Source organism: Grampus griseus, assembly GCF_964374135.1.
Source record: "Grampus griseus genome assembly, chromosome: 1".
Taxonomy (NCBI): Eukaryota; Metazoa; Chordata; class Mammalia; order Artiodactyla; family Delphinidae; genus Grampus; species Grampus griseus.
In genome coordinates, this window is record NC_139017.1 from 82,564,326 (window position 1) to 82,708,504 (window position 144,179).

General features: G+C 38.5%; 4 protein-coding genes across 11 annotated transcripts; all 4 read left to right on the forward strand.

The window, feature by feature from the left end:
* The first annotated feature begins 204 nt into the window (after positions 1-204).
* On the forward strand, positions 205-9,873 carry SIKE1 (suppressor of IKBKE 1). Of its 2 annotated transcripts, none has more exons than XM_082647121.1 (5): positions 205-451; positions 685-790; positions 1,713-1,855; positions 3,056-3,169; positions 5,054-9,873. In XM_082647121.1, exons 1-5 carry the CDS (start codon positions 293-295, stop codon positions 5,153-5,155), a joined length of 624 nt encoding a protein of 207 aa, XP_082503247.1. In that variant the 5' UTR covers positions 205-292; the 3' UTR covers positions 5,156-9,873. The 2 variants fall into 2 exon arrangements, with proteins under 2 accessions (XP_082503247.1, XP_082503248.1); XM_082647122.1 differs by lacking the exon at positions 5,054-9,873 and adding an exon at positions 4,697-4,757.
* Positions 9,874-17,834: 7,961 nt separating this feature from the next.
* CSDE1 (cold shock domain containing E1) lies at positions 17,835-54,735 on the forward strand. 3 transcript variants are annotated; one of them, XM_082655318.1, is made up of 21 exons: positions 17,835-17,974; positions 24,676-25,093; positions 33,126-33,272; positions 35,032-35,230; positions 36,242-36,351; positions 36,753-36,845; positions 37,467-37,564; positions 40,021-40,102; positions 40,440-40,568; positions 40,694-40,819; positions 41,450-41,662; positions 43,639-43,779; positions 43,865-44,029; positions 45,312-45,419; positions 46,029-46,204; positions 47,052-47,164; positions 48,167-48,286; positions 51,148-51,326; positions 52,189-52,352; positions 52,917-53,049; positions 53,420-54,735. In XM_082655318.1, exons 3-21 carry the CDS (start codon positions 33,135-33,137, stop codon positions 53,465-53,467), a joined length of 2,535 nt encoding a protein of 844 aa, XP_082511444.1. In that variant the 5' UTR covers positions 17,835-17,974; positions 24,676-25,093; positions 33,126-33,134; the 3' UTR covers positions 53,468-54,735. The 3 variants fall into 3 exon arrangements, with proteins under 3 accessions (XP_082511444.1, XP_082511445.1, XP_082511446.1); XM_082655319.1 differs by lacking the exon at positions 36,753-36,845; XM_082655320.1 differs by lacking the exon at positions 33,126-33,272.
* A 129-nt stretch (positions 54,736-54,864) lies between these two features.
* NRAS (NRAS proto-oncogene, GTPase) lies at positions 54,865-64,985 on the forward strand. Of its 2 annotated transcripts, none has more exons than XM_082670847.1 (7): positions 54,865-54,992; positions 55,491-55,618; positions 57,667-57,845; positions 60,179-60,338; positions 60,904-61,027; positions 61,338-61,379; positions 61,469-64,985. In XM_082670847.1, exons 2-5 carry the CDS (start codon positions 55,508-55,510, stop codon positions 61,021-61,023), a joined length of 570 nt encoding a protein of 189 aa, XP_082526973.1. In that variant the 5' UTR covers positions 54,865-54,992; positions 55,491-55,507; the 3' UTR covers positions 61,024-61,027; positions 61,338-61,379; positions 61,469-64,985. The 2 variants fall into 2 exon arrangements, with proteins under 2 accessions (XP_082526973.1, XP_082526972.1); XM_082670846.1 differs by having other exon boundaries at positions 61,487-64,985.
* Positions 64,986-78,087: 13,102 nt separating this feature from the next.
* On the forward strand, positions 78,088-98,651 carry AMPD1 (adenosine monophosphate deaminase 1). Of its 4 annotated transcripts, XM_082655892.1 has the most exons (16): positions 78,117-78,217; positions 79,502-79,513; positions 82,844-83,024; positions 84,335-84,506; positions 87,708-87,873; positions 90,434-90,653; positions 91,115-91,244; positions 92,273-92,467; positions 93,053-93,184; positions 93,947-94,110; positions 95,478-95,604; positions 95,788-95,951; positions 96,633-96,753; positions 97,408-97,581; positions 97,775-97,885; positions 98,247-98,651. In XM_082655892.1, the coding sequence occupies exons 1-16, from the start codon at positions 78,196-78,198 to the stop codon at positions 98,403-98,405; spliced, it is 2,250 nt and encodes a 749-aa protein (XP_082512018.1). In that variant the 5' UTR covers positions 78,117-78,195; the 3' UTR covers positions 98,406-98,651. The 4 variants fall into 4 exon arrangements, with proteins under 4 accessions (XP_082512016.1, XP_082512017.1, XP_082512019.1 ...); XM_082655890.1 differs by lacking the exon at positions 79,502-79,513 and having other exon boundaries at positions 78,088-78,217; positions 98,247-98,644; XM_082655891.1 differs by lacking the exon at positions 79,502-79,513 and having other exon boundaries at positions 78,088-78,217; positions 84,341-84,506; positions 98,247-98,642.
* The last annotated feature ends 45,528 nt before the right edge of the window (positions 98,652-144,179 follow it).

Sequence of the window (144,179 nt, forward strand, 5' to 3'; positions counted from 1 at the left end):
GACTAGCCCAGCTTTAACACAACTCGACCACCAGGCTGTGGAAACGGGAAACCAAGGGCGGGGCAAGGGCAGGCTTCCAGGGCGGTGCCCTGGGCGAGACTCCAGGAAAGCCGCCGGTTGAAGCGGGTCACCGGCCGCCTAGGCTGCCACTGCGCAAGCGCATATCGCGGCTACCACCGAGGCGCCTTTTAAACGTACCCGGAAGTGACGTCTGTAAAGCTGAGATCGGCTCAGGGAGATCTGAACTCTTCGCACAGGTGAGCGGTTCTGCGACTGTCGTCCTGGGGCCGCTATGAGCTGCACCATCGAGAAGATTCTGACAGACGCTAAGACTCTACTGGAGAGGCTGCGGGAGCACGATGCAGCCGCCGAGTCGCTAGTGGATCAATCAGCGGCGCTGCACCGGCGGGTGGCCGCTATGCGGGAGGCGGGGACAGCGCTTCCGGACCAGGTCAGGCAGAGGGTAGGGGTCCGTGCCCTCGGGTTCCGGGCACTTGAGGGGTGGAGGGTGAGGTAGAGTGGGCACTCGGCCTGGAATTTTGTCCTGGCCCAAGAGGGCGGTGGTGAGAACGTTCTGCGGGGTCGGGGCTGAGGATGCTGCCCTGAAGCTCTGCCTCCTGCCTATTAAGTTGCATCTGCGGCTGTTCTCTTTAATGCGCGATTAGTCTGTCTCTGTTTGTCCAGTATCAAGAGGATGCATCCGATATAAAGGACATGTCCAAATACAAACCTCACATTCTGCTGTCCCAAGAGAATACACAGATTAGAGACTTGCAGCAGGAAAACAGAGGTTGGTCAGGCCTTTTTGTGTAGTTATGATTTTTTCATATGCAGTAATATTTCATAAGTTCTTGCAAAACTGTTCACAAAAGCGCACATTCTGTATGTATTTCCAAGTCAGAGAGGGGCATTGGTGGTTCAGTGGTAGAATTCTCGCTTCCCAAGTCAGTACTTTTAACAGGAAAGTTAGCCTGTGCTCGCCCAGTATCAGTAAAGTTTGTTACATTACCCTTTTCAAGGTCTTACTGATTTTTTATTTAAAGGCAGCTTATCAAAGAGGTGCTTAGTAGAGTTGAATTATTGCATGGCTTATTAGGTGTCCCAACATGGAGGCTTGCATAACAAGAGAATATCCTCAAGGACTTAAAATTTAATGTTTAAATATTAATTGAAATAAACATTAAAGCTAAGATTGAAGGTTTTTTTATGTTCCTTGTGCAAGGTGGAAGAGGTAAATCGTATCCTCGGGTGTATATTCTTGGGCTTGATGAATACATTATTAATGATAGTAGTATGAATAGTTATTTGTATATCAGTTTACAGAGGGCTTTCACGTGTATCATGCCATTACATTCTCACATCTTCATTTTGAGGTAGACAAGGTTTTTATTATTACAAGGCAGATAAGCAATAGGCTCAGAGAGGTTAAATGATTTGCTTAAGAGTCGTAATCTAGTGACTCACAGAACTAAACTTAAACTCATGTCTTCTGAGGCCACATCCCATGTTGTTTCTACCAGATTATGCTGCCACTGCCTAGAAAGATATTTTTCACATAGACCATAACTGTTGAGTTCTGTGGACTTAAACACTAATTTACAACTTTGGATTCATAATGTTACATGAAGTGTCATAAAATTCCAACTGTTTGAGTTTGGCTTTAGGACGTACCTCTCAGACATCACTGCCAAGTTATTTTATTTTTTTGATAGAGCTATGGGTTTCCTTGGAGGAACACCAGGATGCTTTGGAACTCATCATGAGCAAATACCGGAAACAGATGTTACAGTTAATGGTTGCTAAAAAAGCAGTGGATGCTGAACCAGTCCTGAAAGCTCACCAGTCTCACTCTGCAGTAAGAAACTTTGATGAATACGTTCTAAATGAATTGAAATCTTGAAATTGTTTTAGATTGTGTGTTTGCTTTTGAAGAAAAGTAAGCTTGTTTTCCTTTCATGTTTATCACATTTGCTGTAGGTTTTACTATAGCTTTGTAAAGATATGAATAGAAAGAAGGGGGTAAAGGGCTGCTCAGGGCCTTTTATTTGAGTAAGACTAAAGTTCCTCCCCCCTTCACCAAGATCTCTTTTCAAGATGTTAATGAATGCTTAGTTAGCTCTTCCACCAAACAGAATGCCAGTTAGTGTTGAAGGTGCTCAGTAAATACTTGGGTAGTTATTGTACATTTCACTGGTCTGTAAGCTCCTTGGTTGTAAGGAGCATGAATTCATCTTTTATCCCTAACATAGTACTTGGCACATAGCAGGGGGTCAGTAAACTTTTATTAAACTGAACTACATAGCATCATACTATGTTGTTAGGAGAGAGAAGTATGGTTTAAAAAAATAAAAGACATGGCATAGTTTCTATACTTTGGTTGCTTATGATTTAATTTGGGAGACTGAGTACTTGTTCTTAAGTTTGTAGAGTGCTTCAGAGTTGTCATTGTACATTCACAGGTACTATATCATTTAATCCTAGATTAATAGATTGACACCTCACTATTTACTGCAGTGGAATTTATGGAAGATAAGTTTCATCTTAGATCCCACTTGAAGCATTTTAATGACTTCAGTTAACTAAAGTCATAGGGCACAGGGATATTTTAAATATGTGAATGGCTTACATCTGGACAAGATAATAATCTGTGGTCCAGAGGAGAAAACTTGATCCTTGAAGGAGACAGAATTTAGCTTTTATGAAAAACTTGCTAAGAGATATGTCCAATGATAGAATAAGATACTTTGGAATATGGTAAGCTTCCTGCCAATAAAAGTATTCAAATTTAAGTTAAACAGCCATTTAGAGATAGTGTCCAGTGTCCAATGGGTGGTTAGACTAGAACTGATCTTTTGAAAACAAATTATCTGTGAATATCACAAGATAACTTTATTATGGCTTTACCTCTGAGGACTTAGATTGTAGTGAAACTCCTTTGTAACCTCTGTACCACAGATTAAATGAACTTTTAACATCATAATGCACATGTTTTCATGAACTTCCTGTCTGTAAAAAAGATGACTTTTTCACCTTTTTATTCTTAATATCCTCACAGGAAATTGAGAGTCAGATCGACAGAATCTGTGAAATGGGAGAAGTGATGAGGAAAGCAGTTCAAATGGATGATGATCAATTTTGTAAGATTCAGGAAAAACTAGCACAATTAGAGGTAAGATTGTTGATACTTTAGGTTCACAATATTTTACGGAGATTTCAGACTCTGGAAGATACGCCATCACTGTATTATCACTGTTATGTACTGATGTTTCCTTTGTGGTCTGATTTAAAATTAAAATACATCCTCCATACCCTTTTCAAGAAAGGAAATGTAATCAGCAGCAAACAATGAAAATGCCAACTGTGTATTAGCTAGAAATTGAGATATCATATTGAGAGGGTAGAGAGAGTGGAAGGGACAGATTACATGTGAGCTAAGGTGCCTCATCTGCCATAAAAAGAACTCAAATAGGCAATGTCTAAACTTCATGATCAGGAAATAGCAGTACCGGGCATATTATGTAGAATTATGGAAGTAAATACCAAAAGAAATAGATAAAAATATTAAAAGTGGTTGCCTTTGGGAAACAAAGTCAAGGGACTGCAGTCTATTTTATAAGTCTTATAGTCTTGATTTTTTTTAAATTAATTTTTATTGGATAGTCTTGATTTTTTTTAAAAGCTATTTTCTGTAATATTTTGATTAAAAATGGGAGTAATTTACAAAGAAAGGCCTGGGGTGTTAGTGTGCCCATAAAATTGTTAAGGAAAAGCATTACAATAGATCAGCGGTCCCCAACTTTTTTGGCACCAGGGACTAGTTTCGTAGAAGACAATTTTTCCACAGACTGGGGGTGGGGATGGGGGGATGGTTCAGGCAGTAATGTGAGCGATAGGGAGTGGCAGATGAAGCTTCGCTTGCTCACCTGCCACTCACCTCCTGCTGTGCGGCCCGGTTCCTAACAGGCCGTGGACCAGAAGCCATCAGAGGCCCGGGGGTTGGGGACCCCTGCAATAGATGATTTGAATGTTCCTTATTACAAGATGCTGTCATGGGCCCTTTGAGAAATACTAGAGAGAAAAAGACAGGGTCCCTGCTCAGAGTCTAATGAAAGGAATAAGACTAGTAGTATTTTGGTATGAAATGGTATATAAATGCTAGGAGAGAGATACAGAGTATTGAGGGAAGCACTTTATATGGTACAAGGTTTAATGACCATGGGCTCTAACTCTCAGTGAAACCTGAAAATGCTGTGGCTTCCCAGAATTTCCTGCAGAGAGAATAAGGATGAAGAGTGCAAACTGCCCTACCTGGAAATCAAAGGGAGTGGCAAGGTCCCAATTAGGAGCTAGGAGTTAGGTAAAATGATAGAATGATCTTGTCTACGCCGTCCCTAATTTATCTCACTTATGGAAACAGCCTAAGGAAATGTGGGACAAATTTTACTTAATATTTTAAGTGGAAAAAACAGGGGCATTGGATTGAGACCCCAGCAATACCACATCTAAGTTGTCTAAGTTTGGACAAGTTTTTGGACTTTTGTGGGCCAGTGTCCTCATCTCAAAGAGAACACGGATGTAGGCAATGGTACTTACCCTACCTATTGTGTGAGATAATAGATGTAAGACACGCGTGTGATACCTGGCTGTGTGCCCAGTGATTCTTTTCCCCCTTTCCTTCCTTTCTCCAAAACCGTAGGACGTCTAGGAGAGAAGATTGAGCAGAGTGAAATTATTATTAGGAATTTGAAAGATAGAAGAAACAATACTAAAACTTGTGGGAACTATAAAGAGTTTGACAAGCAGTGAATTCCTCAAGTGGAGAGGGACCTTGTTTTTTTCTGTGTAGTCCTAACACGTGGCATGTGGAAATTACTCAGTAAATGTTTTTTAAATGAATAAATAAGTAGAATTTTAGGAAATTCTCAGTTCTTTTGTTTCCTTAAAACTTTTAAAATTAAAATAATATGCTTTCTGTTTCAGGCCCAAAACAATGTGTTCTGATGCAATTTGACAGTCAAAATACCTGAAATGACCATATACTTTTTTTTTCCAGCTTGAAAATAAGGAACTTCGAGAATTATTGTCCATCAGTAGTGAGTCTCTTCGGGTCAGGAAGGAAAACTCAATGGACACTGCTTCCCAAGCTATCAAATAATTCAACTTCTGAATGACGGCTAGAGATTGTTTATCGAGGAAGGAAGTTATTATCTCTCTATTCGAGTATTGTCCATTCAGTGTCTTGCCTCAGACTTGATTTAACATTGATTAAATGTATCAAGTGGCAGTTTAGAATTCGCAGTCAAAAGTGGCTGTCCACGAAACAGTTTTGGGGTATGTTAGTGAAAATACTCACTAAAATACACTGAGTTTCACCATTCCTTTCTCTAAGAGACTACTTTTAATTTTCATTTCTGGGACCTCAATTTATATGAACTGTTTTCAGTTCATTTTTGTTCTTTCATATCTCTGAAACTTAGAGCATTTTATTATAAACCAGCAATTTTATTTTATATAGGATTATAAATTGCAATTCTTAAAAATTTTAAAAAGAGATTAGCTTTTTCAATATATTTGGCATAAACCTGGATTTGTTTCCATTTGAGAAAAATAATACAATTCCACAGAAGTAGATTGGCAGATTCTCTAATTTGTAATGTCATTCACCTTTTTTGATGTTTTAAGTCTCTCTGGTGCTAAGAGTTGGCACTTTATGGCCTGGTGTCTTTACTCTTAATTTGAGAGAACCTATTGCTAGTCCCTGGGAAACATACTTGAAAATAAGTCAACTGTTTTTTTACTAGTGGTAGGATAATCATCGTATTGTTCAAAGAATGCTGAAAAATTTGTCCTGTGTGTGTTTACACACACATGTGCTCTTAGTTCAGATGCTAAAAGTAACTTTTATTTATTCTATTAGATGTTAGTAGTCAATTTTTCAATTTTGTCCTACTAGGAAATCTTCAGCTTGGGTAGTTTACCCAGTGTGAAGAAGATATAATTGGTTTATTCACATCATAGTTCTTAGGTACTACATTCTACAGTTTATATATAACTTTCATTTACAATTAAGAACCATCACTTACTTGGATGTCTTTCATTACTAGTACTAGTAGTTGGCTTTCTTTCTAGATGCATTTTTCACAGGAAGCAAAGTTGTATCACTTAATGAGAGTTTATTACATTCATAGAAGCTGTGTTGAGATTCAAATGCTAAGTGGTCAGCTAGGCCCACTCATCATTTCATTCCCCCATCTCAGTTTACTCACATTTCAAACTTATAAATTACTTCATGTAATACTATCAATTTAGGTTTGCCCCAAAATAATTGAAATAATGAATGCTAAACCTGTCAATATTTCCCAGTAACCGAAAGCACTATACTGCATGGGAGAGACACATCATTAGAAAGAGTTTTTTGTTAGTGCTTTGTGTGGTGTAACCTTTTTTTTGTACAGCCGTAAAGAATTAACTCCAAATAAAACAACAGAATTTCTCCATGATATCCTAAGAGCATCTGATCCCAGTAATACCAAAGGACTTTGCCTAAAATGGTAGGCTGTAATGAATCGGTATATGTCATTTTTGAATTTGTCAAATTTCTATTCAGAATCCTGCGAACAATTTCCACCCGAAGTGTGGACGTTTTTATCTCATTTCCTAAGAGTATGTAAACTTTTAGTCTAGCCATTTGCCTTGCAGTATATGTCCTAAGTGCCACTCTGTTCCACAGTTCCATTCAGGAGGCAGGTACCCTATACCATTGGTCAGCTGCCATGGCCAGTTTTCAGTGAAAATGATAAGGTAATCAAATGGCCCATTAAACTATAACATGGTGTCTGCTTTATGTTCCTTTAGAGTTGTTTGTAAAGTTCTTTACATCTCAGATATCAGGATAAATCTAAATGTTAACTTTTCCCCCTGGTAAATCAAAAGCTTGAAGCATGAGCCTCAAGAATTCTCAGCACCCTATATAATGTGAATTCTAGCTGGTGTTAATACTATGAAAATAGTGTGTAATTAGAAAATTGAAGGGGAGAAGGAATGTTCTTGACTTTGGTCTGAATGGGTATGAAAGTTTATTTTGCAGTGGATGATGGAACTTGACTGATGTGCAAAATTTTAGTAAAAACTTATCTTTTCTAATAAAAATCTCATTTTGAGAATATCAGCTAATTTTACTCAGTAATGAGTCTAATTATAGGAAGTGCAAGGGTTTATTTTTCACTTATATAGCAACCTATCAGGTACACAGCGTTTTTCATAAATACTCTCTAATTATCACATTGTAGTTCAGATAACTATAAATAGTTGTTTCTGAAAGGTTTTAGAGGTTTCCTCATGGTTAGAAATCATAAGTTACATGATTACAAGTCAAAGTATAAAATTAAAACTGTTTGGAAGTATCTTGGAAAAATGCGTAAATATTATTGATACCTACCTTTATTACCTTATATTAATACCTTATGCATAATTTGATTCAAACATTGAAGATCTATTTCAGTGTTCCTCAAAATGTGGTTCACTGACCTACTACAATAGAAGTTTGGGGATGGAATCTAGGAATTTGTATTTTAATAATCATCCCAGATAACTTCTAAGGACACTAGTTTGAGACTGTCTAGTTTACTATGTTAGGCACTTGATTTGGAGTTATGAATTTTAAAAAGCAGGGGGGAGGCGTTGACAGTGTTTTTGAAGAAAAATCTGGTAGAAGAGGCAAACAATGTGATAAATCCAATATAAGGATGTATAAAGTACAGAGGAGGGACTATTTACAACTTGAGAATCCAATAGAGACAAAATGAGTAGAACTAGAAAGCTTAGTGCTTTCTAGTTATTATATAATCTCCATTTCAACTGTACCTCATTTTACAGATACTCAGGCACGAGGAGGTTATTATTCCAAACTGAAACCAAGATTCAAACCCAGACTTAAACATATTCTTAACCATTAAGTTAAGATTCCTTTAAATGCCAAATACTATTCAGAGTTCAAGTGGTTCTTGAGAGGAAAATCTATTTTATTAATGGTGCAAAAGATACACCACAGCCCATATATTAGAAAATTTCATGAATTTAATAAATGGAGTCTTAAGGAATGAGACATAATTGTCATCTGTTTTTTAGAGTGGTTTAGCTGAGAGTATGTGCGTGCAACTGAAAAGAGCAATGCTTAGAGCTTCCCTGGTGGCGCAGTGGTTGAGAGTCCGCCTGCCAATGCAGGGGACACAGGTTCGTGCCCCGGTCCGGGAAGATCCCACATGCTGCGGAGCGGCTAGGCTCGTGAGCCATGGCCGCTGAGCCTGCACATCCGGAGCCTGTGCTCCACAATGGAAGAGGCCACAACAGTGAGAGGCCCGCGTACCACAAAAAAAAAAAAAAAAAAGAACAATGCTTAATCAGTGCTTAACAATCCTTACTGTTGATACATACAGGAAAGGGTGCAGTTCTGTCTTTCAAATCTGTCTCCTTAGCATGTTGTTTTTCAGCCTTCACGCAATTTTCTTGTTGCAAGAAGGTTGCTGCTCTGCCAGAAGTCATGTCCATGTTTGAAGGCAGAAAAAAAAAGGGAAATGTCGTATGCCAGCTATATGTATTCTCTTTTATGAGGAAAAGCAACGCTTTCCCAGAAATCCAGACAGACTTCCCTTTGTCATTTGCCTGACCTGTTACATGGTCACTTCTAGTAGCAAAGGAGGCTGGGGACATAGCTGCCACAAATAAAATCAGTATTCTATTAGCAAAGAGGAAACAGTATTGGTAAAGCAGCTAACAATGTCTGACACAAGTCCTCTTACACTGAATAGATTTTAACAAGTGTAAGCATTAGCCAAAGGAGTGTGTTGGTGTTGAGTGGCCAAGGAATGGGCTGCGGAAGACATCTGACATTTCTTTTTAGGCTGCCCATTATCCTAACTCCTATACTATAGTTAGGGAACCCATCACCTAATGAGGCAGAGCCTTCCTCCGTCCTAAAAAATTTGAAAGTGTCAGATGTTTTCCCAGCCACTTTGCAGCCAGTGAAGATACCTCTGCCTTAAAAGTTAGTGATACAAAGAAGCAGGGAACTATGCTGAATTCTTTGAATAAAGGCAGTGACTACAACACTGGCTACTACATCCACCTCCACAGAAGGAGCAGCAAGTGGCTGTACTGACAACATTCAGTATCCAGTGTCAGCAAAGTCAATGGTGTAAGCTGCAGTGTCTCTGCCCCAGTGGACACAGTGGGGTCTTCACTGAAGCAATTATCTGAAGTGATTATAGAGGTTGTATAGCCTCTAATTCTGGTTTTCTGGCTATCCAGAGATCCTGAGGATTACCTGAGAATTATTAGCTTTTAATAAAATCACTTTTTGTTAAAATTAACCTGAATTGACTATAATTAAGAACGCTGACTGATAAAATAAGCATAGTTTAAAAAGCAACAATGCAAATATAAATTTTGTCAACACATTATGCATAATTTTGCCCTTATGTTTTAATGTAATTTTTGACATAAAAAGATGTGACATGCAAATTATCAAGCATAATAATTCATCACCTAATTTAAAAAATAGAACATTACCCATATGTTACATTTATTTATTTGTGCTCCTCTCCTGTCTCTACCCCTCTGCTCCCTCTTTTTAATAGTTTTATCACATGAGAAAAGACCTAAAATATGTGTATAACACTAAAGTGACATTTTTTAGTTTTGCTCCTTTTTGAGCTCTATGAAAGTGGTATTAGACTGTATAGTAGTCTATGGGGATTTGATTTTTTTCACTCTTCATTATGTTTCTAAGATTCATTGTGTTGTATATAGTTGTCATTCATTTTCATTGATGTACTAGATTTCATCATGTGACTACAGTATATTGTTAAGAGATACATACATATAAAATAATAAAATTATACATTTTTTTAAAAATCCTTGCTAATATCTGACTCCTAATTTTTAATTCTTCCTCCATCTACCTCATTGATATTAGACACGTTTCACTATAAGCAGTTGTATTTCATATTCCGCAGTTATTTCACTTGCAGTTGTCTCATGGCAACTTTCAAAGTGAATTAAGGACTATTATCCACTAATATTCATAGTGGAAAGCAGATGATGCTTTTTCTTTTGTCACTCTCCAAGAATGCTTAAGAGAAAGTGGAACCTTCAGAGCTTCAATGAACTACAATTCACTCAACATTTCGTCTAGCCTCCTAGAAATGGATTTCTGTATGTTATTGATCCTAAGATTCATTTTTATTTCATACTTTAATGTCTCTGAAATTGAGATATGTCTTATACATGTAGGGGTTGTCATCTAGTTGATTCTAAGCATAAGAAAATTGGTTTGCATTCCTGGTGGTGTGACTGGATAAAGTCAAGTTCTTGATATTTCAGTCAACAAACTAAGGACAATTTGAGAAAGGAATGGGGGTTTAGCTGTTTTCTGTGAACTTTCCATTAGCACTTACTGTAAAATCAGGAGTGCCAGCATAAGAATTTGGAGTATGGCTGTATTCATTTTCTATTGCTATGTAACAAATCACCACAAATTTAGCAGTTTAAAGCAACACCTATTTAATATCTTACAGTTCTGTAAGTCACAGGTCCATGCAGGGCTCAGCTGGGTTTTCTCAGGATCTCACAAGGCTGAAGTCAAGGTATCATCCGAGGCTAGCATCTTGTCTAAGGCTCTGGGCCCTCTCCCATACTCACGTGGTTGTTGGCAAAATTCATTTCCTTGCTGGTGTAGAACTCACAGGAGATCATCTCTGACTTCCCTTGCGTTCTACCTCTAGACTCCCTTTTAAGAGCTCATCTGGGGACTTCCCTGGTGGTCCAATGGTTAAGACTCTGTGCTCCCAATGCAGGGGTCACAGGTTCGATCCCTGGTCGGGGAGCTAGGATCCCACATGCTGCCGGTATGGCCAAGATAAAGTCTCCAGCCACTGAGGGGGAAGAAAAAGAGAAAAAGAGAGAGAGAGAGACAGAGACAGTGACAGAGAGACAGAGAGAGAGAGAGAGAGAGAGAGAGAGCTCACCTGATTAGGTTAGGCCCACACAGAATAAGCTCCCTCTTGATTAACCCAACTGATTAGCTATCTTAATTATATCTGCAATGATCCCTTTTGTCATTGATGAGATATAAGTGATATCCTCTAAGATCTACAAGCCCAGCCCATGCTCAAGAGGAAGGAATTATACACAGCAAGTGTACCAGGTGATAGGAATCTTGGTGATCATCTTAAAATTCTGCCTACCACAGTGGCTTTTGGCAGCTTGGAATAAAATCCTGGAGACAACAATGAAACACTCAGGAAATTCTGCATTACCAGTATTCTTGGTGGCCCAAGAATACTTCTGTGTGGAAAAACCTGCACATCTATGAGACAAGAGATTTATTAGCAAGATCCACCAATGCATGCTAAAATAAGTGGACTAAAGTTCAAACAGAAAAAGGATATTTGCATAGTCTCTGTATCAGTTTCCCAGAGTTGCCATAACAAATTACCACAAACTGGATGGCTTAAAACAACAGAAATCTATTCTCTCACAGTTCTGGAGGCTGGAGGTCTGAAATCATGGTGTTGGCAGGTCGGTTCTTTCTGGAGGGTCTGAGGAAGAATGTGTTCCATGCCCCTTTTCTAGCTTCTGGCAACTCCTGGCATTCCTTGACTTCCATATGCATCATTGCAATCTCTGCCTTCTCAGTCTTCACATGGCGTTCTCCTTATATGTCTCTGTGTCCAAATTTCCCTCTTCTAAGGACACTGATTGTTGGATTAGGGTTTACCCTAGTCCAGTATGACCTCATTTCAACTTGATTATATCTGCAAAGATCCTATTTTCAAATAAGGCCACATTCTGAGGTTCTGGGTAGACATGAATTTTGACAGGACACTGTTCAATCAAGTATGGTCTCAAAGTATCTCCACCACAATATTTAATTATTATAAAGGGAAAAACAGTAATTTTACCATGAAGAATCCTGGCAGACAACACTGACCAATTGATTAGGTAAACATCACTAATAATACTTTTCAACATCATATAAGCCCTGATACAATGCAATGACAAGGATACATAACCTCTGTAACATTCTTCCAAATAATGCATAACCTCAATCTAATCAAGAGAAACATCAGACAAAACTGAATTAAGGGAGGTTTACAAAATAACTGACCAATATTTTCCAAAGCATCTAGGTCATGAAAGACAAGGAAAAGCTGAGGAACTGTCATAGGATAGAGGAAACTAAGGAGACATAGTATTAAATGTAGGATGGGATCCTGGATTTGATTCTAGGAGAGAAAATGGATATTAGAGAAAAAACTGGTGAAACTCGAATTAATTTTGTAGTTAATATTATTGGGTCAAGGTTGATTTCCTACTTTTGAAAATTGTTCTATGGTGAGGTAAGATTAACATAATAGAAAACTGGGTGAAGGGTTTATGGGAACTTTCTGTGCTGTATTTCTAATTCTTTTGTAAGCCTAAAATTATCTCAGAACAAATATGCATTCCCCTGATTACTAATGAGGCTGAGCATAATTTCAAATGTTTATTTGCCTATACAGAGATTTTTTTAATATAGACATTCAAGTCTTTCCTCCATTTTCCTTTTCTTTGATTTTTTTCTTATCGATTGATATGTATTAATTTACTATACATTCATGATAATACATTGTCAGTTTTATATGTTGCAAATATATATTCTCCTAGTCTGTTGGTTTTTTATTTTTTTATGGTGCCTCTTGATGTATGGCATTTTCAAAATATGTTCAGGGACTTCCCTGGTGGCGCAGTGGTTAAGAATCCGCCTGCCAATGCAGGGGACAATGGTTCGAGTCTTGGTCTGGGAAGATCCCACATGCCACGGAGCAACTAAGCCCATGCACCACAACTACTGAGCCTGCGCTCTAGAACCCACGAGCCACAACTTCTGAGCCTGCACACCTAGAGCCCGTGCTCTGCAACAAGAGAAGCCACTGCAATGAGAAGCCCATGCACTGCAACGAAGAGCACCCCCCAATCGCCACAACTAGAGAAAGCCCGCACGCAGCAACAAAGACCCAACACAGCCATAAATAAATTTTATAAAAAATAAAAACATGTTCAAATTTATTACTAAAAAGAAAGAGATTCAGAAGAGTTGGACTAGTAAAGAAGTTTTAGGAATACCTCAACTAATTTACTTTGCTTTTTTTTTTGCTTTATATACACACAAGTGTGACATAATTTTAAAAAACTAGGTCTAAATTAGTTTAAAAGGGCCCTTTTAATAAATATAAAATTCTAAGTAATAAAAGTATTATGTCATAGTGTGTTGGTTTTTTTTTTTTTGGCTGCACCAGCACGGCTTGCAGAATCTTAATTCCCCAACCAGTGATGGAACCCATGCCCCCTGCAATGGAAGCACGGACTCCTAACCACTGGATCGCCAAGGAACTCCCTATGTCACAGTGAAAATGGCAACATTTTCTTCTTGCTGGTACATAAATAATGATGTATCACACAGTCAATACTGTCTTAGATTTAATTAAATAAGTATAACTCATTCATTCAATGAACATTTATTAAGTACTTACTGTTATCTTAGCCACTATCCTAGGTTTAGAGGATACAATGATGAACCAGAGAACTGAAGCTTACATTATTGTTCAGGAAGTAGGGCAATGAAAAATTAAATTCATAAATGTGTTAATTTTGGATAACAATACATATTATAAAGACAATAAAACAAGCTAATATTGTTATGGAGAGCAATGGTAACAGTGAGTACTTTTACTTTAGAAAAGATCTTTGTGAGGTGGTAACATTTGGGCTGAAATCTGAGTGATAAGAAAGTGCCAAATCTCTGATGATTTGGGGAAAGAGCATTCCAGGCAGAGGCAAGAGTAAAGGCAAGGATTCTGAAGTAGGAAAAAATTTGCAATGTTGGTGGCAGTGGATTGAAACACAGTGAACCAGGGGTTAGACTTAGCAGAGACTAGGTCATTTAGGGCCTTGTACTATAGATCATTGTAAAAGAGTTTGGACTTTATTCTAAATACAATTGGTTTTATTTTTAATTAAGTTTGAAATAGGTTTTGCTCCATGCTTCTCTCTGGCTGATTCCCAGAGCCAAAATGTTATGGTGATTACTTTTAGTGCAGCAGCTTAGCATGTCCACCTAATTCTTCCGTTCAGTGCAATGTTGACATTTTAAAGGGAAGCATTATAGGGCTTACCTGGCGGCGCAGTGGTTAAGAATCCACCTCCCATTGCAGGAGACATGGGTTCGAGCCCTGGTGTGGGAAGGTCCCACATGCCGCGGAGCAACTAAACCCGTGCACCACAACTACTGAGCCTGTGTTCTAGAGCCCGCGAGCCACAACTACTGAGCCTGTGTGCCTACAGCCCATGCTCTGCGACAAGAGAAGCCACCGCAATGAGAAGCCTGCATACCACAATGAAGAGTAGCCCCCCACTCGCCACAACTACAGAAAAGCCCGCGTGCAACAACGAAGACCCAATGCAGCCAAAAATAAATAAATAAATTCATTTTTTTAAAAAAGGGAAGCATTATATAAAGCTTCTGCCTTATTTTTATTTAAATTCTAATATTTTATTACATAATTGTTATTCTTACATATTATTCTCATTTAAACAATCATTTTAACTGTTTGGGGGCTTGCTAATGAATAAAAAGTTTTGGATTGTGGGGTTCTAGGGTTAAATCTTATTTACATTCTTTTGGAAGTAATATTCTTTATGAAAGTTTTTGCTCTAACTTGTGTTTTCCTGTTCTGATATCTTGAATGTGGATTCCTTTACCACCCACTATTACCATAATTTTATAAAGGAAGTTCTCATTAACTTCCCTAACTAGGAAAGACATAATGTCAGAATAAAAACGGTGCTTAAAGACTTCCCTGGCGGTCCAATGGTTAGTATTCCGTGCTTCCACTGCAGGAAGCACAGGTTCGATCCCTGGTCCAGGAACTAAGATCCTGCATGCCATATGGCATGGCCAAAAAAAAGAAAAAAACAAAACAGTCCTTAAATCTTGAATCAATTTAGCCTTACTTAAAAGAAGTCTCTACATTGATCTAATTTTTCTCATTTCACAGACAACTGACAAAAATCTCATCCATTGCTGCTCAAGAAAACCTTATAAATGCATAAAGGATGCTTACTTTTTTAAAAATTTATTTTATTTATTTTGGCTGCGTTGGGTCTTCGTTGCTGTGCACGGGCTTTCTCCAGTTGCAGCAAGCGGGGGCTACTCTTCCTTGCGGTATGCAGGCTTCTCACTGCGGTGGCTTCTCTCATGGAGCACGCGCTCTAGGAGCGTGGGCTTCAGTAGTTGTGGCTCGCGGGCTCTAGAGCACAGGCTCAGCAGTTGTGGTGCACGGGCTTAGTTGCTCCGCGGCATGTGGGATCTTCCCGGCCGAGGGCTCAAATCCGTGTCCCCTGCATTGGCAGGCGGATTCTTAACCACTGCGCCACCAGGGAAGCCCAGAATGCTTGCTTTTGATTCTCAAATAGACTCCAGAGAAATGTGCTTATTGATAATGGTAGAGGAAAAAAAACCCACAACTATAATCAATCTCATTGTCTATGTTTCTCGAAAGAAAAATTAGTATGATAACCAAAAATATATGCAACTTTTAAATTCTGATTATTATTCCTTAATGGAGTAAATATCTTCCCCAAATCCATGATTACCCTATTGTTATAGGAAATGGTTTCCCAAGTGACTTCATAAGCTTCTGCTTTAATTAACTTCAGTTTAAAAAATAAACATAAAAATATAACTACATTTTGGGGTATTTTTAATTTGACTTCAAAATTACTCTGAAAAAATATTATTGCCTTAAAATGTGATCTCCTAAGAATGAAACCTACCTCTACCTAAAAATGAAACCTATGAGTGGTAATTGTAGAAAGACTAAATCATTTAAACTAGTGATTTAAATCAATGATTTAAGACAAAATCATTTAAACTAGTGAATTACTCCATCTTTTACTTTAATGCATTGGAAGCTAAAATGTATGCTTCTGGATTGATACACATTTGCATTTTGTGTTAAGTGTAATTCGATACTAATGGACCAAGGAGGAATTTAAAGGCAATTGAGACATAGAATGAGGATGATAAAACAGTTACATGGTTTAAGAAGGTCTTCAGAAGCTATGTATGATGGTAGAAATTGAGACTTTATTCTTATTAATAGGACTTGTATTTATAGAATTTAGTGAGACTATTACTTTTTACATTTCCCATTGCTGTGATATTTGAGAATGTGTGCTCTTAGACCTAATTCTACTTTTAGCCCAGCTTCACATGACCTTATTTCTAGTGCAAGAGCCCAGGGCAGTTTCTCTGTAACACTAGATTAGAATATCCAAACGAGATCTATTGCTGGGGAGGAGAAATCTTAATTTAAGATTTGGACAGAGGAAACAAAACAGCTAGGTTGACATATTTACATTCCATACTTCCCAACAGAACACTCCACTTTCTAACAACTTCTTACATTGTTGTTCAGTGCTATTCATTCAACAAGCTTTTGAGGGTTGTCTATGCCAGGCACTGTCAGGAAAGAGCGATGCAAAGATGAATGTCACAGGCCCTGTCCTAAAGAATCACTAGCTAGTATAAACTAATAATTACAATAGAGTGAGCTATGAAAGCGCTGAAAATGAAGCAAATATCTGTGCCTGGGAAAGCGTGGGAAGGCATCAAAAAGAAGAGGCAGCTTGGAGGTGGTATGGGATTAGACCAATAGCAACAAAGGTGGAAAGAAAAATCTTTGAACATCAGAAAATACTACCTCCTCTTATAATTCAAGATGATTTGCTCAGAAATGAGCTGTGCACCTTTCCTTCATTGCAGTTATTTCAATGTGTATGTTCAGATTTTGGTTTTGTGATTATTGAATGATGCTAGACTGAAAGTTCCTTGAGGACAGAACCATGACCGTTTATCTTTACTATAGTACACACCCCTGTGACGACGCATACAAGATGCCAGACAAATAAGTGTTGAAGGGGAAAATAAAGTGGTGGGAGAGTTCTCAGGAGCGTTGACTGGTCATTTTTTATCCAATATTGTCAAGTGAGAGAGCCACAGAATCTGTGAAAGAGCATTCCTCTCACCAGAGGGGACTGCTCTATCGTTTGGCAAGGTATAATTCATTGAACTTTTCTGGGGCCAGAATTAACCATTTTCCTCCTTCCCTCTTTCCCTGTGGGATGAGTCATCCATTTGCCCTGATTTCAACCTTTTGGTTACTGATTCACCCCTCTGATTACCTGATACACTATGTAGATCTTCTGTTAACTAAAAAGGTCAGTTGAAGGAGTTTGTTTTTTAATGATTATGCTACCTTGCTCACTCTTGTCTGTCTGTTGCAAGCAACATAGTTTGTGGGAAACAAAGTTCTCACGTACGGCATTCAAATTACCTTGCTTAAAGCCTAACTCTATATTAAATAAAAGTCCAGTCTAAGGTAGCGGACAAGAGAAAGAAGGCTTGCACGGTGAATAAAGAAGAACTGGGGTTTGAGGAACTTCCGGATTATCGCTGAGAAAAGAGAAATCCTTTATATTACATTCCTGATATGCCCTCCTAATTGTTCGTCTTCAAGGTTTACCCTGGTCTCGGGGCCTAAAACATTCAGGTTTGCAAAGATCAGAGACGCCGAAAGTCACCCGCCACCCCGCCCCGTGCGTCCCAGCGGAGTCAGCAAACACAGAGATTGCTTCCTGCAGCTCACGGAGGAGGGGAACTAAGGGAACGTAGACACCACTTCGGTTGTGGTTAAGCGCAGCGAACTGGCCGGCGTCACTCAGCCCTCGTGCGCAGGCGTACTAAGGGTACGCTCCCCCCTTCCTGTGCACGCGCTCGAAGCCCGCAACTCTCGCGAGAGAAGCGAGATTTAGTCCTACGTACCGGGCCGTGCTGCTTATGGCGGCGCTGGAGAGGGGGCGCTGAGCTGTTGGGGTGAGTACGACCTCAGGGTCCAACTAGGGGTAGCAAAAAGCCACGTTAAGGGCGGATGAGAGGACCAAGACAAACGGGAGAGACTTCTGAGGCAGGGTGGGCACTCCTAGAGCTCCGGGTAGAGACGATCTCACCCTGAGTCCCTGCCCCGGGCTTTTCCACCCGGCTCCCGTTCAACTGTCTAGGCCTCACATCAGGCTGCAGAGCAGAAGCGAAGAGTCTAGGCCAGGCGGTCGCGCGTTGTGGTGGTGGTGGTGACTAAAGTGGGGGGAGGGAGCGAAAATGGAGGCTCCGACCGCAGCCAAGATGGAGGCAGGGGTGCGGGGCTCGGGCGCGGAGGCTGCTGGGAGTTGTAGTCTGGCTGCTTCTTCCTCTGCGGCTTGGTGGGGGGAACGAGAACTACAAGTCCCGGCGGGCGGGGCGAGGGAGTGGTGGCGCGGTCCTTTGTGTGAGACTGGAAGAGCTGGAGGCATAGGAGAGGGGCCTATCCTGACTCTGAACCCTGTGGTATCTTGGCCATCACCTGCTTGGATCTGACTACGAGTACCAGCGCGCAGTGCGGCAATGGCGCTTCCTTTGTGTATGGACTGAGACGCCGCTCCATCTAACTGCTTAGAGACACCACCTTTCCTCGGCACATCTGGCACGGTAGTGCGGCCGAATTGTCATCCTTACTTCCATTCACCTAGAGCTGTTTATCTTGGGTCTCAACACCCAACCTTCCCGTCTAGTCCTCCCCTTCGGCTTCTTGAGGAAGAGAACCAGCCCCTAAACTTAGGCACATGGCTCTCACCCTTCTAATCCTGGTGTTAGGGCGAAGTCGGTGAGAACTCAGTGGAGTTCTCCTTACTCCCCCTCTGGTTCTTATGGTGTAAGAGCCCGGCCCATATTGTGCAATGAAAGGCATGGCTTCGTCATTCTGTGTAGAATTAGTTTTTCAGAGCCCTGGTCGTAGACACTTTAGAGGTTCTTACCATCCGCTGTATCATAAGTAGGAACTCTTAGTGCTACGGTTCTTTTTGCTTTAAGGTTTTCCTTTAGAAACACCCAGTAGCTCCTCTCTTGCCTGACAAGTGAGGCAGGGAACCCTCTCTAAAAACAGCCTTCAATCCGCAAATACAAAAGCTGAACGTTGTTTGAGGTAATTTCCTTGTTTTGCACCTAAAATGAGCGCAAGAATGTGGTCCTCTTAAACAGTTGGTAGACAGGGTGGAGGAGGGAGGACGCCCAAAGGCACTGTGGTAGTTAAATCTTTAAATCCTTACTGTGGGAGACTTAGCTTTTTATCAGGATGGTATGAAATGGCAGCTCTTGACCAGAGCTACCAATCTATAAAATGTAGGTACCAAATTATAGCCCGCTAATATAAGTTGTTCTGTATCAAAACGCTGAGTAATTTTCGAGTCTATAGAAGGAAGCATTTTAAATACTACGTTGAGGGGCAGTATAATACCTTTGTGCCCTTTTGGTAGTAACCAATATTGGGTATTCTTGGTTTGGGTAAGGAGGGGGGTTATATACTTGAATAGGCATATGCCTGAGTCATAAAATCTTGATAAATTTTCAACCTTGTTTTTTTTTTTTTTCCTTTTAGCCATAGGCCCGAAATAAAAGAGATGGTAGTGGTTTGAGTGATTTTGCAGCTGCTCTGGATGTTTACCATCGAGATGAGTATTTATAGCAGCTGAGTTGAAAAGTAAAGCATTTGAGGCACAGAAGATAGGTTTTCTTTTTTTGTAAATAAGTTCTGACTTAACAAGTATGACCTTTAGAGTATGGTTGAAAATTCTGGTAAATTCCTGCAAATAAAAAATGAGAATGTGGAAGCTGACATGTAGTTCTGCTTTATCCTACTCCTGTTTTCCCTTCTCTCCATCTAAAGACACACAATGCAGGGCCATTACAACATTTAAAAAAAATTTTTCTTTTAAATTGTGGTAAAATATACATAACGGAATTTACTGTTTTAACCTTTTTTTTTTAAGTGTACAGTTCAGTAGCATTAAGTTCATTCACATTGTTGTGAGGCCCATACTTTTGACAAAGTAGTTTAAACATGGAAATGCTGTGTGCGCAGATTTTTAAGGAGTTGAATTTGAGGACTGCATTACAAAATAAAATCTTGAGATCTTGTTAAATAAATACGAGGCGTTGGTTTGCCTTCTTAGTTTAGTCTTTTCAAAAATCAAAGGGGGACTACTTTGAGATTTTTGACCCAGACTGTCTTATGGAGAGCTGTAACTTGTAGGATTTTTCATGATAAAGAATTACAGCTAGAAGAATTACAACTGTATTTTTTAAGATTTAATAGCTGGAATGTCTTCAGTGGTGAAATTGCTGTGGTGGGGGTGACTTGTTTTCTTGAATCCCATCATTTCTTGCTGTTAAATGCTTTCTGCCAAATCAAGATTTTTAAAAATTCCTTTGTCTTGGTATTAGAATGTTTTCTGCTTGCATGTGTGAGTACCTAGTTAAAAAAAATAATTCAAAACTTTTTTCCAGTTCAAATATACTGTCAAGCCAGAGGAATTCTTAGAGATGTTTCTGTTGTGCTACATTTTTTATTAGGGGTATTAAACTGAATATTGTGTATTGGAAGATTATTTTTTGAGCATTTGTCCTTTTATGCTGAGGTATAATATTAATGTGTAGTTGAAAATAATTGATCGGGAGTTTATTCGCGTTGAACCTGTAGGCTATCCATTGGTTTGCAGCTGCAGCCAATATATAACCAGTTAGTTGTTTGCATTTCTGCTAAACATTGGATTTCCAGGGATGTTAAAAACATGTCAGTTACCTGTGGGAACTGATGACATTTGGATTTGGTTAAGTAAGATACTTAATTAAAATTAGTTTCACCTTTCTTTCAAGTTAATATGATTACTAGAAAATTTTAAATTACATATGTGGCTTGCACAGTATTTCTGTTGGATGGTGCTGGTCTACACTATTCTTTGATTTTTGTGTCTGGAGCATTTCTTCAGCTTCTTTCCACACTGGCATTTGTCCTATTTCAAAGTATTAGTATATGTAAAAGAAGTTAAGTGATGGGTGGGTGTATAATTTTAAATATCTAGTAACAGCACAATTGTTATTACTAAAGGAAACATAGAAAAAGATGGTTGCAGCAATTTGATTTTCTTTTATTTCCGCTCAACGTGTTGATGACTTAAATTGTTTTAAGGTGGTTAATTATCTGAACTTTTATCATTTTCCTTAGATCCCAAAGTAAAACTGAATTAAAACCTGTTAGGCACTTCAGTTATGCAGGTTAGAGAAAAATGTGATATACTTAAACTTGTCTTGGGTTAATTCATCAAGAAATACCAACTGGGGAGTTAAGGCAAGAATGAGTGTTAGTCATATAAATCAACAGTAGAGAACCTTTTCAGTTCCGTGCTGCCTATTTGGGTCTTTGCTCTTATTCTCAAAGAAAGTACTCTGAAGAAGTAGGTTAGGTGGAGGGACTTTTATAGACTGGTTTAGCATTTCTTTAACATTCTTCCCAAGTGAATGCTGTACAGAATTTGAGTATAATTTGTCAAAATGATAAACTGGGTTATGTGGTAACATTTTAGATGGATTAATGTCATATAAATGTATTAGTTCAACGTGTATTAGTTTAGTGCCTGCTCTGTGCCCGGCTTCAGCTAAGCCTTTGCGGTAAAGCAGCGAAGTGGAGGAGACAGTAAATAACAAAACAGGTGATGATAGTTTTAAGGCAGGTAAAATAGGGCATGACTGTTTGGATTATCAGATCAAGTAAAGGAAAATTAACTTCTAAAACAGCATGACATAATTGATAATTAACTAATGGTGGTAGTGTTCCCATACAGAGCAAAGGGAAAAGGAGTTGATTACTTAGTAATCAGGGAGACTCTCAGATCCACATTTAAATTGTTCCTTAGTTTTATTAGTACTCTGTATTTCATGTGACTTAAGAAGCGTCTAGCTTTGGGGGCGGGGGGGGGAGGTTGTAGTGGGTACACTTTGGTTCAGAGGATTAAAGCGAAAGAATTGGTCAGTACCACCCGTGAATGTTAATAATCTTAGCATGAGTGGATAACAAATTTATTAAAATGCCCAATGGGTATCTTTTAAAAGAAGAGGTTATTTCTTGATTGGATAATTAAGACTTTATACAGTTCACCAAACAAAATTTTTTAAAGTTGGTGGAACTGTGTACCAACTTGAATTGTGTCTTTTGCTGTTATAGATTAACTCTTTTTGCTGTATTAGTTTGTGCTGTGGTAAGTTTAGCAGTACCTGGTTAAGTGCTATCAGGGGTTGTGATAAAGAAATAAACTTGAATTTGTCTCTCAGAAATCTGAAATATAATTGAAGGAACAAGGTACATAAACATGTAAGTAAAGTGCAGAAATGATTTGGTACCAAAAAGCATGATGCCAGCAGTGGGAGTTACTGTAATAAATCTGTGCTGGAATGGTCGAGAAAGGCTTTTTTTGTCACATTGAAGATGATAAAATGTATTCTTTGTGGAAAGACCTGTATACACAAAGACTAGAATTCAGGAATCTCCCAAGAGTTGCGTTTAAGAATTAGGGAGGAAAATGCACCTATCTAGAAGAACTGGAGAGCAGAAGAAGGTAAAGATGTAAAGGTAGAAGAGACACACCTTGAATGGTGGTGGTTAAACGCTGGCTGCAGTCAGAAACATCTTGGGGGCAGGGTGGGAAAGAAAATACACCAATGCCTAGGACCTAACCCCAGTTAAATTAGAATCTCAAGGTGGGATCCAGGCTTTGATTTCCCCTCCCCCCAAGTCCCAGGTGGGTTGGATTTGCAGCCAGGCTTAAGAACTTCCCATTTACAGTGCTGGAAAAATCGCTGAGGATTTTGGACAAGGAGATGAGATGAATGAGATGAAATTGGAATTTTAGATAAATCAGTCTGGTAGTGTTATGTGGCAGAATATGGAAAGGGTTGACACTGGAAGTTAGCAGATGTGTCAGACCCCTGGACTAAAATATGATGTCATTTAGGGCAAAAGATGAATACACAAGGTATCTTGAAATATTGATAAGACTTGCAACATTGGGTGTGTAGGTGGAGAGGGAGGAATCAAAGATCATTACAGAAGTGGCCCTATGTCAGGCCAGTTCAGTTACTCTTTGAGTGGGGACTGGGCATGTGTATGTCTTAAAGCTTCCCAAGTGATTTGAGAATCATTGCTCTAAGAAGTATCTAGTCTGGGTAATAGAATGATGCAAATAAAATTGAAAGATTTGACAAATGTAACATTTGATATTTGAAGTTACTGTATAAAGTCATGGAATGTTAGGTATACCCAATAGCCACAGATCAGCTGTTACTGAGTTTTCATTTTGCATAGGAGAAACTGAAACTCAGGGAGATTAAATAATTTGTTTGTGACATTTTACTGGTAAGTATCAGTGTGATTAATATTGAGCTCTCCTACTCTGTTTCACCAGGTCTGACCTCTCACCTTATAGTCATTATTTCTCATCTTAAAATATACTATCCACCTGTCAGCATATCTAAAACCAAATCCACCTTTTCTTTTCCCCATATGTCATTTTAGTTAACAGCACCATTTTAGCTAACATTTGAGGCACTGCAAAATAATAATTTTTTACAGCTAATACAAAGCACAATTCTGTGATTTTATTTATGCATATATTACACTTCTCTTCCCCTTCTCATCTTAATTGTTTCTCTTCTATAGACATTCCTCATCTGTTTATGGCAACAGCTCTAATGAGATGTCTGTTTCCTTCACTAAGTGATCCTTCATAGGATTTCAGGATTTCATACCCTTTCATCAAGAACTAAGGCTCTCTGTTTCCTGTTATATCAAGTTGAAACACTTCATAATCTGGCTCTACTGCATCTGTCACACCATATATCTCATTTCACTTTAACCCAGCCCTCTGTTCTAGCCAGGCTAGCCTATTGATTCCTCTGAAACAAGCCACACTTGCTGTGACAGTCTCATGCAATAAAGCTCCCTTGATGTCAGGCATAGAAAATCCTATACATGGTCTCTGCTCTCAAGGGACTTAGGATTTAGTTGTATACTCTGGTTTGATTTATGTGATATTTTATGCCTAGAATACTCAGCTGTTTTCTTTTTCTCAAAAATCTGCCCATTTCTCCAAATTAAGCTGAAATATTCTACCTCTTAACTAAAAGCCTTCTCTGACCATGTTGCTTTGATGTACAGATGGTGATGCATAAACAATAAATAGTATTTCTAGAATAGTATGTGATGTAGTAGATACCCAGATATTAGTTGAGCAAATTAATTTTGGACATTTTGTCCTATATTCTAGTTTTCCCTCCATGTATAAATAACTCTTCTCAACAAGGGTGTAAAGTCCCTGATGGCAGGAAATTCTTTTATGTTTTCCACAGTACCTAACACAGTGCTAGGTAGTTACAAAACACATACTAAATAGAATATTATGTTATGTAACTTCGAATTTATTTGTGGGGGAGTGTCAATAAGGACTGAATAATTTCAGGTTTTGAGTGTACAGTACCAAAGGAGGTATCCATTAGCACTTGGGAGATTGCTTAAATGACATTGAGTGTGTGTGCTTCCAAGTTTTCTGCCTTGCTTGATTCTAAGTTAATGAAATGAGTTTGTCCCTCTAGCTACCCTCTGTCCTTGATTCTTTTATGTAAGTTATACTTAATGTCTTCATTCTTATCTCTAGTATGAAGTGTAACAGAACAGACTTTACCACCTGAAACTGCTGCTTCAAGTTCAGATCAGGCAAGGAACAAACCTCGAAACAACCAACAAGACCAAAGAAGAGTACACTTAAGTTGAAGACACAACACTTGATCTGAAACAAGAAGTTTGTGCCTACTCAACAGCTTTGAAAGAGCACTTCCCAACGCTGCTAGTAGTCTTTGTTTTCTTCAGTGCTGTACTGTGAGATTGCCTGGTGCAGCAGCAGTTGTATTCTTTATTAGCTTGATAGGTCATTTTCTCTCGCACGCGCGCTCTCTCTCTCTTTTCTTTTCTTTTTTTTTTTTTAACACTAGCAACTTTCATCCTTTGAAACGTGTGCTGAAAAAGAAGAATCAGCAAATACTACTGAAAGTGCAATATTTGATTATCACTGCGAGGTAGGTTTATCGTTTCCTATTGGCAAGAATCAGTTTATAATTCTAGATTTCCTAATTATTTGGTTAAATTTAAAATCTTAATCTGTTTGCTTCTAAAGGTATTCTGAAAACAGTTTATATTATCAACTATTAGTCTGAAAATATCAACACTAGATTATTTTAACTTGTTGTCTTTTGTTAGATGACAATATTTATGCCCAAATCTGGGATTTTCCACCCCAGATTATATTTATTAATACATGCAGGTCTCTTGATTTATTGGTCTCTTAGAAAGAAAAACTCCCTCTGTACTATTAAGAAGTTAGGGTTTCAGTTAGGAGTGCCCTTTGTAGTCTTTGAGGTAACCTTGGGTAAAGAAAGCCTACAGAGAAGGGACATTTGAAGGTGAGTTGTACTTTGTTAAGAGGGAGAACAGTTTTTGGTAGAGGTATAGAGGTAACGGAATGAGCAGATTTGGGGAGATCTGAAAGCACGTGGTATATGTTGAGTAGTCTGTTATGAAAGGAGTAGAGAATACAGTTTTGTGGGTCAGAGAGAATAACTGGAAAGGGAGGCTTGCTGGAGGCAGGTTCTACAGGGCCCACTCTACTTGCCTTTATTTTTCAGGAAAGTTGTCAGCTGTTTATAAGCAAGGGCTTAATGGATTTTGTATTTCAAACCTGAGATAGTTTATTGCTTCAGGTTTTAAAGTTACATATTCATAAATGTATCTTTGAAAGACAAATGGTGCTACTTTTAAGGAATAGGCTGAGGATTGGAAGACCTGTTAGGAGCAATGGAAAGAGTGGAAGGAAGATAAAAGCTAGGGTAAAGGCAGAGAAAGAGGTAGACACTAGGTGTTTTAATGGTAGAAGTAATGGGACTGGTGACTAGTTGAATGGGAAGTTGGGGCTGGAGGGAATTGATTTAGTCTATCCAGTTGTCCAAGTTAGAAATCTTTGTTCATAGGAATGGGGAAGTTCAGGTAGGAATTTGTGGAAATCTATTTTATTAGTAATCTGAAGTTGAGAAAATATTCTAGTATGGAATGTTAAACAGTGGTTGTTTGGGGGAGGTAAGATTGTGAAGGGCAATTGTTCCTTTTTAATCTTTAGTTTCTAGAGTTTCTAAAATCAGCAGAAATAAAGACTTGGAATTCAGAAAGGAGTCTTCACTTTATAGGTAATAAAGGAAGAAGTGCCAAAGAAGAGAATGTTGAAAGAAATAGGTAGTCCAGGTAGGAATGCCAAGGAAGAGAATTTCAAGAACTGGGTGGTAATCCTTTTGTAAAACGCTTCATTGATCAAATGAGGAGAATGGAAACAGACCACTCCTAGGTTGTTGTCTTATAAAAGCTTCATCACCATTTCAAGAAGTAGTGGGCCTTTATCTCCAGTTTATTTAAAGGTTAAGGACCTGGCTGTGGTAATGACCTTACTGTGGACCAGAATTATTCCTTAATTTAAAACTACCATTAACACCAATTTGTTTAAATTATCCATGAACAGACATATAATTACTCAGTATTAAGGGTTTTTTTGGTTTTGTTTTGTTTTTTAAGCATTGACTAATTTAATCCTCACATCCACAGTGGCATTGGTACTTTTGTTTTTAATTAATTTATTTATTTTTGCTGTGTTGGGTCTTCGTTTCTGTGCGAGGGCTTTCTCTAGTTGTGGCAAGCAGGGGCCACTCTTCATCACAGTGTGCGGGCCTCTCACTGTCGCGACCTCTCTTGTTGCGGAGCACAGGCTCCAGACGCGCAGGCTCAGTAGTTGTGGTTCACGGGCCTAGTTGCTCCGCTTCATGTGGGATCCTCCCAGACCAGGGCTCGAACCCATGTCCCCTGCATTAGCAGGCAGATTCTCAACCACTGTGTCACCAGGGAAGCCCAAGGTTATTGTATTATTTGCTTTTTTTGTTTGTTTCTTCCTACCTCCTCATCTGATTTTTTAAAAAATAATTTTAGACTGGTACCACTTGTGCTGGGTTAGATAAAATAATGGGCATTGAAATTGTACAGCTCTATCGTTACTATTCAGAAGGGTAAAAGATTAGATGCTACAGCTTTCATTGCATTGACATGAATTGTAAAGATGGATTTAAAGTAGAAGTGCTTTTTGTTTAGCCTGATCTTTGTATTCTGAGTGCTAGTTTACTACAGGAACATCCCGCCCCGGGGTGCCGGGGTGGTGGAGATGGGGGGAAGCAAAGCTGTAAGGAAACAAGACAGGGTGACTAGGGGAGGGCTATTGACAACCTGTCCTAGAGGATCCCAGTTTAGTCATTGAACTTCTCAGGAAGCCTAAGCTCAAAAGCCGCTCCCTGCTCCTTCTGGCATCAGCTGAGCCATTGGCATTATTGGCACTGCCCACAGTGGCATCGCAGACCATTGTGAGAGAAAGCCATCATCTGCTACGTGAACATTTTTAATGCGTAAATGCATGCATAGCTGTCAAAAGTTGAGTTATATAAGGGCTTCCCTGGTGGCGCAGTGGTTGAGAGTCCGCCTGCCGATGCGGGGGACACGGGTTCGTGCCCCAGTCCAGGAAGATCCCACATGCCGCGGAGCGGCTGGGCCCGTGAGCCATGGCCGCTGAGCCTGCACGTCCGGAGCCTGTGCTCTGCAACGGGAGAAGCCACAAGAGTGAGAAGCCCGCGTACTGCAAAGAAAAAAAAAAAATTATATAGATTAATTCACATATTTACAAACATAAATAACAATTGGGTTATTGACAGTAAAACGTGTTCTGATTGTACAGTTGTGAATTATTCCATTTAAAATGAGTGCAGCTAAGGAAACAGATTTGGTAATGCAGTAGAACCGCAGATTTTGTTTTTATTTATTTTTTTACTTTAATTTTTATTGGAGCATAGTTGCTTTACAATGTTATGTTTCTTGCTGTACAGCAAAGTGAATCAGTCGCACATATACATATATCCACCCTTTTTTAGATTTCCTTTCCATTTATGTCACCACAGAGCATTGAGTAGAGTTCCCTGTGCCATACAGTAGGTAGGTACTCATTAGTTATCTATTTTATACATAGTAGTGTATATATGTCAGTCTCAGTCTTCCAATTCATCCCACCCTGCCCCTTCCCTCCTTGGTAACTATAAGTTTGTTCTCTACATCTGAGAACCACAGGTTTTAAAAGAACCTTTGTAAAAAACAGTAAAAGTAGTACATAATTAGGAATGAATAAAAATATTGAGGAGTGGGATTGGCCTTAAAAAATATCAATGAATAAGGCTTATAAGAAGTTTGTCATGTAAAGATAGACATGGATTGTTTTGATGAGTATTTTGATCAAAGACAGTTTAAGGTGACAAGAAGGAAAGCAAAGCTAGGAACATTAAAAGAAAACTAAAGCCTCAGGTGAATGAGAAGATAACAGGGTAACTTGGCTAGGGGTGTGGAGACCTATGATCAGGAACTGTAAATGTCTTGGTTGATTTTCAAAGTCAGGTGTGCGAACTTTGGAGCCTGCTATCCATCCCTAGCAAAAATCCAGGAGCAAACAAATAAAAAATAAGATCTTTCAATAAGGAGATTTGACAGAGAGTATCTCTTGATAACATAGTGGTCAGTATGGAATATAGATTGGATTATAAGCATTAAAAGGCTTTGACTAATGGACTGATTTTCAGAGCGGTCTCCATATGTGTGCTGCCAGATTCTATTCTTGCTCTACTTTTAAAAAAGATTTAGTGGTAAGTAGTTATGTGTGTGCTCTGTACTAAGCACCATTCCAGGCTTTTTGTATGAAGTAACCCTAACCGTCCCCACAACCCTGTGAGGTGGGTATTAAGGAAGGACATAGAATGCTTAAAAGACAGATTACAAAGGCTAATGATTTAAAATTATCCCTCTAAATTGGAATTCCAGGTTAACTAAGAAATTTAAAAGCATTAGATTAGTTTTTTCTTTAGTAACAAATGATCAGTTATACAAGTACTAAAAGGAGAAAATATGATTTTACTAATTTATTAAGGAGTAATAGAGTTTTTGTTGTTGTTGTTGTTTTTAAAGTTACTCAAACTTTACAGAATCAAGAAACATAATCACTCAGTGCTTTCTATATATTGGTCAGGGTACAGTAAGAATAGTAGTGAAATGTACATCAGTGAATAATAACTTGAAACATATCCAGAAGACAGCAGTTAGTCTGAAAAACAGTTGCATTCCGAAAACTGAAAGGAGCAAAGGAAGTTAAGGGGAAGTATGTTTAGATTAAGAAAACAGTCATTTTCTGAAACTGTCATACAGTGAAATAGGTTGCCTTTTCTAAACTAATTCCTTTTCAGTGGGAGCCAAGCAGACTAGGTTAGGAAAAAAGGGCGGGGGGGGGGGGGGGAAACAGCTCAGAGATGTTGCAAGAAGAAATTACAGAGCACAGAATTTTGATTTTTTTCCCCACCTCCCAAGGGAATTTGGAAATCACTTAGGCCATCATTTTACATCTGCAGAAACAATCCCAGAGAAGTTTTAAAAAGTATGAGAAGCAAGACTAAAAGCCAGTCTTTTGATTCTAGTTCTGTGTTCTTTAGGGAACTTTAGTTGATTTCTTGAATTAGAAGTGAAGTTTAAATTTGACCTGTGATTCTTTTCCATTTCTCCTTTTAAAAAAAAAATCATTGTTAATAATTTTTAAAAAATTTTTTGGGCCATGTTTGGGTCTTCATTGCTGCGTGTGAGCTTTCTCTAGTTACAGCGAGCGGCAAGCAGGGGCTCCTCTTTGTTGCAGTGCGCGGGCTTCTCAATGTGATGGCTTCTCGATGTGATGGCTTCTCATTGCGGAGCATGGGCTCTAGGCCCGAGGGCTCGGTAGTTGCGGCTCGCGGGCTTAGTTGCTCCGTGGCATGTGGGAATCTTCTCGGACTAGAGATCGAACCCATGACCCTTGCACTGGCAGGCAGATTCTTAAGCACTGCGCCACCAGGGAAGTCCCGTTAATGACTTTCCTATTTAAAAACAAATACATAGAAAAGAGTAGAAAGTCTAAACTTGGTGTTGGGGGTATTCGTCTGCTGTGTTCACTACTATACATGTAGAACCTAGAACAGTGCTGATGCATTGTAGGCATTCGAGTTCTGGTTTAGCGTATAAAGCAGTGGTTAAGAATGTGAGCCATGGAGTGAGTACTGAGTTCTGTTCCCATTTATCAATTTTAGCTCTGTGCACTTAGAACACCATCTAAGTGTTACATTGTCTGGGAGTATTGAAGTAGACTTTCCTGGTCTTTCCTTTTTAAAATACAGTTGAAATTATATTATAGAAATATTTTTGTCATTATATAAATGACTATGAAACTTTAGATCGTTTCCGGGAATTTGTTATTAAAACATTTTAATGAACACATTTGTGCATAAAGCCTTGTCCACATTTCACATTTCCCCATGATAAGTTTCCTGCAGTGGAATTATTAAGGAAAGCACCTCCACATTTTGGTACATGTGGTTAAACTGTGTTTCAGAAAGATTGCACCAGTTTGCCACCATGAAAATATATTAGCATGTTGTTCTTAACCTACTTTCTCAATTTTTTAAATCTATCTTCGATAATCTGATAAATGAATAATTTGTTTTATCTAAATTTTTGCTTGCTAGAATTGAAGTTCATATGTTTTGTGTTTAATGAATGATCTTTTAAGACTTATTTGTCTTAATGTCTTTCCATAATTCAGCAAATGAGTGCTTACTATGTGCCAAGCACTGTCTAACACTAGGGATTTATCTTTGAACAAAAAGCCCCTGCTCTCATAGAGCTTATATTCTGGTAGTTTAATTCTTACTGATTTGCTTAAATTCTTTAATGATACACTCATATATTTACATTTGCGTTTGTTCTCTTTAGGTTTGAGTATAAAAGCTTTTACTTTTTATGTAATCAAATATTGATCCTTTCCCTTGGCGTCTTTTTCTATTGACTTTAAACCTAGAAAGTCCCCCCTTCCAAAAACTTTATAAATGCGTACATTTTTATTTAATATTTGTTAAGGCATTTAACACAGTTCATCTAGAATATATTTTTTGTATACTGTGAGATGAGCAACTAAATTGATTTTCCCCCTATTTAAAAAAAAGCCAAGTAACATTTACATACTGATCCACCACCACCCCCCTTTTTTGATGTTGTCTTTAGTTAATTTTTTATAAACAGGCATCTGTTGTTGAGCTGTCTACTTTTTCCATTGGATTTCTCTTTTTACGTAATTGTTTGGTGGTTTTGTTTGTTTTGTTTTTTAAGGAACATCACTTTTGTTTAATGGTGCTTCTTTAAAGTTTTGATGGTGCTGGTTTTAAAAAAATTTAGCTGAACTATTAGGAATTCTTTTAGGAAGAATTTTTAAATTCTTAAAAAAATTTAGCTGAACTATTAGGAATTCTTTTAGGAATTCTTATCTAAAGTTGCTTGAGTGATATATGGGTTTCCCTTTTTAAAAAGTAGCCCTCAAATTAGATAAAGCCTAGAGAAAAATACTTAAGTCAGGAAAGGTGCTAGGAGAAAGGAGAGGTTCTGGTTCAATTCTGTTTTGATGTGCACATCTAAAGGTGAGATGAGATGAGCAATATAGCCTAAATTCCAGTACGCTTGTTGGGGAATAGTTTAGTCTTAGAAAGAAATGATAGCTCTAATCCCTTCTCATTCTGGTTCATTTTCCCTTAGGGTGAGAAAAACGTGAGTCTTACCTCTTACCTTCAGCTAGGACTACTAGGACTGGAGACTTGAGAATGTGGTTTTTGTAGCTTCCTGGCCTATGTATTACAGATCGTATCATTGTGTTCTTACTTGTATGGCGGTAAGAACTAGTCTAAACATGAAAAAAGCACAGCTTGAAAGTCATGGTCTAAGTCAGTGATGGTGGAATAGTGGTCTTCAAATTAATTTGATCATACTGTTTAACAAGAAGAGCATGTATGTCAATATGTACGTGTATATATTTATAAATCGTGTGATTATACTGCTCCATTTGCATTGTGAAGCAGTGGTACAAATAGGACAAAGGTGAAATAAGCAGTATTGTGAAAATAGTGTACCTGTTAACAGTGTAGAAACTTTTCAACCCCACTAGAAATATATATATCTGGATGCTTAGTTTATAAGTGTTTAATTTAAAAACTTTATACTATCATGAATTAATATCTGAGGGACAGTATGCATTTTATGTTTTATTGATACTGGTATAAGTCTGTATCATAGTCTTGATCTTAATGTTTTGTCAGACTTGTCAGATCTCATTAGATGGTCATTTATTTCATAATGTGGAGGTACAAGAACTAATACTAGGATTAGAAGTGCTGGCTCCCAATTCTCTGCCTTTGCTTGCTTTATTAGCATTATCTTCTAAGATTCTTCTGTGGGAATCTTTTTCAACAGTTTGTCTATTTGTGAGGACAGTTTAGTTAAACTAGATAGCTAAATATGTACACTTAATTGGAGAGATGTAAACTTTAATATGCTGAAAGTAAATGAACGAGGGCTTCATTGTCAATCTCTTGTGAGGTTCTCCACTCTTTCCTCAGAGTACTTAAGTAATGTATGACATGTGATACGACCTGACATATCAACTCAGCAAGGCCTCTTCTATAAATACATAATAACCATTTGTAAAAGCTAGTTTTTATCTCTGGCCAAATATATATATTCTAATTCAGATATTTTCTTCCTACACCCCATTAGATTATCCTGTGTGTACCCTACTTGAGGGAGACAAGTGATTGAGAATATTGGATTCTGTGTAAAGTTGTGGGACATTGAGAAGAAGTTGGTCTCAGTTGTCTTGCTGTAGCAACCACCAGAGTCCTTATGGCATTTTTAAAATTGTAAATGTTATGGATTAGGGGTTAAGTAAGTGCTTTAAAAAATACATTTCAGTTTGACCGTTTAGTGTTAATGCTATAATTTATTTTGTTGCTAGAAATCTGATTAAATGAATTATATTTTGCTAAAGTAACTTAGTGATAAATGTAAAGATATACAGGTTGACTGTCAAATGTGTGTTAAATTGTTATTGATCATAGTTGTAAACATTGTGCTATGTTATCACAGCTGTTTGAGATGGAGAACGTTTTTACTGTGTCATCAGATCCTCATCCCCCTCCTACAGCCCCTCCTTCACTTTCTTTACCTTTATCTTCATCTTCTACCTCATCTGGGACTAAAAAACAAAAGAGGACCCCCACGTATCAGAGATCTGTAAGTCAGGGAAGCAGTCATCCCAGCTTTTTTCTTTGTGTTAAGAGCATGACTCAGAAGGGCCACTCAGTTTGATTGAAATACCCTGCAAACTCACTTTCTAACTTGCCTAAGTATTTCCTTCACCTTGAATCTTGAAAGGTAAGTTTAGTAGTTTAGGCCTTGCTACTCAAAGTGTGTCCAAGAATCAGAAGTATTGGTATCACCTTGGGAGCTTGTTAGAAGTGGAGAATCTCAAAGCCCTGCCGCTGAATCAGATTTTGTATTTTAACCAGATCACTGGGTAACTTCAGTTTGAGAAGCCCTAGTTTCGAGTCAGTATTGTAGAGGTAGACCTTCTTGGTTCAACTCCTCTGTCATTTGACTTTGGCAAGTCATTTAATCTCAATGTCTGTTTCGTCATTGGTAAAATTGGGACAATATTCCTCATGGGCTTTTGTAAAAATTAAATGAGTTAGTACACATCCGACACAAAAGAGTGTCTAGCATGAATGAATTAGAACTTAACCACCTACAGATGTGATGGCTTTGATTTGCATGATTTGGCTATCCCACCCAGTGTTTACTTAAAACTTGGGTTTATCTTTTTAGAATTTCAGTCATCTTTTTTTCCTGATGAAAAATTTTTTTACTTGCCCAACATCAAACTTAAATGAAAATGTTTATAGGTCAAATTTTCAATGAAAGGGTCTAAAACTAGGTATAAAGATGTGGATATGTTGCTATCGTAAATCAATTATAGACCTAACCTTTCCTAGGGATTTTGTCCTATTTCATGCTTCACTTAAATAATATGAAATATCCAATGCGATAGACAGTATCTGATGATTAAATAGGTCCCAGTGCATTGCATTTAAATAAATAGCCCTTCTGTTTACTAAAAAATGTTTTATTTTGCTTTATCTGACCATAGAAACAAATGACAGTATTTAGAGATTTCACTGTCTGAAAACAGGTGAAAAGATTTCTTTAATTGTACCTGTGAAGTGATTGAAGATTTTTAGGATTGAAGAGCTTTTGTTGTCTTGGAGTTCTTAGAAAACTCTTGCTTTCTAACTCATTATTTTGAGTTGTCTTCCATTAAAGGACCTGAGCATGCATGTATTTTCTAGTTTGAAATAAGTATTGCATGGAAAGTTTCTTTTATTGTTTTAATCTCTACTAACTTAAATAATTGCCTTCAAGATGCACGGCTTACCAAATAGCATCAAGGTTTCTATTTACATTTCAAAATAAGTATTAATAAATTTAATGAAATGTCCTGGTAGCTTGGGTTTCCATCTCTTGAATAGCAGTTACCTTTGTTCTGATACTGTTGTTTTAGTAATTTAAAGTTAATGTAAAGGCAGCTTTTCCTTATATAGTTACTTTATCTTAATATTTAAACTCCAGAAATTCTATTTGTTTGGTAAGTGAAAATTCTACCATGAATTGGGGCAGTCCCCCAAAATAATTTGAATTACTTCCTCTGAAATGTTTTATTAGCTAAATTAACATTTCAGTAATAAAAACACATAATCTTCCCTTTATTTGTTGTTTTACCTTTATTTGCCTTTTTATGTTAAAAATTCAGTGATTTGTTTTTTTTTTAACATCTTTATTGGGGTATAATTGCTTTACAATGGTGTGTTAGTTTCTGCTTTATAACAAAGTGAATCAGTTATACGAAAATTCAGTGATTTGTTAATCAGACTTATAGTAAGCTATGGAGGTAATATACAGATCTATATGTATTGAGTTCTTTCTCTTTTTAAAACAGATGAGCTTTGATCCAAATCTTCTCCACAACAATGGGCATAATGGGTACCCCAATGGTACTTCAGCAGCACTGCGTGAAACTGGGGTTATTGAAAAACTGCTAACCTCTTATGGATTTATTCAGTGTTCAGAACGTCAAGCTAGACTTTTCTTCCACTGTTCACAGTATAATGGCAACCTGCAGGACTTAAAAGTAGGAGGTAATCTGTTGGTTCTCCTTTTTATAAAACTAATCACAAATTTATCTTGCATATCAACTTACTCATGACAGTGTTATGCTTTTGGCCTTTTAATTGTACCAATTACTGAAGTTTGTTTATATAAATTAGCAGAATCCTGATTTTTGTTGTGGTGATAGTCTTTTTGAGGGATGAAAGAGTAATTGATTAAAGATATCTTTGAATATTTTTTAAATAGACACTTGGTATATTTAATTGTTATTCCCCCAATAATGACTGTTTGGCTATATATTGGATTTTATGCCAGTGAAAATATTAAACTTTATAATGTTAGTTTTAATTATTTTGCCAGGTACTAGTTTGAGTAGTACCTGAAAGAAATAACTCTTACCATGTCACCACTTGGACTATGTGGAAATTCATTTTGGCTGACAACATAGAAATTACTTTCACATGTGAAAATGTGTGGCTTATTAAAGGACTGAAGTTACAAGGTCTCAGTGTGTGTTTTTTTAAAATATCTTTGAGAAAAAAGAACAATAGTTACATGAATATTTGGCATACCAAATACTCTAAACTGTACAAGAGTGTTATTTTGGTTAATCCTCATTTTACAGATGAAGAAACTCAGGGTATAGAGGGATTTTGGGGGTGAGGGGGGAAGCTTGCCAAATCTCATCATTACATTGCATCAGCTGTAGTATGTGTAGGTGCCATGAAAACTAAGATATGGCTAGCTTAGTCTAAAGCAGTGGTTCTGAAACATTAGTGTGTATCAGAATTACCTACAAGGCTTGTTAAAATGCAGATTACTGTACATGATGCCCAGAATTTGTTTTGGAGTGGGTCTGGAGTAGGGCCTGGGAATTTGCATTTCTGCTACACTCCAGGTGATGCTGCTGCTGATGCAGGGACCACACTTTAAGAATCACCAGTCTAAGGAAACTCAAATGCCTCATTAAGTTTAGCTTGAAAGTGAGATACCATTTGGCCAAAATTAGTCCACCAAACACAACACTCTCTTTGTTTTAGATGATGTTGAATTTGAAGTATCATCTGACCGGCGGACTGGGAAGCCCATTGCTGTTAAACTGGTGAAGATAAAACAAGAAATCCTCCCTGAAGAACGAATTAATGGACAAGTTAGTGACTTAGATGCTTTATGTTTTCTTAGGGCCCTGCATTTGCATATCTTTCACATTAGAAAAGGAAGATTCTCCCCATCTCCTCAGTTTGCACGCAAGAGAGCTATAGTATATAAAAGTTACTATTTTAAAATTATATCAGAAGCACTGGCATTTCTTGACCTGAAATAAAAATTTGGTCAAGACTCAATTTGGGTTTTTACATATAACCCTAAGTCTATACTTACAGTCAGCTTATGTACTGTAAGTTTGAAACTTGGCAGCATGACATCCTCTTGTGGATCATATCAAAATGTATCCCTTTGTATAGTATAGAGGATATTAAAATTCAGTTTATATTGCACAGTGCTGCTCCTGAAATGATTAGCAATGGAAATTTTTTTTTTTTTGACTGGTAGGTTGTGTGCGCTGTTCCTCACAACTTAGAGAGTAAATCTCCAGCTGCCCCGGGTCAGAGTCCAACAGGGAGTGTATGCTACGAACGTAATGGGGTAAACTTGTGTATTTTTCTTAAACCTTTGCCTGATCCACCATGTGATCTATAAGCGTACTTTAAAATTCAAAATAGAAAACGTAAGCTGCAGTTGATAAAAATCAGTTTAAAATTTGGTTTTGAAGAGGCTTCGAGTGCAGCATTATCAAAAAATCTAAAAAGAAAAAAATCCATAGGACTTCCAAGTGTCTTAGCTTGCCCAAGTGTGACCTTAGTTAGAACATTAAGGTAAAATGCTTCTTTTACTCGCTTTTTTTGGGGGTTGTGGGAGGGGATCTTTTTTCTGGTTCCTTTTAAGCACTAACTCAGCTTTTTTGTTTGGAATGCCTTATATAAAAATTGTTTTTTTTGAAATGTAACTACAGCCTCTGGGCAAATGCTTCCACGTGTGTAAGCTTTTTGAAGTTGGATTGCTGCTCAGCTGTGGACTCGCAGAAGTCATCAGCACCTTGGAGGGGAAGTGTGTTTATGTGAATAAACTATGTGCTTGTCAAAAGGCATTTAATTTTAAGAAATTTGGCTTTAAATGCCAGTTTAAGAAGTATTTAACAAAGTAAATCACAGTATACACTGAACATGCATCCTGCCAGTATAGTAATAATACCTTATTAATTCACAGGAAGTGTTTTATCTGACTTACACCCCTGAAGATGTTGAAGGGAATGTTCAGCTGGAAACTGGAGATAAAATAAACTTTGTAATTGATAACAATAAACAGTAAGTTCTTTTTTCCCACCTAAGTGGTTTGTTTTTTTGTTTTTGTTTTTTTTTTCCTTTTACAATAAGAAATTTGAAGCAAGTCGAAAACCTAACTTGTAAATCTGGATAATTTTCATGATCTTTTAAATTTTTATTCATCAGCTAAGCATTTGAGCGTCAATTCTATGACAGGCACTATGCAGGGTGTCAGAGATAGGAGGATAATTAAAACATGGTCAGAACTTTCAAGGAACTATTCTAGAGATCAGTGAAGGTTTTGCCATAGCAGCAGTGCTTGAGGTGCGCTTTAAGACGAGGAAGTCACTAGGGAGATGAGAAAAACATTCTGGATAGAGGAAGTACCATGGGGGAAGAGGCCAAAAGTTGGAGTTGATTTAATTGACTGGATCATGGAAAGATGAAGTTTGAACTTTATTCATTCGTCACAGGTGTCTTTGAAGGATTTTAAATGGGGAAGTGTGATTGGTTTCTATTGTTGGAAGTGGTGGAAACGGTAGACTTTTGGAGAGTAGGGATGCTATAGACTAGAGGCAGAGTTATGAAAATTAATATGAAAGATGAGGGTGTAGTATAGACAGGCCAGGGGCGTTTGGGTATAAAAGTCAAGTCACGTTGAGAAGATAAAATCACCAAATTTTATAACTTTTTAGATAGGGTTGTGTATTAGAACTAAGGGAAAGGGAGTCCCAAATGCTATTTTTTTTTGGCTTGGGCTACTGGGCAGATGATGATCATTAACTGGACTAAGGAGGTACAGCAGAAAATATTAAGGATGGGAGAAGAATTGTGCTTATTTTGGCATTTTGAATTTGAGGTGTCTTTGGGGGAAGATATTAAATATGTAGTTGCGTATATAGATCTGAACAAGCTAGTTATGGAGATAGAGCTGTTGAATTCATTGGCATAAGCAGTTAAGGAAAGTGTAGTTAAGAAAGCCCAGGGATGATTATTTTTATTTTGGAGTGGGAGAAACAGATACAAGTACAGAAGGAAGTTAAAAACAGGAGAAAGTGCTGGGAATGGACTTTGAATGGCAGTACAGAAAGAAAAGTCCCAAGAGTGTGCAGAATTATTAGCCTTGAACCTTACCTCTTGTAAGACTAGAAGGAATTGGATTGAGTTGTAGATTGATATTAGTAGTGCTAGTCTGAGGCCTCAATTTAATGTCAAGTTAGGAAACTTGGGAATAGGGCTTGAGTTAGAGGTGGATGGGGAACCAGTGAAAGGGCTTTATTTAATCTTAATAAGTTCTTGAATGTGCTAAGAACTTGTACTAAATATTTTATGTACAGTTGTTAATTCTCAGAACAGCCTCATCTGGTAAGTTTCTTCATCTGTAAAATGAGGTATGTTCTCATAAAGTAACTTGCCTAAAGTCATACAGCTTTTAAATTGACGTTTGAATCCCAATCTGGCTCTAAATAAAGCCTTTTCATTGTAGTAAGTTGCAAGAGCAAATAGGATTTTTCCAGTGTCTTTGTTAGTCTGTTAAATTTTTGAAATAAAAAAAGCACAATTGGGTGACAATTTGTCCATGAAGAATTAAGGGAAGTAATTAGTTGGTCTGCAGATCTTATAAACAACACCAACAAATACTGTTGCATCTTACACTGTGTGTGCCATCTTTAAAACGAAATCTGATTTACATTGTTGCTGCAGCAACATGTGATGTCTGTTTTCAATGGAGGTGAACATCACTCTTTTTTTAAAAATTAAATTTATTTATTTATTTATGGCTGTGTTGGGTCTTCGTTGCAGTGGCGGGCTTCTCATTGTGGTGGCTTCTCGCTGCAGAGCACAGGCTCTAGGCTCGCGGGCTTCAGTAGTTGCAGCACATGGGCTTAGTTGCTCCATGGCATGTGGGATCTTCCCGGACCAGGGCTCGAACCCCTGTCCCCTGCATTGGCAGGCGGATTCTTAACCACTGCGCCACCAGGGAAGTCCTGAACTTTTCTAAAGCATAGCAGATATCTCCTATAATCACTGCATTTACTCATGTTTCTTTTATGACTGTTTAATCAGAAATAATTGATGGGATAGCTAGTAAATTCAGTATTCATTGCAAACTATCTCTTATTTATCTCTTTATCCCCTGTACCTTTGTTTGCAGTACGTAATACCTACTTAGTGTTTGTTCACGTAATGGCCTTTCTAAAACTTTAGCATTCCCCATCTGGTTGCAACCAATTTGTGGCCTTATTTCAGCAGTCTGAGAGAAACAATGCCATATATGTGTGCCCAATTTAAAAGGCTAGGGAGTTTGCGCAGAAGTCCTTTGCACGTGAAGCCATATGAAAAGGATTATGTATTATAAAACCTTATATTAATGATACAGAATTCCTGAGGCCTCAGAAAACTAGTTTGTTTCTCTAAACTCATCATGTCTAACCAAGCCAATGCATTTTTCACCCCTCTTTGGTCCCCACCGTCCCCACCCGATTCTTTTGTTCTAGTACTGGTGCTGTAAGTGCTCGTAATATTATGCTGTTGAAAAAGAAACAAGCTCGCTGTCAGGGAGTAGTTTGTGCCATGAAGGTAAGTGTCGATCAGATTTGAGAAACTTTAGTTTTTTCTTTGACCGCTTTAAATAAGTCTTTCAAACCCGAGCCTTTTGTTTTTCCTCTTTATATTTCCTTTAAAAATATTTAATTGTTAATGTCAGAAGTAATCTTTTAAAATTCCTTGGTTACTAATTATGTTCTTTAAAATGGGCCATTTAATTGATATTAATATTAGACTTTATCAAGTAATATTGTTTCCACTGGAGTATAATTTTGTGAAAAGGCTTATTGATTGTAAATTGTAATCATAAATATGTGCACTGAATAGTACATAATATTCCTGCTGTTTCTTCATATTTGTTTGGCTTTAGGATGCGTTTGGTTTTATTGAAAGAGGTGATATTGTAAAGGAGATATTCTTTCACTATAGTGAATTTAAGGGTGACTTAGAAACCTTGCAGCCTGGAGATGACGTGGAATTCACAATCAAGGACAGAAATGTAAGATAAGATAGTTGAATAACTTGATCTTTGGCCTTCTTTTAAGATAAGTAGTGAGTTAAAATTTTAGGAAACACTTAAAGTGACATGGTTCCCCTCGCCCTCTCCACTCCCTTCTGATTTAGGGTAAAGAAGTTGCAACAGATGTCAGACTATTGCCTCAAGGAACAGTCATTTTTGAAGATATCAGCATTGAACATTTTGAAGGAACTGTAACCAAAGTTATCCCAAAAGTACCCAGTAAAACCCAGGTAAATAGTGTTTTTTCAGAAGAGTCATCTTACACCTCATCAGTAATAGAATAATACGGTATGGTATACAGAAGTTTTATTACTTTCAATTAATGTAATTTTGTGACAGTGGAGCAGTTAAGTATTTTATGTGTGTAATTAAACTATATGAGAAACCATTGGTACATCCATGAATATGTTTTTCTTTCTTTTTTTTTAAACTGGGTGATATGGAGAAGGGGGCAAAAAAAATACTGGTTAGATTGGGGAAAAAATTCATGTGTGCATGCGTGCATCCCAGTTTGGTTTTTTTTCCTGTTGTTGGTGGGTGGGGGTGGGGTGGGGTGAAGAGATGAGACCAGTGGTGTCATTGCTAAGGAAATGTAGAACATAAAAGACTGAAATTCTTTTCCTTAAATAAAATCTCTCAGTATCAGAGTGCAGGATCTTAACTGCAGTATCATGATTTTATGGTTGTGTCATGTGACCATAGAACACAAACCTTTCAAATTGGACTTATGTTATCAACACCTTTTTTTTCTTTAGGGAGCTATCTGTTATAAAATGGGTTTGCTGTGTGTTCTTCTTGTTTGACTTAGAACTAGGAAGGGTGAGAAATCTCCAGCTAAAATAGTTTTTCCTTTTCATCAGAATGACCCATTGCCAGGACGCATCAAAGTTGATTTTGTGATTCCTAAAGAACTTCCCTTTGGAGACAAAGATACGAAATCCAAGGTGACCCTGCTGGAAGGCGACCATGTTAGGTTTAATATTTCAACAGACCGTCGTGACAAATTAGAACGAGCAACCAACATAGAAGTTCTGTCAAATACATTTCAGTTCACTAATGAAGCTAGAGAAATGGTAAGTGTTGGGTATTATTAGATACGTACCCAGTCTTGGAGGCGGCAGGGCAATGTTACAGTCAAGTTTGTAATATGGTATTCAAAATTCTTTGAGTTTTGACAGTATTGGGCAATTACCTTATTAAGGTGATTGAGAACACAGACACTTGAGTCAATCTGGGTTTGACACTTAGCTCTGCCAGTTACCTTGAAATAGATGAGAGAAAATTGTAGAATTAAAATCTGGAGAGGATGGGCTTCCCTGGTGGTGCAGTGGTTGAGAGTCCGCCTGCCGATGCAGCGGACAGGGGTTCGTGCCCCGGTCTGGGAGAATCCCACATGCCGCAGATCAGCTAGGCCTGTGAGCCATGGCCGCTGAGCCTGCACGTCCGGAGCCTGTGCTCCGCAATGGGAGAGGCCACAACAGTGAGAGGCCCGCGTACCGCAAAAAAAAAAAAAAATCTGGAGAGGATGATTTCTAAGGTCTTTTGAGAGTCAGTGATTCTCTGGCCCTTAAATATGAAGACTGAGAAGATTTAAGTTCATCGTTGTAGAAAGTAGATCTTTCCAGACTGTTCATAAAATGTTTAGTAAACAGTAGGTTAAACAAAGTAGGTTTTGTTTCTTTCGTTTTTACAGCAGGACTTTGCAAATTCTTCTTAGTGAATATATGTCTGGAAATGATATACGCCAGAATTGTTGCTGAAACATATTTTACAAGTTCCGTTTTCGTGAATTAATTTTATCAGATGTAATTTACATTTGCTTCTGTTTGGAGTCATAACATCTACAGTATATCTCAGTGTTGTCAGTAGAACTGGATACATTCAATGAAAATTTAAGTTTCTTGAAACTTTTTAACTGTTAGGAGAACTGATCTTGTTTGACACTTGCAATGTGCTTTAAACTTTAATGCCTGTTTAGTTTCTTAGATCTACTTTGCTTTACACTATGGAGTACATTGTTGAATAGCTTGCTTACCATCAGGATATAGCAAGGATTAAATGTCAGAGTATTGTTTAGGCTATATTCAAAACTGATTATAGAATAATCATCTCGGGCTTCCCTGGTGGCGCAATGGTTGAGAGTTTGCCTGCCGATGCAGGGGACACGGGTTCGTGCCCCAGTCCGGGAAGATCCCACATGCCGCGGAGCGGCTGGGCCCGTGAGCCATGGCCGCTGAGCCTGCACGTCCAGAGCCTGTGCTCCGCAACGGGAGAGGCTACAACAGTGAGAGGCCCGCGTACCGCAAAAAAAAAAATAATAATAATCATCTCTGTAATATGTAAATATGTAAGTCATTGGTGGGTGATAATTGTATTTTAGTAAGTATTTGAGTACTTGCCGTGTGCCAGTTACTCTGGATATAATGCCCTTACAGAGCTGATAATTTAGTATGAAGGAAAAAAACATGAGGATAGAACTTCATTTATTTTATTTTTCAAACCTAAATCTTAAGTCCTCCTGTGCCTAAACTCAGAAATTTTTGCAGTAGAGATTAGAGAGTTGCCTTTAGTTGACTTCTGGGGTATTTGGAGTATTGTTCTGTAGATTTTTAATTTCTGGAAGTTACAGTGTCATAAAGCTTGGACATTATTTGGAATCCTGGTTTTTGCCACTTACTAGCTGTGTGCTTTGGGAAAATTACTTAACCTCTTTCAACCTCAGTTTCCTCTTCTTGTAAAACAATATTTTTCACAGAATTGAAAATTAAATGGAGTATGTTGTATGCATTTACTTCAAAAATGATAATTTTTCTAGTGCGTGTTGGCCAAGAAGTAGCATCTGGGGAGTCTCAGGCAATTGCTTAGAAATTAATTTACTTTATTGAAATCAATGAGTTTGTATTTAAGTGGAAAAATTAAAATGTGATCACAAAATTTGGCTGTTTAATACAGAGAATTCCTAATGAATTTAACTTGATGATACTTCCAATCTTGAATGTTGTTGTCTTGACAATCTGCACAGCCAGTAAAAGTATTGTTTTGGTTTCAGGGTGTAATTGCTGCCATGAGAGATGGTTTTGGTTTCATCAAATGTGTGGATCGTGATGCTCGTATGTTCTTCCACTTCAGTGAAATTCTGGATGGGAACCAGTTCCATATTGCAGATGAAGTAGAGTTTACTGTGGTTCCTGTGAGTAGTTTTTGAGAAAAGTATGGGAGGTTTTCTTGATCCTTCCTTTTTTGGTTTTAAAGTTACTTTTGTTTATCATTTGTAGGATATGCTCTCTGCCCAAAGAAATCATGCTATTAGGATTAAAAAACTTCCCAAGGGCACGGTTTCGTTCCACTCCCATTCAGATCATCGTTTTCTGGGCACCGTAGAAAAAGAAGCCACTTTTTCCAATCCTAAAACCACTAGCCCAAATAAAGGCAAAGAAAAGGTAAGTTTTAATCAAAATGATTTTTGCAGTTCTGTATTCCTCATCTGCTTAAAGGCAACCACTGTCCACACAATAATGGAGTATTGTCTCTTTCAGAATTCCCTGTAATATTAACAGTGAACTAACCTAAAGCAGGGTTTTTAATCTCATCAATATTAACATTTTAGGGGGCTACCCTGGTGGCACAGTGGTTGAGAGTCTGCCTGCCGATGCAGGGGACACAAGTTCGTGCCCCGGTCCGGGAGGATCCCACATGCCACGGAGCGACTGGGCCCGTGAGCCATGGCCGCTAAGCCTGTGCGTCCAGAGCCTGTGCTCTGCAACGGGAGAGGCCACAGCAGTGGGAGGCCCGCGTACCGCAAAAAAAAAAAAAAAAAAATTAACATTTTGAGCTGGATAATTCTTTGAGTGGGAGGGGGTGGGGAGCTGTTCTTTGCATTTGGGGATGTTTAGCAGCATCCCTGGCCCACTAGAGGTCAGTATCTCTCCTTCTTCCCATGTACAACAGCCAGACATGTCTCCAGAATCTGCCAAATGTCCCCTGATCACCCCCAGTTTAGCATCACTCATCTAAAATGATAGTACTTGTCATCCAAGCAATTTAAAACTTCGAAATTTTGGTAGACTCAGTTCACACATTTGAACTCCATTTATTGAAAAATCCACTAAATCCGTAAATATGAAGCTATCCCTAAGATGACCTCTGCTCTTAAGTAAATAACAAGAATTGTATAGAAACAGGTGATTCAAACAATATTAAATATTGCTATAAAAGGTCAATGAGAAAGCTTTGGCAAAAATTCTAAACTGGCAGGATCTGGGATGGTTTCACTAAGTCATTGACATTTAATAGGTGGAGATAAATGAGGAAAGGATATTCCTCACTGAATAGAGGTACAGATGAGAAAAATTCAGGGTTTCTTTATAAAACACTAATTAGTTTGACAGGAAGATAGGGCTTCTTTTTGGGGTGGGGGTGATTGTTGATTGGCCGTGAACACTATAGAATAGGCATATTGTCAGTAAGCGTTCCCTCCTCAACATTAAAATTAGGTTAAGACTTTAAGACCAAATTAGGCAGACTGAGTCAACCCTGGGTTAAAAGGCAAGACCATCTATTATTCATACGAAAAATACATATTTTAGAGAACCCTAGGTAGGAAATTTCTACAGCTGTACCAGTGCTTTGGCTCAGGAGTCTGTAATAATTGCAGTTGTGCTTATATTGTTTTTTTGGTGGTGGTTCTTGATTCTTTTCATTGTTTTCTGACTATTTCTTTAGGAGGCTGAGGATGGTATTATTGCTTATGATGACTGTGGGGTGAAATTGACTATTGCTTTTCAAGCCAAGGATGTGGAAGGATCTAATTCTCCTCAGATAGGAGACAAGGCAAGATAATTCTGTTTATTTGAGAGAGGGGGGAGGGTTAAAGGTTATCATCTTCATCATAAATCCTGAAAAATGGTTTCTTTAAGTTTTATCAAGTTTTGCTAACATTCTTTTGTGCTTACAAGCTTAATATATGAACATCTTCCTATTTAAAAGCAGCTTATTCAATAAGAACAGGGTCTAGCAAGCTTTTTGTTAAAGCTTTTTGAGGAGTTAGTATTTAAGCATTAGATATGTCAAAAGCAATTACTTATATAAAATTAATAAAATTGGTAAGAAAGTTAAAACAGTCACTGAAGCATTATCAAAATAAAACCACGCCAAAGGTTTTTATATTGCTGTTCATTTTTGTCATACTTAATATGTCTGGTTTTCTAGTTGACGTCCTTTAGAGAAATTAAGAATCTATAAGGAATACACACTGGAGAGCAAAACTTGATCCTTGTGAAAAGTGGAATGAGAAGTAGAAGTGATAGTTCTGGTGAATATCTGTTCCATCAGAGTATTTATAAAAAGGATATTTAGAGTGGAAAGCAAGGTCTGGGGGAGTTGTCATTTCCACTTGGTGTGAAATGACATGATATTAATGAGCATCGTTATTTTTCACAGGTTGAATTTAGTATTAGTGACAAACAGAGGCCTGGACAGCAGATTGCAACTTGTGTGCGACTCCTAGGTCGTAATTCCAACTCCAAGAGGCTCTTGGGTTATGTGGCAACTTTGAAGGATAATTTTGGATTTATTGAAACAGCCAATCATGATAAGGAAATCTTTTTCCATTACAGGTGAGGAATGCCTTTTAGGAACTTAGAGCTTACAATCCATAATCCATTCTTTGGTTTTGGAGTCAAAAACATTAGTATTGGGTAGTTATGTATTTTTTAATCTCAAATTTCATATTGGTGAAATTTTGGCAATATATAAAGTTAACCGTCTACCTCTGTATAGAAAACATGTGGTCAAAAGTTAGAGAAAGACCTGTACCTGCTTTGAACATTGGATAGGAGCCTTTCTGCTTCAGTAAAAGAATACAGTTTTGGGCTTCCCTGGTGGCGCAGTGGTTGAGAGTCCGCCTGCCGATGCAGGGGACACGGGTTCGTGCCCCGGTCTGGGAAGATCCCACATGCCGCAGAGCGGCTGGGCCCGTGAGCCATGGCCGCTGAGCCTGCGCGTCCGGAGCCTGTGCTCTGCAACGCAAGAGGCCACAACAGTGAGAGGCCCGCGTACCGCAAAAAAAAAAAAAAAAAAAAATTCTTTAAAAGATACAGTTTTATGTGTTGCTACCAGAGAGTTGTATATTTCATTTGGTGTTACAGTATAGTTGTTAAGAGCATGGGCTCTTAGAACCGTACAGTTCCAGTTTGAATCCAGGCTCTGCTACTTAGTACCTGTGTAAGTTTTATCAAATGAAAATAACCTCCTGTCATCTTAGTTTCATTATCTTGAAGCTGAGGATAATGGTACCTCTTCATAGGATGTTTCTGAAGATTACATGAGTCAGTGCTTAAAACAGTATCCAGCTTAAGTAAGCACACCATGAATATTATAATAGAAGAAATAAAGGGTACTTGCTACTGTTGATGTTTGTGGTAAATACTTTTGCAAATGTCATTTCCTTTCCCTCCCCTGCAGTGAGTTCTCTGGTGATGTTGATAGCCTGGAACTGGGGGACATGGTCGAGTACAGCTTGTCCAAAGGAAAAGGCAACAAAGTCAGTGCAGAAAAAGTGAACAAAACACACTCAGGTAATGAATTGTGACTTCTGATTATTAGGCCTATGTTTTGGGTAGGGAGGGTGAGGGGTGGGGTAGGAGAGGGAGAGAAAAGCCTACTGTTCTAGATCAGTGTTTCTCCAGGTATGATCCCCAGATCCAGCAGCATCACCTGGCTACTTGTTAGAAATACAAGTTGTCTGACCCCACCCCAGACCTACCAAAACTTTGGAGATGGGCAGTCTGTTTTAACAAATCCTTCAGGTGGTTCTGATGAACACTGAAGTTTGAGAACCATTTTTCTAGATTTTCTAGGTCATTTGCTTTGAGTTTATTATCAGTTCAATATCTCTTTTTAAAAATAACCCCAAGATAATAAATCTCCATGGGATTGGGGGAGGAGGCATTCCTCTAGAAGACGATTTTGGAGAAGAATGAGTTTAAATGTGAAGAATAATGGCAACTTAAGGAAATCGTTGCTATTTAGGATCTTTGACTTTTAAAAGGCCTACAACTTACTTTTTTGGCTTTCGTGTAAACTCACCAAATAATACTTTTTCTTGGTGTTGTTCTAGAGAAATGGGAGCTAAGAACATTCATTCAGTTTAATAAATGTTTTAGAAACTGGGGGTACAGCAGTGAAGAAATAAATAAGACAGATTGGCAAAAAAGATGAGTGAAATATCGGATATAGTACGTTCAGAAAGATACTAAGATAAAATAAATTGGGGAAGTATATAAGTATTGGGGTTAGCAATACTTGTAGAGACCAAGGAAGGCCTCACTAAAAAGGTGATATTTGGTCATGTGGAAAAGGTGAGAGAGCAAGACATGTTTAAATATGTATACTTATTAAGTCTTTAAACATCTTTATTTTAATAGTAGTTTAGAAGTATTGCATTTCAGGACTGGCAGGCAGCCAGCCAACCCTCTGTTAACGTTTGTTCTGTTAATGTTCGCTTTTTTTTTTGGTCCTATGCAATAGAGTTTAAATAAAATTGTTGAGGGAGAGGTATACATGCTTTTGTTTTGTAGTGAATGGCATTACTGAGGAAGCTGATCCCACCATCTACTCTGGTAAAGTCATTCGCCCCTTGAGGAGTGTCGATCCAACACAGACTGAGTACCAAGGAATGATTGAGATCATGGACGAAGGTAAGAACATCTCTATCAGATTGTTTTGAAATTTGCCTTACCTTCAGATGAGTGCGTCGAAGATTTTAAAATATGGTAGGGTGGCAGTTATTTTCAAATTCCTTAAAAACTGAATCAAGGAAAAGTGATTTTATTCCCACAATACTTGGTTTTTATTTTTTTATATCCCTTGGAAATGAGATCAGCCTGGGTTTATGTTGTGAACAAATGACTGCTGTGGAGCATATGGCTGATATGTGAGCTACTAACGGTGAGTTATACTGAAATAGACTGAGAACAAAATCTCACACTAAAAATATGCATTTAATGTTTGATAATCAGACATTCAAGTTGGCTGGGTTTAGTACAACTTTGCAGTTTTCCTCTGTTATTCACTGGTTATTTACATCAGTATTAACAAAATTTCCTAGTAACTGTTCAATTCTATAAACATTTTTGCCTCCTGTAAAAGTTTACTGTATCTGTTACTTAATAGCCAGGGTTCCATGGGGATCCTACTACTTTTCTCTAGGTCAAGGCCCCCTACATTTTCATTTCCTGCCTTTTTCTCCCCATCTTTGACAACTCCCTGAGTCCTGGTGTCATCCCTTACCCCAAACAATTAATGCCAGAAAGACCAACTTTGTGCATAAAATAAGTTTGCAGTAGAAGTGTTAGTAGGGAACACTGGATGATTAATACAGCAGAATTACCATAATGATGGGGTTGATGAGAGGATTTGAAATTCTAACCAAAGACGATAGCTTGGCTCACAAAGGGAATAAATCTTGTGTCATCTAGGAGTCATAGGAGAACATAAAGTGGGGAAGAGAAGGTCATTTGAGAGAAGGAAGTGAGCCTTGATGAACATGTTCCTTTACTACATGAGGTTCTTAGAAATTTCTGTTTTTAATAGAATCAGTACCCTAATACACACATCTCCAAATATGAATTGACTTTGTAGCAAGTCAGTCTTAAACTAATGCCATGGTGACACCATATCCTTAAAAGGGCCACGAGGGTATGGGCAACTAACTTAAACTCGTGAGGTAATATCAAAGTGCCCCATTTCCTCCTCTGTATCATGCACCCTTTTATTTACTTTTGCATTCCCACCCCCCAATCCACTTAATTCTTCAACACTGGCTATTTGATAGTCTAAAAGCAAGGTTTTGTGGAAAAGGAAACTTCCCTGAAATCTCTAAGCCTAGAGTTTTCTGCGACTAGAAAGGTCACTTTTCCCCACTTGGTGGTGAGAACAGCTCTTTTATTTAGGAATACAGCTAACCCAATATAAGACCATGGGTTTTAGAGCCGGACAGACCTAGATCTGAATACCAGCTCTTCTACTTCTAGCTATACAACCTAAGTCAAATTAATTAAATCTTTACTAGCTTAGTTTCTTCGGGGTTTTTTTTTGTTTGTTTTTTGTTTTTTTTTTTTTTTTAATTTATTTTTGGCTGCTTTGGGTCTTCATTGCTGCATGCGGGCTTTCTCTAGAGGAGGCAAGCGGGGGCTACTCTTCATTCGGTGCACGAGCTTCTCATAGTGGTGGCTTCTGTTTGAGGAGCATGGGCTCTAGGCACGTGGGCTTCAGTAGTTGCGGCTCATGGGCTCTAGAGCGCAGGCTCAGTAGTTGTGGCACATGGGCTTAGTTGTTCCATGGCATGTGGAATCTTCCCGGACCAGGGCTTGAACTCGTGTCCCCTACATTGGCAGGTGGATTCTTAACCACTGTGCCACCAGGGAAGCCCCAGTTTCTTCATTTTTAAAATGAGGATAATATCTTCAACCTCAGAATATTCTATAAAGATTAAATATGCATCAGTATAAGTGTTTAATAAATAGTGGTTACTGCTAGTACCACTAAGTCAGACTAGCTGTCTTTAGTATTTCTGCATGACTTGATCTATTGGAAATCTCAAAGTTTTTAGTTCCCGTAACTTTGAGAAGAAAATCTTCACTTACCCCCTATAATCATCAAGAGAACGGTTAAAAGCATTCCCAGTTTTGAAGCTTCGTCTTCCATCTAATGTTTTTCCCCTCTTTTCCACCTTTGTTGATTCAGTGAATTCACCATCCAGGGGAACTGATAGGCATCTGGATGGACTCTTTGGCCTGGTTTTTATCCATAGCCTGCACTGACCTCCAGCCAACTTTTTACTCTGGGGCAGAGCTCAGCAAATAAGATAGCTTGTTTTTATAAATAAAGTTTTGTTGAAACACAACCAAGACTGTTTACATACTGTCTTTGATTGCTTTCTCACTGCAACAGCAAAGTTGAGTCATCATGACAGAGACAGGATCCTACAAGACTAAAATATTTACTATCTAGCCCTTTAAGAAAAAGTGTGATGGGCCCTGATCTAGAAGAAAGGTAACTGTAGGTTTGAGGGAGCCACAATCAGAACAAAGAAAGGAAGTGGAATGCCAAGAAATGATTTATCTATTTTGCGTTTTTGCCTATGCCTGGCTTGTTTAATGCCCAGTCGGGTATGGATCAGAAATGTTTTTGACTGGCTCATATTGTGAACTTGGGAAGAAGATAATCCAGTGGATCATGTTAGCAACCCATAGAGCTTTAAAAGCTGAAAGGTAATAAGATTGTGAGTGCTAGTGTTATTTTTTTTTTTCCCCCATAAATGTGGTTTAAAACTCTTCATTAGCTAGTAAGGTGATAATGAGTTACAAGTTCTCATTTGTTTTTGTGGTAGTATTTAGCTTTCAGGATTTTATTGGAGCTTTAAAGTAGAATTTCTTAGGTATAAAAAAAATCTTCCTAGTGAATATATTTTTAGCAAATTAAAAATTCATTAGGACCATCAGCAGAGGGCTGTCGTGAAATATTAGCTTTTAGACTTTGTACCTGTTTCTCCTTACAGGGGATATGAAAGGTGAGGTCTATCCATTTGGCATAGTTGGGATGGCCAACAAAGGGGATTGCCTACAGAAAGGGGAGAGCGTCAAGTTCCAGTTGTGTGTCTTGGGCCAAAATGCACAGACTATGGCCTACAACATCACACCCCTGCGTAGGGCCACAGTGGAGTGTGTGAAAGATCAGGTAAGTGGTTATATCTCTTGATCTGAATTTGATCCTTTTATGAGTTGGTAACCAAATAGTAACCAAAACCTTGAAACTTTTTCAGCCCAGGGGGAACCATCAACATTCATTTGGTTTTTATTTCCACTTTACCCCCCTTTTCAGTGATTTGAAGTAGCTTATTAAAAACACAGAGAAAACCACATGGAAAGAAAAAACGGCAATAGTAGCAAAAGGAAAGTAAGAATAGTATTAATAGCTAACACAATGGGGAAAATAAGTTTGGAGTGAGATTTCCAGGATAGAAAGACTATAATGTTTTTCATACTTGAGCTTAGAGCTTCTTTTACAGACCACCCAAAGAAAGAAACCATGTGTAGAAGTGTTCATAAAATAAACTTCTGGCAAACAAAACTATTCCTGGTACTTAAATCTCAAGGAAATCTCTCTGAGTCCTCAGAGAGGACATTTTTTGGTATCAGTACAGTGACTAACATTTTGTATGGCTGTTTCTAATAATACCATAACCCAGCTTAATAATTTTGGAAGGTATCAAAACAATGCATATGTTCAAGTAACAGCTTCCTAATGATTTTGCTTAATTCAAAAGCGTAGTTCATACAATATATGTAGGCACAAGGTAACCTTTCTTTGTTTCTCAGGCTATGATAGAGTGGATGGCAGTGGTTTCAAAGATACATTTCTTCCCTGACAAGTTTTGCAGACCCATATGCTGTTGTTATAGCCCAGGCAGCGAGCATCAGCACTGACACCACATTTTATAAACCCCCCTAGCTAGGGGCAAATTGTGCTTCATTCAAAGTGAGTTTCTTTTCCCTGCTGTGTGGTATGTCTTTTTTATGCTGTCTTTTTAAAATTTCAGTTTGGCTTCATTAACTATGAAGTAGGAGATAGCAAGAAGCTCTTTTTCCATGTGAAAGAAGTTCAGGATGGCATTGAGCTACAGGCAGGAGATGAGGTGGAATTCTCAGTGATTTTTAATCAGCGCACTGGCAAGTGCAGTGCTTGTAATGTTTGGCGAGTCTGGTGAGTTCTTTGTTGTTGTTGATTAGTAACCTCCCTGGACTGTCTCTTTCGTAATCTCTGCTTTATCATATTTTTTCACTTTTCCATCACTGCTTTTTTTTTAATCCTCTTCTGCCACTTTCTGGTTATTTCTTCATTGTCTAAATTTTGTAGTTTAGCATTTCTGGCACTATGTTTTTGTTTTGTTTTAATAACAAAATAGCATGAGAGGAGCTGGAAGTCTCTGGAAATATTTCTTCATATTTTCCTTTTCTAATGTTTTTCCATACCTGCTACATTGTTTTCTGTGTCTGTGGAACTGGTTTTCTGGTTGCAGACCAGTCTCGGGATGACCCTCACCCAAATGATTCTTCCAGCTCCTAAGCAGTAATAAACATTGAGTTCAGAATAAAAACATAAACTTGTCTGCCCTGTCTTGCTAGTTAATTAGTTGGCTAGGTGAGGCAAGAGTCTCCCCTCATTAAAACTGAGTCATTTGGGTAGTTAGGTAGAAGACACACTACTCTGCATGTACTTTTCTTCCCATCAAGTGTTGCTTCTTCTCACCTATTGACTTTGTTACAGCGAGGGCCCCAAGGCTGTTGCAGCTCCACGACCTGATAGGTTGGTCAATCGCTTGAAGAACATCACCCTGGATGATGCCAGTGCTCCTCGCCTAATGGTTCTTCGTCAGCCAAGGGGACCAGATAACTCAATGGTATGAGGGCATACAAGGTTTTGGGCGGATGGGGGCAACTGATAGACCAGCATACTACTTGAGAACCTATTTTAGCAGAACTCAAAGAGCTTACTTTTTACCAAGGTGCTTCAGTATTGCTGTCATAACTAGTTAGCATCCCTGCACATTGGTTCAGCCCCTAACGTAATGGTTGCTTACAGTAAGAGGAACATTTCTTGGTGTTCCTGATACTTTGAACATAGTTTAGGAAGGCTTACTATAGATTTCCTCCTCTGCAAAAGAATTGGTGGTGATTGAGAGTAATGCTTTGGTAGTCCCTTTTGGAATTGTGAATGTACAATGATTGTCATACACCCAGGTCATTAACTGCAATTTTATTTCCTCACAGGGATTTGGTGCCGAAAGAAAGATCCGTCAAGCTGGTGTCATTGACTAACCACATCCACAAAGCACATCATTAATCCACTATGATCAAGTTGGGGGGATTCTGGTGAAGGGTTCTGAATATCTCCCTCTTCATCCCTCCCAAAATCTGGAATACTTATTCTATTGAGCTGTTACACCAGTTTTAACACCTTCCTCGTGTTATGTTTAAAAAAATAAATAAATTTAAGAAAACCATTTTAAAATTATGCACAGTTGCAGCCTGGAAAACTTAAGGTGGCGCCTTATAGAATCAATTTTAGGAGCTTTATTTGGTGCATTTAACGCAACTGGTAATTGCAAAATCCACTTCTGCCTGTGTAAGTGAAAAATATAGACTGTTACCTTGTTGGCCCTATGAAATTCTGCACTTGATACTTAGTATATATACTCTACCTTCATTACTTTTGGCAAGATGTTCTGCCTTAGCACTCAGTTGCATTCTTTTTCCTTTTCTTTTCTGTTCATTATGCTTTAATTCTGAGGACCATATGATGGTAGAATATATTAAAAATTACAAAAATTTGTATAGGCAAACCAGTTCTTTAAGTTGATGGCCAAATGTTAAAATGTTATTTTTCATATCATTTATAATCTTATCACAGTCCACTTAATGAAGTTTGGTTAGATTTCAGTGAAAATTATCTTCCAGGGTAGTTCCCCCCCCACCCCCGGATGGGGGTTGTAACTTTACCACAATTAGTATATATGGTGCAGAATTTCATGCAAATGAGGTGTGCCAGCAGTGTGATAATTTAAACGTATTTAAAGAAAAACAAAAGGATGAATGCACAAACTTGCTGCTGCTTAGATCACTGCAGCTTCTAGGACCCAGTTTCTTTTACTGATTTCAAAACAAAACAAAAACAAACAAAAAATAATAAAAAAGTTGTGCCTGAAATGAATCTTGTTTTTTTTATAAGTAGCCGCCTGGTTCCTGTGTCCTGTAAAAAGTACAGGCACTTGACCCTTGGTGTAGCTTCTGTTCGGCTTTATATCATGGGAAAGGATTGGTCTGATTTCTTGGCCCTCAACTTGAATTGGCCACGTACAGGGTCCCTGGCCAGTGGACTGAAGGCTTTGTCTAAGATGACAAGGGTCAGCTCAGGGGATGTGGGGGAGGGTGTTTTATCTTCCCCGTTGTCGTTTGAGGTTTTGATCTTCTCTGGGTAAAGAGGCCATTTATCTTTGTAAACACGTTAACACTTTTGCTTTCTCCAGTTTTCTGTTAATGGCGAAAGAATGGAAGCGAATAAAGTTTTACTGATTTTTGAGACACTAGCACCTAGCGCTTTCATTATTAAAACGTCCTGTATGGGAGGGGCGGGTCTGGGTGCGGCCTGCCGCGTGACTCCTGGGTCGGAGGCCCACGTGGCCGGGGCGGGGACTCCGGCGCCTGGGGCGCCGACTGATTGCGTAGCGGGTGGGGCCGGAAGTGCCGCTCCCTGGTGGGGGCTGTTCATGGCGGTTCCGGGGTCTCCAACAATTTTCCCGGTTGTGGTCCAAATCTGTCCGAAGCGGAGGCAGTGGAGCTTGAGGTAAGGCTCTGGCGTGTGTAGCGTTCGACTTTGGAGCATGCTGACGACTCCTTGTTGCCAGGAATCGAGCGGAATCTACGAGCTGGAGACAAAGGCCCTGGGCGGGGGGTCCTTCGTTTTGAGCCCTACGGGGGAGCTCTTTGGAGACAGGCGGGATAGAGAGAAGGGGAGACGGTCTGGAGGCCGCCCCCCAGAGCTCAGAAGATTTAAAGGAGTAGGAAGGGGGGTTTTCTTTACCTTAGGCTGAGGGCGGGGCCCAAGGGCTACTGAAAAATAGACGAGGGTGGGGGTAGCTAGAAGACTAGTCCAGAATTCTGAGATCCACGGTAACCTGCAAGTGTTTTTGCACTCCTGAATCACTTTGAGAACCAAGTGGCGATGAACGTGTACGGAACCAATACATTTCAGACTCTGGTTTTAGTTACTGTTGATTACAGAAAGCTTTGAAGTACTGTAGATGTGGTTCGACAGTTAACCCTAATTGCTGCTTTCCCACAGGTTCTTGCTGGTGTGAAATGACTGAGTACAAACTGGTGGTGGTTGGAGCAGGTGGTGTTGGGAAAAGCGCACTGACAATCCAGCTGATCCAGAACCACTTTGTAGATGAATATGATCCCACCATAGAGGTGAGGCCCAGAGGCAGTCCGCTGACCATACCTCTCTCTTTCGGTTTACTCTTAACCCATTCCCTTTCCCATACCTTTCACCTATTCCTTAGTTAAAGGAATAATCAGGAGAGAAAATAAAAGTTATTTGGGGCACTGTGTTCAGTAATACAGTAAGTAAAGCTTTACCTGTTTTTGGAGAAGAGTTCACTTTTATTAGCTACTGATGATTTTCTAAAAAGTTTACAGTTTTTAACAGTTTTGAAAACGGTTACAAACTCAGTGTTGAACTCATTTAGTTTCTCCACATATGACAGCTCCGTTAAAAAGAAACACAGGTCATAGAATACCTGAATGATAGCAGGATGGAGATAAAGGATTCAGAGATCTGAGTGTTTCTTAGCCACTTGAAGCAGCTGAGACTGTGGGTTGGGGAAGAAAGAGCGTAAGATTTTGAGTCACTGTGCCTAGGAATACAGTCCCTGTTTGCAGTTAGTTATATGATAGTGAGCAAATCACTTTTCTCATCTATTAAATTACCATAAACCTGTCTTGCCTGACACCCAGGGGATGTTGTGAAAAATCAAATATGTTAAATTTTTGTGGATGCTAACACACTGTGTAATTATCACTTATTTAAAGTTTCTGTTGTTTTTGTGGGAGTTCATGTTATAGATTGGCTTCAGTAAATGTCATCTAAAGTCCTTTAAGTAAAGAGTTTGTAATCTTATTCCGTTTAGAAACGTCTAACTCTAGAGATTATTTTAATCCACATGCTGGTCTTCGTACCACCCAGCCATTGAGTGTTTAATGCAAGCTAACTCTAATATAGCCATTATTAAAAATTAGTCATTAGTCCTTGGCAAAGTTTTATTTTAGGCTTACCAGCTTTAGTATTAATGGTTAGAACATTTTATTATTTTTCAGAGTTTTATTTGTTTTATTTGTTTGTGAAGTAATATACATAAGGTATATAAATCTTACATCTATAGCTCAGTGGCTTTAAATTTGTGTACACTTATGTAACCGCCGCATAGATAAAAATATAGACTATTTCCAATGCCCAAGAGAGTTCTTTCATGCCCCTTTCTAGTCAGTAACCCCCCCTATCCTGCCAGGAAATGACCACTTCTCTGACTTATATTATCATAAATTAGTTTGACTAAAACCTATCTTTATCATTTTAATTTTGCTTATTTCCTCAGAACACTCATACATTTGACCCTATCTCATGCTTTAAGGAAATTTGGACAATGTGAATTCTATGTTAATTTGAAAGTATATTACAGTCCCGCAATGGCGTGAGTTACAGAGGCGCTGTTCAATGCAAATGGGCTGGCAAACTATGTTACATACTGTTTCTGGAGCCAGATCTTTACTAAGTGTGATGAGGTTATTTTCTTTGAACTGAAGTCCCAGAACATAAATATTAAAATACAAGTAAAATTTTTGCCTTAGAGTCAAATTGAAATTTTTTTTTAATATGATCTATGCATGTCTGTCTTCCCAAGGAATTAATTAACTATACCACGTTTGGAACCTTTAGGAATTTGATTCAGGAATATTCCCCAGGGGTACAGTCTGTCATGATGAGAAAAATATTTTGATATTATAACCTTGTCTGAAATAAAAGGTATTTGTGTATTTAATCATAAACACAAAAGATAGTGCATCCTGGACCAAGTTATAATTGGTGGAGGTATGTTTAGAATTGTAAATGGACAATAAACAACTCAAAGAAGAAGTACAGTTCATACTTCAATGAATGTGATCTCTAGTCTAAGTGCGGTAGAACTGTCTTTTCAATTACCATGTTTTCTTCATCTTTTCCGGGAACAGAGTGACCACATTTTCCTTTCTATAGGCATATAGCATTTGGGGCTTTTTTCCTAGGGTGACATTAAGTACTTTCTGTTTGTGATTATATATCAGCAGTTTGAGGGACAAACCAAAGAGACAGAATTGGACTTGGTTAGGAGCTTATTTAACCTTAGCAATAGCATTGCATTCCCTGTGATTTTTAATAAAAATGGAATCTCCCTCTCTCCCTGCCCCCCTCCCCACCCCAGGATTCTTACCGAAAACAGGTGGTTATAGATGGTGAAACCTGTCTGTTGGACATACTGGATACAGCTGGACAAGAGGAGTACAGTGCCATGAGAGACCAATACATGAGGACAGGCGAAGGCTTCCTTTGTGTATTTGCCATCAATAATAGCAAATCATTTGCAGATATTAACCTCTACAGGTACTAGGAGCATTGTTTTTTCTGAAAGGATGATCTTTAAGTATGTTCTGAAGTTTTGGGGTGAGAATGAGGATACCACACTAGGGAAGATGCAATTTTTTCATTATGAAAAGAATTGCTTTTAGGTTGTGACATTGAGAATCTGGGGTTATTACTGAAAGTTAATACTGGAGTTTATTTTATATAAGCTACTATGTCTAGAATGCCTGATAATACATAAATGAAGCTTGCTTGCTAATGGGAGTGATTCAGAACTAGAGGTGTTATGAGAGATCACAGAGAGGAAAACACCTCTGAGAAACATTCTTCAGTAAGTAATAGAGAAGATAGTGGGAAGAAACAAATGGGGGGAGGGGAGTTAGATAAAGATGAAAGCAAGGCAAAGGGGGGTTAGATAAAGATGGTCTTTCTCCACAGAACCTTAAAGTTTCAAAGCTCAGTTGGACCATAAAAGTTCTAATACAACATTCTTATTTTACAGAAACAAAGTTCAGAAGGTGGTTTGTTAGGTTTTCATAGTCATGATTATTATTCATAGCAGAGCCAGGACCAAAAACTCAGGGCTCCTTTTTCTTAGCTCTGTGTTCTTTAGGCAGAATAATATAATGGTTAAGAATACAGACTCTGCCTGGGTTGAAACTTGGCTCCATCATCTCTTAGCCATGGAACTTTGGGGCAAACTACTAAATCGCTGGGCCTCAGTTTCCTTATCTATAATGTGGAGATGGTAGTACCTACCAAGAGTTGCTCTGAAAATTAAACGAGTTAATAAATATGTGAATCACTCAGAGCAGTGTTTAGCATGGAGTAAATGCTACACAAGCGTTCTGCCTGTAGCCTGAGTCTTGGCATATGCTCCATCCATATGACGATGTCGACTCTCAGAAACAAACTAGTCTAAAACTGGTTTTCTTCCCCTAAACCTGCTCTACTTTCCATTTTCTCTCTGCAGTTAATAGCAGCACTTAATAAAAAGCTTAGCACTTGGCAAGCACCAAAAAACTATTTGCTGAATTTTTAGAAATCGTTTTTCTCCTTAGGTTGTCTTATATTATCCCTTCACATAGGTTACTGCCATCACACCAAAGCTCAGTTCTGCAGATAGCCAGTGAAATGCATTTCAAGTACATGACTTTGTATGTAATCCCAGGGTAGAGTCTAGAGCAGTGCTGTGCAGTATGGTAGCCACAAACCATATGTGGTTTAAATTTAAATTCGTTAAAATTGGGCTTCCCTGGTGGTGCAGTGGTTGAGAGTCTGCCTCCCAGTGCAGGGGACATGGGTTCAAGCCCTGATTCGGGAAGATCCCACAGGCCGTGGAGCAGCTAAATCTGTGCGCCACAACTACTGAGCCTGTGTGCCACAACTACTGAAGCCTGTGCACCCAGAGCCTGTGCTCCACAACAAGAGAAGCCACTGCAATGAGAAGCCTGCACAGCACAACAAAGAGTAGCCCCTGCTCGCCACAGCAACAAAGAGAAAAGCCTGTGCAGAGCAACGAAGACCCAACACAGCCAAAAATACATAAATTTATTTTAAAATAAATAAGTTTATTTTAAAATAAATAAATAAATTCATTAAAATTAAACAACTTAAAAATCAGTTCGTCAGCCCCATTAGCAACTGACTTTTCAGGTGTTCAGTAGCTTCATATGACTAGCATATAGTTGGACAGTGCAGCTAGAGAACATTTCCATCACCATAATAAGTCCTATTGGACAGGGTTGATCAAGAGAATCTGGAACAGTAGTTTCCAAACTGCTGTGTGGTATGTCTTACTTGTCATTGAAGAGAGAACTGTCAGTTGGGAGTTCCAAATCCTTTAGTCTCCTGTTAATAAGAGCAGTTCTGGTGTTTCCTATTTTATGTCTTGGACTTCCAGCTATAATTTGTTTGAAGAAAATGTTTGGACACCACCCATCTAGAGAAGTGGATAGACTGTCTTTCATTAAATACTGTCACTCTCAAGGGAGCTTCAAAAAGTTATTTGGAGGCAGTAAGATTTACTTTTTATACTTCAGACCTTAACCTAGAGTGTGATTTCTAGTTGCTATTTAACTCCAGAGCCAAGCTTTTTGGAGAATCAAGGAGCCTAACAGGGACATGTGTCAAGATAGAAGGTGAACTGGTACTTGGCTTCCCTGCGGCTGCTGCCTCAAGTCTACACCAGTCTTCTTAGTATGTAAGGCCTTTTATAAGTAGAAAAACAGTGAAACTCAGTATAGAAGCTAATAGGGCTAGGTGAAATCTGCTAGATTTTCTTTTTTGCCCTAGCTGTTTATTCCTTCCTAAACGTTTATTCTTCTGTTATGATAACATATTCCCTTTTTTAGGGAACAGATTAAGCGTGTAAAAGACTCAGATGATGTACCTATGGTGCTAGTAGGAAACAAGTGTGATTTGCCAACAAGGACAGTTGACACAAAACAAGCCCATGAACTGGCCAAGAGTTATGGGATTCCATTCATTGAAACCTCAGCCAAGACCAGACAGGTATAGTACAGCTTTTAGCATCTGGCAAGGGTTTATTTAAGGCAGAAAAGTTTGATTGACTGACTCTTCACTAGAGACATGATCCACGTTCTTTGCTGTTTTGGATTTTTTTAATACTGTTCTATTTTTTTAATCTTCAGTTTAAACCCAAAATGAATTTATTAATATTCAAGTGTGGTTTCTTTTTTACTCATGCAAGTTAACATGCACAAATATTTCTAAAATGAAGACCCTTGATTAAAGATACTTAAAACATTTGTCCTTCATCTATCAACACCAGCTACTATTTAAGGCATAGGCCCTCCTGAATGGAATCTTTAGATCTGGTAGTTCTGTATGTCCCATGTTATCCATTTTCCTTTACTTAAATGTTATCTTTGCAGAAAGTGCTATTGTATATCATCCTGCTAATGTGACTCAATAGGAATGCTGAATCAGCCTATTTTATCAGCTAATAATTTAATAATTGCAATTTTAAATCCACATAAAGAAGTACAAATGAGAGAGAACTTACAACTTGGGTTGTGTCTGTTAAGCTGTCTTTATCATTTTCTCTCTTTTATAGGGTGTTGAAGATGCCTTTTACACACTGGTAAGAGAAATACGTCAGTACCGAATGAAAAAACTCAACAGCAGTGATGATGGGACTCAAGGTTGTATGGGATTGCCATGTGTAGTGATGTAACAAGGTGAGCATGTGGTCTCTTGACAGAATTATAAACATTATTTAGGTAATTTGGAGGAGTGTTGCTATTATCTTTTCTGTGTTGCTATTTAACAGTTTCTGCTCACTTACAGCTATAAAATAAAGAACTTTCCTTATGGCACCCTTTCTGAGAGTACCACAGCCTAAACTGTGTTTAAAACATTTAATTATTTTACAGACTATTAAATTTTCAATAATATTAGAAATTAGAAGACATTGTTTATGAAATGTATTACCAGGAGCTTGAAGGATCACTACATGATGATGACATGGTGTGTATTCTTTTCTCATAGATACTTTTAAAGTTCTAGCATCAGAAAAGAGCCACCGTCAAGGTAGGACGGGTTTGGAAATGAATGTATTATCATTTATGTTGATTTTGTAACCTTGTCTTTCTAATACTCTCTATGTACCATTTATACAGACTCCATCTTTATTTCAGCTGCACTGACACCTTGGTCCTGACTTCCCTGGAGGAGAAGTATTGCTGTTGCTATCTTCAGTCTCACAAAGAAGCTCCTGCGATTTCCCCAACTCTCAGTAGATCAGTATAATATTCTCTATTTGAGAAGTTCTCAGAGTAACTACCTCCTCACTTGGTTGTCTGACCAGAGAAATGAACCTCTTGTTACTCCCAGTATTTCTCCACCCTGGGTTCTCCCCGAGCACACACAAACCAACCTCCACCACCCCAGGTTTTTCATCTGAAAAGCAATTAATGCTCTGAAACAGAGAACCAAACTGTAGAAACATGAAATTCTGTAGAAAACAATGTCTTGAGCTCTGAAGTAGCAACTGCTGGTGATTTTTTTTTCCTTTTTACTGTTGAACTTGGAACTATGTTGGTTTTTGGAGAAATGTCATAAATTACTGTTTTGCTGAGAATATAGTTAATGTTGCTGTTTGGTTTGTTTGTAATGTTATCAGCTATATTCTATAAACTGGCATCTGCTCTGTATTCAGAAATACAAAAGTGAATACTGACTTTTTTGAGTCTATCCTCGTCTTCTCGACTTTCTTGTAATTAAATCTGACTTTCACAATGAAGTGCCTTTTTCCTGGAAGTGGTTTGTAGACTTCCTTTACAATACTTCAGTGGAATAGATGTCTTAGAAACTGTTATACATGAAAATGATTGTGCGAGATATGTCTGTGACCCGTCTAGCTTTGAGGGAAAGATATACCAATATGATAGCAGATGCCATTTCTTACATGTATGAAGTTGATTTTCTAGAGACCTGTTTTGGTGCTCTCCCAAGAGAAAGGTGAGACTATAAATGATTAGGGATAATTTTGCTTACTTTTTACCTAATCTCCACTTTTTTTTTGTTTTGGTAGTTTACTACCTGCAAAATGTATATAATTTGTTTCTTCTAGCTTACTGATAATCTAATGTTCAGTGAACTTCCATTCATATTTAAATTTGGGTCATATCAGAAAGTCTATATTTGCAGGTGTTCAAAATTATAAAATTAGATGCAGGTTTATTTAATAGCTGTGATCAATGATTCTCAAGCCTCAAATATGTTAATAGACAAATTTTCACTGCATATCATGGTAATTATTCATGTATATAGTTGCCCTCGGTCCCCTTCTCACCCCATCCCCTGTCCTTCACCCTATAGCAGTGGCTTGATTATTTCAGTTGAGTAAAGCGTGGTGCTAATAGCCAGGGTCACAGTTTCAAAACTTCAGTGAGCCAGTTAGCATCACAGAGAGAGAAATTCTTCCACATTTCCTCATTGCACCATTAATTCCAGCTAGTAGTTTTGCCAGATGCACGTGGTTAGGCCTGCAAGGAGAGAAGAGGTCAGTTAGCACAAATTCTTAACCATGACTGGAAAAACTTGTTATCCTGAGAAGGGTCAGCTTAGAAGTCTTTATAAATAAAGGATCTAGACTCTGTTTTTAGCTACATGGAAACCAAATTAAGCCAATATTTTTTCTCATGTTTTTGAGAATGAGGATACCTCAGATCAAAATTTTTAAATTTTTCTTTATTCATAATGTTCTTTGAGGGTTTAAAACGGGATGTTGATTAATTAGTCTGGGCATACCAGATAAGCTGATGAGTTTGTTCTTGTTCTGAACAAGAAGTAGCCTTTGGATTGGAATTGCTGTTTGAGAAGGGAATAGAGAATATAATTAATAGTTATGAGGATTTGGAGGCTTGGCTTTTCCATTTGCAGATAATATCCTGATAATTCTAATGAGTAATAGACTTGGATAACTTTTGATGAAAGAATACTTCCAAAACGACCACTTCCTGTTCTCGTCTTCTAATGTGTAAATACTTACTGAGGTCCTCTTCTAATACGAATTTTCATTTATTAAGCAAATTTCACATTGCCTTGAAATGAATTCGGAAGAGAAGAAAAAACATAATGTACCCAGAGAATGAAAAACCCAGAGAGTTGTGCTCCTTCGTGTTAATTCTGAGAGCTTTCACAGTCCACGCCGGTAAACAGAAACTCTGCCACTTTGCTTCTGCTCCTCTTGGAGCATTGCTCTCATTTTCTTGAGGATAGATGGAGACTTGTCACCTCAGTTGTCATTGTCTTCCTCTTCTTCTTTTGTCTATGTGACTGACTGTGTGATTCTTATGAATGTCAAATTGGGGGGAAAACAACTCATTTTAGGCTCTTGTGCCCATTACCCTTGTATGTTTGTATCTTTTAGTTTTCTCAAGTATGTTCTAAGCACAGTAGTATCTAAATGGGGCCAAAATTCAGACTTGAAAATGTTCTTTTAATAGCTTCTTAAAGAGTTACACTTGGTATGAATTTTGGCACAGTAGAGTGACAAACTGACAGTTAAAACGCTGAATAACTTCAGTTAGTGTGGTATCAGATAGTTTTTAGAATATGTTTGTAATTGCTGAAAACAATTACAGTTTACCTCAAAATCTGGAAGTCTCTTTCCCCAAGTTAAGTGCCTGGCCAGCTGTCATAAATTACATATTACTTTATGTCTGTTTGTTTCTTAAAGGTTGTACATTCGAGATTGTGAAAATAAGGTGTTCTGTGTGAAGGCTACCATGCCTGTGTGTAAATGAATCTGTTGAGTGCTGTATTTGCTCCAACAGCTTACTATAGAATGCTACTTGGTCATATCGTACTTATTACAGTTTTCACTTCAGGAGTGTAATAGGTAAAATTATCCTCAATCTGTATTGTAGTGGGCCCCATGTTTAGTCTTTCATCATCCTTTAAACTGCTGTGAATTTTTTGTCTTGACTTGAAAGCAAGAATAGAGAAACACTTTAAAGAGATAGTCTGGTTTTTTTCCATTCCAGAATTTGTGAGCATAGTCATGTTTTGCTTTACATTTACAGTCATGAACTCTTAAGCTGGCAGCTACAACCAAGAACCAAAAAAGGGTGCATTCTGCTTCTTGTAATTCATCTCTGCTAATAAATTATAAGAAGCAAGGATAATTAAATTAGAGAAAGTATTTAATTTGGGTGGTTTCTATAAACAAGAGACTATAATTCTTGTACATTATTTTTCATCTTTGCTGTTTCTTTAAGAAACCTAATGTGCCACGAAATTATTTTAAGGTGTTTCTTATAAGAATTGTTTTTAAAGTGTTCTTGTTATCAGAGTAATTGTAGATATATTTCAAAATATAACTGGTAATTTTTAAAGGCCTGAGTACTGACCTAAGAAGCAATTGTATGAATTCTCTGGAGGCAAGGGAGGATCTCAATGGAAGTTGTATGACTTTTATATTTCTGTGCCATTAAATAGAGGTAAAAAATGTCAATTGTGCAGTTCTGCTGTTTAAACAGGAACTATTGGCCTCCTTGGCCCTAAATGAAAGGGCTGATATTTTAAGTTGACTATTTTATTGTAAATTAATCCATTCTAATTTTTAAAACTTTGGTTGAATATTTTTCTTGTTAAATGTTTGAAAAATAAAAACTGGAAGTTCTTTGCTTAGTCATAATTGCTTTTACCACTGATTGCCTTTATTGAAAGTTAATATTTAATTCAGACGTTTGGATGTGACATTTGGACAATATTGGAAGATCTGAGTTCCTCATTTTGTCTCAGCATAAAATATGTCAGAGCCTGCTTTATTATGTCGGGGTGATTCAAAGCTGTATGGCAGATTCTCACACATTAACATGAAGTGCTAAAAACTACCATTGGATCTTTTGGTCTATTTTTGTACTACTCTACAGTCTACCAGTCTTGGTGTAGGTTTGAGAGCGAAAGTCTAGGAGCCAGAGAACATGAGCTCCAACTATAATTTTACTACTCTAGCCAATAGTTTCCCCATTTTGCAAAATAGGGAAGTTGAAATAAGATATCTCAGATTTCCCAATCCTAATTAAGGAGATATAAAAGAATGATTTCAAACCTAGGCTTTTTCTTTTTTTATTTTTATAATTATTTATTTATTTATTTTTGGCTGCATTGGGTCTTCGTTGCTGCGTGCGGGCCTTTCTCTAGTTGCAGCGAGCAGGGGCTACTCTTCGTTGTGGTGCGCGGGTTTCTCATTGCGGTGGCTTCTCTTGTTGCAGAGCACGGGCTCTAGGCGCGCGGGCTTCGGTAGTTGTGGCTCACGGGCTCTAGAGCGCAGGCTCAGTAGTTGTGGCGCACGGGCTTAGTTGCTCCGCAGCGAGTGGTATCTTCCCGGACCAGGGCTCGAACCCTTGTCCCCCTGCATTGGCAGGCGGATTCTTAACCACTGCGCCACCAGGGAAGCCCAAACCTAGGCTTTTTCAGTCAACACTGGAATAGTGTGATTATGAGGACCTTGATTCATTCTACCAAAGACATCAATTTTTTTTTTCACTTTTTTCTTAAAAAAGGCAGAAATGTGGATCATTAGTATTTGACTGAATTAAGCTTAAGGAAACCATATTTAAGCAACAGGATACTGTTTCTAGCTACTAGATGAGTGTAAATATTTTAGATTGTAAAATGTACATGAAAAACAGAATTATGGACTGGTGTATCTAAAACAGATTTCCTCCTAAGTCGGTCACCTATGCCTCACATCAGATCTTTTGTTCTTCTAATATTTGACACCCTGATAACTGAGAAAGAGGAAAGGAGGAAAGGATATTATCTTACTGATGATAGCTGCTGTTCCACTTGGCAAGATGAAGCTATAGAAAGACAAACAATGGAAAGGTAGCTAAGGAAACTTGTTTATTTGGAATATGAGGGGACCTCCTATGCATCTCTGTGCTATTAAGGTTTCTCTTCTCAGAACAAGCAATTCTCAAGGTCATTAAGAGGCCAACAGAGTCGCATGAGTTGTTTGATATCCATAAATACATGTAAAGGGGCCAAGAGTTTGTGCTAGTGATCATTTTGCAAAACCACTTAGGACACATTTCAGATTATGTCCAGCTCCATGACTTGAGAGCACAGAGAAGCAGTGTCCAGTATGCAAAGGAGGGAAGGGTATGGTTTGTAATGCTTTCAGTAAAACCCTGGGCAATGAAATGTGGTCCTATACCTTAATAAAAGAAAACTGGAACTCTAGGAACATCCGAAATACAGATAATAAATACCCTTTGCAGTGCCAAAAGGAACATCAAAGGTTCAGATTCAGGAACTGGGAGTAAACCTAGTGAATTAATCATTCTTATCTGGAGACATTGTATTCATGACTGACTTTGCGCTTGCACCAAAATAGTCTGCTTATTAACCTATAGTGGGGAGGGGGGAGATGTTCTTTTTCAACTTAATGTTTAATCTCTTCTTAAAACTAGTGTAAATACAGATTGCCATCAATTTTTAGGCACCGTATAAAGAGAACAAGGCGTAGTGCCTGCAATATTGGGGGTTAAAGTGATATTAAATGTTTCTAAAGATAGAGGCAGCTACATGCCTAACCAGGGAGTATGTGGTTGGAACTGAGCAGTTGCCTACTAGAGCCTTCAGATGCAGTAGGCTGAAATATTATCCAGGCTAGGAAAAGCAATCTTCTAGAATGGCTACTGTGGAAATAATAAAATTGGCACTATTGACACTTGCTGGAGGAGCTTGAGATGTGTGAATTTTGTATGATATTTGTCTGAAGGAAAACTGCACACTATTTTAAACATCTTAGTGTAAATCAATTCTCCACATGTACAATTGAGACCCAACATTAAAAAAAATGTTTTTATTCATTGGAATGAAGTTTAAATACATCTTGAAAATTAGATCAAGAAATCTCATAAGTTTATGCTTGTTTTGCCTGTGAATTTGAGGAGTTTGACGTATGATATTAAAGCCTAGCAAGGCACATGAACTGAAGTTACCAAGGCCTGTCGCCCCATCGTTCTATAGCTGGTGTGACATTTCCTCTCAGAGAAACACATTTGGATTCCACTAGGAGGCATAGTCACATGCCCTAACAGAATGTTTTTGTTTCGTTGGCTCAGTACGTTTTCCTTACGACTTTCCTTCCTAACCCATGTAGCAGGTTTTTATTGAACCTACTATGTGCCTAAATGCTGTGCTGCTCTGGGCATACAGCAGTGAGCCACATAGGCTGGCTCCTCATTCGTCTTTTATATTGCATTGAGGAGAGATCTCGAAAACAAAAATTTCTTAGTTGCAATTTGGTGATTGTTTCAAAGGAGAAGGATGTTGTTTACTGAGGCATAACTTGCTTAGCCTCACTCTTCCAGTTGTCGCCCTCATGACACTGCCCAGGGTCACCTCCTACCCAATTTTTCGGTGAATAATCAAGGCTACCCAAGATGCACAGAGCCTGTCTCATGCCTCATTGCCAGTTGGGTCTCTCCTTTTCAAGTCAAGGCTCTCATAAAAGGAAACTGTATATTGCTTCACAATTTCAAAGTGCTCTTACATAAATCTCGTTTAACCCTCCACAAAAGCCATGTAAAAGAGGAATGGTCTACATTTTACTGATGTGAATCCTGTAAAATTAGATGGGTTTATTCCAGGTTTGAACCTAGGTCTGCTGACTTCAGATACTGTGCTCTTTTTGGTTCACTAGTGCAATTGACCCTTGAACAACACGGGTTTGAAGTGGGCAGGTACACTTTTAAGCAGATGTTTTTTCAACAGTAAATACTACAGTACTACACTCTTAGGTTGGTTGAATCCAGGGATACAGAGGAATCGCGAATACTGAGGGCTGACTGTAAATTATAGGCGGGTTGTCGACTTCATGGAGAGTAGGCGCCCCTAAGGCCTGCATTGTTCAAGGGCCAACTGTAGCTTTCAAACCATGCTGCTCAAAGCCCTTGGAGTATGGTAAAGGAGATTTCCGGGAAAGCCTGAGTGGTCAGGGCTCTGCTCGTCTTCCCTTGTCCTTCAACCCAGGCTCCACTTTCAACTGTTTGGGGGTGGGGTTATTTTGGCATATTATCCAGATATTTTATTTTTATAATCTTAAATATCAAGAATGACAATTTTTAATTCAACTACCTGAAGTTTTGTATGAATTGACCTTGTGTTTCAAGTAGTCAATTTTATTAATTTTATAAGAGTAGTAACAGAACCTGGTTTTAAAAAAATTGAAAAAAATTGGAAACCACACATAGAATTACTTAACATTTACACAAAGTTAATCACTTTAAACTTCTCTTGTTCTTCTGTCATCTTTTGTGGTGATTTTTATGCACAGGGTCACATGATGTGTGTGTGTGTGTGTGTGTGTGTGTAAGATTGAATCATCTAGATATACAGTGTTCTGTACCTTACTCATTTCACTTAACATAAATTCCACACCTTTTCTAAGCCAGCATATTTACAACAACATCTTTCTTTTGAAAACTATATAGTACTGTAATTTATATAACCTTTTCTCTGCTGACAAACACATGGGCTGTTTTTTATTTGATGGTTGATTGTTTTGTCATATCAAATATCATTATATTCAACATATATTTGCCAGTATATGCATAGAGCAAATTCCCACAAAATAGTTGGGTTTACACTTGATGCATTTTTAATTTTTTTTAATTTTTAATTTTTTTTTTTACTTGACTGTGCCGGGTCTTAGTTGCAGCATGCTTGTGGTATGCGGGATATATATATATATATTTTTTTTTAGTTGCAGTATGCGAGATCTAGTTCCCTGAACTTGGGAGTGCAGAGTCTCAACCACTGGACCACCAGGGAAGTCCCCAATACATTTTTTATTTTAATACATATGGCCTTAATTGTCTTCCAGATACTGTTTTATCAATAGATTCCTTCCAACAGTGCATGAGAAGATGTTTTATCCCAGACCCTAGGCAACCCTGGGATATATCAAAATTTCAAACTCTTACCAGATTAATAGGTAAACTGTGATATTTTTGTCTACTGTCCAATTTGCATATCTTTAACTATAAGCACTTTCATTTGTTTTTCATTTTAGGCTTCCACTCAAGATTTAGTTTGAAGATTCCATAAGTAAAAGTTTAAACACCCCTTGACCTCGATCTACTCCTACAACCATCTGTCAAGCTGGGAATCACTATGCTGCATCCTCATGTCTAGTCCAGAACCCAATACTCTAGGCACAATCACGGTCATTGCACAACTAAGCAAGAGTGAGGCCGTAAATGACACCATGGTTAAGAGTCCCGACACAGGAGCCATAATTCCTGGGCTTAAATCCCATCTCTACCACTTAAACAACTGTGAGACCTTGGGCAAGTCAGTCTCTGTACCTGAATTTCTTCAACTGTAAAATGGAGGTAATAATAGTTCCTCAAAAGACTGTTGTGAAAATTAAAAGAATTAATATATGTTAAACAACAACAACCTTGGAACAGTGTTGAGCACTGTTAATTATTGCACAGACCCCACGGCATGGCTCCCTCTCTCTCCTGACAGAATGCAGTATACTTTTGATGTTTAGATTGCTTTGTTAAGAGCAAATTGCTGAATTTTAGTTCCATGCAAGAGGCAGGAAACAAAGTCAGTTTGTCTCACGGAAAAGGATGAGTCTTACGAAGTTGACTTCTTTATTTTTAGGCATGTATGGGAAATTATGACTGACAGGGAAATGAAGCTAAATACAGTAAAATACCATAAGATTTCAGAATTTGATTATATTCCAAACTAAAACTCATTTCTTAGGTTTAAGGTAACTTTTAGATACCTCTAGCAGGGTGACAAAAATAGTCCATAGTTGCTGCTGGCAAAAGGACTGTATTCCAAACCAGAGGTTGTAATGAACTCAGAACTGCTGCCACTGAAGCAATGTTACAAAGGGTTAAGCTCATCCTGAAAGTTTACTACTGGTAGCCCCAAGCCCCATAGAACGCTTTGGCATCTAAACCATGAGTGACTGTGAGGGCATGGAGGAGGGTGGGGTGAAGAGCAGGTTGGAAAGGGCTGGGCCCTCCCAGCAGGTTTCACAGCAGGGACAGAAACCTGCTATAGTAGAATAGAAGAAGGGCTTTCTGGACAAAAAAGCCAGGCAGCAGTGATTGCCTGTGCACAGCTCATTCCTGTTAAGTGTCTGTCATCTCCTTCCTGTAGAGCCTCAGGTTACAGGTATCTCTAACTTGATAAAATACAATAAGTCTCCACTTTAAAAAATAGTTTGTAAATTTGTTATTTGGAACTCTGAATGTTTTCCATTGGAATAATGTTCTAAATGATGGGAAGCATCTGGGTAAGCTCCAACCAAGGTAGTCCATAATTTGGATGAAATATTCACATTAACAATTTTTAAAAGACATAGAAAATAATGATTTTAGAAAATAATGATTTTCTTTTGCCAAAAACTAAAGCAAAAATAGAATTAAATGAGACTAGTTTATATACTGATGCTTGAAGAAAAACGAAGTTAAATTACAGAAAAAGAATGAGTAGGTAGACTTGTCCCACTTACAGACTTGTCCCATTTAACTTCTGGACATTTTTCCTTAAGGGCTGTAGATGACAATAGGACCAGAATATGTTTTGTTTTGCTTTAAATTCAGTTTTTTAATGACAAAAATAATACTTGTTCATGGTAGAAAATGCAAACAAGAAAAAAGAAAAAAGTAAAATATTGCCATCATTCCACTGCCCAGACAGAACGCTGGTATAGGTTGTCCAGGCTGTTTTCAACGTCTATATTGATACATAAATTAAATGCCTTTCTTTTTTTTTTTAATGAAAACAAGATTATACTATGTATACATCCTTGTAAAATGCTTTTTCACTTAATAAAAATCTTTGAATGTTTTCCAGGTTAATATATATTCATCTACTCATCATGTTAATGACTGAATGGTATTTTATATTATGGTTGTACCGTACTTTAATCAGTCTTCTATTGCAGTTGTTCCTACTTTTAAAAACATATTTATTTGGCTGTTTTTAGTCTTTGTTGCAGCACGCGGGCTCTTCATTGCGGCACTCGGGCTTCTCTCTACCTGTGGCGTGCAGGCTCCAGAGCTCATGGGCTCAGTAGTTGCAACGCTCAGGCTTAGTTGCCCCACTACATGTGGGATTTTAGTTCCCCAACCAGGGATCAAACCCACCTCCTCTGCATTGGAAGGTGGATTCTTAACCACTGGACCACCAGGGAAGTCCCTGTTCCTACTTTTTGAATCTTATAAGTTTGGCTACAATTAACATTATTGAAACATATCTTTGAGCACTTGTATAATTTTCTTAAGATGAAGTCATAAATATTAAATGGTTTTATCAATGGATAAGCATATTTTTAAAGGTTTTTGATAAATATTTTGCCAAATTTCCTTCCAGAAAGGCTAAAATCTTACACTTTCACCGACCACATGAGTGTTTGTTTCCCCATATATTAAACATTGAGTATTATCAAGAAACTGGTTCTTTTTTATAATCAAATTCACTTCAAATTGTGTGGGAAAACAAAAAGAAACTGTAAATTAAAAAAAAAATGGAGTGTTACAATATATGCAGTTTTAGAAACTCTTCATAGTATAATCAATCATATTTTCTTACCTGTATCAGGTGGAATTCCCCAAAAGACAGCAGTTTCTTAATATCTTTTCATTTTTAATTTGATGGTAAAGCCTTGAAATTTGTTTGCACTTTTCCCCACTACTTACACCTACCAACATTTGTCTGGACATTTCTACCTGCTAACAACTTTATAATCCTTAATTTACTTACTCGGTGAATCAGGAATATTAAAACTTATACAGGCCTTGACTACCCCAAACACTACCCCCACATCTCAGAGTGTCTCTGTCTGCATTCTTCTCCCCTCCTCCACTCCAGACTCAGCGATAAAGCACCTCTCCTCTCTTCCAGGTTCTTCCTCCACCTGGGTCTTGCTTCCACCTCCTCGCATGTCCTCCAAGAGTGGAAACTTGTTCTGACCTGTAGTTTCCACTCTCTTTATATGTTTACTTTCCTCCATCTACTTGTTTCTGTCCCTAGAATTCTGTAAATCTGCTCCTTTGACCCTAGTTCCCTCTAGTTATCATTCTATTTTTTCTCCTTCCACTCTCTGCCAATGTCATTAGGAAAGAAGAGTCTCCACCTTCCTCAGTTCCCATCCACTTTTCAACTCACAACCATCAAGCCTCCTCTACTCTCATGGCTCCTCTAAAGCTTCTCAAACAGGGGCTTCCCTGGCAGTCCAATGGTTAAGACTCCATGCTTCCATTGCAGGGGGTGTGGGTTCAATCCCTGGTCAGGAAACTAAGATGCCACGTGGTGTGGCAAAAATAAATCAATAAATACAGAGGTGGGAGAAGAGGCCCTTGAACAGCTTCCAGTTTCCACACCTTTTCATCTGCAACCTTGAAGCCATGCTCAGTACCCCCCTTACCATCCCACAGTCAATGATTGACCATGATGAGGGTATAGAGTTGGATCAATTCTGCTCAGTCCTGAATTCCTATAATGGCAGTCTTTTTTTTTTTTTTTTTTAATGGCAGTCTTTTTGGGGAGCTCCCCATTGGCCTGGCCAAGACTTTTTCAGACTACAATCTGAGGCTCTTCAGTCCCAACCATACTGAACTAATTGCAGTTCCACAGGTGGGTCATGAATTCTTGAAAAGAGTGCATTTATGAAAAAGGGTTTGGACTGTAAAATGGGTGGGTATATAAAAAATGTTTGAGGGGGCATCAGTGGGATAAGACCATGAAGTAGCGAGAGGAACTTTGTTTTCTCTGTAGTGCTCTATGGTGATAGGGAAATTTATTCAAGAAGTTTGGCCATTTGTATGGATAAAGTCTTTCATGATCCAGTAGAGACTTGTGTGAGGTATCTAAAAATCTATACTACTAATCTAAACAGTTCTGAGAAGTGATCTACTCCTGTCCTCCATTATAGGATTGCTGAAAACCATCTCTCGTCACTAGAAATAACCTTGTCTTGTTTTCTTCATAACACCCATTACTACCTGAAATTATTGTGTATTGCCCATTAGAATATAAGCAGAGGCCTTGTCTTGTTCACTAAATGGCATTGCTCAGGACAGTGTCTGGTTAGGTTTTCAAAAGTTGAGGCCACACAACTAGTAAGAGGAGGAAACAGAATTAGAACCGAGGTCTAGTTCACCTTAACCACGTAAACTTGGTCTTGTTAAGTGCCCAAGAAATATTTGTTGAAACAATGAATGAAGAGTTAGTGAATGTTTTTGAACTGAGACTATAATGATCAAAGTTGTGTTTCAAGAAGATTTAGCCTGGCAGTATTTTGCAATATGGATTGGTGACAGGGAAAATAATTAGAATCTATTGCAATCATCTGAATTTGAAATAACTCATGACTTATCAGTTAGAATTACATTGGTTGCTAGTAGCTAAAAAACCCAGACTAATCAGTGGATAAAACAAATTTATTTTCTCATATATTAAGAAGTCTGGAGGTGGGCAGTCCAGCGCTACTGTGGTGGCTTAAGGATACCATCAGGAACCCAGGCCCTTTCTTTCTGCTCAGGCATTCTTCACATGTGGCTTTTGTCCTGCTTGTCACTTGTGTTACAACAATTGTTGATTTGCACTCAACCTACCCAGATATTTTCTTATTCCAGGCAGGAATAAGAAGAAGGGCAAAAGGCAAAACATATGCCAGCTGAGTTGGCCTCTTTTAAAAGAGCTCTTCCAGACATCCCGCCCAGCAATTCTGCTTCTATCCCATTGGGCAGACTGTGTCACATGGCCACTCTCACTGCAAAGAGTATAGCAAATATAGTTTTTTGGCTGAGCACATCGGTTAACACTTGTCAACATTAGTTAACTTTTGTTAATAAGAAAAAAGAGAAAATGATATTTGAATAGACAACTAGGGTATCTGTCACAAATAGAATGGGGAAAGTGGAGGGTAACATATAAAGGTTAAGAGTCATTTGAAGGAGAAGCTGATTTGGGGGGGAGATGTTTGGTTTGTATATATCCATTTGTAGATACCATTGGGAAATCCAGATGGAAATGTCACAAAAAAGAGTTCAAAAGGAACAAAAAATATTTTCGTTGAGAAACAACTTTGTAATGTGTTTCTAAGGTTGTTGATTGAAAGGAGAGGATGGCCATAAAGCTAAGCCGTAAAATGTTCTCTTTGCAGACAAAGAGGCTTGTCCCAACTTTCAGTAGAAAATAGTAGTTAAAAGATCGTTCAGTCCATGCCCACAATTCTGTTCCAAATCTGAAGTTCCACACTGATGCTACTATCTTTAATATATGCTGTTACAGTTCATAAATTCTGCTGAGTCTAGCTAAGTACTTTATTTACCTAACAGTAATTATCACAGACAGGTGTACCTTGGAGATATTGCAGGTTTGGTTCCAGACCACCACAAGATAGTGAGTATCACATAAAGCAAGTCACACAACCTTTTTTGTTTCCCAGTGCATATAAAAGTTATGTTTACATTATCCTGTGGTCTATTAAGTGTGCAGTAGCATTATATCTAAATAACAATGTACATATCTTAATTTTAAAATACTTTATTGTTAAAAAATGCTAACCATCATCTGAGCCTTCAGAGAGTCTTAATCTTCTTGCTGGTGGAGGGTCTTGCCTCAATGTTGATGGCTGGTGACGGATCAGGGTGGTGGTTGCTGAAGGCTGGGATGGCTGTGGCAATTTCTTAAAATAAGACAACAGTGAAGTTTGCTACCTCAATTGACTCTTCCTTTCATGAACGATTTCTCTGTAGCATGCACCGCTGTTTGATAGCATTTTACACACAGTAGGACTTCTTTCAAAATTGGAGTCAATCCTCTCAAACCCTGCCACTGATTTATCAACTAAGTTTATGTAATATTCTAAATTCTTTGCTGTCATTTCAACGACCTTCACAAAATTTTCACCAGCAGTAGATTCCAGCTCAAGAAATCACCTTCTGGGAATTCCCCGGTGGTCCAGTGGTTAGGACTCGACACTTTCACTGCCAGGGCCCAGGTTTGATCCCTGGTCGGGAAACTAAGATTCCGCAAGCTGTGTGGAGTGGCCAAAAAAAGAAAGAAAGAAAATAGAAACCACCTTCTTTGCTCATCCATAAGAAGAAACTCATCCATTCAAGTTGTATCATGAGATTATTCAGTCACATCTTTAGGCTGCACTTCTAATTCTAGTTCTCTTGCTATTTCCACCACATCTGCAGTTACTTCCTCCACTGAAGTCTTGAACCCCTCAAAGTCATCCATGAGAGTTGGAATCAACTTCTTCCAACTCCTGTTAATGTTGATATTTTGACCTCTTCCCATGAATCACGCATGTTCTTAATGGCATCTCGAATGGTGAATACTTTCCAGAAGGTTTTCAATTTACTTCGCCCAGATCCATCAGAGGAATCACTATCTATGGCAACTGTAGCCTTAAGAAATTTATTTCTTAAAGAATAATACTTGAAAGTCAAAATTACTCCTTGATCCTTGGGCTGCAGAATGGATATTGTATTAGCAGGCATGAAAATGACATAAATCTTGTTGTACATCTCTATCAGACCTCTTGGGTGACCAGGTGCTTTGTCAATTGAGCAATAATATTTTGAAAAGAATTTCTTTTTTCTGAGTGGTACGTCTCAATAGAGGGTTTAAAATATTCAGTAAATCATGTTGAAACAGATATGCTGTCATCCAAGCTTTGTTTTTCCATTTATAGAGCACAGGCAGAGTAGATTTAGCTTAATTCTTAAGGGCCTTAGGATTTTTAGAATGCTAAATGAGCATTGGTTTCAACTTCAAGTCACCAGCTGAATTAACCCCTAAGAAGAGAGTCAGCCTGTCCTTTGAATCTTTGAAGCCAGGCATGACTTCTCCTCTCTAGCTATGAAAGTCCTAGATGGCACCTTCTTCCAATGTAAGGATGCTTCATCTACATTGAAAATCCATTGTTTAGTGGAGCCGCCTTCATTCATTACTTACATACATCATCTGGATAACTTGCTGCAGCTTCTTCATCAGCACTTGCTGCCTCACCTTGCACTTTTACATTATGGAGATGGCTTCTTTCCTTAACCCTCAAGAACCAGCCTCTGCTAGCTTCAAACTTTTCTTCTGCAGCTTCCTCATCAATCTCAGCCTCTGTAGAATTGAAGAGAGTTAGGGCCTTGCTCTGGATTAGGCTTTGGCTTGAAGGAATGTTGTGGCTGGTTTGATCTTCTCTCCAAACCACTGAAACTTTCTCCATATCATCAGTGAAACTGATTTTCTTTCTTATCAATCATTCGTGTGTTCACTGGAGAAGCACCTTTAATTTCCTTCAAGAACTTTTCCTTTGTATTCACAGTTTGGCTGTTTGGTGCAAGAGGCCTGGCTTTTGGCCTATCTTGGCTTTCAACATGCCTTCTTCACGATGCTTAATCGTTGCTAGTTTTTGATTTAAAGTGAAAGACATGAGGCTCTTCCTTTCACTCGGACACTTTGAGGCCATTGTAGGGTTATTCAATGGCCTAATTTCAATATAACTGTGTCTCAGAGAATAGGGTGGCCCAAGGAGAAGTGGGGAGACAGGAACCAGTCAGTGGAGCAGTCAGAACACATACAACATTATCGATTAAGTTCACTGTTTTATATGGGCATGCGTTCGTGGTGCCCCAAAACAATTATAATGGTAACATCAAAGATCACAGATCACAAATCACCATAACAAATATAATAATAATGAAAAAGTTTGAAATATTGTGAGAATTACCAAAATGTGACAGAGACACAGTGTAAGCAAATGCTGTTGGAAAAACGGTGACAGTAGACTTGCTCCTTGCAGGGTTGCCACGAACCTTCAATTTGTAAAAAACACAATATCTGCAAAGTGTGTTAAAGTTAAGCACAATAAAATCGAGGTCTTCCTGTATTTTGCTGTAACCAAGACTCTGTGTTACTGTGGAAGGAGCATGAGATCTTGGTCCAGAGAGACTTGGCTTTGCATTAACAATCAGAATGACTTTGGGTAAGGCACGTCTCTCCCCAGGGCCCCAGTTTTCTAATTTGGGAAGCAAGGGTAAGGTGCTCCTTGCCTTATAGCATTGTAAGCAGGATAAAATAGATAATATTTGGAAAGTGCTTTGTGTACTATAAAATGTTATGCATGAGAAATATATTCTTTTTGTAACAATATATAGAGTAAGGGTCCCTGAGCACTCTAGATGGCAGTTGTGCTTCCACAAGATTTGAAGTAAATTTATGACTTAATTCATTAAATAACTTCTGTCAGGTGAATTTCTGCCAAGTCAGGAATATTTCTTAAGGGGTGTGTGTGTGTGTGTGTGTGTGTGTGTGTGTGTGTGTGTGTGTGTGTGTGTGTGTGTGTGTGTGTGTGTGTGTGTGTGTGTGTTGAGAGTTTGATGAATGTACCAGCATATTCCCCGACCACAGAAAGCTGTTCTCAGGACTGAAATCCTGAGGACCTTGACTTTCCAGAAGGCTGGACGATTTCATTGTGTTTCGCTAGGGTGGAAAATAGTCATCAGTGGTCCAGTCATACAAGAAAACTACACTTGAAGAGAATCCAATCCATAGGAAGATTTAGAGAGTACTGAAATGCGATTTCTGGCCTACCACAGATATCTTGTCTAAAATCCCAGGGTAAACACTGAAGGCTTCACCTGTTTTTCACAGTCAATGCCTAAAGCTATAAATAGGTCTAAAGCTCATCTGTCTCCTTTTAGCAGAGAAGGGTCAAATTACAGGGGCAAAGCAAAATAATAAAATGAATATCAGCGTGTTTTATACTGTCAGTCAGTCATCCCCACAGTCTCCTGTCTCCTCCTTTCTACTGTGCTATCCTAGAATCAAGGATCCCAGCACAATGCCTCTGTTGAAACTTCCAGGTAGGTGTGCAAAAGTGTTTGTAGAGTTCACTGCTTTTAATATGCAATCAATCCTTTAACTATCATGTCAGCTCGGGAATCCTTTATTTAAGGTTCATAGTAATTTTAACAGTACATTTCAGGAAAAGACAAGACAAGGTTTCCAAGGGGATTTTGGTTTTTAGTTTTAGGAGGGAGGTAATCTTCTAAAACTGTATCATGTAGTAGCATCCTTGATGATCCCAGTAGAAAACTGTGTAAGATATTTATTATCTACGCTGCTAGTCTAAACAAAACCTGTGCTGCCACACTTGGGAGAAGGGTCCTATAAAATGTCTTTAGCTATACCATTAGCTGAAAATCATGAGAATAATGGCAATATTAATATTAATCTGTGTATTCTGATGGTTCACAATCCAGGTTTGTACACAGAGTAATTTTCAAAATAATAATTTGTCTTTTTCATTATAAAATAATACATTTCATGTGAAATAAAAAGAGACATTTCACTGAAAAATAAGAGTAATAAACACTCATTTAGAGAAACTGAGAAATTTAGAAAAGTAGTTATAAAAAAAAAAACCACAATCCTCATCATCCAAAGATAACTTTTAACATGTTAGTGTTTTTCTTTCAAACTATTTTCTTTGAAAATTTAAAGAATTTTTTTTAAAAAACCACAGTTGAGATTATATTATACATGTGACTTTGTATCCTGCCCTTTTTCTGGCTTCACATTATAACTTAATCAGTTACCATGGCACTCCAAACTCTTCCTAAACATCATTTTAAATGGCTGTATAATATTCCAATTTTCTTAACCAATCCCTTAAGTTCCTTATGATTTTTTTAAGTATAAATGTGCTCTGACAATAATATTTGTACCTAAAGCTTTTTCCATGTTTAAGGATTATTTCAGTAGAATAGATTCTCAGAAATGGCTGTTTGGTAGGTGTTAATTGTTTACCAAATAATCTGTTTTCGCTTACCTGCAATCAGCATTGTATGAGAGTTTCCATCCCTCTTGATCAGGTTTTTAAAAATCACATTTTACAAAGAGTGCCTTTTTAAAATTATAAACATAAATTTAAAGAGACAAATTAGAAAGGAAAAGAAAACGAAGAGCTATATAATAACTATATTCCCAGGGTTTTCTATTGGCAGCAAATTGTAGAAAAATGGAAGAATGAGCTTTAATAACACATCCCACCACACCCCTTTCTTATACCAACCTACCTATTTCTATTCCAAAGCATTGATTAGTAGCCACATATATTTTATCTTGTTCTATTTTATTTCATACAGCTGAAGAAAAACGTGAGTATTTTGGGCTATTTTTCCTGCCATTTGCCAAAGTATCAATTTCTAAAAGATACTATTCTTTAATTCAGAAGCATGTCTATTTTTCAGCAGTGTTTATTAATGATACCATTAAAAGCCAACAAAGATTTATAATGACCATAGATCTCCCATAGCATAGCAAATGCACTCATGAATCTTCCTGCCTCCAAAAATCCCTTTTTTAAAGAAACATCAGAGGACATTCATTTGCTATTCTGACATAAAATAATCTTCTCCTTTAGACATTAGTTAAGGGGATCTACTGAGTCCTGCCCTAGTAAACCCTCCTCCAATGCAAAAAATTCCATGGTGAATTTTTGTGACCAGATAAAGTGAAACCCATTTTCGATAAAATTGTAACTTTTTATGTATGTTCCCCTCCATCTCAAATCAGACTTGTCCTTTGATGGACTGATAGTACTCCTGGTGCCTCTGAGTTCCTCTATGAGATGCCGTGTGGCAGATGAAAGATCTACAACCTGTCTTTCCTACACATTAATAAAGCACTGCTGAGAAATAAGCATGTTTTTCTGGGTCTGTTGGGTGAAGCAGCAAGCATGATATTTCTTTTCTCAAGAGTTTTGCACTTCCTATGTTAATAATAATAATCCCCAACTTTGCATAGTACTGTGTAGTTTTTAAAGTATTTCTTGTTCAATCTTTACAACAATTCTCTGAAGTTGACATTATTATTATTAATATTCCTCTTTTATGATGATGAACACTGAGGCTCCTAGTGACTATATGGCTTTCCCAAGGCCACCCAGCTGTCACAGACACTTCTTCTCACTCCTAGTCCAGTGTTCTTTCTGCTTCACCACTCTACTTCTTGTTTCTATTCTCTTATCTATTCTCTGTCTAAATGTGGATGTCCTAACCTCAAGACATTGCCACTCAGATGCTCCATTATCTCAAACATGCTCAAAAAAGAACTCAGCAATTATCTATACAAACCTCAGGGAGTCATCTGTACTTTACTCCATGAATTAGGTTGTCACCAAATCTTATCTACTCACCTTTTGAAATGTCAGTTTCACTCTTTCCTCTCCCTAATCACCACCACTCCCTGAAGTATTTTTGAAAGGCAAAGCTCTTGAATTAGGAATCAAATTTCAGCTGTGGTTACATGAAGCCAAAACAACTGGTTGATTCAGTGGAAGGAAATATCAACCATATAATTTTTGGTGATAATGTAAGCTACTTCTTGAGAGTAGAGTTTCTACTTTTCAACTGTCTATAGTGACTTAGCTACAACCTAGAAAAAACAATGTTTAAAAACGTGAAACCAATAGATGTGTGCAGTCCCACATAATGGATGCTTGTTCTGGAAGAGCCAGATCCCAAGCAAGTAGGATTTGGTTCCTGGGACTCCATTTCCATACTTTCCCTCCTGAGACCTCCAAGAGCATTGCCACAGACCCATCATGACAAGCCACTCGCATAGTCATCTTCATTCTCCTCCTCATCATCATCAGAGCCCACTGGCCTATTTCCATTTGCTCCCCATGGTACATGAAGCCTCTTCTAATTTCTGCTTGTCATTCATCCTTTAGGTGCATATGCTTGCCTGTGATGCTCAGGGAGGAATGATACTATTTCTGGGGAACAGTTGGCTGTGGGGTGGGGAGGCATTCTCAGGTCATCAAATGTATCTACTTAGTGTTTTGTTCGTTCCTTCATGGATCTTGGTGCTTGCCAAAAAACTAGGGATAGCATCCAAAGATGCTTGTCAGTTTCAGGAAGTGCTTGAGCTCAATGAGACAAATAGATGCATGAAGTTCAGCCAACATATTGGGCTTCTCTGTTACTCTGCTGTGACAAGCCAGGTTTGAAAACTGGCTGACCTGACTGTTAGCGTTGGTGAAGTTATGAGTCAATTACTCTCATTTCCAATGTATGCTTCAGCCTATACTAAGCCATACCATGTATCGTTTCCTTAATAACCCAAACCTAACCCCAAATACCAAATAACAGTCTGAGCAATGCTACCAAATTATGTCATTCAGTTTAATCTGGTGTTTTATTTTCCTTTAAAAAATTGCTCTCAAAAAGCATTTTCACATACATTATCTCGATGTCACAACAGCCTTGTAAGTGAGGTTTGTAGGTATTAGTATTCCCACTTTATACATAAGGAAACTGAAACAGGAGAAGGTGAAGGAGTTGGTAAGTACAGAACAGTGCTTGAATACAGTACACTTACCTAAATTGTAATTGAAAATGTGTCATTTTGGAGACTTGTATAGACATTGAAGGGGCAGCAGGAGTGAGGGGATCTATCTCTCTGCATGCAGTTTGCTTTGTCATCACATGAAGAATGTTTGTCTCCTGCTGTTGCTCCAAATATCCAGCTGTTTGCCATTCTCATTATTTGCTACCTGCTCTTTTCTGGAAATACCAAGAGACTTTTAGAAGTATTGGAGGTTATAACTACTCAGATGGAAACAGCTGGGTGTCTGGAAAACACAATAGAACTTAACAGAAAAGCAGATATTTGATGGCCATCACCACCCTATATGATAAAACTGGTTGTCTTGTATTCTAAGGATCTTGGGGTTGTTCATTGCCAGGCTAAAAGGTCATCCTTCCACCCATTTTAAGAATGGAAAAATTAAGGCAAGTAAAAGTAAAATGGGCTGTCCAAAGGTCACTCATTATGGAAGGCCACATATCCACAAGAAATGGGACTCCCAACACTAGGCAGTAAATATTAGCGATTCCCTTCCCGCCCCCAACACCAGCACATCACCAAGTCATCAGGGTTTGAAAAAAATGAGGTTGTGATGTGTGACAGAAACACAATATCTGTCTTATGAGGAAGAAAGGCCCTAAAGTACACATTTATTTCTCAGAACGGTTTAGATCACTTATTCTGTTCAGGAAGAAGAACGCCAAGGACCAACAACCCTATCCGCATCTTTAAAACCGTCAGAAAAATTCCACCAACCTGATAGGAAGGACTATGCTGCATGGTTACTATGAAATCAAACTTAGCCCCGCCAGAAACAGGTGATCTTGGGTTAAGTGCTAGTCCTGCAAGAGCCCAATCCCATCTTTAGGACCCTCTAAAGTGTGCTGTAAGAATCTGACCCGTGATTCTGAGAATGGATTTCCAAGCTACCCACACAGAAACCCACTAAAGAGAGAATAGGCATGAAGTGCCATCATGTTCCTGGCACACTGGGCGGAGAGCAGGGGAGCCATGTGCCCAGGGCAGTCCTTAGCACTGTGCCTTCTGTGTAGCAGAAACTCTCGGATGACTTCTGAGAAAGTGCTTGAACACTAACACGTGAAAACGCCTTTTAGGTATTGATGATGCAACACGGAGCTTTGCTGAAAAAGTGTTTGCCTCTGAAGTCAAAGATGAGGGAGGCCATCATGAGATCTCCCCTTTTGATGTGGATGAGATCTGTCCAATTTTGCACGATGAGATGTGCAAACACCTATTCCAGCTGGAGGCTCTGTCCACCCCCACAGGAGGCAGGAGGTAAGTGGTGTAAGTGGAATGTTCATTACGTTGGGACACAAGGAAGGGGAAATGTCAGGGCAGATAGTTCACTCTGAATGATGATTCAACTTGGAGGAAAAACTCTGTCAGAGTTAAACCCACACCCCCCCAAACACACACACTGAATACACTAGGGCGAAGCAACGAGGACCAAAAAAGAAGAAAACAGTGGCCTTCCTACCTTCATCCAACCTGCCTTTAGTTGAACCATTCCTGTTCACCCAAGCAAGAGGACATGATCTACCACGTGATTGTTCCAAACCAAAGTGGCTGATGGCTGCTGAGCACACGCTCAGTTTCCACACTATACAGAAACTGGAACTCAAGGGCCTCATCTTTGGACTCTGTACTTAGTCAACCTTAGTGTCGTGCTGCCTGATAGGAATCCTGCCCTTCAGCCAGTCTGGCCTCCTCCAGGCCTCAGGGATACAGCTCTCCGTTTCTGCCCTCAGGCGCTGCCCATCCTATGCCTGTGATGTGTAATTACTACTGCCTCCCCTGAACAGATCCCTCTCCACAAAGTCTGTTTATTTTCCCTTCTTTGAACTACTCTAGTACTCACTACCTGTCACTATGTGCCACAGTTTAGTTCTCAAACCTGTTATTGACCACTTACTTGGACCCCCCCTCCTCAAAACACTCCCCTCCCCCAACCAGCTTCATGGGGAGGTCATTCTGCAGTCCTTCCCTTGGTTTTATTTCTTTAAGGAAATAACAGCAATCCACCTTCTTTGGCATCCCCCATAGGACCTAACACAGGGCATGGGTCAAGGTAGAAACGGAATAAATACATGTTGATTTGAGGAAGTAATGTTGATTAAGCAACTTACAAGTTCCAGGTAGTGTGCTAAGCATTTTATAAACATTAAATCTCACAGAAATCCTGAATGGTAGACATCATTACACCACTTTTTTAGAGAGAGATACAGAAGCTCACAGAATTTAAGGGACACGCACCAAATGACACAGGTACTAACTGACATAGCCTGTGCTTACTGCAGCACCCAGACTTCCTGTTCTGCTGGGAGTGGGCCTCCTGTGCAGGACAGTGTCATGCTGAGAGTCTTCTAGTACATTCCCCAAGACCCACTCTTCCAAGGTATACGAGGACGAAGGGAACACTCTAACATGATACCCCTTTCCATAAGGTTGGATCCTGTTTCTGACACCCAGCCCACATTTAATTTTCACTCTTTTTCTCAAAATGAAATTGTATAGTGGAACATCAACTTATCACAATGAAACTCGCAATGAAGATAAAGTTAACTCTTTTTATTTTTCAATTTCAAACCGAGAAAAAAGCGTTCCTTTGGACAGAGGACCATTAGTTTGTCCGTTCCACAAAGTGAAACATCTTCCACCAAATTGTCCCACATTGATGAATACATTTCTTCGTCTCCCACCTACGAGACCGTGCCTGATTTTCAGAGAGTGCAGATCACAGGCGATTATTCCTCTGGGGTGAGTTGCTTCTTGCCCCTCACATGTAGCTGCTAGAAAGATACTCAGCTTGATTGTTTCAGCTTCTTTCCTTCCTCCCCTTCCTTTTGAAGACGGTGTTAGCTCACCTGTCCTTTGCTATACTTCATTATCACATTTCAATACCAATATGCTACAACTTTTAAAAAAAATTTATTGATGATTGATATACAATGTTGTGTTAACTTCTACTGTACAGCAAATTGATTCAGTTTTATATATATATATATATATATATTCTTTTCCATTATGGTTTATCACAGGGTACTGAATATAGCTCCCTGTGCTATACAGTAGGACCTTGTTGTTTACGATATGCTATGACATATTTCTGTTTTGCTTTTATCATGTCACATAATTTCTCCTCCTTTATCTCATTTGCTTGCACATGCGAATACGCAGTAGAATGTGATGTGTGTGTTACAGAATACAGTGGACAGATTCTGGCAAAAGAACCAAAGAGAGTAGCAACTGAACTAGTCTCACTGAGGGCATCATAAAGCAGGAAAGGGAGCCTCAGGGAGGCCCGGGGGGCAGAGTGGGGAGGGGCTCTTGGGGAAAGATGGACCCAGAGCAGACCTAGAATGGAGAGAAGGGCTGCAGGTAGCATTAACCAATCAAAGAAAACAGATCAGGAGAAAGAGAGAGAAAAGAGGAAAGAAGAGTGGAGAGGAAAGAAGATGAGAGAGGACTTCGCTGGCAGCGCAGTGATTAAGAGTCTGCCTGCCAATGCAGGGGACATGGGTTCGATCCCTGGTCCGGGAAGATCCCACATGCCCTGGAGCAACTAAGCCCGTGCGCCACAACTACTGAGCCTGCGCTCTAGAGCCCGCAAGCCACAACTACTGAGCCCACGTGCCACAACAACTGAGGCCCGCGTGCCTAGAGCCTGTGCTCTGCAACAAAGAGAAGCTACTGCAATGAGAAGCCCATGCACCACAACGAAGAGTAGCCCCTGCTTGCCACAACTAGAGAAAGCCCGTGCGCAGCAACGAAGACCCAACGCAGCCAAAAGTAAATAAATAAATTTATTTTTTAAAAAAAGAAGAAGAAGATGAGAGAGAGGTCAGAACATTCTAATGCAGCTGCTGTTTTTCGACCAACTGTCCTTTCCAATTTCATAGCAGATGCTTACACAGTAGATTATTGCTTGGAACAGATTCTGGTATGCCACAGGGATAGTAAACTCAAGTTGCAAACAACTTGACCTGCTTGTCCTACCCAGAACAGTTGGTCAATAAATAAACCTCTGCCACACGGACTTGCAAAATCAGCATCATATTGGTGAAATTGCTGTTTAGCCATTGGTCTATGCTCCAAATATAGTTTTAATGACTGGTCCTAAACCCTCTTCTCATGTAACTGACCCACTTAGGGTCAGTTCCAAGATATTTAAAAATGACAGAGCAATGAAATGGACACTATTCTTGTTTATTCGTTTTCTGCATGGTAACATGTGTGCTCTACAAATGGCAGGGATTTTAGATGCTAAATAACTGAAACAAAATGTTTAATAGCAACATGGCAAACAAAGTTTGGAGAAGGCCAGAGTTCAAAAAAACCACAAATATTAAAACTTGATCCCTATGTGCTTGGTGGAAATGAAAACAGGAATAAAAAGAAAGAAGATGAGAGGAAGGACAAGGCTCACAGAAGTCAGGGATTAGCTTCTCCTCCTATAAAAGCTGGAGGGCACCTGAAATCTTGGTCTGGAGTCTTTTTTTTTCTTTCTTTCTTTTTTCTTTTTTTTAACATCTTTATTGGAGTATAATTTCTTTGAAGAACCAAGTATGTGGCTACACCGGGTAGCTGAAGGTGGCTGAGCTGCTGAGCTACACTCCACCTAGTTGTGGCCTGTACCTGAATCAGTCTTTGCCCTTATAACTGAACAGAGAAGTAAAGGGGGAATTAGGGCTAAGTTCCCAAGGCCATTCATCCCAGGTAAACAACAAATTCATTGTAATCAGTCCTTATTGAGCACATACTCTGTGCCAGGCACTGTGTGCTAAGTGCTGAGGACGAGAAGGTGGATAAGATCCAGCTCTTGTCCTCAAGGAGCTTTAGGTGGCTGGCCCATTAGGTAGCAAAGGAACAAGCGTGCTATTGGAAGCAGACCCCCAGACCTAGCACCTGTGCCAGACTCTCTTGGTCAAGGTCAACAAGTCATTAAAAAGAGTTCAACTGTTCAGGATTAATATCTGGACTTCAAACCATTGGGAACAAGCTTGCATTGGTCCCAGAAAGTCTTTGGGTTCTGATGATGAGCATGCAATGATTTAGAGTTATAACTGTGGGCATGTCAAGCCCAGCCAGGAGTTGGGGATGGGGTCAGGGAAATAGGCCAGTTTTTTTTTTTTTACGGTTCGCGGGCCTCTCACTGCCGTGGCCTCTCCCGCTGCGGAGCACAGGCTCCGGTCGCGCAGGCTCAGCGGCCATGGCTCATGGGCCCAGCCGCTCTGCGGCATGTGGGATCTTCCCGGACCGGGGCACGAACCCGCATCCCCTGCATCGGCAGGCGGACTCTCAACCACTGCGCCACCAGGGAAGCCCAAAAATAGGTCAGTTTTAGGAAATTTCCAGCAGTTCTAAGAAAATTTTACTCTATAATCTGTTTTTAGTCCCAGATAAAATCCTGTTCAAAACCATCCCAAAGAATGACTTCTCACAGGATGATATTCTGATCCGTCTCTAGCTACAGAAAGCAGTGCATGGGCGACAGGGTTTGAGGGAAGTGTGACACTTTATTCCTTCCCCAATATTTTCCACACTGACCAGCAGGTGATCTGAGTTCTCATATTACACCAACATTGTCTTTCAGTTGAGATGTTGTCTTCAGAAGCCTATACTTAAAATGTTCTTTTGCTACCTGGAGAAAGTATTGTCCATGTTAGAATGGGTCCTTTTAATCATATTTGTTAGATAATCACTGCTATCTAGCAAAAACCAAAAACAAATATGGGACTGTAAGGAAAGACTCATAGGACAGACACGTTTGGGCAGGAATGGAAGAGCGATTAAAACTTCAGGGCCTGCTCCTTGAGGGAGACCCAGGGCCCAAGTTGAGTGAGAAGTAGGAGCGGCTCAGCAGGGGCTGTGACACCCAGGAGAGCTGGGAGGTGCCAATGACAAGCTTTCCCCACTTCTCCAGTTTTCACAGGAGCTACTGTGAAATTTTCTTGGTAGGTTACGGTTGAAGATTTCGAAATGGTTTGCAAAGGTCTTTATCGGGCATTGTGTATACGGGAGAAATATATGCAGAAGTCATTTCAGAGGTTTCCAAAAACCCCTTCCCAGTACTTGAGGAACATTGAGGGTGAGGCTTCGGTAGCAAATGAGAGCTTCTATCCAGGTAAGTAATTTTCTTATATAATGTCTGGAATATAGCTTTAGGTTTAACTACTAACTGTTAAAAGTGCCCCATGATTATAAGTAACCCAGTTTTAAGATATCATAGTCATCTTTGGCTCCGTTCTCTCTCCCGCCCAAGTGCCCAATCACTTGATTCAGTCTGTACAATATCTCTCAGAACCTCCTCTCTTCACCATTCCTCAAGCTCTAATTTAGGTGCATATTTCTCTTTGTCCAGATCATTGCAATAGCTTCCTAACTACTCTGTTAAATTCTAATCTCACTTCCTTTCAGTTCATCCTCACTTTGGTACCAGTTATTATAAAACAGATCTGAGCACATCCTTCTCCTGACAAAAACCTTTAACTACGCCCCCTACAAAGTTAAGTCCAGTCTTGAGCCTGGCATTCAAGGCCTACCACCATCTAGCCTTCTAACTATGTTTTATTTATCTGTTATTTATTTATTTTTGGACTTGCACACTCAATCTATTTATAAACTTACCTCCTTTACTCCACCTTTGAACTCTTTGTCCTGGTTGGAAGCATATCCTGTTGTCCATTTAGTTCAGCACATTCCTGCCCCTGTACTGTTGCCATGCCATTCCCTGTGCTGCATTGCCCTTCCTTTCACTTTTTTACTATATGTCCAAATGTCCAGATCCAGTCTCATCCTTCAAGGTACAGCTCGACCATTATCATTTCCTTCCTTCCTCTGACCTCTGTACAAAAGTAAACTACAGGTTTTGACTTTCCATAGCACTTTATTTACATATCTCATTTTTACTTTCTTTCTTATATAGTACATATTTTTAAACAATCATATTTTAATAATTTCTATTGTATAACTGTATCATAATTTATTTAATCAATTCCTATATTTAGGCGTTTAGATTTCTGACTTTTAAAAGTTTATCTCCAGGGCTTCCCTGGTGGCGCAGTGGTTGAGAGTCCGCCTGCCGATGCGGGGGACACGGGTTCGTGCCCCGGTCCGGGAAGATCCCACATGCCGCGGAGTGGCTGGGCCCGTGAGCCATGGCCGCTGGGCCTACGCGTTCAGAGCCTGTGCTCCACAATGGGAGAGGCCACGGCAGTGAGAGGCCTGCGTACCACAAAAAAAAAAAAAAAAAAAAAAAGTTTATTTCCAACAAGGTTACAATAAACATCTTTATTAAGACATCTTTGTACAATTGCTCTATTATCTTTAGGATTAGACTTCTAGAATTGAAATTCAGGGGAGGCAGCTATTTAAGGTTTTTGAACTATCAACTTGTTATGTTGTTAAAAATTTCCAGTTCTAGAGCTTCTTCTCTTTAATTCCTTTTAATATTAAAATCATAGTAAACATGTTCCAGTTTGGTAACTCATAACATTGGTTTGTTCATCTTCTATAGTATTGACATTTAGGATGACTTGCCTTTGTTTCTCCTAAATTATACTTTATCTCTCTAGTATATTTAAGAGTAGGGACTCGAAAGTTTATACTTGACATAGCAATGTACTGTCTCACTTCTTTCGTATTCCTTATCTCAGTTTTGGATAGAAAATGTGCCAACATTTTCTTTTTTCTTTTTTTTTTTCTTTTGGTCATCAAAATTTATACAGCAGGTTCTTTTTTTGAAATATATATATATGTTTCTTAGTAAATTTATTTATTTATTTATTTTTGGCTGCGTTGGGTCTTCGCTGCCGCACGTGGGCTTTCTCTAGCTGTGGAGAGCGGAGGCTCCTCTTCCTCGCGGTGCGCGGGCTTCTCACTGTGGTGGCTTCACTTTGTTGCGGAGCACGGACTCTAGGCACGCGGGCTTCAGTAGTTGTGATACTCGGGCTCAGTAGCTGTGGCTCGCGGGCTCTAGGGCACAGGCTCAGCAGTTGCGGTGCCCGGGCTTAGTTGCTCCGCGGCATGTGGGATCCTCCCGGACCAGGGCTCAAACCCATGTTCCCTCTATTGGCAGGCGGATTCTTAACCACTGCGCCACCGGGGAAGCCCTATACAGCAGATTCTTATTAGTTAACCATTTAATACATATTAGTGTATATATGTCAATCCCAATCTCCCAATTCATCACACCACCCCCCTAAAACCTAAAACTGCTCAAAAAAATTGTCTGTTAAAAAATAACCACTCTAAATTAAGACTGATAGAGAAGCTTGGTTTAAATAAGGAAAAGGCCCAAACTCTACATTTTAACGGTAGTTTTACTTTTATTTCTACGCAGTTATCTCAAATGTTAATAAAATGCTCTTAACAGGAAGATTTTAACAATTTTAATGAATAACGAAAATGGTTTGTAAGAAGTATTGCAATTATATAAACAGAAATTCTGAAGAACTTGAAAATCATTCTTACACTAGATAAAATGTTATTGTTATTTTATACTACTAATTTAGTCACCTTTGGGAAATAATGTAAAAATAAACTTTAGCTTAGCTCTGGATAATTACAACTTATGACATACAGAATTCCATACAAATGAGATCTTACAGTATTTAACTTTGGTTATTTTTATGTGGTCATTCATTCTATGTGCTGATATATTATTGTGTGTTTTATTGAAAAAGTCTTTACCCCTCCCATGAAGAAGAGAGAAGACCCCTTCCGAACAGATAACCTCCCGGAAAACCTCGGTTATCACCTCAAAATGAAGGACGGTGTGGTTTACATCTATCCTAATGAAGAAGCAGCCAGCAAAGAGGAGCCTAAGCCACTTCCTTACCCAAATCTGGACACCTTCTTAGATGATATGAATTTTTTACTTGCTTTAATTGCTCAAGGACCTGTGTAAGTGTTAAGACCTAAACTACTGCTACTATTACTACTACTAACAGTAAGACTACGTATTAATTAATTGCTTACAAGGTTCAAACACTATGTTAAAACCTTCATGTGCATTGTTTCTTTTTCTCCTCACAATCGTTCTATGAGGTGGGTATTTTTATAACTCCCGATTTACACGCTGAGACTTTGACGAGTTAAGTGATTTGCCCAAAGTCACACAGGTGGCTGAGACAGGCTTTGAGCCCCAATCCTCCCTCATTATTATTTATGTACAATTTTGATGAAAAGATTAAGTCCTTGGAGCCCAATACTTTTCAAGTTAGATTAATGCAGAGTAAGCCAGTTCCATTTGGAAACAAACATAATAGTTTTCTACAGGTTATAAGGGTCCTGATGGTTTTGAAATTGTGACTGTTTTCCTTAGATGTCTGGAATTTTTTACAATCATGATTTAATTTTCACAGTAAGACCTATACCCACCGGCGCCTGAAGTTCCTCTCCTCCAAGTTCCAGGTCCATCAGATGCTCAATGAGATGGATGAGTTGAAGGAGCTGAAGAGCAACCCCCACCGGGATTTTTACAACTGCAGGAAGGTAAACATATTCGGTGCTCAGGGGTCATTCCTGGACAAAAACATTAATCCACTTATTTCTTGAACAGGACAAGAAAGATACTGTTTTTCTGATTCATGTAAGATTTCTGCAGGTTCAGTAGAACTTCATGAAAGGAGATAGATGATGTCTAAAAGATTAAAATGCCTTTTCTACTGTTTTCTGCATAGAAAGGTTTATCACATTATTGCCATAAAAAATTATAGTTATCATCAACAACAAAAATAATAAAAACGAATAGAACCTCAAAAACCACTATTCTAGGATTTGAAAGGTCTTCACTCTAGTCCTCTTTCTTCTACTTCCTGACTGTAAGACATTGGGGAGGAAGTGATTAAATATTTGAGTTTCAGTTTCCTCATTTGTAAAACTGGGAAATATATCTGCTCAATCTAGCTCATAAGAGGATTGTGAATAGCAAATGGAAAACTAATCAACTAGAAACACTTCCAAGATGTGTTCTGACCACTTAAATGATTGCAAGGAAGTGGGAGTAGGAAATATATGAGCAGAGGTTTGGGACCAATCCCTGGCTCAGCCACCTGTATAACCTTGGGCAAATTACTTAATCTATCAAAACTTCCGCTTACAAAATTGTACTCATAAAAGTACCTAACTCATAAGTGCCATCGCTGTGCCATGGCTTCATCATTTCAACCTTTCTCCCTTTGGGGCTGAAAGCTGTAGCAGCTGCTTCACTTCCAGCTGTGTCTCATGGGTGGAGAATTGTCCCTAAGACTTTTGTGTGGATCAAATGTAGGAAGTAAATTTGATGCACAGATATCCAGGAGAAGCAGGCAATATTACTGTATCCAGCCTAAACTTTCACATCCTCACAAGGGCACAAAAAGGTGCTATGGGTTCATTCTTTGCTCGGCCACCTCCACCAGCTGCCAGGTCACACCCCTATCATATACTCCTTTCTCCCATCACAGTGGGATTGGCAGGCACCACAGAGAAGCATAACTCAAGCTGATTGTTGGTTTTTCTTTGTCTGAATGTACACACAGGTTGATACCCATATCCATGCAGCCGCTTGCATGAACCAGAAACATCTACTTCGCTTTATTAAGAAATCTTACCAAGTTGATGCTGACAGAGTGGTCTATAGCACCAAGGAGAAAAATCTGACCCTAAAGGAACTTTTTGCTAAATTAAAAATGCATCCCTACGACCTGACTGTCGATTCTCTGGATGTTCATGCTGTAGGTTGAAAAGATAATGTCAGTTTCATCTAATTCTCAGAACCCCACACACCTTTCCCCTACAAACTCTCCCTTCTCAGAGCCCGCTAAACTACGTGGGCTTACCATGCTAACTGAAAGAACCCATGGACAACTTTGAGGTTCTCTCATTGTCAGCTGTATTGGATTCCATTCTTGGAGCCCAAGCCCTTCTCCTGTTTTGTTTTTTGTTTTTTTAAATAAATTTATTTTATTTATTTTATTCTTGGCTGTGTTGGGTCTTCGTTGCTGTGCATGGGCTTTCTCTAGTTGTGGTGAGCTAGGTCTGCTCTTCATTGGGGTGTGCATGCTTCTCATTGTGGTGGCTTCTCTTGTTGTGGAGACGGGCTCTAGGCACGGGCTTTAGTAGTTGCAGCACGCGGGCTCAGTAGTTGTGGCTCATGGGCTCTAGAGCACAGGCTCAGTAGTTGTGGCGCACTGGCTTAGTTGCTCTGCGCCAAGCCCTTCTCCTGTTACCAGGCCACTGTTCCTTGTGGCCATTCCCTAACTCTCTGTGTTCAGGCAGCTCTGATAAAGATATACTTGTGCTCCTGTTTCCTGATGCAGGGACGTCAGACTTTCCAGCGTTTTGATAAGTTCAATGACAAATACAATCCTGTAGGAGCAAGTGAGCTACGGGACCTCTACCTGAAGACAGACAATTACATTAATGGGGAATATTTTGCCACTATCATCAAGGTGAGGAGAAATCAACCAGATCTATGGTACCTGGCCTGGTTCTTGAGGAGGGGGAAGAAGAGAGGGAGGGAAGGAAGGAGAAAAGAGGGAAGGAAGGAAGGAGGGAAGAAGAAAGGGAGGGAGGGAAGAAGGAGAGAGGGAAAAAAGGAAAGAGAAAAGAGGGAAGGAAGGAAGGAAAGGAGGGAGGGAGGGAGGGAGGGAGCGTGCTATCCCTGGGGTCAGGCAATACACAAATGAATGTGATAATTTCTTCTGAAACATTCACTGTAATGATTTTCAAAGACCTTGATTCCTAGGACAGAGACCCTAAGGGTGTGGATTTGGGATTAAGGACCTGGCTCTTCCAGGCTTTTGGAGTTGTAAGTTCAGGAAGAATTAGGATCAGAATCCATCCTGATCTTCATGACACCTGAACATTAGGAGGCAGGAATGACAGGTGCAGTTGGGAGATGTGTGTTTGGAGATATAGGGGGCATATGAAAACTGAATTTCTTTTGCAGCGGTGCCTTGGGATTTCATCGTCTTTAGTCTGACTGTTTTTCTCTCTAGACTCCATTACATCCTATCAGTCTTTTAGCCCGACTAACTCCCCCTCACCTCTCAGGCTCCTTACATCTTAACCTTGATAGTTTTCCTCTGACTGCCTTTCACATTTCCTCTGTTCTTCTTAGTACCCATCTCCTCTCCCTAGACCCCACAGGTTTAGACCCCTGAGGGACCCGTGGGAATTCCTGGCTTTGGACTCCTCTCTTGGCTTTGCAGGAGGTAGGTGCAGACTTGGTGGACGCCAAGTACCAGCACACTGAGCCCCGCCTGTCTATCTACGGCCGCAGTCCTGATGAGTGGAGCAAACTCTCCACCTGGTTCGTCCGAAACCACATCTACTGCCCCAACATGACATGGATGATCCAGGTCCCCAGGATCTAGTACGTACCCACCCACTGGAAACCCTGAAGCCTGCCTTCCTCCCACCTGCCTCACCTCCTCCACACCAACAAGGAATGTGCAGCACATCTGGACAGAAATAAGCTTTGTTAAACAGCAGTCAGTACTGGGGCCCGGGTGCCTGATTTTGTCCCTTCTGGGTTTAGCACTCTTGATGACAGACAGGAGTTAGGAAGATCATTTCAGTTCAGTTTTCTAACCAGGTTTTTTGGTTTTGTTTTGTAAAACAGGGGACTTTATGCAGATCACAAAATAACTTCTTGAGAATGATTAAGACTTAAGATAAGAACTATATACATTTTACTATACATTTTCTTTCTCTTGGTCTTCCTCTCTGTGTCCAGTTCACTCTTTCCCATGCGCATCTGTACTGGGGTGTACCTTTCTTGTATCAGAACCTCTACCACTGTCTGTCGATTGTCTCATCTACAAGTGCTCAAGTTCTCTATGATTAATGAGTATTTATCAATGGTATTATCACCTGCTAATTACTCATTGCCCTCAGGGATGTTCATATCATTGATCTTTTATCTAACTTAAGTGTTTATATATTGTCTAGCCACCTACCTCCATGCTGTGTGTGCCCTGTGACAATGCAAGAGTTTTATCCTGTCTCTTTAGCCAAAAATAAAAGTAGCTTTTTGACTGGAGTAAAACATCCTGTCTAATATCATTAAGGAAGAGATATTAAAGCATTAGAGTGTGGTGGTTAGAAGCATGGGCCCTGGCTCTGGACTGGCTATGCTTGAATCCTGGCTCTACCACTTACTAGCTGTGTGACCTTGGCAAGTTGTGTGACCTCTCTGTGCCTTAGTTTCATCATCTTTAAAATGGGGTCATAATGGTACCTAATTTATTGTGTTTTATGAGGATTAAATTAGCTAATACTTCTGGCCACTTAAAAGAGTGGATGGCATATATTGTGTGCTATATAAGAATTTGTTAGATTGCCCCCTGGCCACAGCATATCATAGGTGTTCTTGATAACTGTTTCACGCTCACGATACCACACATGTAAAAATCATTGAAACTTTCATGACAGAGTTCCCATACTCTTCATTTTCTATCTGGACTTAGCTGTGAACGTTTAGTTTTCTTACCACAGAGGATTTGTAGAAGATATAGGGGCATGTGGTCCAACAAGAAATTTATACCTCCTATGCCAAACCCAAACTGAATCCTTCATTATGGGTAACCAAGAAGAATGTACCAGAGTGGACCTAGGATGGAGACACTAGGTCTTCTCCTGAACATGGCATTTAGTCCTTTGCTTGCCTTTGGTCCTTTGCTTTGAACTATTAGTCCAAAAAATCTTTTCCTCCTAAATTCTCTTCATTCCTGCCTCTAGTGATGTGTTCCGATCTAAGAATTTCCTTCCACACTTCGGAAAGATGCTGGAGAATATTTTCATGCCAGTGTTTGAGGCCACCATCAACCCCCAGGCTCACCCAGACCTCAGTGTCTTCCTCAAGCATGTAAGCATGGCCCTGCAAGCCTTCCTACGGCTGCACATGAACCAGCCCGCCTACCTAACCATGATTAATTCTTGATGCTTATCTCTGACATTTGGTCCTTGCCTTTGGAAGCTGAAAGTTTGTCTGAGGGCCGGGACCCTGCCTTCGGACTGAACCCATTACGTGGCTCACTCTTCCTGACAGATTACTGGCTTCGACAGTGTGGATGATGAGTCCAAACACAGCGGCCACATGTTCTCCTCCAAGAGCCCTAAGCCCCAGGAGTGGACCATGGAAAAGAATCCATCTTACACTTACTATGCCTACTATATGTACGCAAACATCACGGTGCTCAACAGCCTGAGAAAGTAAGTAGATGAGAACTGGAGCTAGAAGGAGAATCTATTTAGCACACCTCTTTCCTCATACATTGGCACCCTAGGTGGTTGAGGGCCTACGCTGCTGGGATGCTGCCAGCTGGCCCAGAGCAGAAATTTCTTTCCCTTGTCTTTTTCTTCGGTTTCTTTATTTATTTAGGGGCAGGAATGGACAGTTTGGAGCCTTGAGTAACTTTCACAGTTCCTTTTCTTTGGAAGTTTAGGAATTTACACTAATCACTGTGCAATTTACTATAAAATTCCATACATTTTACCTTTCTTGATATATCTGGGTAAGGAATAAATAGAGGACTATCATAATGGGGTTTTCTGGAAATGTTTCCCCGCTGAAGTGTGAGTAGGAGAAACAACGACATGGTGATATTGGTAAAAGTTGGGTGGAAACTGAAGATGTTTCTGTTCAGGTAATCAAAACTTTCCTCCATACCCTCATATCCTATGTTGTCTCTTTTTTCAAAAAGCCTGTGTTTGGGAAGAATTAAGATTATGATTTGGAATTGTCAGTTTTGCTGAATACTTTGGATACCCCACTCCCTTTCAGAGTGTTCTGGTGTTTCCTACCAGATTTTCTTATAAATCACTCTATGCCCAGCACTGTTGCCAGGTCCCAGTCAGTCACCTGTGATTGCTATAGTAGCTCCGTTTCCCTAGGGAACGAGGCATGAATACGTTTCTGTTCCGACCTCACTGTGGGGAAGCTGGAGCTCTCACCCATCTCATGACAGCATTCATGACAGCAGATAATATCTCTCATGGCCTGAATTTAAAAAAGGTGAGTTGGAAGCTCTCTTCTCAATATTAACTTTTATACTGGAGCTAGAGGAACAGCATTTTTTCCCCTTATCATTCTGTCACAAGTCATTATCAACACTGGAATCAAATTAAAGTAGAGCAAAAAAGATTTTTGAGATTATTTAGTGCATCTCATTTTACAGAGGCCCAGAGAAGTAAAGGAAGTTGCTCAAGATTACCTAGATAGTTGGTGGCAGGGAGGAGTTAATGCAGATCGCCTGACTTGCATTTTAGAACTCTGACAAGGGATAAATCAGAGGCAGCTTGGCTTACCTGAAACTGGTTTTCACCAGATTTCATGTTATAGCATGTTTTAAAATGCCTCTGGTGTGAGTCAGAACTTTCTTGTAGGGAAAAAAAATGTTTCAAGGTGAAGTCTTTTGCCTAACTAACTAGACAATTAAAACACAAACAGCTGGGTTTGACTCAATGCTTCTGAAAATTGATCCCAAATAAATTTCTTCTAAATAGTATTTACATTTAAAAGCTATTATTCTTCTTTACAAGGGGATTTAAAGAATAGGTGATAATTTTGTTGAAAGGTAAAACTTGAGGTAACCAGGAAGTTTTAACTTTTCTAGTTTGTATCCCTTTCTCAACATTAAAAAAATTTTTTTTCACTCTTCCTTTACAGAGTCCTGTGTTACAGTATTTGTTTTTCTTAGCCCAGATTCCCATCGCTATGTCGCCATTAAGTAACAACAGCTTATTTCTAGAATATGCCAAAAATCCGTTTTTAGATTTCTTCCAGAAAGGGCTAATGATCTCACTGTCTACAGATGACCCGATGCAATTCCACTTCACCAAGGTACACATATGGAATTTTGAGTAATACAAGTATATTTTTGCTGAAATGTTGTTTACCACCCAGAATTTTAAAGTCAAATCAAGATATTTCATTATTCTTTTTGTGCAGGATGTGGGTTATTTCTTTTAATGCATTCCTTTTTCTTCCTTTCTTCCTTTTTTTTTTTTGGCCTCATTTAAATAAATAACCCAAGGAGCCCCTAATGGAAGAATATGCCATTGCTGCACAAGTCTTCAAGCTGAGTACCTGTGATATGTGTGAAGTGGCAAGAAACAGTGTTCTGCAATGTGGAATTTCTCATGAGGTAGACCTGCCCTTGACTGGCTCTCCTTCTGAGTTTAGAATTTGGCAACTTGAATATTGAAAAATTAGTTGGGGAAACATGTTGAAAAATTATTTCACAAATCATGTGCAATTACTATGGACAGGGACTAGAAAAAACTATTCTGTCTCTCTGGCCATGCTTTTTGGGCAAGGGAAATAAAATATAATTGATTTCTCAGCAGACCGTGCACATTGAGGTACTGGATGAGTGCTTTTAATGGTTTATTGTTTTCCTCTTGCCCGTAGCTAACCTAAGGAAGGAATCTTGGTGGAGGATGTAATTATTGTCTATATCAGGGTAAAAAGGGACAACAATCATTCTGTTTCCTTTTCTCTTATAGGAGAAAGTAAAGTTTCTGGGTGATAATTACCTTGAAGAAGGTCCTACTGGAAATGACATCCGAAAGACAAATGTGGCCCAAATCCGCATGGCCTATCGCTACGAAACCTGGTGTTATGAACTTAATTTAATTGCTGAAGGCATTAAATCAGGAGAATAAAACAAATAAACCAAATAATGATATGGGTGAGATTTTCATTGTAGAGTGTGAATAACAATAGTTACCAGTTATTGAATCCCTACTACAAGCCAAAGATTGTATTAGATATTGTTCCATTGACATTATTTCATTTAATGTTTTGCACAACTTTATAGGTATTATTACCTCCATTTTGGGGAAGATGAGTAAACTGAGGTTGGTGAAGTTAATAACCTGCACAATTGTACAACACAGGGAATATAGCCAATTTTTTATAATAACTGTAAATGGAATATAACCTTTAAAAATTATGAATCACTATGCTGTACACCTGTAACATATAGTAGTGTACATCAACTATACCTTAATTAAAAAAAGAAATGATCTTTGATAAAAAAAATAAGCTGCACAAGGATGCACCTAGTGAGAGGTAGCAATGGGGACCTGGGTTTTTCTGACTCTTGAGTGTCCATGACTTCCAGGCAAAACGGTTATTAAGGCAGGGCAAAAATACAAGCAAATGATGGGACTTCCCTTGTGGTCCAGTGGTTAAGACTGCACTCCCAATGCAGGGGGCCCAGGTGCAATCTCTGGTCAAGGAACTAGATCCTGCATGCCACAACTAAAATATCCTGTTTGCCGCAACTAAGACCCGGCGCAGCCAAATAAATAAATAAATATTTAAAAAAACAAAAACAAAAACAAGCAAATGATTTGATATAGGGAGAATGTAGGCTTTTGGTTTATAGAATGAAACTTGCTATAGGCACTTAGACTTCTGAAAAGTCCTTTTGACAGGATACATCTGAAGGGTGGCTTTCTTAGACAAAAACAGGTGTACCCCAAGATAGAAAATCTGTAATTATGAATTATTATACTCATGGAGAATTTATCTTATGAAAGGATTCTTAGTTTTAAGGATATAATTGACAATAAAGTTATAGTCAGCTGTAGTGGTACGTTTTAAACGATTTCACTTACCAAAATAAGATACACGTGTAACTTTTTAGAAACATTCCTGTTACTCAAGGTCAGGTGGAATTCAATCCAATTAGCCAGACCATACTTCTATACATATACAGTTGTGTTGCCACCTAGTGGTTGGGCTGATACTTCGTTCCACTTATTCAATAAACAATTACTGATCAAACATCTAAAGTACCAGGTACTATTCTAGGCAGCAAAGATATAAAGAATAAGATTTCACTTCTACTCTCAAGTTATTCACAGCAAGAAGTTATAGCATGAGTGGATACAAAAGTGAAACAGAGCATTTTGTGAAACATCCCAGAAAGTAATGACGTTTCAAATGGAAAAAAAAATTAAAAGCAAATTCCTGCATGCTTCCACATTCTGTACAGGTAGCCATAAGCATAGGCATGATCCCAGCAGCATGTTTGTACTAGCCCTGGTGTTAGAATGCTCTCCCTGGTTTCTGAAGTTGAAGTTCTGTTTGCTGAGTATTTGTAAGTCCCTTGGAAAACCTGATTTTATTTTACCTTGGCCTCTTTGTCATCAAAATAATATAAGTTGCCAAATTAAACTTTCTATTCTCAGATTTTAAAAGGCATGAACTACCATTATGTATATCTCCATCTTACCCATGAGAGGGCAGTAGAATACATACATGTTAATTCATTTATTACATCCATGCAGATTTGGTTTCCAATTTGGTACTTGGAATTCGATTTGCTCATTTTGTCATATAGTCTCCTGGAATTCAAAGTTTGAACTTTGAAATAAATTTGAAATTCCAAAGCCACACTATTCTAGCCCCAAATTTTATCTTAAACAATTGTTTGGGAAGTTTTCTAAATACATAAGGAATTTTTTGGTGGTGAGCAGGAGTCCATAAAGATCAGTGTTCAAAATTTACTACAAATTTATTTCCTCACTGAGACATGATTAAAAATATGTCTTGTCAAAAAAATATGTCTTGTCATTCCTCTTTTTCTCCCCCCCCCCATCACAGAAGAGACTTCCTGTTTCATTGTCCACGGTTCATGGTTTCACAGTGGTTTGGGATATGCAGCTTTTATTGCTTTGACTACGTTGGCTTGTGACAGTCATCTGTGATGTGTAATACTGCTCTTTCTGGCCGTCTTCTATTTTGGTACCTCTATGCGAACAGATATGGGGAGTTTGATCACCAAATCCAAGAGGTTCTGGTGGGGGTGGGGTGAGGTAGGGTGGAGTCGGGCGGGCAGAGGCAGGGTGGGGTGGTTAGCAAGTGCCTGGGAAACAGGCTCAAATCATCCTTGACTCGCAGCCTTAGTGAAACTGGGCTGCTGCTCGCAGTAGGCACTGCGCCATACACATACCTGAGTATGAGTGTGTTGCAGGCGTAGCGCTTAAGCATGTGTGTCACAACAGGGCGTGGGAGCCGACCTCAGGCACTGGGAGTATCAAAGGCAACCCTGCTCTGGGATTTCACGCCTCAGGTGTCCGGAGCGTCATTTGCATCTGTGTATGTTTCAAGTAGGCGCTGTACTGCAATTGCCGGAGAAATGTTTGTTTCCTCCTTGAGCTCAGCCCGAGAAATGGTGCTGCTCTTTCACTGGAGACACCAGGCCTACTGAGCCCGGTGGCAGGAGACAATTCTATGGTTTCTTTGAGTGAGGTGCCATTTGGATTCCTTGATTAGGCTTTCTCTCACGGGTGGTTGTGAGGAGTCAACCTTCGTGTAAAGTTCTGGTCCTTCGCCGTGGGGCCTGTCGGACGGCAGGCACGGCAACGGCGAAGGAGCTTTGGCTAGAGGCCCTCGGCTGGACGACAGTGGCGCCGGTAGCCTGCCTCCTGGGGCCGCACCCTTTCGGCGCCCAAGGTCCTGGGCAAGATTCTGGCCTCTACGCCGAACTCCAGAGGGGGCGGTTCCCCTCTGGACGGTCCCCGGGCGGTGCCGGGGGCGGGCCCGACCGTGAGGGGTGGGAACAGGAACCAATAAGAACAGGACTTTGCCGGGGCGGGGCCTGCGGCCGGGCCTGTGGGGGCGGGACGGAGCCCACCCAGAGTGGGAGCGAGCCGACTGGGCGCTTCTGCGCGGAGGACGAGAGCCTCGGAGCCCAGCCGCGGAGGCGGCGTCGAGGACGAGAGCAAGTAGGGGTAGGGAGACCCGGGCGGGGTGTGAGGCAGGGGCTTCGGACCCTCGCGGCGGAGGGTGTCGCAGAGCGGGGCCACGGAGCGTCGGGCGCCGTCCGGCCGCTGCGCGGGAGCGGGCTGGCGGAGGTGTCGGCGCCGCCCACGCTCTCTCGGCACCTCCACGGCCTGGAGGGACGCCCGAGCGTGCAGCCAGGCGCCCAGCGGACGCCGCGCGTTGGGAGCCCGCTCTTCGGCCTCGGAGGTTGTGGCGGAGCCTGGCTGAGGGTCTCCTCGCCGCTCCCTTCGGGGCGCGGGGACCGCCGTCCAGGTGACGCTCGGGGACGCTCGACAGTCCTGGGGTAGAGGCAGGGAGCGCCCCGCATCCAGGAAGAAACATGGGGCTCTCTCCAGGATTAGCCACGGCGCTTGAACGTCGACAGGCTGAGACGACGGACTTTACATTTTTGCTTTTTTGTGCTTTGATTCTTAACAGAATCTGACGAGCACAGTAGTGAAAGTTGTCAAGTAGGATTTTGATTTAAAAATCTGGCATTGGAACATCTAAGAGCTTCTAACTAGTATGGCAGAAGATGATCAGAATATGAGTCAGGGGCTGGAGCCTCGGCCAGGACCCACATACCAGATGTGATGCCTCGGTCAAGTAGACTTTTCTGGGCCTACGTTTCCTTAGCTGTAAAATCGAGATGCTCATGCGTGCCTGGGGGTATTCTGAGGGTCAAATGAGATGCGTGAGAGTATTCCATAAGTGTTAGGTATTGCATATTCTGTAAAACAACTACTAAGTGCCAGGCACATAGTAGGCACGTTGTAAACATTTACCCTAAAGCTAGTGATTCACCTACAGTGTTTTAGATCAAGTCCTACACCTTCGTTTACTGTGTAAATAAATTGCTTAAGCTCATTTTCCACAAATCACCATTGTTGGAAATGTGGTCCATTTTTAACTGATTAATGAATTTTTCTAGAATAGCATATATTATCGATACACTGTTACTGATCGTTTACCAAGAAGTTTGGTAGCAATCAGTCTATGTCTTTGCTTTAGATAAATAGTTGTCGTTTAAGTTACCTGGTAAAGTAAGCTGGGAGTATTGTTTCAAATCAGACTTGTATTTGCTTTTGTAAGATTTAAGTCCTCCAAAACAAAATTAATATATAGCCGCATTTTGGGGGTACAGCCTTTATTATAGACATGTGCATTATTTTCTGTGGGTATGTGTGTGAGGTGTTGTGTTGGGAGAGCAGAAATGAAAAAAGAGTAGTAGTTTGCAACCAGCAGACTTTGACTAGGGATACTTATAGGCGTGTTCTGAAGTCGTTTCCCAGGCAGAAACCAGGAAATGTAGTAATTGTGTCTCTTGGCTTTTCATTAGTTTTTTTGTGTTGAGTGTGGCAATAGACTTTTAAAATAATGCAAATATAAAGGAAGAATATTAGTTTTTCTGATGCGACAATAAGCACTTTTCTAAAGCTGAAAATTATGTTTTAATGATCTGTAGTAAGTCTTACATTATAGACAAGAATTTTAGACCACTGGATACCAAGATCAAATTAAATGGAGGAGTAGAGAGAAAGTTTCTAGTGAATGTAATTTTTGTGTTGCTTTAACAGTTTTACATGTTTCAACAGTTCAGTGCAAGATGGATGCTTTGAAACACCAGTTTCAAACATGTACTCCATATATAAATTTTGCTATGATTTATAATTTGTTGATCTTGGAGGACTGAAGCCTTATATTCACGTTATTTATTGAGCACCTAATACATTCCAAGGCACAGTTTTAGCACTTATATTCATGTATGGGCAGGATATAATTCCTTCCATCTAGGAGATTACACTTTACCAAGTGGGCTAACATAAGCTGTTTTTAAAACTGATGTTAACAATAACATCAACCAGCATTTACTGGGACCTTCTTTGGGCCAGGCAGTGCTCTAAATTCTTTACATGCATTATCTTATTTAATCCTTACAACAGCATCTTGAGGGGTGTTATTATTATGATCTCCTCATTGAGAAACAAAAAGGTTGAATAACTTTCCCATATCAAACAGCCTAGGTGCCAGAGCTAGGTAGGACTCAAACCAGACAGTTGGGCTCCAGAAATCCTGATCTTAACCTCTTCATTATATTGAGTGTAAAATTCTGTGAGTGAGATACAAATGAAATCCAACAAGCATTTAAAAGAAAGTTCTGTAAAGAACTTCTTCAAAAAGAAGGAAAGAAAGAGAGAGAGAAAGAAACTGGTATTGCAAGGAGTAGATGAAGGCATATCCAAGCTACAATTATACTTTATATATAGGAGAATTTTTTTTCCTGGTGAATGATGTGGGATTCTTTTCGTTTCTAAGCCCTCAGTCACTCAGTTACTACAATTATGGCATTATCTTAATACTATAAGAGGTGATTATTTTTTAATAAGTTTAAAATGTTTGTTCTCAGACCATAAGTTAAAGTTAGATTCAAGAAAAGAAAATGTTTCCCTGCCTTCAAGATGCTTATAAGTAGACATGTAAATAAGTCCCTACAATTTCAGTGTGATAAGAGTTATAACAGAGATATAGTTATAGAGTTAATGGGACCGTTGATGAGGGAAGATAATTCTGTATATGGTAGGGAGGAGGATTAGTGAGAAGATACCATATTTGAATTTGGCTTTAAAGGATGAATAGGAGTTTGCTGAGTTGGGGAAGGGAACAGAAGATATGGATGAAAACGAGGAATATTATGTGAAAGTATATGGTATGTTTGAGGAATGTGTTGTAGTCCATATTGTCACTAAAAGTCAGAGTGTATAGAGATGAGGGGTTGGGCTAAAGAAGGTGGTGCCTGGAAATAAGCTGAAAAAATTAAAATTGCAGAGCTTGGTTGCCAATCACTTTAGGATCGCTGAAATTTCTAGAAATAAGGTAAGTGTGGGATTTCAGTGCCTATCATTTGAAATAATGAAGATTTGCCCAGTTTGGCATAATCTTTCACTTTAGAATATGGTGTTAAAGGTAGTTTTAATACTTTGAAGTACAGGATATACTATAAAACAACATACAGATTTATGCAAGTAAAAAGTTATGACTCAGAGAAAGAGAAAAAAGAAGTCTGTGGTGCCATTTGGTGAAGAGCCTGTTTATCTTGCTGAGGACTTTGGACTTGATTCTAAAGACAGTGGAGAGCCAGGGAAGGACTTTAAGTAATTAGGAAAGATAACATGGTGGTGGTATGGTATAGCAGCTGGATTGGATGGAGAGGCAAAAGGTAGAGAGATAAGTTAGGAGGCTGTTGCTATTGAAATAGCCCAGATAAGAGTGGATAAGGGCCTGGAGTAGGAAAATAGTAATAGAGATGAAGAGGAGAGGACAGATGGTATTACAAGGCTTAAAAAGTGATTGGCTTTGAAGGTGAACAGAAAAGTAAAAACTTAGTTTCTCAGCTTGGGAAACTGGATAGAGGAACTTGATTTAATTTTTAATGTGAGGGGAAGATAATTGTTTCAGTTTTGAACATGGTGAGTTAGAAGTGTCTATGGAGCATTCAGACAGAGGTGTCAAGAGAGGATCCAGAGCCCAGAAGAGAGGCTGAGATTGGGGATTCAGATTTCGGAGTTAGCCAGTAAGTGGAAATTGAAGCTGTAAGAGCAGATGAAATTGTTTGGGGGGAAGACAAGGAATTAGAAGAGAAGAGGGCCAAGGATAAATTATTTGCTTTGTATGAATAGAAGGGATTCATTTATACTAATTTTCTTATTAATTGTGATTATAAAGAAATTAAATGGGTTTTAATTGAAGATTAAACAGCTTTTACATCCAAATGAATCCTGTTCTTTTAAAATTTCACTGGGAGTCACTCATTTATTCCCAAAGTGTATTGCCCAAACTATTACTGGAGTACCTCTTTGTGAAAAAAAAAATACTTTATAGCAAATTCACAGCCAATCAAGAAAGTAGATCTTCTGGCTTTATTATAGAATTCTTTTTCCTCCTCTGTACTTTCTAGTTCCATGCTTATAATAGATGGGCCCCAACTTAAGATGGTTCCGCTTCTGATTTTTCGACTTTACAATGGTGCAAAATTGGTACGTACTCAGTAGAAACTGTACTTCGAATTTTGAATTTTGATCTTTTCCTGGGATAGCAGTATGCGGTGTGATGCTCTCTCCTAATGCTGGGCAGAGACAAGGAGTCAACCTCTCAGTCAGCCACATGATTATTGATACAAGGATAAACAGCCGATACACTTATAACCATTCCGTACCCATAGGACCATTCTGTTTTTCACTTTCAGTACAGTATTCAATAAATTACATGAGATAGTCAACACTTTATTTTACAATGGGCTTTTATCAGATCTTCCTCAACTTACCATGGGGTTACATTCTGAAAAACCCATAATGTGAAAATATCATAAGTTGAAAATGCATTTAGTACATCTGACCTACCAAACATTGTAGCTTAGCCTAGCCTATCTTAAATGTGCTCAGAACACTTATATTAGCCCACAGTTAGGCAAAATCATCTAACACAAAGCCTATTTTATAATACAGTGTATTATCTCATATAATTTATTGAATACTGTACTGTATATGGAAAACAGAATGGTTGTATGTACAGAATGGTTGTAAGTGTATCGCATTTTCACCCTCATGATCGTGTGGCTTACTGGGAGCTGCGGCTCTCTGCTGCTGCCCAACATGGTGAGTATCATACTGCATATCACTAGCCCAGGAAAAGATGAAAATTCAAAATACAGTTTCTACTGAATGCGTATTACTTTGGTACCATCATAAAGTCAGAAAATTTTAACTGGAGCCATCATAAGTTGGGGACTGTTTGTAGAGCCTGTTTACCTTGAATCAAAGGTAAGAAAGCATATGACTCTTCCCTCACTTGGTTGTTAGCTCTTAGAAGTCAGAGATAGTGCTTTAAAAAAAAAGCCTCCCATATATTTAGATTATCAATAAATGGTTGATTCATCTTGATAACCAACTTATTCAGTCTTGGCTCCAAATGGCTTAGCCATTTCCAAAATTCATTTTCATCTTCAAAGGGTGAAGACTTGTCACCACTGAGGAGATTCAAAAGAAAGTGTTACAGCTTTGAAGGCATTTTCAAACAAGCAGTTTCAAAAATATTTTCCTAGTTTGTAGTATCATTAAAATAAGTGTATGATCTTCTAAGGCAGGGAGTGGAAAACTTTTTCTCTGAAGGGCTAGATAGTAAATATTTTAGACTTTGTGAGCCATACAGCCTATCATAACTACCCAATTCTGCCAAAAAAGAGCCATAGACAATACTTAAATGAATGAGTATGGATTGAGGTCCAGTTAAAGTTTATTTATGGACATTGAACTTTGGATTTCATAGCATTTTCACATGTCACAAAATGTAGTTATTTGATTATTTTTTCAACCATTTGAAAATGTAAAATTCTCAGAGGCCAAAAACAGATGTTGGGTCACATTTGACCCACAGGTAGACCATAGTCTGCTGACCCTGTTCTAAGGGGTGTTCTTTGAAGTACTTGGATTTGTTTAGTTTTTATAAAATGGTTCTTCAAAGTTATACCTCCTGCTTCCAAATTCTAGTACATTTCTTAAAACATCTGAAAAATTTTCATTCATACTCTATTTCTCATATAGAGTAATTAGAATACATTCCCTTCATTAGTTTGGAACCCGAGATACAGAGAAATAGATTAAATTGTACAGTGTCAGAATCAAAAATATGTTTGAAATGGGCTTCCCTGGTGGCACAGTGGTTGAGAGTCCACCTGCCGATGCAGGGGACATGGGTTCGTGCCCTGGTCCGGGAGGATCCCACATGCCGCGGAGCGGCTGGGCCCGTGAGCCATGGCCGCTGAGCCTGTGCGTCCGGAGCCTGTGCTCTGCAGCGGGAGAGGCCACAACAGTGAGAGGCCCGCATACCGCAAAAAAAAAAAAAAAAAAATATATGTTTGAAAATATTTTTCAACATTCAGTATTGCTTACTGAACCAGTTAAACAGCAATCTTTTTGCCTCAGCGAAAGTGGGAACATTGAAAGCTAGGTGGAATAAAAGACCAAAACTGGAAGGAGTGTCCTGCACTGGTTCCCAGAGGGCTGGGCAGGATGGAATCTTTTATCTTTTTCCTCTTTGAATTGTGTGAATAATTTTTATCCTAAGGAAAAGGAAACATGAAGTTTTTCTTCACTTCAGGGGCATTATAGCAGGTTATAAGATTGAAGGATTAAATAATGGTGAGATAAGAGGAAGAAATTTAAAGGACTTAACTTTTTCACATCGAGCCATCCCAGATGTTTCTCTTGCACCTTATATGTTTGAGGAGGAAATTTATGATACTTTTTTGCTTATAGATCTTAGCCTGGTTAGCAGCCTGAAAACATAATTTTAACATTCAGTTCAGGCAGTATTAATCCATTTATATTAGTTATAAGTAATATTTAATGCTCTATTTCTTTAAGTTAGATTTCTGACTTTCATGGTTTTCATAACAGAGATAAATGTTTACAACAGGGGGCATGGAGGACAATTATTAGTTTTTCTTCGAAGTTTAAATTCATAGAAGTGGCATATTTGTGGATTTTTTTCTGTGTGGTTGTTAATATATAGGACAGATGGAGGTGTGTGTGAGATTTGTTCTTGGTGCTACTTAAAAGATATGTGCTTTTTTTCTTTCTCTCCTTTTTTCCATTCGAATTAAAAAAACAAAAAACTCTGGCTGTCTAGGATGTTTTCGAGTTGGTTACTTAGCAATATGAAGCATAATTTTGTATTTAAATATTTATCTGTATTCTTTGATACTCTGATTAAATAAGAGTCTGTTAAGGCTGATGATGTTAGGGCCTGCTGGGAGGAAATGACACAGCCTGCTTTACAACAGTATTTACTGCAAAATCACCTTTTCCCTGGTTCCTACTTAAACTGTAAGGGGTAACATGGAACAGAAGAGCAGCATTATGTGAATTAGAGTGATGGTCAGTTTGGTGATGACTGTAATGCAATGGTTATTGCACAGTTAATTTATATTAACATAATTCAAAGTTGAGCAGAATGGTTGGTAAAAATGGTGAGATGCTATCTAACTAGGTTTTATTTTTTAACTTTAAATGCATTCTTCAAGTGTGATGTTTTTAAGAGTTCAGTGATAATTGTTATTTAAAAAGAAACTAGATCAATATACCCTTTAAATGTACTGTTTAATTATTAGGAGAAGAGAGCATGTAGTAAAAAAAATACAGAGCCATGTTCAATAGCTGCATCTAGAAGTACAAAAATGTTGAGGAAATGGTGACTTGAGAAAAAGTGTAAGACTTTAATGAAGATTATTTTAAAAATGGGTTTATCAAATGTGCAAAACCTGACTAAAGTGACATATATTTGTATTAATGTTGCAAATGAAAGTTAAAATCTTTAAAATTGAAAAGATTCTTGGAAACAGCATACTGGACTTTTCGATAAGCCTTTTAAAATATTTTCAAAGAGGACTTCCCTGGTGCTGCAGTGATTAAGAATCCGCCTGCCAATGCAGGGGACACGGGTTCAGTCTCTGGTCTGGGAAGATCCCACATGCCGCGGAGCAACTAAGCCCGTGCGCCACAACTACTGAGCCTGTGCTCAAGAGCCCACGAGCCGCAACTACTGAAGCCCGTGCGCCTAGAGCCCAGGCTCTGCAACAAGAGAAGCCACTGCAATGAGAAGCCCGTGCACTGCAACGAAGAGTAGCCCCCGCTCGCTGCAACTAGAGAAAGCCCGCACGCAGCAACGAAGACCCAAAGCAGCCAAAAATAAATAAAATTTAAATATATATATATTTTTTCAAAGAAAGAAAAGAATATAAAATTATCTCAGTTTCCCTTTTATTTAAGGACCATTCCTGAGAAAGATGAATTATTGTTTTATTTTGTTGCATATCAGTGGCATAAGAGAAAAATGGCTACATATTTCTTGAAAAAAGTATTTGTCTAGAATGCATGGGTGTTATGTTTATGATGTTTGGTGATTAGTAAGTGGAAAATTGAAAATTGCACCTCTTCGTGTTGACATACCTCTATTCTGTATCATTATGGGACATTTCAACAGTGCTTATAAGGTGGCTACCGTTTGATGCAGACTTCACAGTCCAAATTGTTGGGATCACTGACTTAAGTTTGTCACATATGGTAGCAAGGTAATTAATAAGGAAGATTTTCTTGTGTTGTTTAAATTTAGCTCCAACTGTATGGTCATATTTATAGAAAAGGAATTGTTGATCCTCGTAAGTTAAACTGGGAAAAATTTTTGAAGTAATTGTAAGTAGTGGAATAGCAAATATGATTAGAAAACATAGAGGAGTTATTTTAAACATTGTTTGAAGCTACTGATAATAGTGCTTTTTTCCCCCCAAAGGTCCACACTTATGTTTTATTGAGTATTTCCTCAAAGCACCCTTCCAACACTCAAGCAGAGGTAGGGAGGGAGGGAGAGTGACAGAGACAGAGAGACGGACACAGACAGAGACAGAGAGACAGACAGAGACAGAGATGGACATATAGACAGTAGTCAAAACAGCACAACTTACAGTGCAGGCATCCTCCTGCTTTCTTCTGAAAGTCCAGGGCAGCCGGACTACTGGTCTCCTTGAAGCTTTCCCTCCAGCAGAAGCAGTAGGCTGGGCATGAATGAGCACACTGCCCAGCAGGTCATTGCTGGGCTCTCTTTCTGTCCCATTTGTTCTAAGGGCTTAGAGTGCTCTTTGGAATCACTGTTTTACGTATACAAAAAGCTTTGGTAATTGCTGAAAACCCTCTGAATCTCTTGGGTGTATTGAAAAATATTGAAAGTTATTAATTATTATAAAGGAGACTTGCTGAGTAGCCAAGTTTTAAAAATGTTTTGTTCAGAGCTAATCATACCCATTTACTATGTCACCGCAGAGTTTGATAATTGTTAAGAGGTAAGGAGCTAAGCAGATTGTGCAAATCTGGAATTTTTCCAGTTGAAAAACATTCTCGTTTGGCAGGTGTTTTCCAGTATTTTTGAATAGCAAAATTTGCATATTTAACTGATATTTTTGGCAACCTAGTGAGCTAAATTTGAAGCTGTATGTCTAAGGGTTCCAAAACATTGTTATGGCAAGTAATACTTGGACTCTTTTACTCTTTCAAACATGTTGCTACATCTGGAAGAGAGCATTATCATTAAAGAAAATTTGAACAAAATAAAATGTAGAGATATTGTAAAATCTCATTTCTCTGTCTCCAAACTTTCAATTATTATTTTCCTGAGGGGAAGTTTAAAACATTAAAGAAAAACATTTAGCTAAAAGATCCATTTGCCCTGCATCAATAACTGCGTTCAATATGGATTCCAAGAAGAAAATGACTTCTTACAGCTTAGTTCTTAATTTACTCTGAAGTGATTATGAATGATATTGCTAACCATCATTTTGTATTAAGACCAAAGAATTTCCATTACTAAGTAGAATGCGTATGGTACTATTTTTACCATTCACAGCAACTTATTGTCTCATCTAGGGTTTTCAACCCTGACCCAATATAAAGCAAAAGAGTGCAAGACTCTAGTGAACCTAATAAGTACATAACATTGTCCTTGTGTGTTCCAGACTGGAATTAATTTATGAACAGGAAAGGTCACTCATTGCATTACACTGACTCTTTTCTAATTTTAATATTTATATTATGTATTAATTTTAGAATTTTAAATGTATTTAAATAATGACCAAATATTTGATGTTAACTTTATGTTTTACTTTATCATATGTAGTAAGGTTAATTACTGTTTTGTGAAACTTCTGTTTCAGTTGTGTGTGTGTGTGTGTGTACTGTGAATCAAATGTATTTCTTACCGTGGGTTTTGGTCAGAAGGGTTTAGGAAGCATTGGCCTACAGTGCAAGAGAAAGAGGATTTGATTCGATAGGTGAATCTTTTCTCCCACTAAGCAGGCTTAAGACTCCTAGGGATTGTGTGTGTGTGTGTGTGTGTGTGTGTGTGTGTGTGTATTCTAAAAAACCATACCAACCTGTACTACTGCTGCTACTGCTCTTAAATGATCCCTCTTTGAGTCTCCATTCGTCCTGCAAACAATTATGATTGCTCACTCTGTCTCCTTCCCTATTAACCTTATGTGTGCCTACTTTCCTTGTGTTTATTGCTTCCCTCGAACCCAGTTTCTCCCCACAAACGTGCCTTTCCTTTACCCAGTGCCGTAGACTTCAGATTTGCTCTCCTCATATCACTAGGTTCCTTTGCTCCACTGATCTCTGTTGTGCACAAGAAGCAAGGCATTCCCCCTGCTGGAGATAATTACTAGTTTTCCTATCTTTGGCTCCAGTTTACTTTGTTCACTCTTGTGCCCAGCTTTAGGAGACAGATGAAGAATCACGTAGGTAGGCCAGACCCTCTATGAATCATGTTTCCAACTTCAATTGAGTGTACTTCCATTAATCTATTAATTACCCAGCTCATTGTTGAGCAGCTCTTAAAAATTTTGTCCTCAAGTAGATGGGCTTTTTCTCTAAATCTTAATAAGGCTATTGTAATTTTCAAAGATTAAGGTTACATGGTATGAGCAAGCTTAACTGATTTGGTCTGGGTCTTAAGCATACACAAATCTTCTCATCTTTTTTCCAGTTCCATAAGAACTGTCATACTTCTCAGACTCCTAACACCTCTTCCTTCCATGGGACCTAACTTTCCCCTCTCTCTTCCACGTATTTATTATATCCTTCATTATTTTTTTGCTGCAGTTTTAAAATATATATAGGGTTTTTTCCCAACCTTAAAGCATTGTATTTAAAATTGATTCCCCTTTTTGATCTTCTTCTTATTATTGACTTTAAAATAAATGTATTCATACTTGATCCATTTTCTCACTAATTTTCTCCCTAAGCTTTAGCTGTTATCTGCCCTCACTGTCCTTTTTTTTTTTTTAATTATTATTATTATTTTTTTGGCCGCACCTTGCGGCACGTGGGATCTTAGTTCCCCGACCAGGGATTGAACCCATACCCCCTGCAATGGAAGCGAGGAGTCCTGCCTAACCATTGGACCACCAGGGAAGTCCCTGTCCTCACTGTCTTTTGACACTATTTATTTAATGCCCTGTTACCAAATACAAGGACCCTTTCTCGGTCCTTATTCTCCTTACCTCTTTCTTTTCTTCTTAGGACATTTTCCTTCCATGATTATTTGTGATCCACATTATCCTGGTTCTGTTACCTCTCAATAGTCTTTTTTCCACTCTGATTCTCCCTTTTCTTGCCATCTATAGTTCCTAATCATGATTAATGTTCTCAAAAGTTTAATCCCTAATTCTTTGCCTTTTAAAAACTTTCTGCTTATGTATGTATATGTATGTAACTATGTATTCTTGCTTTTTTCTCCATGATGTCTCTTTTAAACCTTTACTCCCCTTAAACCTTTGGCTTTTCTATCTCTCACTTTACTCTCAGCAAATAATTGCATATATTATTTCAAAGAGAAAATAGAAGCCATTAGAGGGCAAGTTAATCAACATACAGACCCCAAGCCTACAAAGGTACCTGCATCTGTGTCTTTCTTTCCTCATTACCTTCTGTTCCAGTGGAAGAGCTGTCCCTCTTTCTGTCAAATGCTAATCCCTCCAGTTCCATTTGAAGGCAATGCCTTCTCGCCCACGTGGCATTTGCTGTCTACCATTGTTTCTTCTGTCTCCTCTACTGACTCTTTTCCACCAGTGTTTAAAACAAGCTTAGTTCTTTTCTATCTTTAAAAAAAAAAAAAAAAAAAGCTTTCCTGGGCCACATGTTCCTGTCCAGCTACTACTCTGATGTCCACTTGCCTACCTGGATAAACTCCTTGAAAGTGGTGTCTGCAGTTGCTGTTTCCATTTGTTATTTCTCATCCACTTCTCAATTCACTATGCTCTTCCTTCCTTCCACTGAATCTGCTCTTGCCCAGGTCCTAATGACCAATAGACACTCAAGTCTTTACTTTATTTGACTTTTGACAGTGCACTGTTGACCATTCTTTTCTGTTTGAAAGGTTCTCTTCCATTGGCTCCCATGATTCCACATACTCCTGGTATTTTCTCCTTTCTTTTTTTTTTTTTTTTTTTTGCGGTACGCGGGCCTCTCACTGTGGGGGCCTCTCCCGCTGCGGAGCACAGGCTCCGGACGCGCAGCCTCAGCGGCCATGGCTCATGGGCCCAGCTGCTCTGAGGCATGTGGGATCTTCCCGGACCGGGGCACGAACCCGCGTCCCCTGCATCGGCAGGCGGACTCTTAACCACTGCGCCACCAGGGAGGCCCTCTCCTTTCTTTTAACTACTTTCATGACTTAAATGACCATCTATGATAGAAGAAGACTGACCCAGAATGTCCTAGAACTGACCTGTTTTAGATTAGTAATGTTTTCGGAGTTTATAAAGCTTATCCCTGACAGAGCATAGTGATCTATAAAAGTCAATTTGAAAATGAAGTATGTTTATTTAGTAATACTGTAAAGGATTTGTGATATGGTATGGTAAGAAATAAATTTTATTTTAAAAAACTTAACTACTGTTCTTTCTGTTTTAATTCCCACAATATGTTATATGAAGTGGGTGCTTAGAAAGTATTGCATGAATCCTTTAAAAAGTATATTATATTTTATGAAACAAGTGCTATAAAAGCAATTTATGTTTATTTTTTAAAATTAGGTAAGCCAAAAGAAAACAGCCATAGTTCTAATACCCAGAGATAAGATAATCACTGTTAACATTTTGGTGTTATATACATATTCACTTTTTTATTCATATAGTGTTTTTTTTTTTTTTTTTTGGCTTTGCTGTGTGGCTTATGGAATCTTAGTTCCCCAACCAGGGATTGAACCTGCACCTGAGGCAGTGAAAGCATGGAGTCTAACCACTGGATCGCCAAGGAATTCCCTCATATAGATTTTAAAATTAACTTATACTATACAGTGCTTTATAACATTCTTCATTTACTATGAACATGTATGACTTCATAATGTTCCATTGTATGGATTTACCATAATACATTTAAGTCCCCTATTGGAAATTTAAGTTATTTTAAATTTTACAGTATTCTAAATCTACTCTTGTGTGTATGTGTGTGTGTGTGTGTGTGTGTGTGTATCTTTGTGAATTTGTTCACTTATTTCCTTAGGATAAATTATTGGAAGTGATGTTTCTGCATCATCATATATGTTTTTTAAAAAGCATTTATTAGGGCCTTATTTAATATAGAAAGATATGAAGAATGCAATTTATTTTTTTAACATCTTTATCAGAGATGTTAACATCTTTAACATCTTTATAATTGCTTTACAATGGTGTGTTAGTTTCTGCTGTATAACAAAGTGAATCAGCTATACATAAACATATATCCCCATGTCTCCTCCCTCTTGTGTCTCCCTACCACCCTCCCTATCCCACCCCTCTAGGTGGACACAAAGCACCTAGCTGATCTCCCTGTGCTATGTGGCTGCTTCCCACTAGCTATTTCACATTTGATAGAGTATATATGTCCATGCCACTCTCTCACTTTGTCCCAGCTTCCCCTTCCCCTTGTCCTCAAGTCCATTCTCTGCGTCTGCATCTTTATTCCTGTCTTGCCCCTACGTTCTTCAGAACCTTTTTTTTTTTTTTTTTTTAGTTTCCATATATATGTGTTAGCATACAGTATTTGTTTTTCTCTTTCTGACTTACTTCACTCTGTATGACAGTCTCTAGGTCCATCCACCTCACTACAAATAACTCAATTTCGTTTCTTTTTATGGCTGAGTAATATTCCATTGTATATATGTGCCACATCTTCTTTATCCATTCATCTGTTGATGGACATTTAGGTTGCTTTCATGTCCTGGCTATTGTAAATAGAGCTGCAGTGAGCATTGTGGTACATGACTCTTTTTGAATTATGGTTTTCTCAGGGTATATGCCCAGTAGTGGGATTGCTGTGTTGTATGGTAGTTCTATTTTTAGTTTTTTAAGGAACCTCCATAATGTTCTCAATAGTGGCTGTATCAGTTTATATTCCCACCAGCAGTGCAAGAGGGTTCCCTTTTCTCCACACCCTCTCCAGCATTTATTGTTTCTAGATTTTTTGATGATGGCCATTCTGACCGGTGTGAGGTGGTACCTGATTGTAGTTTTGATTTGCATTTCTCTAATGATTAGTGATGTTGAGCATCCTTTCATGTGTTTGTTGGCAATCTGTATATCTTCTTTGGAGAAATGTCTATTTAGGTCTTCTGCCCATTTTTGGATTGGGTTGTTTGTTTTTTTGATGTTGAGCTGCATGGGCTGCCTGTATATTTTGAAGATTAATCCTTTGTCAGTTGCTTCGTTTGCAAATACTTTCTCCCATGAAGATTGCAATTTAAAAGACCCGTTATTTGACTGTTCAGATAGATTGTGTTTTAACATTAAAAACAACAACAACAAATACATAAGGTCAAGCATTGTAAGAAGTTATAAAATGAAGAGTAAAAAACTTGCTCCCCTACTCCCAAGTCCTTCTCACTGATCACACTGTAGACAATTTCTTCCATATCCACCATAATTCAGTAAGCAGGGCTTATAAGATTCAGTCTTGTAATAACAAAAAATATGGTCTGATTGTATAAAAAGTACCAACGTGAAGATAATGAAACTTTTATTGACACAACTGACCATATACTGAACTGAGAATGTCCAAATGATCATAAGATGATCACTTCCTAACCACCTTCTTTCTCTGCTTTGAGGAAGACAAGAGATCTATCCCGCCCACCCCCATTTCAGAAAAGGGGACTACAGAGGGTAGAAGTCAGTTGTGTAATATCCAAACTCACATTATTGCAAGATATGTGTGTGGGTGTGTGTGTGTAAATATATGTGTATCCTTTTTTAAAAGTCTATAGAAAAGGAACCATAATTGAGAAATATTTTCCCCACTTTTATTTTGGACATCTTTCCATATCTGCACACAAGTCTCTACCTTATTCTTTTAATACAGGCATAGTATTCAATCAGGATGTCCTACGTAATTGAGCAGTTTATGTATTACACATAGACATCCAGGTGAGGGGCTGAAATTCAGCCCAAGGTCCACTTGTCAATACTCTATGCCTGTCTGCCCCTTCCCACAAGGATCCTCTTCTCACCCTGCTCTGCCTCTGACAACCCACACCAGGCCACCCATCAGGCTGGCTACGCCCTCATCCTTCTCCAACACTAACATCTCACAGAGGCTGCCCCTCTGTGGAGTTGCCCTCTTTACCCTGTGTGGGTCCTGACGGTCCACACTCGCAGCCCTCCTACAAAGATGCTTTCCTTACTCCTGCTCTGGTGCTTTGATAACCTGCCCTGCTGTTGTGGCTCCTTAGCATCAGGAATGGGTGTCTCCCTCACTCTGTTCCACCCAATGGCTTTCAGCTGAATTGTTCAGGAAGAGAGGGGAAGAGCTGGTAGTAATTTTTTATCTTAGTAATAACTTTGTGTCTGTATGATATTGTTGGGCCTGAGGGTTAGTATATTGCAGAACTAATACTTTTATGTGTTTTAAATGGTAATTTGAGGGATAGGAGATATGTTTAATATCTGTGTGAATGCAGTTTTACTTTTTGTTGCTTTTATATTGTAAAGTGAGATAAGATACCCAGTGGATGTATAATTTTGGGATGTGATTTGAAAACTTGAGAAATCTGTCTTCTGGCTTTTTTAAAAGCTTTAGTATAAAATGGGAAGTTACATTGTACAATGGATATGAATGTATATTTTTAGGAGAGCCTGTTATGTCTCAGTTTTAAACCTTGAAAAGTACATCTTATACAGCATTAAAAAGAAAAGCAGGGTACAATTACATATACACTATAATTGCAACTATATAAAAATATCTTATGGGAGACTTCCCTGGTGGCGCAGGGGTTAAGAATCCGCCTGCCAATGCAGGGGACATGGGTTCAAGCCCTGGTCCGGGAAGATCCCACGTGCCGCGGAGCAACTAAGCCCGTGCGCCACAACTACTGAGCCTGCGCTCTAGAGCCCGCGAGCCACAACTACTGAGCCCATGTGCCTACAACTAGTGAAGCCCGCGTGCCTAGAGCCCGTGCTTCGCAAAAGCCACTGCAGTGAGAAGCCCGTGCACCGCAACAAAGAGTAGCCCCCACTCGCCACAACTAGAGAAAGCCCGCGCACAGCAAAGAAGACCCAATGCAGCCAAAAATAAATACATAAAATAAATAAATTAAAAATATATCTTATGAAATAAACAGGAAGGAAATATACCAAAATATACCGGTGATTATGCTGGATGTGGTAGGCTTATAGATATTTTCCCCCTGTTTTCTGTATTTTCAAAATTTCTAAAAAGTAGCAGTATGACTGTATGACTTTTAAAATCCCTTTTTGAAAAATTGCTTCTTTTTAGTTTCTTTTTAGTTTTTGGAAATTTGTTTCAACCTTTGTACACTCAAGGAAGTAAGAATTTTGCTGCTTTTATTTTCCAATGTCTTGCTAAGAACTTAGCCAAACTTGAGCTTGTGATATAAAAACTAGGTTATTTTAAGTTTATTTGAAGTATTTACAAAGCTGAAAAGTTCTAATTTGGGACAGTTATTTCTTATATTAGAGCGGTTTTTTTTAAAGGATAAATAGATCAAAAAGATTAAGATAAAACTTCATTTAGAAGATATACAGATGGCCAACAAGCCCATGAAAAGATGCTTAATATCACTAATCATCAAGGGAAATGCAGATCAAAACCACAATAAGATATCACCTCGTATCTGTTAGCATGGCTGTTATCAAAAAGATAAGAAATAACAGGTGTTGGCGAAGATGTGGAAAAAAGGGAACCCTTGTGCAATGTTGGTAATAATGTAAATTGGTGCAGCCACTATGGAAAATAGTATGGAGGTTCCTCAAAAAATTAAAAATAAAACCACCATAGGATGTAGCAATTCCACTTCTGGGTATTACCTGAAGAAAATGAAAACACTTAATTCGAAAAGATATCTGCACCCCCATGTTCATTGCAGCATTGTTTGCAATAGCCAATATATGGAAACAACCAAAGTATTCATTGATAGATGAATGGATGAAGAAGATGTGGTATATATATACAATGGAATATTAGTCATAAAAAAGAATGAAATTCTGCCATTTGCAACATGGATAGACCTTGAGGCATTGTGCTAAGTGAAATAAGTCAGACAGAGAAAGACAAATAGTACATGATCTCACTTATATGTGGAAACTAACAAACAAATAAGCAAGACCCAAGTTCATAGATACAGAGAACAGATTGGTGGTTACGAGAGGGGGATGGTGGGGATGGTGGGCAAAATGGGTGAAGGGGTCAAAAGGTACATACAAACTTCTAGGTATAAAACAAATAAGTGATGGGGAGGTAATGTACAGCATGGCAACTATAGTTAATAATGCTGTATTGCATATTTGAAAGTTGCTAAGAGAGTAGATCTGAAAAGTCCTCATCACAAGAAAAAAATTTTTTATTTTGTAACTATGTATGTTGATGAATGTTAACTAGACTTATTGTGGTGATCTTTTCACACTGATAGAAAATAGCAAGTCATTGTGTTGTGCATCTGAAACTAATGCAATGTTACATGTCAATTATACCTCAATAGAAGAAGATAAACCTCATTTAATTATGCAGATAGTTATTAACATTGCATTAATGTAGTGAGATTCTAAAGTTTCATGTTATTAAAGTTATTTTTATATGTAATTTTCCACATTGTTTCATTTTGTAAAACTTCCTCTTCTACTGAAACATTTATTTGACTGTGGTACCTAAGCAGTCTTTAAAATTTAGCTCTGAGCCAGCTCTTTTTTCCCCTCAGTCAGGAGCTAGTACTAGTCCCTTCTCCGTCCTAATTCAGGATACATGTTAAAGCACTCTGAGTGGTTATCTTGAGGTGGGCAGGAAGTATCTCCCCCTTTTCCCTTAGGAGGCAGAGAAACATAGACCACCTAGTTTCTTTAAGGAAATCCTCTCTGTTGTCCTTGTAATCCTTACAATTAAAGAATTGAAATTCTTCTCACATCATCTTGACAAGGGTAGTGAACCAGGTTTTGACCACCCCACTTTATAAGCCTTGTCCTTCTCTTCAGAGTAGGGAAGTGTTTGACTCCTTTTGTTTTGATTTTGGCCTTTGAGCCCCCTGCAGAAACTCAGAGAGGACAGGAAAAGTTGCATTTGACATCCTGTTATATTAGCTGATGTTATTGTTATGTCTACCCACAAAAATAAGTAATATGTAGTGGTTAAATGCACAAGCTTTGGAGTAAAGCGGAACTAAGTTTGTGTTACCTTGGGTAGCCTACGTAACCAGTTCAGTCTCAGCATCCTCATCCACAAAATGGAGGTAATACTGACTATCAGAGCTGTGAAAATTAAATGTAATAATCTAGGTAGGTACTAAACACAGTGGTTGGCACATGTAAGCACTTAATAAATTAATAATTATTGACATTTAAAATATCACATTTCTATACAAACATATCTCTTCTGTACCTCCTGGATTTTTCGTTTACATTTTACTTGCTGAAAATATTCAAATAGTGGAAATTAGGTTCTACTCTCAGATCAGAAACATGTAAGAACTGAATTAGACTGAGAGGACTGCCGTGAACATCAGCCATGCAATTAGATAACATTAAATACTTGCCTGTTAAATTATAGCCTTATTTATGGGAGAGGAACAGGGGTGTGGATAATGAACCATATCATTAGATTATTTAGAAAATAAATATTTTTAAATATTATAAATAATTTTTTTAAATAAAATTATTTAGGAAATTTTTTAAGCTTTGAGCTTATATATTTTCCAGGTTTTCAAAGTATCTTTATAAATTTATTTTTCTTAGGTAAATTTAGTTGAATATCTTTAAAACACTGGTATTGGTAAAACCTTATAGGCTAACTGCATTATGCTAAGTTTTTTATTCAGTTTAGTTGTTATTTTTCAGTTCAAGGATGTGATTTAATCCATGTACTAATTAGCATATATGTTATAACAGTGGTTCTACTACAAGAAAATTCGTTTTTCTATGAATCCTGGAAGCTGGTTTGGGAGGTTCTTTTCCAACCTTATTTAAGGCCTATTTCCTCAGTGGCCCTTGCAACCTTTTAGGACCAGTACATTTCTGGATATGGCATAATTTGCAGTAACCATACCTAGGTTGTCTCTAAACTAGATTACTAACTGGAACATTAGATTAAGGTCCAGCTGCAACAGAAATATAGTTACTGTTGTGATTTCTAGCCTCCTTGATATTTAGACTGAGGAAGTTTTCCCAGATCACATTCTTCTTTTCTTCTGCCTGTAGTGCATATCTCCCCTTCTGTAGGCTTCCTTTACTTTTCCCTGTCCTTCAGGAAAGCCTAAGGACCATCCAGATGTAAATGACCTCTGTGGGCATGTACTTTTACACTTTTCAAAAAATATCAGTAGTTATTGGTGACTATAGTTAATAGTTAACAATATTGTTGTAGGAGAGTAGATCTTAAATGTTCTCACTAAAAAAAGAAAAATAGTTGTGTGAGGTGACAAATGTATTAACCAAACTTATTGTGCTGATCATTTCACAGGGTGTGTGTGTGTGTGTGTATATATATATATTAATATATGTATGTATCAAATCATCATTTTAAACTTACACATCATACCTTAAACTTACACAGTGTTATATGTCAATTATATCTCAATAAAGCTGAGGGGGAAATAGTTATTGCTTCTTCTGACTAGTTCTCTTAAGTCTCAAAGGGAAGAGTTGTTTACATTTTCTATTCATAGGATTTTGGGCCACCTGGTTATTTTAGCAGACACCTGAATATCCTCAGCTTCCTTTGTAAAATGGTGAACATTAAAGTTAATGCAGTTGGAATATCTTACTCTATACTTATGGTCTGCTGGGGGTGCACAAGACGATTTATTAGGATGTGAAAAGAGCATTAGAGTTATTTATATTTGTTTTCACCTCAAAAAGTAATAAGTTAAAGAAAAAAGGTAATAAGGTATATTTAATATACAGATTGACACTGGTGCCTCCAGTCTTACCAGATTTCATCTAAGGCATTAATCCCAAGGGGAGGGTGTTCATTCCCCAGCAAAAAAGAATTGGCAGTGACATCCTCACTGGTCTTTTAGCTATTGTTCTCTTTTAGTTATTGCAACACATAATAGTCATATGTGTCCAGTTTATATATGTCCAAGTAGGTGGATTTAGAAATTATGTTTTAAATGATAGAATCATTACAGTCCTTGAAAATAAGATGAGCATTGGCATGAAAATATTTTGTATCTCACAATAGTTCTCTACTTTGTTACGGACAAGTAGTTTTAAAAGTTGCCAATCTTAAAATGTCACACAATTTTCCTTTACTGTAAGAAACGTTCCAAAATTGTTGGTTTTCTGGGATTAGTGGTTATTGGCAAAAAAAAATTAAATATAATTAAATATAATTGTTCCTTAAAGGTAAAAGTTAATAATGAGAGAGAAATCAATTGTTTTTCTAAAGAAATTCATGATTTGGAGAGGGAATTTGGTAACTGGGAATGTTTCCATTGCTATTTGTTATTGCCCAAAACAAAGTATGCGTGTCATCTATAAAACTCTCCTATCTGCACACTTAGCACTCTTGGAAACAATTTTCTAGTCTGTTTTAAGATCTTTCAAAGTAGTTTCAGGGGATTTTTAATCAGTTTGTTAAAAATGTAAATAGTGTAATACTGTCCAATTAGTTTGCGAGTATAGTTGACAGACATTGGAGAAGATGGAGGTATACTAATCAAATTTCAACAAAAACTCTTGCTTAATTGGTGAATGGAATTTACCAGTGAGTATTTTGATTCAGTCAATGAAGCTCTTCTTTCATTGGCTCTATCTATTGTGTAAGTTATCTTTTTCAGTTACTATGGCCCTTGATGTTAGTCAGCTCAGGCTGCCATAACAAAGTACCACAGACTGAGCGGCTTAAACAACAGAAATTTACTTTCTCACACTTTTGGAGGCTAGAGGTCTGAGATTAAGGTTTAGCACAGTTGGTTTCTTCTGAGGCCTCTCTCCTTGGCTTTATAGGTGGCTGTCTTTTCCCTGTGTCTTCACATAGTCTTCCCTCTTATCTGTCTGTGTCCACATTTCCTTTACTTATAAAGGCAACAGTCATATTGGATTAAGGCCCACCCTAGTGACTTCATTTTAACCTAATTACCTTTTTAAAGCCTCCTTATCCAAATAGTCGTATTCTGAGGTACTAGGGGTTAGGATGTCAGCATATGAATTTGGACATAATTCAGCTGATAGCACCCTTAGAACCAAGTATTGAAATAAACTGAATTTAGAACTAGATCTTTGAATTACTGTTTCAAGGAAAAAACATCATGTTTAATCACATTGCTTTTACTTAAAATATTTGTAATTAATCATATTTTAGTGAAAGTGAAATGGTCATTTTACCTTCCTCTTACATATTTAATTTTTAAGGAAAGTAATAAAATGATTTTTAAAATATCTCTTAACTTTTTTATTTTTGCATGCTTTATAATATGCATGATGTTACTATAGTTGTATGTTTATAACTTATAAATATACATAAATCATTCTTTTATGTTCATAGGAGTTTAGAACCAAAATTTGAAGACCCCTGACTTAGATATTGCCCCCTTTTAAAATGTCTTTCTATCATGAAGGTAATATGTTACATGATATTAATAATAACATGGGTTTTAGAGTTCAAATTATACTTTCCCCACTTATGATAACATATATGACCTTAAAAAGTTATCTAATCTTGCTAAGCCTCAGTTTCTTCTTCTAGAAAATAAAGATGTCTTCCTCTGAGGATTGTTGTAAAGGTTAAATGAGATTATGCATGTAGTGCCTGGCAAATAAGAAATGTACAAAAAAGTCATTGTGGTGCTTATAATTATTTAAGTAAGTTGTTTTGGTATTACTCATTTATCTTTAAAGTATTCTAAGATGTTTTCCTATTCTACAAATGGAGCAACTTCACATCACTAGAGGCCCATAAAGTAATAGGCATTGCTAATTTTCATAAACCTTTCCTTATTATGTATTCTTATAGTCAGGATTTAGTCATTCATTTAACGAGTATTTACTGAAGGGTTACTATCTGGTGCATAGTCTTCTAGGTGGTGGGGATACAGTAGTGAAAAAGCTTATGTTCCAATAGGGGAGACAAACAATAAGTAAACAAATAAATAATAGAATTTCAGGTAAACGATAAGCCCTATGGAGAAAATATAGCATGGTGAAGGCATAGAGAAATATGTGAGGAAAGAAGCCTTATTTGAGATAAGATGAACAGGGAAGGTGAAAAGTGAGTACAAATCGAAAAATGAGAGAGGGAGAAATGATGGTGTCGTGGATTAATGTGGTAGCAGTGAAGATGGTAAATGGTTGGAGTTAGAGATATGTTTGAAAGTGGAACCAATAAGAATTACCATTTGTCCTAGTAAGTTTGGGCTACTGTAACAAAAATACCATAGAGTGGGTGGCTTGAACAACAAAAATTTAATTCTCACAATTCTGGAGTTTGGGAAATCCAAGATCAAGGTACTGTCCAATCCAGTTCCTGGTGAGGGTCCTCTTCATGGTTTTTAGATGGCCATCTTCTCATTGTAACCTCCCAGAATGGAGAGAGATCATCTTTATCGTATCTCTTTTTATAAGGCACTAATCTTATTCGTGAGGGCTTCACCCTCATAACCTAATTACCTCCCAAAGTCTTACCTTCAGATACCGTCACATTGGCAGTTAGGGCCTTCAACATATGAATTTCGGGGGAACATAGACATTCAGTCCATAACACCATTGGTTTAGTTACAAGGATAACTCCTAAGGTCACACAGCTGTGGCAAATAAAACCTCCAGTAGTACCCAGTAGAATCAGTGGGCAGCAAGGAAGAGGACTTGTAGTCATTTGGAAGTTTTTTTGAACAATGTGGGTAACCAACTGGATAATAAAATCACAAAGTTAGTATTATTCTAAGTCTTTGGCTTGTGCCTCAAAATTCTGAATATAATCTGCATTAAATCAACTATCATTTTTTATTCTTTCATTTTAGAAAAACCTCAAAAATTTCTGTGATGGATGTCTCAACAGAGTTGGTAGAATTGTTAAAATTCAATTTTTTTTTGAAGAATTGTCTTTCTTACTTTGCAATTAGGCACAATAACTGCTTGAGATGTTTATGTTGTCTATTCTTAGTAATATTAGGGTTTAAGTTTCTTTGCTATTTTGGGAATCATTTTTAGTTACCTATAAGGCTGTTTCCTCTGATAGGAGTGAGATAAAAGGCTGATATCCTGTATGTGCTTGCTTTGAAGATTTGTTATTCAAGGAAAAGTCAGCAAAATGGTAAAAGTTTTGAAAGGCAGAAGCCAGTCTGACATTTACTTTTTTTCCCTCTGTTTCTTTGTTCCTTTATCATTTGCTTTAAAATAGTTTTAGCTAAATTTAATGATGTATTTTAGGCAAGATTTCTTCCAGTGACTTTTATTAAAAATTTATCTCAAGGCTTTACAAATTAAATGCTATATTAATATTTTAATTAAATATACTTAATAGAAATTTCAAAAAGCAAATACCATGAGCAGTTCAAATTCCTACCCATCTTCCTGAGTAGATATTATTATGTTCAATTTTTCTCTGACGCATGTCTTAGCATCTTCTGCTGTAACAAGTACAGGAGTGACATTCTGAGATTTAGGTTCACTTTAGGTCTTTTAAGACAGCATTGCAGAAGCATTTACTCCTCTTGGCTATTAATGCTATCTCTCTTTTCATTTTCATTCCTGAGTTTCCTTTTTTTTCTAAATATACCCAGCAAGAATTACTCCAGAATATTAAGATTCTTAAGGTCATGGAATGGTGTAAAGAAGTATTTGTTGTAAGGAGAATTCAAAATTGGGGAACAATTACAGAACAGTATTAAATGTAATGGGAGCACACAGAGAGAGTCATTAACTCTGGGTAAAGGGCTAAGGAAGATCTCACAGAAAAACTTTGAACTGGTCTTGAAAGTGCATTGTATGTTCATGAAGCAATTAATAGGAGCTATCATTTACTGAGCAGTTACTGAAAGCCAGGAACTGTCTTAAACATTTTATTTATATCATCTCATTTAATCCCCATAACAACCTTACAGAATAAATAAATACCTGTGTCTTTTGGGGCAGAGAGTGCTAAGACATATATGAGTTTCTTAACCTCTTTGTGCCTTGTTTCCTCATCTGCAAAATGAGGCTAACAATACTATTTACCTCATGGATTGTAACAAGAATTAGATGAGTTAATATTGGTAAAGTGAGTAGAACTATGCCTGGCTCATAGTAAGTGCTCAATATCTATTACCTATAATCATCATGATCATTCTATGGGTAAGGAAGTAGGCTTAGAAGGATTAGGTAATTTGACTAAGGATACACAGCCAAGAAACAAGTCTGGTGGTATTTGAACTCTGTGTAACTCATGATTTTCTAGCTTTAAACCACTAGTAGATGCAAAGTATTCAATGTTGTTAGCATGTAGCATGTGAGCAAAGGCAAGTGGCAGGAGTCAAAGCTGGAATCAAAGGGTGAAAGACCTCATATGTCATGTTAAGGAGTTTGGACTTTATCTTGTCACTGGTAGTACACCATGAAATATTTACAGGATTAATTTTATCATTTAAACCAGAAAGTATTTTAGAGCAACATCATGATCATTTTTATGCATTATAAAAACACAGATGTGTATGTACCTATGACATTTTTTTAAAGATTTAAAACTCTTCATGATTTCCTTGTTCCAATTTTTTCATTCATATTTGTTGGCCATATATTTATTTGTTTTGCCATTTTGTTAGTATTTAATATCACCACAAATAGTAGCAAGGGTCAAATGTTTAAAATATATTTGTGGAGAAAAAAAACTTAATATTGAGGAAATTATGCCCACTAATTTAACTTATTTCTGCAAAGTAGTGTTGGTCGGGAGAGATATTATTCAATTTTGATAGCAGAACCTTGCTCTGTTCTTGAGAGTGCATGGTTCTTTGAGGGTATGTTTTGCTAATCACCTTCGTAGATTATGGAGTACCAGTAAAAGATTTTAACTGGTTTGTTGCTTGATCATATGTAAGTTTTAAAAATAGCACTCTGACAACAATATTGGAGGCAGGTTGATACTGGAGGAAGGTATGCCATAGAGGAGGCTACATTACAGTAGATCTAGGAGAAGTATGATACGGCATAAATTAAGGTTTTTGTAATGGTAATAGAAATGAAGAGAGACATTCAGGAGGTTAGATTGGTGAGAATGTGTACTGACACCCATACATATACAATATTTAAATAAGTTGTGGCAGTAATGTCATAGGCATTATTGGGCACTTTGTACAAGACACTTTATATATTATTTCATTTGATCCTTCCAATAACTCTGCTGGTGAATCTTATTCCCTTGTTATAGATTAAGGCTGGATTGATCAAGAGTATGAGGCTACACCACACAGTAAATTGTAGAAAATTTAAATTTAAATCCAGTTGTCTGCCTCCAAAGCCTGCCTTCTTTGTACCATGCGCCATGATGCCTCCCTTATAAATTAAATATTGTAGCCTCCACCTACGTTTTATTACATACCTATTTCTATGGTTTATTTCATTGATTGCTGAGTTAAAAGTTGTTTATTCTGTTCACCTAGGAATAACTTTCCTGCATTGAGAGAATATTCTTGGCTCTTTGCCTCATGTTTTTTTTTTTTTAAAAAACATTTTTATTGGAGTATAACTCCCTCACTCTTAAAAAGAGATTTTGAAAAGATTTTTAATAAGGAAGCACAATGTAAAAGGAACATATTTTCTCTCCAGGACATTTCTTTGCACACTTAACCTCATAGTAGTAATCACTAACAACAAATTGAATTATAGTACATAGGTCCAGAAACTGGCTTTAATAAAAAGTCAAAGGCTGTCTGTTATTAAAATATCTGGATGTGTTTTATTCTTCTCTGACAGCAGTTGCCTATTGTGATAATTTATGGTTTTGTATATTTTTACAGTGACTTACTTTGTTCTGTGTTGATACGTAAAAGCCTTTGGGTTTCTGAAAAGTTTCAGAGCATGAAGGTGATCTAGCAGTAGACTGTTCTCTTTACAAATTGGTATCCTAATATCCTTTCTCTAAACTTGTGCTTTATACTGAAGTGGACTTTAATGTCTCTAGAGCAGAGACTTTACAAAATTTTTTGACCACACCCCACCATAATAAATACATTTGCAGTCTGTCTATTACACATCTGAAATAAACATCTCTGAAGCAATACTTTCCCTTATTTACATACAGTGTATTCTGACTTTTTCTATTTCACACTATTCTTTTTCGTTAAAAACATTTTATGACTTCCTCTTCTAGTTAGGGTTAGAAAGACTTGAAAAACATTTGCTCCCGTAGTAGCAAGAAAATCCTGGACAAAATAAAGATCATATATTTCTCTGGGGCTTGTGCATAGCAGTGGACAGAAGGAAACTTTCATGAACTGAATTCCAAAATGAATGTGTTTATAAGTGAGTGGAAAGCCACAGCAACTTTCATACCTGGGGACAAGCACATGGTCTGGATACAAGTAGCCCTGACATAGATGGTGAGGCTTTATAGAGGCAGGGGGATATCTGCCAAGCCTTAGTTAACAGTATGGACTCTTGGAATTGAAATGTGGATTGGAATTTGGAAGAATCCCAAATGTGAAAACAAACGAGCTGGCCCAAGAATTATCTGCTGTGTCCCCCATCTTCAGATTTCTACTAAGAAAGCAGCATTGCAGGAGGGTGTGGGAAGAGCAAAGAAATAGTGCAGTCTCATGTATTTGTGCAGTGATGCTCTGCCAGAGTTGAGTCCAAAGGTGAACCAAAAATACCTGAAACTGGGCCTCCCTGGTGGCGCAGTGGTTGAGAATCTGCCTGCCAATGCAGGGGACACGGGTTCGAGCCCTGGTCTGGGAAGATCCCACATGCCGCGGAGCAACTAAGCCCGTGCGCCACAGCTGCTGAGCCTGCGTGACTGGAGCCTGTGCTCCGCAACAAGAGAAGGCCGCGACAGTGAGAGGCCCGCGCACCGCGATGAAGAGTGGCCCCCGCTCGCCACAACTAGAGAAAGCCCTCGCACAGAAACGAAGACCCAACACAGCCAAAAATAAATAAATAAATAAATTTATTTTTAAAAAAAATAGCTGGGGGTAATTTTGATAGAAAACACCAATTAAAGATCTAAGAAGCTCTACAGACTTCAAGCAAGATAAATATAACTAAAACCACACTTAGGCTTATTGTAGTCAAATTGCTGAAAAGTGAAGATAAAGAGTAAATGGTAAAAGCAACTAGAGAAAAAAAGCTGCATTATGTACAGAGGAACTAACATAAGAATGGCTGCAAACTTCTCATTCTATAGAAACAATGCAAACTGCAAGTCAGAAGAATCATAACCTTAAACTAATTAAAGAAGAATACTATCAACCTAGAATTCTATATCCAGCAGAATTATCCTTCAAAAATGAAGGTGAGGGACTTCCCCTGTGGTCCAGCGGTAAAGAATCTGCCTTCCAATGCAGGGGATGTGGGTTGGATCCCTGGTCGGGGAACTAAGATCCCACATGCCGCGGGGCAACTAAGCCTGCATGCCACAACTACTGAGCCCGCACGCCTCAACTAGGGAGCTCATGTGCCACAAACTACAAAGCTTATGTGCTCTGGAGCCCACGTGCCACAACTAGAGAGAAGCCTGCGTGCTGCAGTGAAAGATCCTGCATGCGGCAACTAAGACCTGATGCAGCCAATAAATCAATAAATAGAATTTTAAAAAATGAAGGTGAAATAAAGTGATTTTAAATTAATGAAAGAGGAGGAAATTTGTTTGCCACAGATCTGCACTACAAGAAATATTAAAGAATGTACACAGAGATCAGTGAATAGTCAGAATTTATAGATGAGGAAACTGAAATCCCGAAAGGCAAAGTGATTTCCTGAGGTCACACAGCTAATAAATTGCAGGGTTAGGACTGAACTCCATTTCTTCTGATTTCAATAAACTCTTTGTTTGGGTTACAGTATAACATATTTAGTGGGAAAAGCAAATGACATTGGAGTAATCACATTCAGGTCTGAATCTCAACTCCTCCAGCTGTTGGAACCTTGGACTATTGAGAAAATCTCTCATCTCCATTTTTCAGGTAAAGAATATGCACAGAGAGATTATATCTACTTTATACAGTTGAGAGGAGGATTATAATGTTTGTTAAAGGACCTTGTACACTGAAGGCATAAAATGAATCTTAATTCTCTTCCCCTCTTTCTACTACGATGCCTTTTTGAAAAATCAGTACAGCGTGTTTTTTTTTTTTTTTGAGGGGGAGTCATCTTTTCGAGAGATTTTATCTTTAGTCTTATCTCTTTCCTGAAATAAATCACTCTTATGACACCAATAGTGATTCTTTTTCCACTTGGCTATGTTCCTTCTAGTATCTGAATAGCTGGAATCCCTTTGGCACCCATTTTCTTCAGATAGCAACAGTCATTCTGACACTACACCTGAAACTGGCATTTTAAAAAATAGGCATCTATGCCCAAGCCTCCTCTTTTCTTAGGACAAAGGAATAGCTGGGAGCTTAAGGTAAATCTGCAGTGAATAGTATAGTATTCTTGGGGGCTAAATGCATTTATGAGGAAGAAATATCAGATTATTTAGATGTTCCAGGATACGGTTGTATGACAACTTGTTTTACATTTCCTGATCAAAATCTGCTGTTCAGAGAAAGGTAATACTGGTCCTACAGAATTTAGGCTTGAATACAAAGAGTGATTTTTGTTTAGAATAATTAACGTATCTTACTCAGCATACATTCACTGTTTCCAAAAGGTCTGAAATTCATTACAAATATATGGGTCTGAAATTCATGACAACTATGGACCCTTGTTAAGTCCAAAGCTTCCTTTGCATTTAAGCAGTAAGCCTTATGTGAAAATTGAATAGAAGACTATTTTAGTGAAAGTTAGTCATATTGTCCCCAGAGTGAAATTCACTGTGTTTGGATTTTGTTTAATAACAAGTTTATTAACACTATTTAATTAAATGATTGTCACTTCATTATTAAGGATACAGAAGACCAGTGACACCTGCTTTGAGGGGCACTAACTTCAACAAAGGAGACCTTTTGTTTTTAAATTTGACATTGGCAGTGTTTTCCCTTAAAGCATTCAGATTCAGGAAATTAAATCCTGATGGCTTCTTCTTTTTCTGGCCTGGCAAACAATTGGAGAGCTCAGTATCTCTGGCTCTGGCAGAGGAAGAACAGGTTGAAATGAACTGAACTGTCAAGTTTTTAGTAGTAGCTATGATATAGAAGAAAACCTTGGGCTTTGGTAATTCATTTATATTCTCTGAGCATAAGTATCCTCACCTATAAAAATGTATACAATAATATAATAATCAAGGTTGTTATGAGGAGGAAAGGAGATAGATTAACTGAAACTGCTTTGTAACTAGAAATACTATGCAAATTAATATTGAAGTAAATGACGTGTTTTAAATCTGTTTTAAAAGGATGATTTTTCTCATTCAAATTAAGAGCAAAAATGCATAGGATTTTCAGAGTGTACTAGATATTTTACCTTTCATCTTTTTTTTCACATTTAAAAACTAACTTCACTGAGTTCTAATTTCAAACGGTAAAATGCAGCCATTTTAAGTGTATGGTCCATTAGTTTCAACAAATGTATACACCTATGTAACTACCATCCCAATCAAGATATATAAACTTTTCTTCATTCCATAAAGTTCCCTCATACTTCTCTGTGGTTAGTTCTTACCTTCCTGGCCCTAGGCGACCACTGATCTGCTTTCTTTCATAATAGATTAGTTTTGCCTGTTCTTGAATTTCATATAAATGGAATCATACTGTATGTACTGTCGTTTCTGCATAATGTTTCTGAAAGACATCAAGTTATTGTACATATCATTAGTTCTTTTTAATTGATGAGTAATGTCCTATTGTATGACTATATCACAATTTGTTTATGCATTCACTTTTTTTTTTTTTTTGGTACGCGGGCCTCTCACTGTTGTGGCCTCTCCTGTTGCGGAGCACAGGCTCCGGACGCGCAGGCCCAGCGGCCATGGCTCACGGGCCCAGCCGCTCTGCGGCATGTGAGATCTTCCCGGACCAGGGTACGAACCCGTGTCCCTTGCATCGGCAGGCGGACTCTCAACCACTGCGCCACCAGGGAAGCCCTGCATTCACTTCTTGATGACCTTTTGGTTGTTTCTAGTTTGGGGCTAGCATGAATAAAGCTGCTGTGAATATGCATGTAAAAGTATTTGTGTGAACATTATTTTCCTTTCATATGAAATGCCTAAGTGAGATTGTTACCTACCAGGGTTCTTGGACTCTTTAATCAATAGAAGTTGATGAGAGGCCAGATGAGAAATTCAGGCAAGGCTTTAATGGGATTCATGCTGCAGCTCGAGGGAACGAAAACAAGTTATAGGTTCCCTTGCTTGCACCCTGAGGCCGAGGGCGAGCTGGTCCCTTAAATGGGGTGAGGATAGGGGCGGACCCATGCATTATGCTGGAGGGGTGTCTTAGGTGGTCTGCCCACCCGCTTGGTGGTGCAATGTGTAGGGGTCATGCCCAGTACCCTGCTTTTGCTCCCAACACCTCAGAAATGGCAGTTACGTTTTTAGTCTTTTTGTATCTTGTTGTTCATAATTTGCCCCAACTGCACATACACAGTTATTTTTAGTTCCTTATAGTTTCTTTGTATTCTGTTGCTCAAGGAGACATTTGTCCAGGTGTAAGGACTGCCGCAAAGGGTCCCAGGCCCCAGGCCCCAACCTGTCTCAAAATTGCTATCTCATATGGCAATCATATGTTTAATTTTATAAGAAACTGCCAAACTATTTTCCAAAGTGGTTGTACCATATTATACCAGCAGTGTTTGAAAGTTCCATGAGCTCCAATACTTAGTATTCTTTTTAATTTTAGCCATTCTAGTGGGTGTGCAGTGGTATCTTGTGTTTTTATTTGCGTGTTTTTCGTAACTAATGATAGTGTGCATCTTTCAGGTGTTTTGTTGTACTTATCGGCTACTCCTAAAATCTTTCGGAAAGTGTCTATTCAAAACTGATGCACATTTTAATTGTGTAACTTTTCATTCAGTTGTTATAGCTCTTTATATGCAATATATTATGGATTTAAGTCCTTGTCAGATATATGTATTGTGTATAATTTCTCCCTGTCTGTGGCTTGCCATTTAATTTTAAAAACATCTTTAGAAGAGCAGAAGATCTTAATTTTGATGAAGTCCATTTTAGCAATATTTTGCCTTTATGGTTAGTACTTTTTGTGTCCTTAAAAGTCTTTTCCCTCCCTAAAGTTACAAAGATTTTTTTTCTTCTAAAAGGTTTATAGTTTTAGCTCTTAAGTTTAGGTTTATGATGCAGTGATCCCCCTTATCCATGGTCTTAATTTCTGTGGTTTCAGTTACACACAATCATAGTCCAAAAATATTAATGGAAAATTCCAGAAATAAACAATTTATAATTTTTAAATTGCATGCTGTTCTGAGTAGCATGATGAAATCTCCTGCCGTCTTGCTCTGTCCTTCAAGGGACATGAACAATCCCTTTGTCCAAAGAATCCACACTGTTTACGCTACCCCCCCATTATAGGAAGAAACAGTATACAGAGTGTTTGGTATTGTCAGCAGTTTCAGCACCCATTGGGAGTCTTGGAATGTATCCCTCATGGATAAGGAGGGGACACCTGTCCATTTCAAGTTAATTTTTGTACCTGGTGTGGGTAAGGGTCGAGGTTCATTTTTTCCATATGGATATCCATTTATCTCAGTGCCGCTAACTGAAAAGATTATTCTTTTCCCAGTTTTGTGGAAATCAGTTGTCTATATACAAGTGGGTCTGTTTCTGGACTCTGTGCTGTTCTATTGGTCCATTTGTCTCTGCTTTCACTAATACACATTGTCTTGATTACCATAGCTTTATAATGCCTGAAATCCACTTTATTATTTTTCAAAATTATTTAGGCTATTCTAGGTCGTTTGAATTTCCATATAAATTTGAGAATCAACTTGTCAATTTCTACAACAAAGCCTGTTATGAATATGATTAGGATTGTGTTGAGTCTACAGATCAATTTTGAGAGAATTAGATATAACAAAATCAAATCTTTTAGTTCATTAACGTGATATGTCTTTGTTTAATTCTTTAATTTTTTCTATCTTGTAGTTTTCAGTGTATAGGTCTTGTACTCCTAAGTATTTCCTGTTTTTCATGTTACTGTAAATGTTATTTTAAATTTCATTATCCAGTATTCTCAGTATCTATAAGTACAATTAATTCTTAAATATTGACCATGTACCCTGAGACCTTGCTAAATTCGTTCATGAGTTCTGTTAGCTTGTAATTGTAGATTTCTTGGGATTGGCTAAAATATACAATCATGTTGTTTACCCAAAAAACCTTTCACTTCTTTTCCAATCTGAATGCCTTTTATTTAATTTTTCTTGCCTTATGGCATTGATTATGACTTCTCATACAGTGATGAATAAAAGTGGGAAAAGATGACATCCTTACCTTTTTCCCAATCTTAAGGGAAAGGTGTTCAGTCTTTTACCACTTAGTATGCTATTACCAGTAGTTTTTTTCATAGATGCTCTTTATGAGATTGTGGAAATTTAGTTACTCATTTTCTGAAGGGTTCTTTTTTTTTTTTTTTACTATTGTGAATGGGTATGAGTTTTTTCTTTTTTTTTAAGAAGATGTTGGGGGTAGGAGTTTATTTATTTATTTATTTTTGCTGTGTTGGGTCTTCGTTTCTGTGCGAGGGCTTTCTCTAGTTGTGGCAAGCGGGGGCCACTCTTCATCACGGTGCGCGGGCCTCTCACTATCGCGGCCTCTCTTGTTGCGGAGCACAGGCTCCAGATGCGCAGGCTCAGTAGTTGTGGCTCACGGGCCTAGTTGCTCCACGACATGTGGGATCCTCCCAGACCAGGGCTCGAACCCGTGTCCCCTGCATTAGCAGGCAGATTCCCAACCACTGCGCCACCAGGGAAGCCCAGGTATGAGTTTTTTCAAATGCTTTTTCTTCATCTATTTGTTTTTATTGAGGTATAATTGATTTACAATATTATATTAATTTCAGGTATGAAGCATAGTGATTCAAAATTTTTATACATTGTATTCCATTTATACTTATAAAATATTGCCTATATTCCCTGTATTGTGTACGATATATTCTTGCACCTTATTTATTTTATACATAGTAGCTTGTACCACTTAATCCCCTACTTCTGTCTTGTTCCTCCTGCCCTTCCTCTCCCCACTCTGTATCTGAGAGTCTGTTTCTTTTCTTTTTTTTGATATTCACTAGTTTCTTTTGTTTTTTAGATTCCACATATAAGTGATAACATACAGCATTTGTCTTTCTCTGACTTACTTCACTGAGCATAATACCCTCCAGGTTCATCCATTTTGTTGCAAATGGCAAAATTTTATTCTTTTTTATGACTGAGTAGTATTCCATTCTCTCTCTCTCTCTCTCTCTCTCTCTCTCTATATATATATATATATATATCTCCTCTTTATCCATTCATCTGTTGATGGACAATTAGGTTGCTTCCATATCTTGGCAATTGTAAATAACACTGCTATGAACATTGGGGTGTTTATATCTTTTCAAATTAGTGTTTTCATTTTTTCCAGATATATACCCAGGAGTGGAATTGCTGGATCATATGGTAGTTCTGTTTTTAGTTTTTTGAGGATCTCCATACTGTTTTTCACAGTGGCTGTACCAATTTACATTCCCACCAACAGTGTACAAGGGTTCCCTTTTCTCCACATCCTCGCCGATATTTGTTATTTGCGGTATTTTTGAGGATAGCCATTCTAGCAGGTGTGAGGTGTGATATCTCTTTGTGGTTTTGATTTGCATCTCTCTGATGATTAACGATGTTGAACACCTTACCATGTGCCTGGTGGCCATCTGTATGTCTTGTTTGGAAAAATGTCTATTCAGGTCTTCTGCCCATTTTTTAATTGCATTGTTTGTTCTTTTGATGTTGAGTTGTATCAGCTGTTTATATATTTTGGATATTATCCTCTTATGGGTCATTTCATTTGCAGATGTTTTCTCCCATTCACTATGCTGTCTTTTCATTTTTTGTTTTGTTAATTGTTAAGGTTTTAAGCTTAATTAGGTCCCATTTGATTATTTTTGCTTTTTTTCCTTTTCCTTTTCCTTAGGAGACAAATCCAAAAAAATATTGCCATGATTTATGTCACAGAGCATTCTGCCTATGTTTTGTTCTGGGAATTTTATGATTTCTGTTCTTATATTTAGGTTTTTTGAATTTATTTTTGTATGTAGTATTAGAGAATTTCTAATTTCATTCTTTTACATGTAGCTATCCAGTTTTCCCTGCACCACTTATTGAAGAGACTGACTTTTCTCCCTTGTGTATTCTTATCACCTTTGTTGCAGATTAATTAACCACAGATGTGTGGGTTTATTTCTAGCTCTCCATTCTGTTCTATTGAAGTATGTGTCTGTTTTTATGCCAGTACCATACTGTTTTGATTGCCATAGCTTTGAAGTGTAGTCTGAAGTCAAGGGACATGGTACCTCCAGCCCTGTTCTTATTTCTCAATTGTTTTGACTATTTGCCGGCTTTTGTGTTTCCATACGAATTTTAAAATTTTTTGTTCTGGTTCTGTGAAAAGGTCATTGGTAATTTGATAGGGATTGCATTGAATCTGTAGATTGCCTTGGATAGTATGGTCATTTTAACAATAATAATGCTTTCAGGGCTTCCCTGGTGGCACAGTGGTTAAGAATCTACTTGCCAATGCAGGGGACACAGGTTGGAGCCCTGGTCCGGGAAGATCCTACATGCTGCAGAGCCACTAAGCCTGTGTACCACAACTACTGAGCCTGAGCTCTAGAGCCCACAAGCCACAACTACTAAGCCCGTGTGCTACAGCTTCTGAAGTCCATGTGCCTAGAGCCCATGCTCCACAACTAGAGAAGCCACCGCAATGAGAAGCTTGTGCACTGAAACGAAGAGTAGCCCCCGCTCACCACAACTAGAGAAAGCCCTCATGCAGCAACAAAGACCCAATGCAGCCAAAAATAAATAAATAAAATAAAATAAATAAATTTAAAAAGTAATAATAATAATGCTTTCAACCCATGAACACAATATATCTTTCCATCCGTTTCATCTTCAGTTTCTTTCATCAGTGTCTTACCGTTTTCCAAGTAGAGGTCTTTACCTCCTTAGGTAGGTTGATTCCTAGGTATTTTATTCTTTTTGATGTGATGTAAATGGGATTGTTTCCTTAATTTCTTTGATAGTTTGTTGTTAGTGTATAGAAATGCAACAGGTTTCTGTACATTAATTCTGTACCCTGTAACTTTTTTAAAAAATTTATTTTTGGCTGTGTTCGGTCTTCAAGGCATCCTTGTCTTTTTCCTCATCTTAGAGGAAATGCTTTCAGCTTTTCACCATTGAGGATGATGTTAGCTGTGGGCTTATCATATGTGGCCTTAATTATGTTGAGGCATGTTCCCTCCATATCCACTTACTGGAGAGTCGTTTTGATAAATGGGCATTAAATTTTGTCAGAAGCTTTTCTGTATCTACTGAGATGATCATACGGTTTTTATTCTTCAATTTGTTAATGTGATGTATCACATAGATTGATTTTCAGATATTGAACCATCCTTGCATCCCTGGGATGAATTCCACTTGATCTTGGTGTATGATCCTTTTAATGGATTGTTGGATTCCATTTGCTAATATTTCGTTGAGGATTTTTGCATCTATGTTCATCAGTGATATTGGCCTATAATTTTCATTTTTTGTGATATCTTTGTCTGGTTTTGGTATCAGGGTGATGCTGGCCTCATAGAATTAGTTCAGAAGTTTTCCTTCTGCAATTTTTGGAAATAGTGTGAGAAGGATAGGTGTTAACTCTTCTCTAAATATTGGTAGAATATACCTGTGAAGTCATCTGGTTCTGTACTTTTGTTTGTTGGTAGTTTTTTTTTTTTTTTTAAATCACTGATTCAGTTTCATTACTGGTGTTTGGTCTGTTCATATTTTCTATTTTTTCCTAGTTCTGTTTTGGGAGACTGTATATTTCTAGGAATTTATTTCTTCCGGGTTGTCCATTTTATTGGTGTAGTTGTTTGTAGTAGTCTTTTATGATCCTTTGTATTTCTTTGCCGGCAGTTGTAACTTCTTTTCCATTTCTGACTTTATTGATTTGGGCCTTCTCTCTTCTTTTCTTGATGAGTCTGGTTAAAGGTTTATCAATTTTATTTATCTTTCCAAAGAACCAGCTCTTAATTTCACTGATCTTTTCTATTGTTTTGTTTTGTTTTTAGTCTCTATTTCATTTATTTCTGCTTTGGTCTTTATTATTTCTTTCCTTCTGCTAACTTTGGGTTTTTTTCTTTTTCTGGTTTCTTTAGGTGTAAAGTTAGGTTGTTTCTTTGACATTTTTCTTGTTTCTTGAGGTAAGCTTTTACTGTTATAAATTTCCCTCTTAGGACTGCCTTTGTTGGGTCCCATAGCATTTGTGTTGTTGTTTTCATTCATCTCTAGGTGATTTTTGGTTTCTTCCTTGATTCCTTCAGTGATCCATTGGTTGTTTAGCATATTGTTTAGCCTTCACGTGTTGGTGTTTTTGCAGTTCTTTGCTTTTAGTTCATTTCTAGTCTCATAGCATTGTGGTAAGAAAAGATGCTTGATATAATTTCAGTTTTCTTAAATTTACCATGGCTTGTTTTGTGGCCTAGCATATTATCTACCCTGGAGAATGTCCTATGTGCACTTAAAAAGAATGTGTATTCTGCTGGTTTTGGACAGAATATTCTATATGTATCTATTAAGTCCACTTGGTCTAATGTGTGATTTAAAGCTGGTGTTTCCTTATTGATTTTCTCTCTGGATGATCTATCTATGGAGGTAAGTGGGGTATTAAAGTCCCCTACTATTTTTGTGCTACTGTCAATTTCTCCCTTTATGTATGTTAATATTTGCTTTATGTATATAGGTGCTCCTATGTTGGGTGCCTATATATTTACAGTTGTTATATCTTCTTGGATTGATCTCTTCATCATTATGTAATATCCTTCTTTGTCTCTTTTAACAGTCTTCATTTTAAAGTCTGTTTTGTCTGATGTAAGTATTGCTATCCTGGCTTTCTTTTGATTTCCATTTACATGGAATAACTTTTTCTTCCCCTCACTTTCAGTCTGTGTATTTTTAGATCTGAAGTGAGTCTCTTGTTGGCAGCATGTATACACATATTGTTTTTGTATGCATTTAGCCACTCTGTGTCTTGACTGGAGATTTAGTTCATTTATATTTAAAGTAATTACTGATATACGTGTACTTACTGTCTCAATCATTTTGGGGTTGTTTTGGTATTTCTTTTTTGTTCCTTTGTTCTTTTTTTTGTTCTCCTCTCTTGTGATTTGATAACTATCTTTAGTGTTATGTTTGGATTCCTTTCTCTTTTGTATGTGTGTTATTTATTATAGGTTTTTCTTTTGTGGTTATCATGAAGTTTATGCATATATATAAAACATACATATATATGATTATTTTAAGTTGCTGATTTCTTCAGTTCAAACACATTTTAACAACTCTGCATTTGTACTCCTCTCCCCTCATGATTACTGTTTTTGACATCTATTTACTTTGTATATCCCTTAACTGCTTATTGTAGCTATAGAAGAATTTATTACTTTTGTCTTTTCACCTTCCTACCAGTTTTGTATATGACCTTTACTGTATATTTGCCTTTATCTATGAGCTTTTTCCTTTTGTAGTTTTCATGTTTCTAGTTGTGGGCTTTTCTGTTTCACATAGAGAAGTCCCTTTAACATTTCTTGTAAAGCCTGTTTGGTGATGCTGAACTCTTTTAGCTTTTGCTTCTCTGTAAAAATTTGATATCTCTATCAAATTTGAATGAGAGCCTTGCTGGGCAGAGTATTTTAAGTTGTAGGTTTTCCTCTTTCATCATTTTAAACATATCAGGCACTCCCTTCTGGCCTCAGAGTTTCTGCTGATAGTCTTATGGGAGTTCCCTTGTATGTAACTTGTTGCTTTTCACTTGCTGCTTTTAATAGTCTCTCTTTATCTTTAATTTTTGTCATTTTAATAACAATGTGTATTGGTGTGAATCCTCTTTGGGTTGATCCTGTTTGGGGCTCTCTGTGCTTCCTGGACTTGGATTTCTGTGTCCTTTCCCAGGTTAGGGAAGTTTTCAGCTATTATGTCTTCAGAAATGTTCTCTGCCCCTTTTTCTCTCTCTTCTCCTTCTGCGACCCCTATAATGCAAATGTTAGTACGCTTCATGTTGTGTCAGAGGTTTCTTAAACTCTTCTCACTTCTTTTAATTCTTTTTCCTTCTTTCTGTTCAGCTTCATTGATTTCCACTATTCTGTCTTCCAGCTCACTCATCCGTTCCTCTGTATCATTTGGTCTGCTGTTAATTTCTTCTAGTATATTTTTCATTTCAGTTATTATATTCTTTAACTCTGGTTGTTCTTTATATTTTCTAACTCTTTGTTTAAAACTTCTGAGTTCTTTGATCATCTTTATAATCATTACCTGGAACTCTTTCTTAAGTAGATTGTCTTTCTCCACTTCACATAGTTCTTCTGGGTTTTTTTCTTGGTCCTTTGGAATATATCCCACTGTCACCTCATTTTGCCTAACTTGCTGTTTTTGTTTCTGTGTACATGGTAGGTTGGTTATGCTTCCAACCTTGGAAAAGTATCCGTTTGTAGGAGACATCCTATGCATCCCAGAAACACACTCCCCTCTGGTCACCAGAGCTGGGGGTGCCCCTTAATTGAGCTGTGTAGATCCTTCTCTTATGGTGGGCTGACTACTGTGGACAGTCTGGTAGAAATGGCTGGCCCCCAGCCTGGTTAGTTGCCAGGCCCTGCCTTGTGAGGAGGCTGCCAGCTGCTTTTTGGCAGGACTGGGTCATGAGTTGGCTGGCTGAAGAACCCCACATGGCCCTGGGGCTAGTGCTGGCTCACTGGTGGGTGGAGTTGGGGTCTAGGAGATCCCAGGGTTGGTATCCACCCACCACTGAGTTAAGCCAGATCTTTGGGTTAGTGCCAGCCCACTAGTAGGCAGAGCTGGGTCCTGGGTTCTGGCTGTGGAGCACACGTGTCCCAGAGCTGGTGTTGGACTACTGGTGGGTGTGGCCTGTTCCTGACACAGCTGACTGTGGGGTCCAGGGTGTCCCAAAGCTTGTGTTGGCCTGCTGGTGGGCAAGGCTGATTCCCAGATTGTCCCAGGGCTGTTAATGGCCTGCTGCTGAGGGGGCTGGGTCCTGCCATGGCAGGCTGTGGGGCTGTAGTCCTGGGGGCTGGTGTCTGCCCACTGGTGGGTGAGGCTGGTCCGGAGGCTAGTGCATTCTTGCTGGTGGGTGGGGCTGGGGCTCAGGAGATTCTGGGACTGGTGCCTGTTCATTGGTGGGCAGAGCTGGGTTCTGGGTTGTCTGGCTGCAGGACCCTGAGGGTCCTGGATCTGGTGTGTGGGGCCAGGTCTTGGATCCTCTGGTGGACAGAGCTGTGTCCAAGGGCGGCTGTGAGTTCAGGGGGTCTTAAGGCAGATTGTCTGCTGGAGGGTGGAACTGTGTCACTGCCTAGTTAGTTGCTTGGCCTGAGGTGTCCCAGTACTGGTGCCTAAATGTTCGTAAACGGGGGTCCTGAGGCTAATAAGCTAGAGGGAGGATTCCAAAATGGCACTTGCCAGCACCAGTGTCCACGTGGTAGAACAAGCCCCCAAAATGGCTGCCACCAGTGTCTGTGTCCCCAGGGTGAGCTGTAGTTGCCTCTTGCCTCTCCAGGAGACTCTCCAAGATCAGCAGGTTGTTCTGACCCAGGCTCCTTTCAAATTAATGCTTCTGCCCTGGGTCCTGGAGTGTGTGAAATTTTGTGTGCACCCTTTAAGAATAGAGTTTCTATTTCCCACAGCCCTCTGACTCTCTCCAGAGTAAGTCCCGCTGGCCTTCAAAGCCAAATGTTTTGGGGGCTCATCTTCCTGGTGCAGGACCCCCAGACTGGGGAGCCTAATGTGGGGTTCAGACCCTTTGCTCCTTGGAGAGAACCCCTGCAGTTGTAATTATTCTCCCATTTATGGGTCACCCACCCAGGATTATGGGTCTTGACTATACTGCATCTCTGCCCCTCCTACGTGTCTTCTTGTTGTTCCTTATATCTTTAGTTGTAGAATATATTTTCTGGTAGATTTCAATCTTTTTCAGCAATATTTGTTCTGTAAATAATTATAATTTTGGTGTGCCTGTGAGAGGAGGTGAGCACAGGGTCCTTCTACTCTGTCATCTTGGGATACTTTTTCTGCATCTATTAAGATAATCATATAGAGGTTTTTTCATTTATTTATTTATTTATTATTTATTTATTTAGTTTTGCGGTACATGGGCCTGTCACTGTTGTTGCCTCTCCCATTGCGGAGCACAGGCTCCGGACACGCAGGCTCAGCGGCCATGGCTCATGGGCCCAGCCGCTCCGCAGCATGTGGGATCTTCCCGGACCAGGGCACAAACCTGTGTCCCCTGCATTGGCAGGCGGACTCCCAACCACTGTGCCACCAGGGAAGCCCTATTTATTTTTAATTGATGTATATTTGATTTACAACACTGTTAGTTTCAGGTATACAGCAAAGTGATTTGGTTATGCATATATATATGCATATATCTATACCCTTTTTTCAATTCTTTTCCATTATAGGTTATTACAAGATACTGAATACAGTTCCCTGTGCTATACGGTAAATCCTTGTTGTTTATCTATTTTTACATATGGTAATGTGCATCTATTAATCCCATACTCCCTCCCAATTTATCCCTCCTCCCACTTCCCCTTTGGTAACCATGTGTTTTCTATGTCTGTGAGTGTTTCTGTTTTGTAAATAAGTTCATTTATACTATTTTTTTAGATTCACATATAAGCAATACCATATGATATTTGTCTTTCTCTATCTGACTTACTTCACTTAGTATGATAATCTCTAGGTCCATCCATGTTGCTGCAAATGGCAGTATTTCATTCTTTTTGATGACTGAGTAGTATGCCAGTGTGTATATGTGTGTGTGTGTGTGTGTGTGTGTGCATACCCACACTACATCTTTTTTATCCATTCATCTGTTAATGGACATGTAGGTTGCTTCCATGTCTTGGCTATTATAAATAGTGCCACTATGAACATAGGGGTGCATGTATCCTTTTGAATTAGTTTTCATCTTTTCCAGATATATGCCCAGGAATGGGATAAGGTTTTAAGGAACCTCCATAGTGTTTTCTATAGAGGCTGCACCAACTTACATTTCCACTGACAGTGTACAAGGGTTCCCTTTTCTCCACACTCTTCATTTATTATTTGTAGACTTTTTGATGATGGCCATTTTGACCAGTGTGAGGGTTTTTTTTTTTTCTTTATGTCATAAATGTGATGGCTTTACATGTTAAAGCAACCCTTGCATTCTGTTATAAAGTATACTTAATCACTGCATAGTATCCTTTTTGTATTTATTTATGCAAATTTTTGGCTAATACTTTTAAAGTATTTTTACATTTATTTTCATGAGTTATATTGTTCGGTGTTTTTCTTCTCTTGTAAAGTCTTTGTCTGGTTTTCTAACAGGGTAATGCTGGCCTCATAAAATGAATTGGAAAGTGTTTCTTCTTCCTCTGTTTTCTGAGAGAGTTTGTGTAAGGTTGACATTGTCTCTTTACATGTTTAATGAAATTCACCAGTCTCTAGACCTGGAATTTTCTTTATGGGAAGGTTTTTAACTAAAATTTAAAATTAATTTTTAAGTAAATATAGAGATATTCAGAATTCCTATATCTTCTTTTTTTGTTTTTGTTTTTGGTTACTTTAAAAATTTAATGGTAAATCTTATGGGCTTTTTTTGTTTTATCATCCCACCCTACTCAAATTTGTACATGAAGCCATTCCAGACAAAAACTTAAAGTACTTTAAGCTATATTATCAGCACTACACATTTCCAGTAATAGTCTGAATTCAAATCATGGTGAAAACAAGCTGGCTAGTTTAGCCCAGGGAAAACAGAAATCATGCTTAAGAAGGAAGACTTAGACTAAGATCTGAAACACCATCATTTGAAGGGGTTATTTTTTCCATTGCTAGAAGTCCAGTTTTCTAATAAAGACCAAAAGACAGTTTCTTTTTGATGCAGTGTTTGCTACATTAAATGTTAATTTCTGTTGTAATCTTCCCACTCACTCACATACTAGGGTAGTATTTGATGAGGTTGACAGTTCTCAAACTGATCTAATGTAGATGCCGTGTGTTCTTTGGAAGGGGTCCCTGTCTGTATGATGATGATATTAATATCACCTAGCATGCACTGAGTGTTTTCTATGTGCCAGGCACTGATCTAAGTATCAATAGTTGAAATGTATCAGCTTATGAATTGGCACATTCATGGAGGGAGAGAGAGGTTAAGGAACCTTACTAAGATTACACAGAAAGTAAAAGCTGCAGCCAAGGCTTACATCAGTTTTGGTACTTTGCTTCTTTCAAGAAATTTGTCCCTTTAGTTGTCAAATTTACTAGCATA

What these genes read in the sequence shown, in the direction of transcription:
- SIKE1 (XM_082647121.1), top strand. Translation starts at nt 293, where the DNA reads ATGAGCTGCACCATCGAGAAGATTCTGACAGACGCTAAGACTCTACTG. An exon ending in GGACAGCGCTTCCGGACCAG is followed by an intron (nt 452 to 684) that starts GTCAGGCAGAGG and finishes CTGTTTGTCCAG; the next exon opens with TATCAAGAGGATGCATCCGA. An exon ending in CTTGCAGCAGGAAAACAGAG is followed by an intron (nt 791 to 1,712) that starts GTTGGTCAGGCC and finishes TTTTTTTGATAG; the next exon opens with AGCTATGGGTTTCCTTGGAG.
- CSDE1 (XM_082655318.1), top strand. Translation starts at nt 33,135, where the DNA reads ATGGAGAACGTTTTTACTGTGTCATCAGATCCTCATCCCCCTCCTACA. An exon ending in GTAATTGATAACAATAAACA is followed by an intron (nt 37,565 to 40,020) that starts GTAAGTTCTTTT and finishes CTTTTGTTCTAG; the next exon opens with TACTGGTGCTGTAAGTGCTC. An exon ending in GAGTAGTTTGTGCCATGAAG is followed by an intron (nt 40,103 to 40,439) that starts GTAAGTGTCGAT and finishes GTTTGGCTTTAG; the next exon opens with GATGCGTTTGGTTTTATTGA.
- NRAS (XM_082670847.1), top strand. Translation starts at nt 55,508, where the DNA reads ATGACTGAGTACAAACTGGTGGTGGTTGGAGCAGGTGGTGTTGGGAAA. An exon ending in AATATGATCCCACCATAGAG is followed by an intron (nt 55,619 to 57,666) that starts GTGAGGCCCAGA and finishes TCCCCACCCCAG; the next exon opens with GATTCTTACCGAAAACAGGT. An exon ending in CCTCAGCCAAGACCAGACAG is followed by an intron (nt 60,339 to 60,903) that starts GTATAGTACAGC and finishes TCTCTTTTATAG; the next exon opens with GGTGTTGAAGATGCCTTTTA.
- AMPD1 (XM_082655890.1), top strand. Translation starts at nt 78,097, where the DNA reads ATGAATATCAGCGTGTTTTATACTGTCAGTCAGTCATCCCCACAGTCT. An exon ending in GCCTCTGTTGAAACTTCCAG is followed by an intron (nt 78,218 to 82,843) that starts GTAGGTGTGCAA and finishes AACGCCTTTTAG; the next exon opens with GTATTGATGATGCAACACGG. An exon ending in ATTTTGCCACTATCATCAAG is followed by an intron (nt 93,185 to 93,946) that starts GTGAGGAGAAAT and finishes TTGGCTTTGCAG; the next exon opens with GAGGTAGGTGCAGACTTGGT.